Source organism: Pongo pygmaeus, chromosome 11 (assembly GCF_028885625.2).
Source record: "Pongo pygmaeus isolate AG05252 chromosome 11, NHGRI_mPonPyg2-v2.0_pri, whole genome shotgun sequence".
NCBI lineage: Eukaryota > Metazoa > Chordata > Mammalia > Primates > Hominidae > Pongo > Pongo pygmaeus.
In genome coordinates, this window is record NC_072384.2 from 28545049 (window position 1) to 28689227 (window position 144179).

The following is a 144179-nucleotide window of genomic DNA, read 5'->3' on the forward strand; positions in this document are numbered from 1 at the left end:
GTGTTGGCTAATTCATGTGCCTTTGAAATATACTCCCAGAGTAGCAGGTAAACAGTGTCGACAATTATAGCATCTCATTAATTCTATAAAAAGTGATAATATTAGTTTGAATTAGGTGATTAATAGTCCCCTTTTCCAGAAAAAGCGAAAATGATGGAGGAGTTGAAAAGCTTCCAATCTGCTACCAGATATAAAATTTAAGTATAAGGAGAATCCTAGAATTTGAAACAAGAAGGTTTTTCTTGGCAAGCAAATCGCATGCTAACTGAGCGTAGTCTGATGACTGAAATACCATTTCCGTAACAGAGAAGCTCAGTTTGTTGTAGTTTCCAACAAAATTATTCCCCAGAGGGTCAGACAAATGGGAATATCTTTTGCACCTCACATTCGCTGTAGACAGCCTAGATTTCATTGGGCTAGTGCTCCAAGTCAGCACCACTTAAGAGAATTCCGGGACTTCACAGGCTATTCAGGCCAGCTGTTCAGCGTGTGTCTTATTGTCTGGGTTATTAATGCACTGGTTAAGACTAGGGTAGAAAAAAATTGTCAACAAAAGGGGCATGGAAGATTCTTTTCTTATTTATTGTACAGTAGACGTGCTTTTCATAGCTCTTTTACAACAGAGAGCATTTATAGTTTTTTTAAACAACAGGCCACTTTTATTATATGTGTACCTTCACGTTTATACCAGCAAATTTTAGAATCTTCAGAGTTTTCAGATGCTTTGTAATGTAATCTGTTTGGTACCGGTTATGAATCTCCTAAATTGCTTGTTCAAATATTTCCTTCATCTGCATACTGTAGTCTCTGGATTGTCCATAGCTTTAAATTCAGTATTAGTTTCCCTTTAAGATTCTTTGCCTTGCTTATTGGCACTGAAGTTTCATAACGATTGCTGGCTCTCACCTAAGGCAACTCAGCTATTTCCTTCAGATTTTGACCTCAAGAAATTCCGGGTAAACATATGACTAGTCTGACATGGCTTTCTTAACCCTGTATCTCAGTATATGGTCCATTAGAGGCATCATTCCCATCTAGGATTTTAATTGTAATGCAAGGAACAAGCAGATCAAATCAGAAAAATATTAAGTGAAAAACACATGCAAAATGTATAGCATTATGTCAATAGGATTCTGGTTGACTTCTTAGTAGAAATAAATGTGCAAATTGTAGGAAACTACAGTATAAATTATGTAGTTTCTTCAGCAAATATTTTGCTTGGCAGAGGTAGGATAACAATGATAGCAGAACCTGAGGATTAAAAAAATATTAAAAAAGATTTTTAAAATATTAGGTGAAACTAATAAGTATTAGACATTCTAAAAATCTAAATTTTGTATTGATACACTTTTATATATTATTATTTTTATTATTTTCACTCTTTTCAAGCAGTTTTAGGTTAACAGCGAAGTAAAATGGAAAGTACAAGGAGTTTCCATATAAGCTCCCCCACCACCAGCTTTCTCCACTATCAACATCCTATACCACAGTGGTACATTTGTTACAATCAATGTACTTACATTGACTTATCTAAAATATATGTTTTTAATGTTGTGGATTAATTTGTAATAGCATGTGCATGCGTACGTGTGTGTGGTGTGCATCCATGCATAATATTTTTTAATAGTGATATTTTACCTGTTTGAACTGTATTCATTTGGCAAATAAAGATGAATAAAAGAAAATAAGATAGAAATGAATTTTGATAATTTGTAAGGATATGCATATTCATAATTATATTTGAAACAAACAAAGCCATTGATTTTGCAGCTTTATTTTTAATTGATATATAATAATTGTAAATATTTCTGGAGTACAACGTGATATTTTCATATATTTGTACAAACTGTAATGATCAAATCACGATGATTAGCAAATCTGTCACCTTAAATGTTTATCATTTCTTTGTGGTGAAAACATTTAACAGCCTTTCTTCTGGGTATTTTGAAATATACAACACATTATTGTTAGCTGTAATCACCTTATTGTGCAATAGAACACCAGAACTTATTTTTCCTATGTAACTGTAACTTCGTACCCATTGACCAAACTGTCCCCATTCTCTCCTCCACCCTGATCTTCCTAGCCTTTGGTAACCACTATTTTAATCTCTGATTCTATGATATCAGCTTTTTTAGAGTGAGATCATATGCTGTATATCTTTCCATGTCTGTATTTTTTCATTTATAATATCCTCCAGGTTCATCCTTGTTGTTGAAAATGATAAGATTTTCTTTTTTATAGATTAATAGTATTTCATTGTGTGCATATATTTCATTATGTGAATATGTATTTTCTTTATTTATCCATTAATGAACACTTCAGTTGATTCCATATCTTGGCTCTTGTGAATAAGTGCTTTGAATAAACGTGGCAACGAAGACACAGAAATGACCGACAGGTATATGACAAAATGTTCAAAATCACTCACCATTAGTGAAATACAAATCAAAACACAATAAAATATCACCTCACTCCAGTTACAAGAGCTGTTATGAAAAAGATAAAATATAACAAATATTGGTAAGAGTGTGGAGAAAAGGAAACCCTTCAACAGTGTTGGTGGAAATGTAGATTGGTACAGCTACTGTGGAAAACAGTATGGAGGTTCCACGAAAAATTAAAATAGAACTACCATATTATCCAGCAGTCCTACAAATGTGTATACTCAGTATTCTTTGGATATATATATCCAAAAGAAATGAAGTCAGTATATTGAAGAGATACAGAATCATCCAGTTAGGTAAAGTAGTTGAGATGAAAAGTTAAAAATGGTAAATTAATATTAATTATTTAAAAATAAGAAATTAGATTCAGCAGGTGAGATACACAGGCCAGGATCAGTGGCTCACACCTACAGTTCAAGAAGTTTAGGAGGCCACAGCAGGAGGATCACATGAGCACAGGAGTTTGAGACCAGCCTGGGCAACATAGGGAGACCCTGTATCTACAAAAAAATTTTTTAAATTAACTGGGCAAGTTGGTGCACACCTTGGTCCCAGCTACTTGAGAGGTTGAGGTAGGAGGATCACGTGACCCCAGGAGTTCTAGGCTGCAGCACTGAGCTATGATTGTGCACTTCAACCTATGTGACAGTATGAGATCCTGTCAAAAAAAAAAAAAAAAAAGAAAAGAAAAAACAATAAAAGTGATACACAGAAGACTTCCATAGCTGGCCAAACCGGAGTTTGGATTTTTCATTAGTTGCTTGCTATTTTTCAGTTATTTTCTATAACTCCATAAATGGATTCCCAAAGCCTGCATTGTGTTTTCCTGAGTCTGCAATTATGGTGGATGCAAACCCAGCAAGATACAATACAGGCCTTGGAAATTAGTTCCTGGAAGCATCATGTGGGACTTTAAGAATCATAACAGTCCAAGTTGACAGACGAGTTGTTGAGATTGCAACTGCCCATGCATATCTCTTGATCTAGTAGAAAACTCTTGCCTATAAACGGCATTGCCTTCTCAGTAACACCCTCCAGGTGCAGGAAGTGGATTGTAATCTCTTAGAAAACTGTACTGCCTGTCACGAGTCATTTGTGTCTATTGCCTTGCAACGTTAGCTTCGGAGCTCAGCAAGCATAAGCGTTCCTCTAAAAGACTATAAATTTCACCCACAAACTCCTTATTAGACCTCATAATAACCACCTAAATACTTCAGTTAATCATATTGAAAAGAGGACCAAATGGAAACTAATGTTGGAACTTTTACAGTAGTCTTCATAGATAAAGGGAAATTACCCACATTTTAGGGCTCATCAAACTCCACAAATGGAGTTATTTGCCCTTCTAATTGTGGAAATATATTCATCTCATATCATTAGAAGATAACTTCTGTTACATTTCTTATTATTGGAATAATGTCTTCTGTAAGGTAATTTTTATCTCTGCTTCTTCCACAATTGGAAGAAAGACTAGTACTGTATATCATAATGTCATTTGCTTTCTAAATGTTTTATTTAATGACCTCCTTAGACTTAAAATATCTATAAATAACAGTAGTTTAGAGAGAACATCAAACATATTTATAATCTATATCTTATTTCAAATGTCTCTTGATAACTTGGTATAACCTTGCTCACATCACTTATATATTCTCTGCCTTAGGTTTGAAAGATTGTGGTAATTATTTTAGGATAGAAATTTTCTATGTTTTGAAATAAGTTACACAACCCTAGTTCTAATCTAGTTTTCATCACTAATAATCTATATTACCACAGCAATGCCATGTAACATTTTTAGATCTTGATCTTTGCTTTTATGGAAAACACATATTGAACATAGTGAATGCAAGACCCCTTCCAACTGTAGGAATCAAATATAGGAATATTTAAATTCGAGTTAGAATTTTATAAAATAAAAGTTTTGTTGTGATTCCTTTTAGTTTTGAAGTGATTGTATTTAACCTGAAAATATTTGCTTGCCCTTACTCGATCTCTTAATGGTTTAAAGGAAGGAGAAGCTATCTATCATGGACTATTGCATTTGAAAGTAGATTTAAACTCATAGAAGCCAAGTAGAATGGTGGTTACCAGGGCCTTGGCTGGGAGTTGATGGTGAGGAGAGACTGGGGAGATGTTGGTCAAAGGCTACAAAGTTTCACATAGATAGAAAAAAGTTTAGGAGATCTGTTGTACAACTAGACATGATGTACACAGTGATAAGAATTATTATAACAATACATTGTATACTTGAAAATTGCTTAGAGAGTAGATTTTAAGTGTTCTCACCACCACAAAATGACAAGTATGTGAGATAACAGAATGTTAATTAGCTTGATTTAGCCATTCCACAATGTATACATAAATCAACACATATTGTAACAATGAATATAGATTATTTGTCACTAAAAGTAAATTAAGAAAAAACAAGCAAATAATTGATTAGTTTGTGAAAAAAATTAAGCATACCAAAAGAATGTAATAATTTTTTTATTATTATACTTTAAGTTCTGGGATACATATGTGGAATGTGTAGGTTTGTTACATAGGTATACACGTGCCATGGTGATTTGCTGCACCCATCAACCTGCCACCTACATTAGGTATTTCTCCTAATGCTATCCCTTCCCTAGCCCCCAACCGCCCCCCCACAGGCCCCCATGTGTGATGTTACCCTCCCCATGTCCATGTGTTCTATTTGTTCAAGTCCCAATTATTAGTGAGAACATGCGGTGTTTGGGTTTCTGTTCCGGTGTTAGTCTGCTGATGGTTTCCAGCTTCATCCATGTCCCTGCAAAGAACACGAACTCATCCTTTTTTATGGCTGCATAGTATTCCATGATGTATATATGCCACATTTTCTTTATACAGTCTATCATTGATAGGGATTTGGGTTGGTTCCAAGTCTTTGCTATTGTGAACAGTGCTGCAACAAACATATATGTGCATGTGTCTTCATAGTAGAATGATTTATAGTCCTTTGGGTATATACCCAGTAATGAGATTGCTGAGTCAAATGGTATTTCTGGTTCTAGGTCCTTGAGGAATCACCACACTGTCTTCCGCAATGGATGAACTAATTTACATTCCCACCAACAGTGTAAAAGTGTTCCTTTTTCTCCACATCCTCTCCAGCATCTGTTGTTTCCTGACTTTTTAATGATCGCCATTCTAACTGGCATGAGACTGTATTTCATTGTGGTTTTGATTTACACTTGTCTAATGACCAGTGATGATGAGCTTTTTTTCATGTTTGTTGGATGCATAAATGCCTTCTTTTGAGAAGTGTCTATTCATATCCTTTGCCCACTTTTTGATGGGGTTGTTTGTTTTTTTTTTCTTGTAAATTTGTTTAAGTTCTTTGTAGATTCTGGATATTAGCCCTTTGTCAGATGGATAGATTTCAGAAATTTTCTCACATTCTCTAGATTGCCTGTTCACTCTGATGGTAGTTTCCTTTGCTGTGCAGAAGCCATTTAGTTTAATTAGATCCCATTTGTCAATTTTGGCTTTTGTTGCCATTGCTTTTGGTGTTTTAAACATGAAGACTTTGTGCATGTCTATGTCCTGAATGGTATTGCCTAGGTTTTCTTCTAGGATTTTTATGGTTTTAGGCTTTACGTTGAAGTCTTTAATCCATTTTGCATTAATTTTTATGTAGGTGTAAGGAAGGGGTCCAGTTTCAGTTTTCTGCATATGGCTAGCTGGTTTTCCCAACACCATTTATTAAATAGGGAATCTTTTCCCCATTGCTTGTTTTTGTCAGGTTGGTCAAAGATCAGATGGTTGTAGATGTGTGGCATTATATCTGAGGCCTCTGTTCTGTTCCATTGGTCTATATATTTGTTTTGGTACCAGTACCATGCTGTTTTGGTTATTATAGCCTTGTAGTATAGTTTGAAGTCAGGTAGCGGATGCATCCAGCTTTGTTCTTTTTGCTTAGGATTGTCTTAGTTGTATGGGCTCTTTTTTGATTCCATATGAAATTTAAAGTAGTTTTTTTCTAATTCTGTGAAGAAAGTCAGTGGTAGCTTGATGAGAATAGCATTGAATCTGTAAATTACCTTAGGGAGTATGGCCATTTTCACAATATTGATTCTTCCTATCCATGAGCATGGAATGTTTTTCCATTTGTTTGTTTCCTCTCTTATTTCCCTGAGCAGTGAAGGTAATGATTTTTTAAGCAATATTACTGTATCTGGTAAAATGTCCTCAGCTTTACAACTCTTCTGGTGAGAAAACACATACGCATATTTTCATGGCCTGACTACAATAATGAGAAATATAATATGTATTGGTTTCTACAGTCTTACAGATACCGAAAATGGCATGCTTTACTTTTCATTGTAACACTTTCTTTGCATTATGTTGCACTAACTTTAAAAGCTCACATAATAATGACACAGCACATATCAATAAGTTAACGTGGTGAATATCAGCCACCTACTCCTCTCATTATGGCTGCACAATCAAAATATAAAGAAAAATCTTCATTTTAACATTATTCATAATCCAAGTAATAAACCACATCTGAAAACCCTAACCATTAATATTTTTTTTTATTATTCAAATTGTATTAAATATTATGCACAAATCCAATAAAGAAAGGACTAAGATGTTCAGCTAAACATGAGAGAGATACATTACAATTCTTAAACATGTAAGTTGGAGCAGGCCATTTTTTTTTTCAAAAAGTCAGTGAATTCAATGAATGCTTGTATATTACAGTTTAAATATATTCCAGAATACTCTCGATGTTTATGAGCTATTGTCAAATAAAAGGTGAAATTTGCATAACATAAAATTAATGTATTTCTAATTAAATAATTTGATGGCATTTAATACATTTACAGTGTTGTGCAACTATCACCTCTGTCTAGTTCTAAAATATTTTCATCACTCCAAAAGGAACTCTGTATCCACAAATAGTTATTCTTCATTTTCTCCTCTCCCTGGCAATCACTAATCAGCTTTCCCTCTCTATGGATTTGCCTATTCTGCCTATTTCATTTAAATGGAATCATAGTATATGAAATATTTTGTGTCTGGCCTCATTCACTCAGCATGTTTTCAAGATTCATTCATATAATAGCATTTATCATCACTTTTCATGCTGAATAATATTCCATTGTATGTATATGTCACATTTTGAGTATCCATTCATCCACTGATGAACATTTCTATTGTTTCCACCATTTGGCTCTTGTGAATAGTGCTGCTGTGTACTTACAGCATGTACTTGTTTGAGTCCATTTCCAATTCCAATTATTGAGTCCATTTCTTGAGTTCATTTCCATTTCCAGCTCTTTTGGATACATGTCTAGGATTGTAATTGTGGGATTATATGGTAATTCTGTTAGATTTTTGAGAAACCACCAAATTATTTTTCCATGTGGCCAAACCATTTTATTTTCCCCTCACCAATGTAGAAATATTTCCATTTCTCCAATTTCTCAAGATGACTTATTTTCCGTTTTTTTTTTCTTTTTACTTATAACTATCCTGTTGGGTATGAAGTGGTACTTCACTGTGGTTTTGATATACTTTTCCCTAATGACTAATGATATTGAGCATCTTTTCATGTATGTGTTGGCCATTTGTATATTTTCTTTGGAGAAATGTCTATTTAAGTCCTCTGCTTATATTTTAATCAGGTTGTTTGTCCTTTTGCAATTGCGTTATAAGTTCTTTTTATATTCTCTGTACTAGACCCTTATAATATGGATAAATTGCAAATATTTTCTCCCATTCTGCAATTGTCTTTTCATTTTATTTATAATGTCCTTTGATGCAAAAAATGTTTTAATTTTATGAGGTCTAATTTATCTATTTTATTATTTTGTTTCTCCTGCTTTGGGTGTCATATCTAAGAATCCATTGACAAATCCAATAGATTTGTCATGAATATGTATTACTATGTTTTCTTTACCATTAGTTTTATGGTTTTAGCACTTATATTTAGATTGAACTATTTTGAGGTACTTTTTATGTATGTGTGGCAGGTCTCAAAATTTATTATTTTGCCTGTGGATATCCAGATATTCCAGCACAATTTGTTAAAAAGTCCATTCTTTTCCAGTGATGCTCTTGACACCCTTGCCAAAAATTAATTGGCAATAGATTCATGGTTTACTTCTGGACTCTCAGTTCTATTCCATTAACCTATATATGTATTATTCTGGTACCACACTGTTTTGAATTTGTTGCTTTGTAATAAGGTTTGAAATCAGGAAACATGAGCCATTCAGTTTTTTTTTTCTTTTGTAAGATTATTTTGGCTATTGAGTCCCTTGAAATTTCATATAAATGTGAGAATTGCTTTTATCATTTTTGCAAACAAGGCTGTTGGGATTCTATAGGGATTGCACTGAATCTGTAGATTTCTCTGGGTAGTATTGACATCTTAACAATATTAAGTCTCAATCCAAGAATGTAGGTTGCCTTTATTTTGATTTTTTTTCTAGCTGTATTGAGGTCTAATTGACAAATAAAAACTATATATATTTAAGATGTGTATAATGATTTAATATATGTATACATTATAAAAGAATTACCATAATCCAAATAAGCTATTCATTTATCATCTCACATAGTTATGTTTATTTTGATGAAAACATTTAAGTTCTCTCTTAGCAAATTTAAAGTTTATTATTATTAACTATAGTAATCATGCTGTACATTAGAACTCCAGAACTTATTCAGGTGTAACTAAAAGTTTGTACCCTTTGACCAACATCTCTCCATTGAATCACCACTCTACCAAACCATTGTAACCACCATTCTACTTCTAGGAGTTTGAATTGTTTAGATTCCCCTCATAAATTATGTCATGCATAACTTGTCTTTCAGTGTCTGATTTATTTGACTTAGCATAATGTCTTTGATGTTTATCCATGTTGCTGCAAATGAAAGGATTTCCTTTTTTTAAGTTTGAATAGCATTCCATTGTGTATGCATGTATGTGTGTGTATATGTGTGTGTGTGTGTGTGTGTGAATATTTCACATTTTCTTTATCCATTCATCCACTGATGGACACTTAGGTTGTTTGCGTATCTTGGCTATTATAAATAATGTTTCAATGACCATTAGAGTAGAGATATCTCTTCAAGATCCTTATTTCAACTCCTTTGAATATATATCTAGAAGGAGGATTACTCGATTATATGGTAGTTCTGTTTTTTGATTTTTTTTTTTTTTTGGAAACTTTATACTGTTTTCCATAATGGTTGTACCAATTTGCTTTCTGACCAACGATTTACAAGGGCTTCCTTTTCTTCATGTTCTCAACAATACTTGTTATCATTTGTATTTTTGATAATAGCCCTACTAGCATATATAAAGTAATATATCATTGTGGTTTTGATTTACATCTTCCTAGTGACTAGAGGTGTTGAGCACTTTTCATATGCCTGTTGCTCACTTTAATATCTTTCTTGGAAAATGTCTATTCTTCCTCACTTCTCACTTTTTAATCAGGCAATACCTCTTTATACTATTGAGTTGTATGAATTTTTAATATATTTTGGGTAATAGCTTCTTATGAGATTTATGGTTTGCAGATATTTTATTTCATTTTATGGGTTGCATTTCATTTTGTTTATTTTTCTGTGCAGAAAATTTTAACTTGATATAGTCACAAATATTAATTTTTGCTTTTGTCGCCTGTGCTTTTGGGGTCATAGCCAAAAAAGTCATTGCCAAGATAATGTCTAAAAGGTTTTCTCCTATGTTTTCCTCTAGGAGTTTTACAATTTTAGGTCTATACTCAATTCTTTAATTTACTTTGAGTTAATTTTTTTGGTAAAAGATGAGTTCAATATTTTTTATTTTTTTATTTTGTGTGTCCATATCCAGTTTCACAACACCATTTATATGAAGAGGCTATTGTCTCCTCATTGTGTATTCCTGGCACCTTTGATGGAGACTAGTTGACTATATATATATATATATATATATATATATATATATATAGGCTTATTTCTAGATTCTCTTTCTGTCCTATTGGTCTAGGTGTCTGTTTTTAATGCCAGTACCATACTGTTTTCATTACTATACCTTTGGAACATAATTTGAGATCAGGTACTATGCCAGCTTTGTTCTTGTTTCTCAAGATTGCTTTAGCTATTATGGGTCTTTTGTGGTTCCATGTGAATTTTAACATTTTTTCTGTATCTGTTACAAATACTATTAGAATTTTGATTGAGATTGTGCTGAATCTGTAGATCGCTTTTAGTAGTGTGGGCATTTCAAAAAATATTAATTCTTCCAAGCAATGGACATGGGGTATCTTTCCACTTATTTGTATCTTCTCCGATTTCTTTCATCATTATTTTGTACTTTTCAGTGTATAGATTTTTCATCTTCTTGTTAAACTTTATTCCTATTTATTATTTTTGATGCTATTTTAAATGGGATTATTCTGTTGATTTTGTTTTCAAATAGCTCATTGTTAACATATAGAAGCACAATTGATTTTTGTATGTTGATTTTGTACCTTGAAACTTTCCTGAATTGGTTTATTATTTCTGTCTTTTGGTGGAGACTTTAAGGTTTTCTGTATATAAGATCATGCCATCTGCAAACAGACAATTTAACATCTGCCTTTCTAATTTGTATGCACTTTATTTTTTTGTCTTGCCTAATTGCTCTGGCTAGGACTTCCAGTACTATTAATGTGTTGGATATAATGGTGAGAGTGGGGATCTTTATCTTATTCCTCATCGTAGATAAAATGCTTTCTGGTTTTCACTTTTGAGTATGATGTTAGCTGTGGCCTTGCAATACATGACCTCTACTAAGTTGAGGTAGATATTTCTGTATCTAATTTATTAAGAGTTTTTTTTTATAGAAGGATTTTGAACATTGTCAAATGTTTTTTCTGTATCTGTAGAGATAATCATATGATTTTTATCCTTCATTTTGCTCATGCAGTGTATCACATTTTTGTATTTGTGTATGTTTAACTATCTTTGCATTCCAAGGATAAATCCCACTTGATTGAGGGATATGATCTTTTTAATATGCTGTTAAATTTTATTTGTCTGTAATTGGTAAATACTTTGCATCTATGTTCATTGGGGATGTTGCCCTGCAATTTTGTGTTTTTTAGTGTTATTGTCTGACTTTGGTATCAGGGTAATGTTGTCCTTGGAAAATTAGTTTAGTAGTGTTTGCTCCTCTTTATATTTTTGGTTAAATTTGAGATTATTGGTATTAATTTTTTAAATATTTGGTGCAATTGAGCAGTAATAACACAGGCCCTAGGCTTTCCTTTTATGAGAGACTTTTTACTTCATCAGTCTACTTACTTGGTATTTGTTCAGATATTCTATTTTATCATGATTCATTCTCGGTAGTTTGTATATTTTTAAGCATTTATTCATTTTTTTCTTTCTTATTTAATTTTTTGGCATATAGTTGTTCATAGTAGTCTCTAATGATCGTTTGTATTTCTACAATATCAGTTGTAATGTCAATCCTCTGTCATTTTGATTTTATCATTTGAGATTTCTCTTTTTTTGTGATCTAGCTACAGATTTGTCGATTTTATCTTTTTAAAAAATCAATTCTTAGTTTTGTGAATATTTTCCATTGTTTTTCTAGCCTCTCTTTCATTCAGCACTTATCTTTGTATTTCCTTCCTTCTAATAACTTTAAGCTTAGTTTACTGTTGTTTCTTTACATACTTGAGGTGTAACATTCGATTATTTACAGATTTTTTTTTTAGAACATAGCCATATTGCTATAAACTTCACTGTTGGAACTGTTTTTACTGCATCTCATAAGTTTTGGTATGTTTTTTTTCCACTTTCATTGGTCTTCAGCAGGTGCCTCTGCTGCCATGTTGGTTATGGTATGTTAGGTGCAAATGCTGATAGAGCAACTGGGTACTGAATCATGGAAAGGTGGGGAGTGGCAGTGGCTATGGGGCCTGAGGCATAGGATAGCCCACTGTGGTAGTGACTCAGATGTCTAAGGTGTGGGTACTCCCAATATAGCAGTAGAAATGGTACCCAGAGGACAGGTCCATGCAGAGAGACCCACTGCGGCAATAACTGGGGTATGGACTAGCCCACAAAGATGGAGATATAGTGGCTCTGGTGTTTGAGATAAAAACACATGAGCGGTGGAGGCACAGAGCTAGAGTCTGAAGTACAGGCGCAGTGGCTCAGATGTCTAAAGTATAGACATGTAGTGGTACTCATGTAGTGGTGGTGGAGCCACAGTGTGTGGCAGTGGTGTGTGCAGATCAACTGAGGCTCCAAGGTAAGGTGCAGTCTTTGGTGGTGAAGGCTACTGGGATCTTTCTAATCTATTTTTCTCCCACCAAGAAGTCATGGCTGAGGGAATCCTATGGGAACTCAGTCTGCCTTGCAGGCATTCTAAATGTCAGTGCCCTCAGTGTTTGAGGTGCAGGCGTGCAGTGTGGCTGCAGAGCTGGGATATGGAATACAGACATGTGTGGAACTGCTGCACATAGATTTGAGAGGTATGTTGGCCCTGGTCCCAGGGTAATAAAACAGAGGCTCACTGTTGTGGATGGTGGGTGCAGCAGCATATCCTCTCCAAGGGGCCAGTAAGCAGTAATGGCTTTTATTTATCTCAGTGACAAAAGATGCCAATGACCTTTGCAGAGCAAGTATCTATTTGCTGTCTTTTGTGAGGGGATGAAGGCTGGTATCTTCTACTCTGTCAGACTGCTGACATCACTTGAGTATCGTTTTAGATGTAAATTTTTCTTGAATGCACTTTATTATGTAAAGGAAGTTCCCATCAATTGATAATTTTTAGAGTTTTATTTTTTTATGAAATGGTGTTAGATTTTGTCAAATACTTTTCTGCATTGACTGATATAATCATGTGGTATTCCCCTATTGTTTTAGTTACATGTATTATATTGATTGATTTGCTTATGTTGAAACACTGTATTACTAGGATAAATCTCACTTGGCCATAGTATATAATCTTTTAATATGCTACTGGATTCAGATCAGTATTATTTTATTGAGGATTTTTACATCTATATTCAAAAGTCATATTGTCCTGTACTTATGCATTTGCTTTCTACTTTGATATAAGGGGTAATTTAGCCTCATTGAATTACTTGTCTATCTTACTCATTTTTTTAAGAGCTTGAGAAGAATTAGTGTTAATCCTTCTTTAAATTTTTTGGTAGGATTCAGTAACAAAACCATCTGATCTGAGATCTTTTTGGTAAGATTTTTGATAACTACTTCAATTTTATTACTTGTTATTTGGTTTGTTAAGATTTTCTGTTTCTTCTTGAATCACTTTTGGTAATTGGGTGTTTTTAAGAATTGTCCCTTTCATCTAGCCTATTTAATTTTCTGATGTACAGTTGTTCATAGTATTCTCTTATAATCATTTTTAACATTTCTGTCACGTTGGTGTAACATTGCCACTTACATTTCTGGTATGTTTCTTGCACTTTGTATTTTTTTTTAGTGAATCTAGCTAGACTTTTGCCAATTCTATAAATTTTTTCAAAGAATTAACTTTTGATTTTTTATTCTTTCTATTGTTTTAATATTGTCTATTTTGTTTACCCCAATCTTGATTATTTCCCTTATTCTCCTAGGCTTTAGGTTTAATTTGCAATAGTTTTTATTGCATTAGGTGTAACATTAATGTATTTATTTGATATACTCCTTTTAAAAAAAATACAGGTTTTACCATTATAAAATTCCCTCTTAGAAATAATTTTGTTGCATCTTATACGTGTTAGTGTATTATGTTTTTATTTTATTCATCCATAATTATTTTCTCATTTTCTTGTGATGTATTATTTGATACATTGGTTGTTCAACAGCATGTTGGGTAATTTCCACATATTTGTAAATTTTTCGGTTTTCCTTCTGTCATTTATTTGTGGCTTATTTAATTTTAACTGAGAAGCTAATTTATGTTATTTCAATAATTTTAAATTCATTGAGACTCGTTATGTGGCCTAACATATGGTCCGTGCTGAGGGGTGTTCTGTGTACACTTGAGCAGAATGTATATAATGCTGTATATTCTATTGTTGGGTGGAGTCTTTTTTATATGTCTGTTAGGCCTAATTGGTTTATAGTGTTTTTTCAGTTTCTTTATTTTTTATTGATCTTCTGTTTGGTTGTTCTATCTATTATTGAAAGTGGGATATTAAGGTACTCCAAGTATTATTGTAGAACTCTGTATGTCTTCAATTCTGTCAATGTTTGCTTTATAGATTTTGGGGCTATATTTTTTGGTCCATATAGGTTTATAATTTTTAAATTTTTTTGATGATTTGACTCTGTTATCAATATATGCTGTTCTTTTTCTATTGTAAATACTTTTTAGTTCAAGTGTATGTCTGATATTAGCATGCCTACTTCATTTTTTATTGGTATATATATAGAATACCTTTTTCCATCCTTTCATATTTTACCTATTTATGTCATTGGATCTAAATAAGCCTTATATATAGTACATAGTGGGATCAAGTTTTTTTTTTATAAATTCATTTTGCCAATCTCTGCCTCTTGACATGAGAATTGAATCTATTTATATTTAAGGTAATTACTGATAAAGAAAGAACTTACTTCTGATATTTTGCTACATGTGTTCTCTGTTCGTCATTCATTTCTTTCATTACCATCTTCTTTATTTTTATTACTGGCAGTGTACTGTTTTGATTTCCCTCTCATACACTTTTATATGTATATTTTTGAGTTTTTCTTAGCAGTTATCATAGAATTTAAGAAATGTTCTAAATTTATAATCATGTAGTCTGAATTGATGCTAACTTAACTTTAATAGCATTCAAAACTCTGTTCCTATATCATTCCACCCTCCCTTTACATTGTTATTGTCAGGAACTACATCTTTATTCATTCCATGTGTATTACCACACATTTATAGTTATGTTTTAGCATTTGACTTTTAAGTCATATAGGAAATTTTAAGAGGTATTACAAGCCAAAAATACCATGATAGTGTCTTTTATATTTACCTATGTAATTACCTTTACTGGAGTTCTTTATTTCTTCATATAACTTCAACTCTTTGTCTAGATTATTTTTATTTCAGGCTGGAAAATTCCCCTTAATACATCTTTTAGGACATGGTTAGTAGTGACATATTCCCTCCCTCAGCTTTAAAAAAAATCTGAGGACGTGTTAATTTTTATTGCATATATGAAAAATAGTTTTGCTGGACAAAATTATTATTTGTCAAGAACTTTTTTTTCTTTTAGGACTTAAAAAATGCCATCCCACTCCCCTTTGGCCTCCGTGGCTTCTGATAAGAAATCTTCCATTTATCCTACTGAAGATGCCTTGTATGTAACAAACCATCTCACTCTTGCTTTGTTGAAAATGTTTACGTTCACTAGGTTTCAACAATTTAGTTATAAGGTGTCTCAGCATATAGCTCTTTGTGTTTATCTTTACTGGAATGCACTATACTTCTTAAATATGTAGGTTAGTGTCATTTATTAAATGTGAGAAGTTTTGGCCATTATTTTTACAATATTTTCTGTATATCCTTTTCTCTTTACTTTTCTTTAATTCTCATAATACATAAATTGGTATGCTTGATGGTATCCCACTGGTCTCATAAGCTCTATTAGCTTTCCTTTTTTGTTTTTTTTGTTCTTCTCATTCTGAATAATTTAAATGAATCTGTCTTCAGGTTTGTTTGTAATGTCTTCTGTCTGCTTGAAGCTATTATATAAACGTCCTTGTAATTTTCTTGAAATTTCAATTCCTGTACTTACTAGCTACAGAAGTTTTGGACTTCTTTCTTTTTATATTTTCTATCTTTTTATTGTTTTTTCTATTTGTGCATACATCATTCTCTTCATTTCCTTTACTTTTTCATGATTTTCTTTAGATCTTTAAGGACATAGTTGACACTTTCTTTAAAGTTTGTGTCTAGTAAATCCAATGTTTATGCTTTCTCAGGGATGGTTTCTGTAAATTTCTTTCGTGAATGAGTCATACATTCATGATTTTTTTCCATGCTTAATAATTTTTTGTTAAAAACTGGACATTTTGAACATTCTAATGTGGTAACTCAAGATCTGTATTTCCCCCTCATAACATGTATTTTATTGCTGATTGTTTACTAAGTTTTCAAAACAATTTTATAAAGTCTATTTTCTTTATCTTATGTGTTTTCTGAAGTCTCTGTTCTTTTAACTTATATTTAGTTAGTGTTTTGACGTAGATTTTACTTCAGCACCAGATAAGAAGGAGAAGGAAAAGAAAGAGAAAGAAGCAGCAGCAGCAGAAGAAGAAGAACAAAAACAGCAATAAGAAAGGGAACTCTTACTATCTACATAGATTAGTTCTGTGCTGGGATCCTTTTTCAATGTGTAGCCAGGCTTTCTACAATTCTGTCACATTTCTCGCTGAGTGCTTGTGCTGATCCTTATGATTAGCCAGAATACAAAGCTTAGAGTCTTCTCAGATCTTTTGTGAGCAGGGGTCTAGCTCTGGGTACATGCATTACTTTCCAAAATTTCCAGTATTCACAAGCACTTTTGAAGGCATAATTTCCCAAATAAACTCTCTCCAGCTTTTCCTTTCACGGTTTCAGTGTTCTCTGGTTTCCTTCAATTCAGTAGATCTAGTATATCTTTTGAATTGTAATATTTTGCCCCCAGTGGCTATAAGTTGTATATGTGCCTTACAGTGTTTCTGAAGAATGCCTATTACTTTTTTATCCTGAGTTCCTAATTAGATGAAACTAAACAGGCACCTTTTATCTGTACTTCAGGTAGACTTGAGACAAGTTGGAACAGACAAACACAATTCTTCCTTCATGAAAAATAATTTTTATGGCTTCTGCCTGGCAAGGTGTCAGAGCCCCAACATCAAAAAGTGGTTGGTTTGCAGGTTGTAGGGTAGTAAGAAGCATTTACCTATGACATTATAGGTTTGAAAAGAAAGTTTTATTAGATAGAAAGTATGAGCACACAGCAGTGGATTTTTCCCTATGGATGTTTATGGACTGTAAAGCCGGAGTTTAAGGGTAATTTGGACAGTATTAGCAACATAAGTCATGATAAATGATTACATTGTAGACATTTTGGTGCCATACACATTTTAGTGCTGTGATGTCATCAAGGCTTGCACAATGAGTTTTGACCTGCATGCATTCTGGAAATATATCAAAATTCTAGTTATAATTTTTTTTAAGCCTGGTACCATGGGAGTTGAACAATGAGAACACATGGACACAGGGAGGGGAACATCACACACCAGTGCCTGTTGAGGGGTGGGGGGCCAGGGGAGGGATAGCATTAGGAAAAATACCTAATGTAGATGACGGGCTGATGGGTGCAGCAATCCACCATGGCATGTAACAAACCTGCATGTTCTGCACATGTATCCTGGAACTTAAAGAATATATATTTAAAAAAAAAAAAAAAAAAAAAAGCCTGGTACCAGATGCTGGCTTTAGATAATAGGGAAGTCTAATTACTTCTAATTCCCCAGATAAGGAGTTTTACCTCTGGATGGTCTGCCTGATGCCCAGCAGGTGGTCTTTGTTCTTTTCATTATATTTCTAAATTTCTCAGATAAGGAGTTTTGCCTTTGGATGGTCTGCTCGATGGTCCCCAGGTGATCTTTACTGTCCTCAGTGTCTCTATCTGGAACCAGGGACCAGTATGCAATACTGGGGATGCAAACTGACATCTTCAATATTGCCACCATGCTGAAAACAGGGTGGGAAAAGGGCAAGTAAAAATTATTTTTAAATTGCTCTTTTCTTGATTCAATGTTTGCTTGTTACTGCAAATATTTGACTCTTTTCCTGAGTTCTGACAAAGTTGATTCTTTCTTGAGTTTTCAATGTTTTTGTGGAAGTCCAGATCCTTGGGTTTACTTTTGTCACAGGCATCGCTCCCCGTTTTCACTTTTAAAAAGATAATAGATGCTCAGATAGTTGATTTTGATACCTTTCTTTTCTCTCAATCTTGCAGACCCACAAAACAAAGCCAAACAAAACAAGATTCTTCTCTGTATACATTTCAAAAGAGATTTTAAACAATCGAGTTGGATTATTTTTCTTTTATATCTGTGTAAAAAGAAAATATCTCTTGATTTCTGTGTTTATAAAGAGACCACTTTCATCCTGGAAAATACTCAAAACATCTCAGAGGAAAAAATGCATTTCCTTCTTGTGACACAATGTTAGGGTTTTTTGAAGTTTTCATAAACATATCAAAACATATAAACATACATGAAGCACAATGTCTCTGATCTGTAAAAATCTAACATTACAATGCTACTACATATGGTGATAATAGGAGGAAAGGAAATTTTTGGAAGAGTGGTTCTGGGCTAAGAGTTGTCCTATAATTTTGAGGTGTGTGTTCTGGAGTTCACACAGCTTATGCTTTGTTCTATATGCTACAAGAATCCCAAGCTACATGGAGATGTCCTATTTGGGCAATGCCAACCTATTTTGTTGGCAGTGTCAGCTGAGCCCAGACATTGAATGTGAGCCCAGACATTGGGATTACAGGTGTGGGCCACCACACTCAGCTTGCTCATATAAAGACACTCCACACATACCTGATATCTGAGAAAAGAAGCATGCAGATGCTTTCTCCCCTCTAACATTTGAGTCACCTTAATTAAGGCATGGGAAGAGAGGCAAGCTACATCTACAGTCTAAATTTCTGATCCACAGAATAAACAGCATCATATAATGTGGTTACTTTATGCCATTAAAATGGGGTAGTTCGTTATTGAGCAAGAAATAACTAGAACACGAGGCTAAAAATAATAAATCACCTCAGAGTTCTAAGAGCTAAGTCAGAAAATGATTATAAGGATTCCAGCAGTTGCTAATAAATAACAGCTACTCAACAAGATTAGGCCCTGATCCATCATGCTCAGAGGGTTTTGTTCACATTAATCCTACTTGACTTAGTGAGTATGTCTCTTAGCAGAATCCTACTTTATTTAGCAAATAAGAGACACAAGTCCTACCTCTATCTAAACCCATCCATGCCTTCAAAAATGGCTAGCATGTTGAAGCTGTTTGCCTTTTATTTTTAAAAATAGGTTTAATATACCAAACAGCCTATACATACATGAAAAAATTCCCCAGAAACATTTGTGACACAGTCTTTATATAAGCAAGCTGAGCATGGTGGCCCACACCTGTAATCCCAGCACTTGGAAAGCCTGAGGTTGGAAGATTGCCTGAGCCCAGGAGTTTGAGACCAGTCTGGGCAACACAGTGAGACCCTGTCTCTACAAAGAAATACAAAAATTAACCAGGCGTGGTGGTGTGCACTTGTAGTTCCAGCTACTTGGGAGGCTGAGGCAGGAGGATCACTTGCACAAAAGAAGTCCAGGCTACAGTGAGCTGTAATTGGGCCATTGAACTCCAGTCTGGGCAACAGAGCAAGGCCCTGTCTCAAAAAAAAAAAAAAAAAAAGTCTTTATATGAGCAGGTCTGTTGTGCTGAAAAGACAAAAAAGAAATCCACCTCAGAGTAAATTCATCCATTACCAAACTATACTAAATAGTAATGGCTTGATTTTAAGAGAAATGGTTGTCTACTTTTGGAAAATACACACATTTTTCAGATTTTATACTTCCATTCAAAAAGAAAAGACTGTGATGATAATTTCATATTTTACAACAACTTAACTTTTTCTCGAGTGATTACAATATAGGGAGTCCACCAGAACATTTCTCTGCAGTCCTTAATCATACACTTTATAGTAAGAAACAATATAATTTGGCCAGGCATGGTGGCTGACACCTGTAATCCCAGCACTTTGGGGCCGAGGTGAGCAGATCACGAGGTCAGGAGATCGAGACCATCCTGGCTAACACGGTGAAACCCTGTCTCTACTAAAAGTACAAAAAAATTAGCCGGGCGTGGTGGCGGGCACCTGTAGTCCCAGCTACTCGGGAGGCTGAGGCAGGAGAATAGCATGAACCCGGGAGGCGGAGCTTGCAGTGAGCCGAGATCGTGCCACTGCACTCCAGCCTGGGTAACAGTGCAAGACTCTGTTTCAAAAAGAAAAAAAAAAAAAAAGAAATAATATAATTTTTGCAAGGTCTGAACTCTTATATTCCTGTTACCATTTAATGTGAACATAAGAATTGAGATACAGATAAGTTTGAAATATATAGTTTTTGTTAAAGTTCACTTGGATATTACCAGTGAAAGAAAGCCGTCAAGAATATAGGAGACTAAGTAATTGAGTCAAGAACATTCACTGGGAGCCTATAGTATTTCTCTCATAAACAAAACCATGAGTGACAAAAGAAATCCCATTAAAGTGTACCTATTGACTATATATTGCAAATGTCCTAGGTGTATTAGATGTGGAGCAATGAAAAGCCATAAAATGAGTCCTTGTGTACTGATAATGTCTGAAAACTTTTAATCTCACTTTGGAATCAAGACAGATAAAGCAATTAAAATAAATTCAAACTGAGCTTAGGAATAGGAAATAAAATGTGAGCTAGTGCAGTCATGGTGTTAAGAGCCAAATTTGGGGGAAAAAAAGGAGTTAGCAATGTAGAAACAAGTAGCCAAGTAGAATTTACAGTGGAGCTTGAACTCGATCTGCAGTTTGAAGGAAGAAACACGCATATTCTAACCTTGGGTTTGAATGCTGGATATGATTCGAATGAAATACATGTAGATAAATTATGGCTAGTTCATTATTATTCTATGATTTAAGAACTGCATTTCTGTAAAAGTATCTTACATAGGATAATTTCTTTCCCTCCTCTGTATGCTTTCCTGAATTATCCTAACACCTACACATATCTTAGAATTTTATTCTATTGAAATAATCTATTTTTTGTGTCTTTTTCTTTCATTGCATCACAGACCATTTGAAAACAAAGACCATACCTCATTCAGTTTTGTGCATCTCAGGGTTTCTTTGGAATATCATAATTTATAAAATGTATCTCAAATGGTTGATTAAATCACCAAAGATTGTACTTTTAGTAAAAGATAGAGTTAGAAATTAAACCCAGGCTCTTTGGGACATTAAAGCCCATTGTGTTTATTAAAACGTGCTGTCAAAAATACATACTAAAAATATATGAATAGTTAAAATTCTTATTCCTGAGCCTCTTGCCAAATAAGAACATATAGATCTTATATATTTATCTGGAACACAACAAAAAGATAAGAATTGAGCTACCACCACACTGAAAAGCCATGAATTTTTGGTTGAGTCAAGCAGTATGTGAATAGACAAACAGAGATCCCCAGGAGTGTTTTGTCACCTTGTAAGATGATGTCCACAAAAAATAATTATAAAATTTATAGAAGAGGAAAGCCATAACTCATTCTTAGTTGCAGGATGAGAGACCAAGATCACAGAAATAGTACAACAGATTGTGAAATGAACCTTGATGAGTCAAGCACATACTGGTACCTATGTTGAGACATTTCTGGCCCTGAGCAAGCGTTTTTGACAAAAAAAAAGTAGGGGGGAATATTTGCATTTAATTTCTGTCGGGTATTTTCCCCTCCCACATCAGTGAGAAAATAACAATGGATTGTGCCTCCTACTGTGGGGGTAATTTTTCAATGCTCCCTCCTTGGGAATCAGCCTCATTTTTTGGACAGTTTCCTGCTGCTTCTGGGAGCCAAATAATTAGCAGCATAAAACTGAGCTAGAGGAGGTCACATGGCATATGTTATATGCTTGAAAATACTAATTTTTAAGGTCCTATAGTTTAATATTGTAAATTAAGACACACAAGACAGACCGACAACATAAGTATATATCAAAACCTCCTATAGTCCTCCTCTCCTCCATTACATTTTGCAAAGAAAATAAAATTTAAAAAAACAAGAAAAAAATGAAAATGATAAACCGACTTGGGGGATTCTTCTAAATCTGCTGGATAATTCAGGAAAGCATATATTACACTTGGTACCTATAGCATAGCCACAGTTTTCCCAAATCCACAAGTCGCTTATTGATTGACTTGCACAGTTTGATACCTTTGGGTAGTTGAGCTTGAAAGATCTGTTATTTGAGACTTTTAAAAGACCTAATTTGGTGCTCAGTAATTCAAGCAAATCCCCTTGGTATGAAAATGAAATTCCAGGCATTGAGAGTCAAAAGGATAAGAAGAGCTGGCCTCCCTGTAAAAATCTGCATTCATGTCTATGTAGCTGAGCCTGGGGACATATAGGCCCACATGCTGCTGTTTGCCAATTAATCACAAGTACTTGGCTTGAATACTTAACAACTATGACCAAAAAGCTGTAGTTTGTTGCCCTTCAATCAATATAGTCAAGCTTTAAGTCTAATTGCCATTGAATTAAAGCACATGGAGCATTTCAATGTAAAATGACAGCCAGGTGTGACTGTTATTCAAAATGAGATTTTTATATTTGCCACCCTGAGTAGTGCTACGTGAAATATAAGAACATTTATAGATGCATCTTATTCAAAGGAACCTAGAATTATAAGATATTAGAGTCATAGATAAATCTAGGATGATTTTTCTTCTTTTACTTAAAAGACATTTATTGAGCACCTGTACTGTGCCAGGCAGAGACCTACACACTGGGGATAGAATTGTAAACATTGTTCTCCCACTCCAGCAGGATGAAGAGAAGACAATAAGGATATTAGCAAATAGATGGGCAAGATTATTTCAGTTAGCAACAAAATCAACAAGGAAAAGGAAAAGGAAAAGGATTTGTAGAATGCAGAGAGTGGGGAAGAGTGGATAATTCCAACTTTTATTAATGTGGGAATCTCCACCATAGCAAAGGTTAAGGGTGATTATTTTGCCTTTACTTGCATGCATTGTACCCTCTGAAACTTTTTCTCAGTGGGCGTGTCGCTCCTACCTCATGTCCCCTGCCCAAGTGTAATGCACCTTGCCCACTTTGTTATCTCAATATTTTCCATCATTAAATATAGAACTTGATTGCAGTCATTTGTCTACAATTTTTCTTCTCCCCAAAACTATGACATCTCTAAAGCAGAAATTGGCCATATTTGATTCATTTCGATATCCCATCTATGCAGCAAAGACTTAGTATAAAGTATGCAGTCAATACAAATATTTAAAGAATAAATGAGAATGAGACACGAGCCAGCCATTCTATTTGATGTACAATCTTATTTCTCAATTATTTGTCCCCTACTAAATTTCAAGTCTTCTCTTGATAGCTTTCACCTGAGCCTTCTTTTACTCTCTTGGCAACACATGAAGGAATCCCTTTAAAGATGTCAATGTATCTTTCTTTCATGCCCTCTCATGCCCAATAATGGGTAATGTTTTCAGGCTAAAGAACCTCTGTTGCTTTCCTCTGGTTATAATATTTAAATTTTTACCATTTTTGCCAACATACTCTTAATTAACTCTAGTTTTTTTAGTTTTTCTTTCAAAGAAAAGGTCTTAAAAATTTTTAGGATTGACTTGGCGATGTGGGCTCTTTTTTGATGCCATATGAACTTTAAAGTAGTTTTTTCCAATTCTGTGAAGAAAGTCATTGGTAGCTTGATGGGGATGGCATTGAATCTATAAATTACCTTGGGCAGTATGGCCATTTTCACGATACTGATTTTTCCTACCCATGAGCATGGAATGTTCTTCCATTTGTTTGTATCCTCTTTTATTTCATTGAGCAGTGGTTTGTAGTTCTCCTTGAAGAGGTCCTTCACGTCCCCTGTAAGTTGGATTCCGAAGTATTTTATTCTCTTTGAAGCAATTGTGAATGGGAGTTCACTCATGATTTGGCTCTCTGTTTATCTGTTACTGGTTTATAAGAATGCTTGTGATTTTTGTACATTGATTTTGTATCCTGAGACTTTGCTGAAGTTGCTTATCAGCTTAAGGAGATTTTGGGCTGAGACAATGGGGTTTTCTAGATATACAATCATGTCATCTGCAAACAGGGACGATTTGACTTCCTCTTTTCCTAATTGAATACCCTTTATTTCCTTCTCCTGCCTAATTGCCCTGGCCAGAACTTCCAACACTATGTTGAATAGGAGTGGTGAGAGAGGGCATCCCCGTCTTGTGCCAGTTATGAAATGGAATGCCTCCAGTTTTTGCCCATTCAGTATGCTATTGGCTGTGGGTTTGTCATAGATAGCTCTTATTATTTTGAGATACGTCCCATCAATACCGAATTTCTTGAGAGTTTTTAGCAGGAAGGGTTGTTGAATTTTGTCAAAGGCCTTTTCTGCATCTATTGAGATAATCATGTGGTTTTTGTCTTTGGTTGTGTTTATATACTGGATTACATTTATTGCTTTGTGTATATTGAACCAGCCTTGCATCCCAGGGATGATGCCCACTTGATCATGGTGGATAAGCTTTTTGATGTGCAGCTGGATTCGGTTTGCCAGTATTTTTTTGAGGATTTTTGCATGAATGTTGATCAAGGATATTGGTCTAAAATTCTCTTTTTTGGTTGTGTCTCTGCCCGGCTTTGAGCTGGAGGCATCACGCTACCTGACTTCAAACTATACTACAAGGCTACAGTAACCAAAACAGCGTGGTACTGGTACCAAAACAGAGATATAGATCAATGCAACAGAACAGAGCCCTCAGAAATAATGCCACATATCTACAACTATCTGATCTTTGACAAACCTGAGAAAAGCAAGCAATGGGGAAAGGATTCCCTATTTAATAAATGGTGCTGGGAAAACCGTCTAGCCATATGTCGAAAGCTGAAACTGGATCCCTTCCTTACACCTTATACAAAAATTAATTCAAGATGGATTAAAGACTTAAATGTTAGACCTAAAACCATAAAAACCCTAGAAGAAAACCTAGGCATTACCATTCAGGACATAGGCATGGGCAAGGACTTCATGTCTAAAACACCAAAAGCGATGGCAACAAAAGCCAAAATAGACAAATGGGATCTAATTAAACTAAAGGGCTTCTGCACAGCAAAAGAAACTACCATCAGAGTGAACAGGCAACCTACAAAATGGGAGAAAATTTTCACAACCTACTCATCTGACAAAGGGCTAATATCCAGAATCTACAATGAACTCAAACAAATTTACAAGAAAAAAACAAACAACCCCATCAAAAAGTGGGCAAAGGACATGAACAGACAGTTCTCAAAAGAAGACATTTATGCACCCAAAAAACACATGAAAAAATGCTCATCATCACTGGCCATCAGAGAACTGCAAATCAAAACCACAATGAGATACTATCTCACACCAGTTAGAATGGCAATCATTAAAAAGTCAGGAAACAACAGGTGCTGGAGAGGATGTGGAGAAATAGGAACACTTTTACACTGTTGGTGGGACTGTAAACTAGTTCAACCATTGTAGAAGTCAGTGTGGCGATTCTTCAGGGATCTAGAACTGGAAATACCATTTGACTCAGCTATCCCATTACTGGGTATATACCCAAAGGACTATAAATCATGCTGCTATAAAGACACATGCACATGTATGTTTATTGCGGCATTATTCACAATAGCAAAGACTTGGAACCAACCCAAATGTCCAGCAATGATAGACTGGATTAAGAAAATGTGGCACATATACACCATGGAACACTATGCAGCCATAAAAAAGGATGAGTTCATGTCCTTTGTGGGGACATGGATTAAATTGGAAATCATCATTCTCAGTAAACTATTGCAAGAACGAAAAACCAAACACCACATATTCTCACTCATAGGTGGGAATTGAACAATGAGAACACATGGACACAGGAATGGGAACATCACACTCTGGGGACTGTTGTGGGGTGGGGGGAGGGGGGAGGGATAGCTTTAGGAGATATACCTAATGCTAAATGACGAGTTAATGGGTGCAGCACACCAGCATGGCACGTGTATATATGTAACTAACCTGCACATTGTGCACATGTACCCTAAAACTTAAAGTATAATAATAATAAAACTGTAAAAAAATTTATTAAATCAGCTGTGTTCTGAACATTCCAAAGGCCTGTGGTACAATTACATCTTACCATAACCAATAGTGAGTGTTTTTGATGCCAGGTTAAGGACCTGAAGATAATAAGTCAATATGTAGATATGATATGACTTGGTATTGAAAATATATTTTTTATTTATAGCAATTGTTTTCTTCCTCTGTTCTAGGTATCATAACAATGAAAATGGATTTGAGACTCAATAAATTTAGAATCATCAAAGGAATACAAAACCTATATGCTTTGTATTTGTGTATGTACATACAATATAATCTTGTATTGATTCTGTTTCTCTTGTCCTGACTGATGCAAGGTGTGTGGTAAGAGTGATTATAGTGCAATTATAGGGAGTAAGGTCAAATAGAAGCCTCCCTCTGAAACTGACTACAGCTTAGCCTAGATGGCATATTTTTTAAAGTGTGTATGTGTGTGTGTGTGTGTGTGTACATATGTGTATAAAACACTCCAGGTGGAATAGCAGAAGTTAGTGTTGATTTTAATAACATAAAAGATGCATGTGTAGTGTTTCTAATATTTTCATTTATATCAAGTCTAGCTCCTATAAAAATTAAATGATGATGGAGGATGGCAGTGGGTTTTTGAAAAGCTATCCTAGTAGCAGTCCCATTTGCACCTACTATGATATGTGTGATGTCTTTGTTAGAGCATACTGACATGAGCTAAGATGAAAATAGTACATCTAGGCCAGGCACAGTGTCTCATGCCTATAATCCCAGAACTGTGGGAAGCTGAGGCAGGAGGATCAATTGAGGTCAGGAGTTAGAGACTGGCCTGGCCAACATGGTGAAACCCCGTCTCTACTAAAAATAGAAAAATTAGCCAGGCATGGTGATGCATGCCTGTAATCCCAGCTACTCAGGAGGCAGAGGTTGCAGGATTGCAGTGAGCCAAAATTGTGCCACTGCACTCCAGTCTGGGTGACAGAGTGAGACTCTGTCTAAAAAAAAAAAAAAAAAAGAAAGAAAGAAAAGAAAGAAAAAGAAAGTAATTCATCTACTATCACAGTCAAGCAGTCAAGCATTTGGGAGGTCTCAAGTAAACCATATCAACTAGAGGCTCAGACCTGCACATCATCTACAGCTTTTGCCCCAGTAGCTCTTCCTCAGCTTACATCTATGGCTTCAGCAGCCATCACCATTACAAGTTGAAGGAGAAGAGAAAATATGCTTGTTTAATGGAATTGTCAGCTTGAATTTTGGATGCAGGTGAAAAGTGCTTTTTAGCTGCACTAAAGGCTCACTCAGAGATAACAGAAAGAAAGCAGTGAGGGGTAAATCGGCAGGAATTTAGTCTGTGTGCCTGGCCAGCCACGTTGTCTATAAAAAGAAGTAGCCTGAAGGGTGTAGGTACGTGTGTGTACACAGACATGTTTACAGGCATACTTCATTGTATTGTACTTTGTTTCATTGCACTTCTTAGATATTTCAATTTTTACAAATTGAACATTGTGAAAACCCTATGTTGAGCAAGCCTATCAGTGCCATTTTTTTTCTAACAGCCTGTCCTCTCTTTGTGTCTCTGTGTCACATTTTGGTAATTCTTACAATATTTTGAACTTTTTCATGATTATATCTGTCATTGTGATCTGTGATCAGTGATATTTGATGTTATTATTGTAATTATTTTGGGGTGTCACGAACCACCACCATATAAGATAGCAAATTTAATCCATAAATGTTGTGTGTGTTCTGACTGCTCCACAAACTGGCCGTTCCCCTATCTCTCTCCTTCTTCTAGGGCCTCTCTATCCCCAGAATCAGCAATATTAAAATTAGGCCAGTTAATAACTGGATTAGTCCATTTTCACACTGCTGATAAAGACACACCTGAGACTAAAAAGAAAAAGAGGTTTAATTGGACTTACAGTTCCATATGGCTGGGGAGGCCTCATAATCATGGTGGGAGGTGAAAGGCACTGCTTACATGACAGCAGCAAGAGAAAATGAGGAAGATACAAATGTGGAAATTCCTGATAAAACCATCAGATCTCGTGAGACCGAATCACTGCCACAAGAACAGTATGGGGGAAACTGCCCCCATGATTCAAATTATCTCCCACGGGGTCCTGCCACAACACATGGGAATTATGGGAGTACAATTCAAGTTGAGAATTGGGTGGGGGCACAAAGCCAAACCATATCATTCCACCCCTGGCCCCTCCAAATCTCATGTCCTCACATTTCAAAACCAATCATGCCTTTCCCAACAGTCCCCCAAAGTCTTCACTCATTTTATCATTAACCTAAAAGTCCACAGTCCAAAGTCTCATCTGAAGACAAGGCAAGTCCCTTTTGCCTATGAGACTGTAAAATCAAAAGCAAGCTTGTTACATCCCAGGTACAATGTGGGTACAGATATTGGGTAAATACAGCAGTTCCAAATGGGAGAAATAGGCCAAAGCAAAGGGATTACAGCGCCCATGCAAGTTCGAAATCCAGCAGAGCAGTCAAATTTTAAAGCTCCAAAATGATCTCCTTTGACTCCAGGTCTCACCTGCAGGTCATGCTGATGCAAGAAGTGGGTTCCCTTCTTGCATCTCTGCAAGAGAACCCACTTCTTGCATCTCTGAATGCAAGAAGGGAACCCACTTCTTGCATCTCTGACCCCACATTTCCCTTTTGCACTGCCACAGTAGAGGTTCTCCATGAGAGCCCCACCCTTGGCACAAACTTCTGCCTGGGCATCCAGGTGTTTCCATACATCTTCTGAAATCTAGGCGGAGGTTCCCAAACCCCAGTACTTTTTTTTTTTATACTTTAAGTTCTAGGGTACATGTGCAGAATGTGCAGTTTTGTTACATAGGTATACACGTGCCATGGTTGTTTGCTGCACCCATGAAACCATCACCTATATTAGGTATTTCTCCTAATGATATCCTTCCCCTAGCGCTCCACCCCACAACAGGCCCCATTGTGTAATCTTCCCCTCCTTGTGTCCATGTGTTCTCATTGCTCAACTCCCACTTACGAATGAGAACATGTGGTGTTTGGTTTTCTGTTTTTGTGTTAGTTTGCTAAAAATGATGGTTTCCAGCTTCATCCATGTCCCAACAAAGGACATGAACTCATCCTTTTTTATGGCTGCATAGTATTCCATGATATACATGTGCCACATTTTCTTTATCCAGTCTATCACTGATAAACATTTCGGTTGGTTCCAAGTCTTTGCTATTGTGAATAGTGCCGCAATAAACATATATGTGCATATGTCTTTATAGTAGAATGATTTATAATCCTTTGGGTATATACCCAGTAATGGGATTGCTGGGTCAAAGTTATTTCTGTTTCTAGGTCCTTGAGGAATCGCCACACTGTCTTCCACAATGGTTGAATTAATTTACACTCCCACCAACAGTGTAAAAGCATTCCTATATCTCCACATCCTCCCCAGCGTCTGTGGTTTCCTGACTTTTTAATGATCGCCATTCTAACTGGCGTGAGATTGTATCTCATTGTGGTTTTGATTTGCATTTCTCTAATAACCAGCGATGATGAGTGTTTTTTCATGTTTGTTGTCCACATAAATGTCTTCTTTTGAGAAGTGTCTGTTGATATCCTTTGCTCACTTTTTGATGGGGTTGTTTTTTTCTTGTAAATTTGTTTTGAGTTCATTGTAGATTCGGGATATTAGCCCTTTGTCAAATGAGTAGGTTGTAAAAATTTTCTCCCATTTTGTAGATTGCCTGGTCACTCTGATGATAGTTTCTTTTGCTGTGCAGAAGCTCTCTAGTTTAATTAGATCCTATTTGTCAATTTTGGCTCTTGTTGCCATTGCTTTTGGTGTTTTAGACATGAAGTTTTTGCCCATGCCTATGTCCTGAATGGTATTGCCTAGGTTTTCTTCTAGGATTTTCATGGTTTTAGGTCTTACGTTTAAGTCTTTAATCTATCTTGAGTTAATTTTTGTATAAGGTGTAAGGAAGGGATCCAGTTTCAGTTTTCTGCATATCACTAGCCAGTTTTCCCAGCACCATTTATTAAATAGGGAATACTTTTCCCATTGCTTGTTTTTGTCAGCCAAACCCCAATTCTTGACTTCCATGTATGCGCAGTCTCAACACCACATGAGAACTGCCAAGGCTTGGGGCCTGCCCCCTCTGAAGCCATGGCCCAAGCTCTATGTTGGCCCCTTTCAGCCACAGCTGGAGCAGCTGGGACACAGGGCACTAAGTCCCTAGGCTGCATACAGCACAGGGACCCTGGGCAAGGCTCAGGAAACCGTTTTCTCCTAGTCCTCTGGGCCTGTGAAGGGAAGGGCTGCCATGAAGACCTCTGACATGCCCTGGAGACATTTTCCCCATTGTCTTGGGGATTAACATTCTGCCCCTTGTTACTTAGGCAAATTTTTGCAGCCAGCTTGAATTTCTCCTCAGAAAATGAGTTTTTCTTTTCTATCACATTGTCAGGCTGCAAATTTTCTGCACTAAATCATCTTCAAGTTCAAAGTTCCACAAATCTCTAGGGCAGTGGCAAAATGCCTCTAGTCTCTTTGCTAAAACATAACAAGAGTCACCTTTGCTCCAGTTCCCAACAAGTTCTTCATTTCCATCTGAGACCACCTCTGCCTTGACCTTATTTTCCATATCGCTATCAGGCTTTTGGTCAAAGCCATTCAACAAGTCTCTAGGAAGTTCCAAACTTTCTCACATTTTCTTGTCTTATTCTGAGCCCTCCAAACTGTTACAAACTCTGCCTGTTACCCAGTTCCAAAGTCGCTTCCACATTTTTTGGTATTTTTTTCAGCAATGCCTCACTCTGTTGGTACCAATTTCCTGTATTAGTCCATTTTCATGCTGCTGATAAAGACATACCTGAGACTGGGAAGAAAAAGAGGTTTAATTGGACTTACAGTTCCACATGGCTGGGGAGGCCTCAGAATCATGGTAGGAGGTGAAAGTCACTTCTTACATGGTGGCAACAAGAGAAAATGAGGAAGATCCAAAAGCAGAAATTCCTGGTAAAACCATCAGATCTCGTGAGACTTATTCACTACCACAAGAACAGTATGAGGGAAACCGCCCCCATGATTCAAACTATCTCCCACGGGGTCCCTCCTACAACACATGGGAATTATGGGAGTACAATTCAAGATTAGATTTGGGTGGGGATACAGAACCGATCCATATCATAACCCTATTTTGGCTTCTAAGTATTCAAATGAAAGGAAGATAAATCTTTAATTCAATGAAGAGTCAATTAGTGCATCAAACTTTGTTGTTTTATTTTAAAAAATTGCCACAACCACCCAACCTTCAGCAACCACCACCCTGTTCAGTCAGCAGCAATAAACATTGAGGCAAGACCCTCCCTCCACTAGCAAAAAGATTTTAAGTCCCTTAAGGCTTAGATGATTGTTTCCATTCTTTAGGAATAAAATATATTTCATTAAGTTATGTACTTTGTCAACATAATGCTATTGCCCACTTAATAGACTACAGCAAAATGTAACATAACTTTTATATACTGGGAAACCAGAAGTTATGTGACTTGTTTATTGTAATATTCACTTTATTATGGTGCTCTGGAGCCAAACCCTTGGTATTTCCAAGGTATGCCTGCATGTACATATATACTCACATAAACACACACACATGCAGGATTATAAGTAGTGGTGAATGGGCTTACTCATTAGTCATGGTTGTGAAAGGAACTAAAGAGAGAGCTTGAAAAATCAGAGTGAAATTACGTTCAGAAAAAGGCTTGTAGTTGGGTGAACCTATGGGGATTTATAAAACACACACACACAAAAAAAAACCTACAAATGAGAGTCTAAATAACCAAGTTAAAAAAAAAAAAAAACTCCCAGTTGATGTCCACTAACCTCTGTCATTAGTCCTGTCAGTAATAAATAAAACAAAACAAAACAAAACAAAAAAAACAGGTGCATGAAGAAAGAGAACATGGTGGTAGGAATGGATGTTACGCAGCCACAGCTTTTATTCACCAAGGCTATTCTAACTATTGCTAATGCCACCTCCACAAACATCAGAGATTCCTCAAGGACATCAGGTACCAGTTATTTGAAATCGAGTTGATGACATTAGATTTATTTTACCCTTCAAGAGGCAATGCTTTATCTCAACTCTTCAGCACATATTCTAACAGTAAGTTTTTCCTTCCTATTTGCATGGCTTCATTCAGCACTGATATCTAAAGGCTGACAGATATTTGAGCCATTAACACAAGAGCCTGAATGATACTGCACTGAAACAAGGGCTCCTCTTTACAGCAAGTATGAAAGTAGACTCATGACTATAGGATCCACTGGTCTTATGACATAATATGCTATTCAAGAGCTGACAGCCTAACTGAGCTAGGCAACTTGGAGATGATACTTTGCATAGATGAGGTACCAACCTCCAGGACTCACTATATATCCTAGGTCAATAATTATTATTTGATACGTTGTCCTTAATAGGCAAAATAAATTGGCCAAAGGACCAGAGAGTGAAATAGAAGTGGCTCTGCTTATGACCATGTCCAGTGACCTGCTTGGGGAATCTGTGCTTTCGCCTCCCACAACTCCAAGCTCTGTGAGCTTACAGGGGTCCTAGTTTCCAGAAAGAAATTTCTTCCAAAAGGAGAATCCCATTTATTCTTAAGACATAGCGTGCACTCTGTAATGTTGGGCTCCTCATATGGATAGTCTAGAGACTATTAACAAGGATAGGGATCACCATTCTGTAGGTATAATTATTTTGATAATCAGGAGGAGGTAGAACTGTTGTTACCTGGTGTATGCAGGAAAGAGCATGTTTGGCACCCAAATAATACACTTTGGTGTGTCTTGATACTCTCTTGCCAGTTTCAAGGATAAATTGACTAATTTAGCAGCCATGGCCTGAGAAAGTGTGGTGACCAGGGGCTTAGATTCCCAATTGCTGGGGTTCTGGGTCTCCTCATTAGAGTGTCTAGTTGATGGTGAGGGTAATAAAAAATTGGAAGAAATAAAAGACATATTTTAGTATCATCCAAAGACTGAAAAGCTCTGAAACTGCCCTTCTCACCTTCAGACAAAATAGAAAATAATATATATATGTTGCAGTCAGAAGGAGTTATCAATTATTTACTAATCTTCCTTTTGTGTTTTCCTATGAAAGGAAGTCAAGAAGGTTCGTGAAGTAAAAGTTCCTAAAATACATCAAATAAGACTGTGGACCCAAGTGGAGTGAGGGCTAGATTATAGCAGATGCTTTTGGCAGACTACCCAGAAACTCCTCATATACAACACTGCATTACTTGCATTCCTCCAGCAGCTGGCATAATTGATTATTTTCAGCTCTCAGCTTACCCCTTCTCTAAAAATTACCCTCAACTGGTGAGCTACTTATTAAACTCCTTTCCTAGGCACAGCTTACAACTGATCATAATTCTGCGACATAATAGCCTGGCCCTTTTGCCTCACTGTAGAAAGAGTCTGAATGGTCAGTTCAGCTCCAGAGCTCTGTAGAATAACTTGAAATCCTTCCTGTGACTGTATAGCAATTTATTATGCCCTCTACCCAATCCTATTTCCTCTTGAGGAAATAGGTGTTGATTTTGAGAGTACTTTCCAGTAAATACTCTACACACAAATCTGTATCTCAGAGTTTGTTTCCCAATAATGTACAACATCCTGCAATGGAAAATAGGAAAGAATGAAGGAAAAAGATTAAGAGAAATATGGTGCCTTGAAACAGTGGATTCAAAAATCCAATCTGTCTGGTATTGCAGATTATCAATCCCAAAGCAGATGCTGAGATGAAAATTAGCATGCATGGTATTTATTAGAGATGAACAGTTTAGTCACTTCACAGGAATGGCAGGAGCATATTTGACCTGTCAAAATTGTCCCATCGTTGCTGGGATGGCCTGTTCCTTGTACACTTTACACTTGCCTTAATTAGTCACTGGATGTGGGCAGCTCCAGGATGAGTGTTTCCTTGGGCAAGGCAGCTCTATTACCTAAGACAAACTGTGAAGAAGCTTTCAGTGAGAAGCTGTCTGCTGACCACACTCTCAGCACTTGGGGCAACAAATCTTTCTATGAAGAGGGATCTGGGGAGGGCATCTCCGTGTCTGCCACATTACACAATGAATTGAAGCTCTAAAATGTATCAGCTTTTACATTGGGCAGGTACTTGATCTCTTGAATTTTTTTTTATATAAAGTAGAAAAACAATAGTGCCTATCTTTTTCATAATTGTGTGAATAGAATTAAGTAGCACAAGGAAAGTAATTTCCATAGGCCTGTTTGGAAGGTGCTTAATATTGGTTAGGCTGTCGTTGTGTTTATGATTATTAAATAATAAATATAACTTTGTAGTTCACTAGTTAGAAAAGTTGAAAGAGGGATGAAGACATTCCTTTCTGTTTTACAGAAACTTGTCAGCATTAACTGGAGGGCTCTTTAAAATACAGTTTTGAAAATCTTTCCACATAAATTCTAACACTTTAAGTTTGGGTAGGTATTTAGGAGATTTTATGTGGGAAAAAAAAAACAAAAACTTACGGCCGGGCATGGTGGCTCACGCCTGTAATCCCAGCACTTTGGGAGGCCGAGGAGGGTGGACCACGAGGTAAGGAGTTCAAAACTAGCTTGGCCAACACAATGAAACCCTGTCTCTACTAAAAATACAAAAAAATTAGCCGGGCGTGGTGGCGGGCGCCTGTAATTCCAGCTACTCTGGAGGCTGAGGCAGGAAAATCGCTTGAACCCGGGAGGTGGAGGTTGCAGTGAGCCAAGATCGCGCCACTGCACTCCAGCCTGGGCGACAGAGTGAAACTCCGTCTCAAAAAAAAGAAAACAAAACAAAACAAAAAAACTTGCCAAGTAATTTACCATGTTTAGATACTACTGTTTTACTGGAACAAATGTCTTGTAACCAATTAAGTGTTTGGTTTCCACCATTTTCCATGGGAACTGCATATTTAATGAGTGAATTGCACACAGAACTCCTCAGATTCTCTTCTCACTTTACCATTTTATTCCCATGTGCAAATCAATCCACAATTTCTTATCTTACTTTAAAAATGGTTATGGTAACATTGTTTTATATCTCAGTGATGCTACATAGTTTTCCCAAACTCAAGCCAATCCTATAAAAAGGACTATGTAATACTCTAAAGCCTATTTTCTAACTGTTATCAATTTTCCACTTTCCGTTACTGTTTTTTTTTTTGTCTGCACTCTCTTTGGGATCATTATTTAAGCAAAGATGACTGTAACCTTTTATCAGAGAATTAGAACTACAAGTTAAATATTCCCTATCCAAAATACTTGAGACCAGAAATGTTCTGGATTTTGGATGTTTTTAATTTTGGTATATTTGCATATACATAATGAGATATCTTGGCAATGAAACCCATCTCTAACCACAAAATTTATTTATGTTTCATATATACCTTAAACACATAGCCTGGAGGTAATTTTATATAATATTTTCAATAATTTTGTTTATGAAACAAAATTTTGACTGTTTTGACTACAACCCAGCACATGAGGTCAGGTGTGGAATTTTCTACTTGTGGCATCATCTCACCACTCAAATAGTTTTAGATTTGGGAGCATTTTGGATTTCAAATATTTGTATTATACCTCAACCTGCAATAAATTTTGTATCTCAGGACTGACTGTGCACTGGTCCTGCTATTCTGATGGCCCAGCATCACCGTACCATAAATAGCTATTTTTTTTTAGAACTACCTGACTATTGTATGAGCTACAAACAAAACCTTGAAAATATGCTCCTTCATTATTGAAGAATCTAGGTGAGATGAGAACTAAGACAAAAGTTAAATTATCAAGTGCCACCATTCCAGACTTCATCTAAATGTTTCATGAAAGCACTACTTTCTAATCCAATCAACCAAACTCACTTTATTGGAACTCATTTAGAAGATCCTTTTTTGGTATAGTCCTTTGAATATCTATGTGTACAGAACAGAAGGTAGAACTGTTACACAAAACAGAGGAAAAATCATAATCTAAATTATTTGTGTGCAAAGCTCTTTAAATACTATCAAGTTTGAAAAGAATACAAACTCAATTTCTGTCTCTATCAATGGAAGCAAGACTGCCTTTTTGCCTACAAACAACTGCATATGCAAACTGAAAGAATATAAGAAACTTTAAATAATTTTGCCACTTGCAAAAGGCATTTTTGAATATGCCCATTATATGCAGACTAATAAAAATAAGCACTTTGTTGCTATGATCTTAGTTTTCTTAATCAAGTAATATGCATTCTATTCATTAGCTCTACATTGATACATTTACTGTCACTAATTGTAGAGCGTTTCTGAAGGGAGTCTTCAGTATATATTTTTTAATTCCCAAATCACCCACAGATATTTTTAATACAGATTACTGCATACCTTAAATTTCATATTCTGATTTAATATAGTTTAAAGTGCTTTAGTGTGATGCAGCAATTTTTAATAATATTATTAGCTATTAGAGAGAATTTTTATTTTCTAAATTACTCTCTTACCATTTGTCAATTTCTCATGGCTTGTTAGACTAGGTCTGTCAATTTCAGGCAAATTGACATTACATTGACACACATAACCATGCTTTGCAACATCTCGTTACTCATTTTTGTTTTGAAAAGATTCAGATCTTTGATTTAATCATCTTTTTTCTCAAAGTCAGTTTTTATGTATAGGCACAAATGTGACTGATCTGATTTTATGAGAGGAAAATCGAAACACTGGAAAGAGCAGTGGTTTAGAGCGTCACTAACATTATATTAATTCTGGTTTCAACATTAACTAGATGTGTTCAGTTGGTACAGCTGCTAAACTTCTGGAAGGTATGTCTTCATCTTCAAATTGGGTTTGTTAATACACAACTAGCACATTGTGGTGATAATGAAATGAGAAACATATAAAGTGCTTAGCGAACTTATTGTCAATATTAAAATTATTGAACTATTATGCGAGGTTCATTAGAAGTTTGTGGATGATAAGCACCTGTAGGCAATATTTAACACCACACCCTCAGTATGAAGTAAGACAAAACAACAAAAACTTTACCAAAGAAGGAACAAATATATGTATAAGTGGAAAGCTTCTAAGGAAAATTGTATTGACTCATTACCTAGAAGATATGGAACTAAGTGGCATTTACATGCTTATTCACACATTGATTCACCCAACAAAAATTATTATTGGCTAGAAAGAGAAAATAGAGCAAAGTGGATCTAGGCATAAGACTTAAAATGCCAATATTTTTAATGACCAGGTACAGGGCATAAATCTTCAAAGTAAGAAGGGAGGAAAGAGACCAAAAAAAAGGAGAGTTCTTTTCAAGGAGAAGGCTATATCAGAGTGTGAAAAATAGTTTGAATGAAGTGAGGTGTAGTGGAGTCAGATGACAGCTAAAATGTATTATTTGTGTGTAGTAACTGAAAAACAGTAATCTGGGTGGAGAAGAGGCCTATCTTAGAGTCTGTTAAAATGCAAATGGCAGTAGAGAATATGTATACAATGACTAGAAACGAATAAAGAGAGATAGGGGAAGAAATAGAAATAAGGACACAAGCTGGATTTTGAATTGAGAGGGAGATATGCACCCAGTAGCAATCCATTCAATTAATGAACAGTGTTCTGGAGCTAGTTGCATGACAGTACGAGGGACATGTAAGACAGCCAAAAACGTTGATAGCTAGTATTTATTCGTAAGTTATTTTTATGTGAATACACTATGTTGGACATTTTATTATTTTCATCGTGTATGGACTCTCTTATTTTCACAGTAATTTTATAAAGCAGGCCATGGCAAGATAATGTGGTGTATATACACTATGGAATACTATGCAGCCATAGAAAAAGAATAAAATAGTGTCCTTTGCAGCAACATGGATGCAGCTGAAGGACATTATCCCATGTAAACTAACACAGGAAGAGAAAACCATATACTGCATATTCTCACTTATAAAAAGTGGGAGCTAAATATTGTATATTTATGGACATAATGATGGCAAAAATAGACACAGAACATTACCAGAGGACGAAGTCAGGAGTGAGGCAAGGGATGAAAAATGAACTACTGGGTACACTCAGTACCCAGGTGACATGATCATTTGTACTCCAAACCTCAGCATCACAAAATATACCCAGCTAACAAATCTGAACATGCACCCTTTTAAGATAAAAGTTGAAAAAAAAATTGATTTCCCCAAGTAAAAAAAATAGACAAAGGACTTGAATAATAGACATTTCTTCAAAGAAGATATACTAATGACCAAAAAGCACATGAGACAGTGTTCAACATTATTTGCCATGTGAGAAAAGCAATTTAAAATTGCAAGTATGTAGCATATCACACCCAGTGTGATGACTACAATTAAAAAACAGAAAAAGGGGCTGGGCACAGTGGCTCATGCCTATAATCCCAGCACTTTGAGAGGCCAAAGCAGGTGGATCACCTGAGGTAAGGAGTTTGAGACCAGCCTGGCCAATATGGCGAAACCCCATCTCTACTAAATATTTAAAAAATTAGCCAGGTGTGGTGGTGGGCTCCCATAATTCCAGCTACTCAGGAGGCTGAGGCAGGAGAATCTCTTGAACCTAGGAGGCAGAGGTTGCGGTGAGCCAAGATCACACCACTCCACTCCAGCTGGGGTGACAGAATGAGACTCCGTCTCAAAAAAAAAGAAAAATTTTTGAGAAAATGGAACTCTCGTACATTGATAATGGAAATTTAAGGTGGTTTAAGAGTATAGAAAACAGTTTGGTCGTTCTTCAAAAGTTAAACATAGAATTAACACTGCACTTAGGAGTACAATTCCTCAAAGCATCATACCCTCACGAATTAAAAACTAATATTAAAAAAGACTTGTACACACATGTTTATAGCAGAACTATTCACAAGGGCCAAAAGATAAAAAGAGCCCATATGTCCCTCAATAGATGAATGAGTAAATTATGGTACATAGATATAATGGAATATTATACAGCTACAAAAAGAAATGAGGAATGATACATACCAAAAAAATGGATGAACCTCAAAAATATTATGCTAAGTAAATAAAGCCAAACACAAAAGTTTACATATTGTATGATTCCATTTATATGAAATATATGTGAAAATTAAACCCACAGAAATAGAATGTCGATTGGTGATTGACAGGAGCTGTGTGGAGGGGAGAATATGGAGCAACTCCTTAATGGGTATAGTGTTTCCTTTTGGAGCGATAAAAAATGTGGGATTAGACAGAAGTGGTGTTTGTGCCTTTAATAACATGTCTTTAATCATATGAAAATAGTTTGTTTTATGTTACATGAGTTTCACCTCAATACAAAAATTAAAAGATTAATTGATTACTTTGGATTTAAGATTTCCTTTTTAGACATGGAAATTGTACAGATACAATATTAGGTAGCCATTTACAACAGTTTGCCACTCGGCTTATACGGTCTTACTGGATGGAATGAGTTCCGTTAGGTTATAGGGATTTCAACAGGAGGGGTGGAAGAGGTCATTTTTTAGTGTGAAACATGTTTAGGAAAGGGTCATTGAGGGATGCTGATAAAAAGAAAGACCAGGACTTAATTCAAATTTCTTCATAATTTTAATGAGCTTCTCCTAGTTGTAGGTAGAGGAAATTTTTTATTTACACATGAGCTTTCCTTGGGAAAGAGTTTTCTTGATAATCGATCTGCCCTCTACCGCAGCTCCCGGGGATGTGTTCTCAGGCTTCCTCCTGTGTGTGTGTGTGTGTGTGTGTAATTTTGAAAGCTCTGTTGGTCTACTTCACATGAAAGCTTGAGGGCAATGTATAATCAGGATCAAAGCGAGATTCAGTGGTTGGAAGTCCCTTGTGTGTGAGGGTTTCATTATTCCAGCGTTCAAACTACAGCATATTTTACATGGCCTCCATTTACTGACATTAGTTCTCTGGTGCCAGCCTTCATTTTTATTTCAAAAACAGAATATGACTTTTTAATTGGGATTTTTTTTGTTAGGTGGCTCAATCCAGTAGGGAAAGAGTATTCTCATTTATTTAAAAGAATGGATTTTTGTTAACGTACTTGTGGGGGAAATGTTTTACATTTGCAATATATCAATAAAAAATAATTCAGTTTCTGAACAGATATTTCACACTGACTTTCACTGTGGGGCAGGAAAAGGGAGTGATTGTATCAGCACTGTTCCCATTAATAGCACAGGGATAAAGCCACTGTTTTTTATCTTTGTCACAAAATCAAACTTAAGGCAACAATTATTTTGAATGCCACGTCTATTTTTCTTATTTGAAGGCAAAGAAATTTCTTCCAAGGTCTTCCAGGGAAAGAAAGTGTCAGATGCCAAAATCTAAACCTATGGCAGAATACAAAGAAAAAAATGTTTTCAACAGCATCCACTTACACTCTTGATGAAAATATCCTTTGGTGGACAATCTTATTTGAAGCTGTATCAATTTAGATTTAATGGAATATTTATTTTAATCAATTGTTATAAATACATAAGCATAGTGATACAATTCCTGAATCTCAAGGACAAAGTCTATGTTGTATTAGTCTTGTATTTCTGGGATCTAGACTAGCACTTAATTCATCTCCATAGAGTCATTGAATATATATTAATGAAAAAATGAACTGAAGTTTTCCTGTTATAGTATCTCTCTCTAGAATACTCTTTCTGATTTTATCTGTATTATCACCAAGTTAAATTTCACTTTTGGTCACTCCTCACTTTTTACTTGAAGTATATTTTAAGTACAGATTGCATCTGTTATAATTGGCCATCACAATTTGATGTACTTTAACAATCCAACTTGATTTGCTCCTGTTCTTCATCTTGAACTTTGTCTTTTCTACTCAAGTCTTTTCAGTGCCCACGGTCTGGTTTTAGTTTTCTGTTTTTTTCTCATTCTGCTTATCCACAGAGGACATTTTTATAAAGCACAGGATATTTAGACCAAAAAAACTTAATGTAAAAACTATAATGTAAACAGCTTGCTGACAGAATGTTCTCTAGACAATGGATTCTTGATTCTAAAAGTTAAGGTCTTCTCCAGTCCAATTATCACTATGTAACTATAATTCAAAGGAGGACTATTTTCGTTATTTTTATGTCGGTGTGCATGAACCAACTTTGGTATCTGTGTATCCTCTGTTGCAACAGTGTTCATCAATTTCTTGTCCAAAAACACACGTAGGTTTGTGTGCATAAAAGATGCATAAAAGGGATGGTTTTAATTTCCATTAGGCTAGATTATAAAAAGCTGAACCTTTGCTCATCTCTTGTTGATGAATGACAGGAACTTAATAAAACACACTACTAACATCTCCCACTTTGCAGTGCCAACTACAGTGGATATGGGGGTTATACTAAGTCTTGTTTTTACTTTGTTATAAATGGAATTTTAAAGTTACAGAAATTAAAGACCAAAAGGTCCACATTTCTTTCACCAACTAATCAATTTTTAGATTAAAAGTTTTTTTTTTGGCCTCAGGACTCCTTTACATTCTTAAAAAATATTGAAGACTCCAAAGAGTTTCTGATCATGGGAACTATATCTATCAACATTTACCATTTTAAAGATTAAGTATAAAATACAGGTATCACTACTTTTAATATTATATTTGTCTATTTGTTTATTAAAATAACAATGAACACATTTCATATTAACATAAAATAGTCTTATAGTCTTATGAAAGTTTCCTTTTTTTTGGCAGGGAGGGACAGGGTCTCCCTGTCATTGCCCAGACTGAAGTGCAGTAATGTGATCATGGCTCACTGTAGCCTCGACTTCTGGGTCTCATGTGATTCTCCCATCTCAGCCTCCTGAGTAGCTGGGACTACAGGCATTCACCACCATGTCGGGCTAAATTTTTGTATTTTTAGTGGAGATAAGGTTTGACCATGTTGACTAGGCTAGTCTCGAACTCCTAAGCGCAAGCAATCTGCCAGCCTTGGCTTCCCAAAGTGGTGGAATTACAAGCATAAGCCATTGTGCCCAGTCAAAAGAAAGATTACTTTTTAACAAAGCATTGAGAAGAGTGGCTTCTAAAAACAATGCTTAGATATTTAATAGGTAGATTATTTTATCTGCTTCTGTGTTTAAGTTGTTGTTGAACAAGTTGTTGATATATATATATGTTTTATATATATATATATATATACATGTTAGATATAAATAAAACACTACAAAGTACCACTAAAGTAGAAAGAAAAAAAGAAAAGTTAAAACTGAATAAGAAAATAGGCCGGGCACGGTGGCTCACACCCGTAATCCCAGCACTTTGGGAGGCCTAGGTGGGTGGATGAGGAGGTCAGGAGATCGAGAACATCCTGGCTAACGGGGTGAAACCCTGTCTCTACTAAAAATACAAAAAATTAGCCGGGCGTGGTGGCGGGCGCCTGTAGTCCCAGCTACTCCGGAGGCTGAGGCAGGAGAATGGTGTGAACCCGGGAGGCGGAGCTTGCAGTGAGCTGAGATTGCGCCACTGCCCTCCAGCCTGGGCGACAGAGCGAGACTCCGTCTCAAAAAAAAAAAAAAAAATAAGAAAATATTAAAAATTTTTCTCTGATACTGGAAAAGTCAGAAGATTTTATCTTCTTAATTTCAAATACATAATTTTGTGAAGGTTTTAAGGCTCAAGAATTATTTTCTGCCTGAATTTGCATTTTCCAACTTTTGCTTGTAACAGCCCTGTCTGTTAACCCAGACATCTTGTATAATTTTGTCTCATAGATATGTAGGGAATCTGATTCTTATAGAATCCCAGATTACTGGAGATCAGTTTTGAGTTTTACAAACCCCGGATAACTTAACTACATCATAATCATTGTGGACTTTCTCCTGTCAACAACGAAGACTTTATATTGCTAAGAAATGCTTTCCTTCTTTATTGGCCAAAGGTTTTCTATTTACTTCTTCTTTCTTTTGCAGTCACAATCTTCTGCTCAATTACTTGTATACCTTTAATAAAAAGTAATAAATTATTCCCTTTTTCTTTTTTTTTTTTATAATTTCAACTTTTATTTTAGATTCAGGGGTACATGTGTAGGTTTGTTACGTGAGCATATTACATGACATTTCAGTTTGGGGTACAAATGATTCTATCATCCAGGTAATGGGCCTAATACCCAACAGGTAGTTTTTCAGCCCTTTTGCTTCCGCATTTCCCCTCAGTAGTCTCCAGTGTATACTGTTTTTATCTTTATGTCCATGGGCATCCAATGCTTAGTTCCGCGTATAAGTGAGAACATGCAGTATTTGTTTTTTTGGTTGTGTGTTAATTCATTTAGAGTAATGTCCTTCAGGCCAGGCACGGTGGCTCATGCTTGTAATCCCAGCACTTTGGGAGGCCGAGGCGGGCAGATCATGAGGTCAGGAGATCGAGACCATCCTGGCTAACACGGTGAAACCCCCTCTCTACTAAAAAATACAAAAAAGTAGCTGGACCTGGTGGCGGGCGCCTGTAGTCCCAGCTACTCGGGAGGCTGAGGCAGGAGAATGGCGTGAACCTGGGAGGTGGAGCTTGCAGTGAGCCGAGATCACGCCACTGTACTCCAGCCTGGGTGACAGAGTGAGACTCCGTCTCAAAAAGAAACAAACAAACGAAAAAAACAAAAAATGAATAATGTTCTTCACTTGCATCTATGTTGCTGCAAAGGACATGATTTTGTTCTTTTTTTTTTTTTTTTTTTTTTTTTTTTATGGCTGTGCATATTATTCCGTGGTGTATATGTACATTTTCTTTAGCCAATTCACTATTCATGGGCACCTAGGTTGATTCCATGTCTTTGCTACGATGAATAGTGCTGTGATGAACATGTGAGTGCATGTATCTTTTTGGTAGAACAATTTATTTTCTTTTGGATATATACCCAGTAATGGGATTATTGGGTCAAATGGCAGTTCTGTTTTAAGTTCTCTGATAAATCTCCAAACTGCTTTCCACAGTGGCTGGACTAATTTACAGCCCCACCAACAGTGTAGGAACGTTCTCTTTTCTACACAGCCTCACCCGCATCTCTTGTTTTTTGATTTTTTAGTAATAGCCTTTCTGACTGGTGAGAGATGGCATCTCATTGTAGTTTTGATTTGCATTTCTCTGACGATTAGTGATCTTGAGCATTTTTTTCACGTTTCTTGGCCACTTGTATGTCTTCTTTTGAGAAAAGTTTGTTCATGGCTTTGGTCTTTTAATGGGGGCTATTTGGTTTGTGCTTGTTGAATTGTTTAAATTCCTTATAGACTGTGGATGTTAGCCCTTTGTCAGACAAATAATTTGTAAATACTTGCTCCCATTCTGTAGGCTGTCTTTTTGCTCTATTGATAGTTTCCTTTGCTGTGCAGAAGCTGTTTGGTTTAATTAGGTTCCAATTGTCAATCTTTGTTTTTGTCACAATTGCTCTTTAGGGCTTCATCATACGTTATTTGCCAAGGCCAATGTCCAGAATGATATTTTTTAGGTTGTCTTCTCAGATTCTTATAGTTTGAGATCTTACCTTTAACACTTCTTTTAACTTGAGTCACAAACCCCACACCTATATAGTGAATCTAAACAGACCGAAGAGAGAGTAAATGGAACAGAAAATTCATGTTGTGCTATTTACTTGTCTCTTTTTTAAGTCTCAGCTAACAGTTTGTATCCTTTTACTACTAGCTTAATTCTTATCATTGTGGAGATAATAACAAAATTTAAAAGAATTTAATAAAAAATACTCCATAAAATCCTAACAGCTCTACATTCATTTCAAAACACTTTTCTACCATTTCTCACTTCTTTCTCACAACAATCCTGTAAGGCAGGGAAGATGTCATTACCCTTGAGACAAGTGGAGTACCTGGCTTAAAGAGTGACAGAGAATTAGGTGTATCACAGACGTAACACAATATTCTGCTAAGCAAGGTAAGGAGCCTACATAAAATCACCAAAAGTTTGCTCTATGGCCTCCTATAACAAGAAAAATAAGTGAAACATGCTATGGTTTGAATCTTTGTCTGCTCCAAAGATCATGTTGAGACTTAATCCTCAATGTGGCAGTATTGAAAGGTAAGGTCTTAAGGGGTGATTGGGTCATGAGGGCTCTGCTCCCATTAATGGATTATTCATGAATTAATGATTAATGGATTAATGGGTTATCATGGGAGAGAAACTGGTGCCTTTATTAGAAGAGGAAGAGAGACTTGAGCTATCTAATGACTAAATAAACAAAATAAGTTTGTTTGTTATTTGAGCCACATTCTGCCAGTTTTTCCTATGTGATCCCTGCACCACTTTATGACTCTGTAGAAAATCCCCATCAGCAAGATGGCCCTCACCTGATGCAGCCCCTGGGCCTTGGACTTCTCAGCCTTCATAACTGTATGAAATGAATTTCTTTTCTTTATAAATTACCCAGTTTCAGGTATTCCATTATAAGCAACAGAAAATGAACTAAGATGAAGTATGACAGAGGAAAATTATATTTATGGACTAGGAATCAGGAGACTTGGAATCCTACCTGTATGCAGCCATTTACTATGTGACTCAAGCCAGTCACTGTACTTCATTAATTTTTTTAATCTATAATAAGGTAAGATGATGGTGATTACCTTGACTGTCTCACAAGGTATGTGAAAAGTGTTCTGAAAGCCAGTATAGTTATCCCTCCCCACTCTCTTCCAAAAATACCCTGATTTGAGGCATTTGCTAATTTCAATCATGTACATAGTACCAATTCATAGATACTATTGAAATATAGTAAAATAATAAAGGAGTGATTAATTTTGTCTTTTATCTTTGTTTCTAATGTATTTTTTTGTACATTTATATAATTTAGATTTTATCAGTGGCATATTTAATGACCAGCTAGCAAAATTCCTAAAAATTTAATAATCAGCTCTCATATGACAGCTGTAGTCAGTCTCACCCTATTCCCTTCCAGGAGACTAGGACTGTTTCTGCTTGTCTCTGTGTTTCTAGAAGCTTCTTTCCCAAGTCTGTTTCCCTAAACAAAGCTATAGTCTTCATATTTTCATTTTGTCTTGCTCCGTATATGGGTGTCTACCACGAACCCTTGTGTCTTGGGTTTTTAGTCAACACTCTTGGGTTTTTAGTCAACACTTTAGAGGTTACCCAGAATGCCAGGGGGGCCGGCCAATCTCTCCAGATCACTGAAACTGCCTTTTCTTGTTAGATCATAGATAAACCTGGGCTTAAGTGACCTGCTGACAATCACACACTTTAGTAATGACAGAGCTGGGGCCACATTTAAGTCTGGTAACTCCTACATCCTTAGGCCAGGGATTGCAACTGGGGCAATGAGAGCCAGAGCCCAGTGGGAGAATGAGACATAACTCCTCTGTCACTCCTTTCCGATCTGTGGCCTTGCTTTCCTCAAGGTGTCTCCTTTATCACCATTTTGTAGTTATTTCCAGCCTCTTGATAACTTTCAGAGCCAATAGTGTCCTTTTTTGAGGTGAATAATCCATGATAATGAATATTGATTTCCAGTGAGTTCGACCAAGATGAAGCGTGTTGCTCTAGATTAGCCATATGTGTCCCTTAATAGCTTTAGAAAAGGCTCTCAGAGCATCTAATTTAAGCACCAGAGAGAAATAAAAAAAAGAAACTGAGTTGCTAGGATACCTGGGTGAGCATTTGTTTTATTATCAAGTCTGTAAGTGTAAAACAAACAATGACAATAGCTACCTCTAAGTAATACAAAATGCTTGCTAAAAAGTGACAAAAAGAAAAAGAAAACAGACAATCTTCAGAGAAAGAAGACTTTGCTTCTTGGCATACATCAAGTTTGATGAAATGCTTATTATTTTTACCTAGTCTTTCAGAAGCTTAAAAACTAGCAGCAGTCATGACACCCTGTAATTATAATAGCAAATGTGATCTTGGATAGAATTGCTCCATTGTTGTTTTCTTGCTCTTTGTGTATACTGAAGAGACAAGTCTTTTCCATGGCAATGATCCACCAACGACCAGGGTTCATTTAGGTTTTTGTCTATGGAAGGCTAGGGCCACTGATATGTTCAGTCAACTCCACAGAAGAACAATAATCCATTAAACCTGTTTTTGAAGCCCAGTAAACAAACTGTTTGATTTCCCAGTATGCTTTGCTAAATTTTGATAATGTAATTAAATAAAAATATTTTAAAATTATCTTTATAGACCCCAAATTATGGCTGGAAGCATGAAAGTTACACACATAATAAAATAAAAGCTTTCCTGCAACAGGTCAAAATGTTTTTTGCCACACAGACCAGTGAGTTACCCCAGTTTGACACTGGCATCTGGGAATCAGGGTGTGATAGGTTAAGTGGTAGGTAAGAAAAATCAGAATAGAGAACAACTTAAAGGAAAAACTTTATCCATGAGAGTAGGCAGATTAAAAACAAAACTGCAATCAATTTGTCATTGTGTCTAAGAGGTGATTCCAGGATTGTGTAACATATGATTAATAAGCTCAAAGTTCAAAACCTGTTTAGTGGAGACATTGAGATGGAGAAGTGCAACAAAAATAGTGAAGAATTACAACACCATACTTTTCCTCTACACATAAATGAGTACACACATTTTTCTCTCACAGGACTGTAGTGGTCTGATTTCTATAGTAGGTGAGCTACATCTAAAAACAAAAGAGAAATACTCTTGTGGTGGAAAAACAAAGACTTATGGAGATGGCATTATAGACAAGAGTGTACATCAAATACTGGATATTATATGCAACTATTGAGGTACTGGAAAAAAATGAAGGTCGATTAAGGCCGGCCCTTATAGGTTTTATAGGAAATGAAGCCTTGACTTGGGTTTTTGATATAAAAAGAATTTAGATCAGTGCAGAGAGGAATGGAGAACTTTGCAGTTTTAAAACCATTGTTTTGTTGTGATGGAAAATTTTCAGTCCATAATAGTAACTATGTATCTTTTTCTTGCAAAGCAAATGGCAGCCAAATCATAAATGCTTCACATCTTTCTCACCACTTTTCTCTTGAGACCTCAATCTTGATTTGAATGGACTGTAATAAATCTTGAGAGAAAAATTCTGCTGCCAAACCCCTTCAGGCTTGCTCTTGCCAAGTGAATTATTAGTTTAGAGAAGGACATAGAATTATTATTTTTTCTTCTTCATTAATTCATGGAGAGCAGTATTCTACATTCTTGTCAGCCATGATTTTTTTTAATTTTCTGGATTGACCTAATAATGTCTATGTTTAACTATTCTTCTTAATGTCTTCACAAAGTATCAAGCATTTGGAAGGTGCACATTTTTACAACAGAATATATTACAAGCTATGAGATCATGATGCAAATGACAACTTAAAAAATCAAGATCGTTTCCAACTTCTAAATCCTGATATCTCTCAAGCGTGCTCTGGAATATAGCTTTACTATGAAAGGGATTCTAGCCAAAATCTTATCACCAATGTTATATTGTTCCAGTTTTCACTAGCCCGGGTCTACAGGATCAATGATGGTTTATCTTTCTTGGCTCCTACTGTAAGAAGAAGCATTGATATCTTCTTTTATTAAAATTCATTCCTCTCCATAAATTTTGATTTAGTACATATTGCTGTAATGCCTTACAGTCTGTTTTTTTCCTTCTGTATTCATTCCTCTTCTGCTCTGTGCAACCCAGCCTCACCTCACTATTGTGTAGGAAATGGTAGCTTAAGAGTGAGAGAATCAGGTAGTCTCCAGCATGTAGTTTTCACCTGATACTTCTTCATTCTCAGAAGTATCACAATTTTCTAAGTGCAAATATGGTCACTTCTCTCATATTCTGCTCTAAGTCTTTTGCATAGACTCAGTCTTCAAACCATCCCCAATGATGTGAACTGTGTGCCCTGAAAAACCAAGACTAGAGAGGTTTTGCAAGTGTGAGGCATCCAATTTCGATGATGCACGATGAAAACAAAGATTGAAGATCAGTCTCCTATTACTTTGATTATTGGCTCAGGAGGCTCAAGAACACATACCAGTGGAAGCTTTCATAGAAGGTCTTCCTGCTTAGGACTTTATGGTGTTAAATGTATGCAACCCTGTGAAAGAATTTTAAAGGCTCAATTAGATAGATAGATAGATAGATAGATAGATAGATAGATAGATAGATAGACAGATGATAGAGTTTTCTTGAGATATAATTCACGTGATTCCTATATATCAATGGTTTTGATATATTCACAGAGTAATGAGACTTGTCACTACAATCAGTTTTACGCCATTTTCATCACCCATAGAGAAACCTCTTACCATTTAGTTGCCTGCCTCCAGCCCCTCCACAGCCCTAGCCATAGAAAAACACTAATATACTTTCTGTCTCTTTAAATTTGCCGACTCTGGACATTTTATATAGATAGGCATATATTCTAACAATATGTGTTCTTCTGTGACTGACTTCTTTCACTTAGCATAACATTTTCAAAGTTCCTCTGTGTTGGATAGATTCCTAGTTGCTTCCAGTCTCCCAACTATTCATCCGCTAGATGTTGGTAAGAGGATATTTCTAAACTACAAATGTTTTCTTATATACCTTTAGAGGCTAACTGTCCACTGACTAGAGAAAAACCTCCAATTTGTTTGGCATTCCAGACCAGCTTCTTTTTTAAAAAATCATATTAATCATTTTAAGTGTACAGTTCAGCAATACATTCACATTGTTGTGCAGCCAATCTTCATATTTTCTCATCTTGTAAAACTGAAACTCTGTGCTCATTAAACCACAACTTCCCATTCCCCACCCCCCTCAACTCTTGGCACCTGCCATTTTACTTTCGGTCTCTATTAATCTCTAGGTACTTTATGTAAGCAGAAAAATGTAGTAGAATAATGTAGTAGTTGTCTTTTGTGTGCTTGGCTTATATCACTTAGCATAATGTCCTTACGGTTCATCTATGTTAGAGCATGTCTCGGAATTTTCTTTTTCTAAAGGTTGAATAATATTCCATTGCAAGGTGTATACCACAGTTTGTTGATCCCACTCATCCATCAATAGATATTTTGGTTGATTCTGCCTTTTTGCTATTATGAGTAATGATGCTATGAACATGAGTGCACAAATATCTCTTTGAGACTTCACTTTTAATAGTTTTGAATATATATCCATAAGTGGAATTGTTGGATCTTATGATAATTCTTCTTTTAAGAATTTTTATTTTTTTTGAGAAACCGCCATACTGCTTTTCATAGGGGCTATACCACTTTGCATTTCACTAAAAGAGAACAAGTGATCCAGTTTTCTCCTCATCCTAACCAACGTTTTCTTTGGTCGTTTTCTTTTCTTTTTTTTTTTTATTTCTGCAGAAGCCGACTTAATTCACTTCCTGTTGCTATAACTGAATACCTGATACTGGGTAATTTATAAATAAAAAGAATCTATTTCTTACATTTCCAGAGGCTGGGAATCCAAGCTTGAGAGGACATATCTGGTGAGGATCATGTTGCTGGTGAGGACTCTCTGCAGGGTCCTGAGGCACTGCAGGCCATTGCATAGTGTGATGCTTCCTCACTCAGGCCCCTCTCTGTCTTCTTGTAAAACCACGAATGTTCTGAACTCATGATCTCATCTAATCTTTTTTTTTCTTTTTTACATAATGATTTGTTTTTCTTTGGGGAGATACCCAGTAGCGGGACTGCTAGGTCCAATGGGAGTTCTATTTTTAGTTCTTTTTTTTTTATTATTATACTTTAAGTTTTAGGGTACATGTGCACAACGTGCAGGTTTGTTACATATGTATACATGTGCCATGTTGGTGTGCTGCACCCATTAACTCGTCTTTTAGCATTAGGTATATCTCCTAATGCTATCCCTCACCCCTCCCCCCACCCCACAACAGGCCTTGGTGTGTGATGTTCCCCTTCCTGTGTCCATGTGTTCTCATTGTTCAATTCCCACCTATGAGTGAGAACATGCAGTGTTTGGTTTTTTGTCCTTGCGATAGTTTGCTGAGAATGATGGTTTCCAGCTTCATCCATGTCCCTACAAAGGACATGAACTCATCCTTTTTTATGGCTGCATAGTATTCCATGGTGTATATGTGCCACATTTTCTTAATCCAGTCTATCATTGTTGGACATTTGGGTTGGTTCCAAGTCTTTGCTATTGCGAATAGTGCTGCAATAAACATACATGTGCATGTGTCTTTATAGCAGCATGAGTTACAGTCCTTTGGGTATATACCCAGTAATGGGATGGCTGGGTCAAATGGTATTTCTAGTTCTAGATCCCTGAGGAATCGCCACACTGACTTCCACAATGGTTGAACTAGTTTACAGTCCCAACAACAGTGTAAAAGTGTTCCTATTTGTCCACATCCTCTCCAGCACCTGTTGTTTCCTGACTTTTTGATGATCGCCATTCTAACTGGTGTGAGATGGTATCTCATTGTGGTTTTGATTTGAGTTTCTCTGATGGCCAGTGATGATGAGCATTTTTTCATGTGTCTTTTGGCTGCATAAATGTCTTCTTTTGAGAAGTGTCTGTTCATGTCCTTTGCCCACTTTTTGATGGGGTTGTTTGTTTTTTCTTGTAAATTTGTTTGAGTTCATCGTAAATTCTGGATTTTAGCCCTTTGTCAGATGAGTAGGTTGAGAAAATTTTCTCCCATTGTGTAGGTTGCCTGTTCACTCTGATGGTAGTTTCTTTTGCTGTGCAGAAGCTCTTGAGTTTAATTAGATCCCATTTGTCTATTTTGGCTTTTGTTGCCATTGCTTTTGGTGTCTAATCTTAATTACATTCCAAACTTCCCACCCTCTCAGATGCCATAGTCAGGTTTTTTCACCGTCTTAATGTTGTTGCAATGAGGATTAAGTTTCATCATGAGTTTTGGAAGGTACAAATACTAAAACCATAGCATCATTCTAATGGATGTGAGGTAATATATCATTGTGGTTTTGATTTGCGTTTGATATGATTTATTCTGAGACTCTTTTTCATGTTTTTATTGGCAATTTGTATATTTCCTTTGGATAAATGTCATTCAAGTCCTTTGCCCATTTTGTAAACAGCTTGTTTTGCTGTTGTGGAGTTATTTATATAGTCTGTTAACTCCTTATCAGATGTAAGATTTGCAAACATTTTCTCCCATTCCATGGATTACCTTTCCAGTCTATTGATTGTGTCCTTTGATGTCAAGATCAATTATTTTTAAAAACTGATATTTATAATGCAGATAAAAGAGCTTCATTGCATAAAAGTAATGACCAATGCATTCCACAGAGGAGTCTGGGCTCTTCCCCTTAATTTTATTCCTTCTAGCCATGCCCCAGCAGAAATGTGTCATTGTCATCACCTCCCCAATGGCCTATCCAGATAGAATTTCTATGTGAGAAGAAAGCCTCACTGATTAACGCTACATCAAGATTCCTCCTACAAGTACCCAGTTCAGGCAGCTTCTCAGAGCAAGCTGGAGGCTAAGCCCCTCATTGGTTCACTAGCAATTTTGTAGTGACTCAGCTTTCACAGTCTGTACTTCACTTTCTCTGTCTTGGCTGCTGTTTTTTGGTAACTCGTAATTTGGATTCTGATTATACATTATTTAACTTATGTCTCCTAACTCTACAAGAGATTATGTCTGACACTGTATCTGCCACTTTTTCATAATCTACCTGACATACTACTATCTACTCTAGACATTGAAGCTTCATCTTGGGTGCATTTCTTTATGTGTAAATGAGAATTATCATCATAGTGCTTCTTTCTTAGAGCTTTTTATTGTTGTTATAAATACTAATGGATGTAATATATGTAAAGCATTGCATAACGTCCTATTAAAAGGCATATTCTCAATAAATGATTATGACTGCTGTTGCTCATATGACACAATTCATGCTGTATCCCCAGTTAGCTTCTTCTTTGAATGGCTGCATCACCTCTTAATTATCTATTGCATTCCTGGCATAATCATGGAGCATCTTTATTGGCCTTGGGCTGCTTAGCTGTAGCTTTAGACATCTCGTTATGTGGAAAAAGAATAAAAGTTAAAACAAATCACTAACGAAGAAATCCTGTTTGCTTTATTCTTTGTTGTATTTATAATTTATTTACAGTTGAGTTTTATCTTAATTGACATAAGAAACAAAGGTTAACTTTAATCATGGATACGTAAGTGTATACACCAAATATAGAGGTTTCGTAACAAATGGATTACAGAAAGCAGCTTAGTCTAAATAGTCTGGGCGAGGCCGAGGGCAGTGGCTCACGCCTATAATCCCAGCACTTTGGGAGGCCGAGGCAGGCAGATCACCTGAGGTCAGGAGTTCGAGACCAGCCTGAGAAAATGGAAAAACCCTATCTTTACTAAAAATACAAAATTAGCCAGGAGTGGTGGTGCACACCTGTAATCCCAGCTACTGGGGAGGCTGAGGCAGGAGAATTGCTTGAACCTGGGGGGCGGAGGTTGTGGTGAGCCGAGGTTGTGCCATTGCACTGCAGCCTGGGCAACAAGAGTGAAACTCTGTCTCAAAAAAAAAAAAAAAAAAAAAAAATCCGGGCCAGCCTCTTGCATCCTACTTCTTCTCCCTTAAGTCTAAGATGTCTAGGTCTGTGGTGATGCCTTTGGTTGGATTTATCCATCTTAAGGCAAGGTGAACATGTAGCATAGAGCACAATGCTCAGACCCTACTACTACAAGATGAGTGACTTAGACTCTACCAATAAGGGCCAGATGTATAAGAGGAAGAATGTATTGGGGTATCTTTAGATGTGCTTAACTAATAGGGTACGATAGGTAAAAGGGGTTCCCCCTACCTGGAACCTGACCTTAACAGACACTGGACACTAACATAACCTGATGGGCTTTGAAAAATCTGATTGGCAACTCCTTTACCTTTAGAGAGGGCATAATCCCGAAGATGGCCAAAACAGTACAAATTTGGCTGATCTTTCTGCCCATATTTTTGCTTATGCCCATTCAGGAAAGAAATTTTATATTCAAAAAAAAAAAAAGTGAAAAAGCAAAAGTGGGAAGAAAAAATGTTAATGAATATAACAATTCTTTACAGTAAAGTAAGTATCATCAACATTGTAAATCACATTCAGTCTTTTTTTATTTTCAAAATATAAAGTTTATTCAATATTGTTAAGCTCAAAGTGATTCCTTATATAAATCTACTCTTTTCTCTAGTGCTTACCTATTAAGGTTATCACATTGCAGAGAAACTATAGTCTCCGTATATTGCATCCAGCTTCAATTAAAAAAAATGGAACAGGAACATATTTAGAGTGTTCCTATGGTAAATGATGCACACTTGAAAATCAGCCCAAGTATAGTTCTGATTTTCTCATAATACAGAATAGATTGCAAAACTGTGTTTTATTATTGATTGTATGATAAGCAGCTTTAATGCTATAATCAGACTCAATGTGAAAATTATGGCCCTAACAGGAATTAATAGACAAATATTTAACTTTCCTAATGGGCCAATGCTTCTGAAATATATACACACACACACACACAGACGCACGCAGACAAGAGAAGAGAAGAGACAACTGCTAGCTACCAAGGCTTCCACAATATATCTGAGTTCCCAGTCTGCTTTCTTTGCAATTATGAGTCTGACAGCTTAGTTGATTTGCCCCACTTCCACCTCTCTCCCCAAATCACATTTATACCATCTGTCTTTAACATATAGTTAAAGCATTTCAGCTTTCTTATGGTCTTGGGAAAAGCACCATTCAAGTGGTTAAAAGGCATCATCTCGAAGGAACCAATCGAGAGAGAGAGGGTGAGACAGGGGTAAAAGTTTTCACTCTGGTCGTGGACTCTATCCAGAACAGGAAGTTCGACTTTTAGGTTTCAGGCCATCTTTGACTTGAAGGTTGGGTTTCACAGGTGACCCATCCCTGTCTACCTAGAAATTTGTCTGTCTCCTGTCACTATCAGATAGACACTTTGTACTATTTTTCACTTAAGAAAACATTTTCACACAGAGGTGGAGCAAGATGGTGAATAGAAAGTTCCACTGATTGTCTCCCTCACAAGGACAGCAAGTTAACAACTACCTACACAGATAAAACACCTTCATAAGAACCAAAAGTCATATGAGCATTCATAGTACCTGGTCTTAACTTCATATCACTAAAAGAGGCAATGAAGAGATTTTTAAAAAACAGGCCAGAATCCTTGATGGCACCCCTACCACCACTGTCCGCCCCTGGTAGTGGAGGCTTGGTGCAGAGAGCTTCTCTGGGTGATGCGGAGGAGAAAACAGCAATTGTGAGGCATAGAACTTAATGCTGTTTTGTTAGAGAAGAAAGGAGTACTGGACCAAACTCAATTGTTGCCTGCCCACAGAAGGGGCGTTTAAACCAACCCTAGCCAGAGGGGAATTATCTCTCTCAGTGGTGAAAACGTGAGTGCCCACAAACCTTACCACCCAGGGCCAAAGTGCTCTCAGTCTTTAAGTAAAGTTGAAAGATAGTCTAGGTAGGCTGTAAGGACTGAAGCTCTTAGGCGTGTCCTAAGGCTGAAGTAGTCCCAGAGACAGTGGACTGTGTGGGGGACAGGCAACACACTGAGACATACTGAGGCAGCCAGAGGAGTCCTGGCATTACCCCTTCCCTAACTCCAGGTTAGGGAAGCTCCAAAAGATATCTCTTCCTTCTGCTTGAGGGGAGGAGAGAAAAGAATGAGGAGGACTTTGTCTTGCATCTTAGATACCAGCTCAGCCACGGCAGGATAGGCACCTGTCAGAATCATAAGGTCCCTTATTTAGGCCCTAGCTCCCAGATTACATTTCCAGATACACCGTTGGCTAGAAGGGAACCCACTGCCTTACTGCTAACTGAAGAGCCCTAGGGCTCTAAATAACTAGCAACAATATCCAGGTACTACGTCAAGGGCCTTGGTGAGCCTCTGAGACTTGCTGGCTTCAGGTGAGACTCAGAACCTTACCAGCTGTGGTGGATAAGGGGCAACATGCCTTCTGCTTGAGAAAAGCAGAGGGGAAAGTAAAAAGGACTTCGTCTTGCACCTTAGGTACCAGCATGGCCATGGTGGGTAGAACACCAAGTGGGCTTTTGGGGTCCTCAATTCTAGGATTTAAATCTTGGACAGCATTTCTGGACCTGCCCTGAGCCATGGGGGAGCCCACTGTTATGAAGGGTGAGTCCCAGGCCAGGCAGCATTCACAAGCTGACTTAAGAGACCTTAGGCATTAAGAGAACATTAGTGGTAGCTTGGCAGTACTCTTTCTGACCAGGAGTGGTGGTGCCTATGGGGTGAGGCTCCTCTCCCTTCAGAAAGGGGAGAGAAGAGCAGGAAGAACTGTATTTTGTGGTGTGAGTTGCCAGCTCAGCCCACAATACAATAGAACACTAGGTAGAATTCTAAAGTTTTTTACTCTAGTTTCTGACTCCTGGATGGCACTTCTGGACCCACCTGAGGATAAGGGATTTCACCTCCCTGAAGGGGAAGTGATATGGTTTTGCTGTGTCCCCACCCAAATCTCATCTTGACTTGTAGTTCACGTAATCTGCACATGTCATGGGAGGGACCTGGTGGGAAGTAATTAGATCATGGGGGCAGTTTCCCCCATGCTGTTCTCATGATAATGAGTGAATATTACTATATCTGATGATTTTATAAGCATCTGGCATTTCCCCTGCTTGCATCGACTCTATTCTGCTGTCCTGTGAAGAAGGTGCCTGTCTCTCCTTTGTCTTCCGCCATGATTATAAGTTTCCTGAGGCCTTCTCAGCAATGCAGAACAATGAGTCAATTGAACCTTTTTCCTCTGTAAATTACCCGTTCTCAGGTATTTCATCATAGCAGTGTAAAAACAGACTAATACAAGAGGACACATGCCTAGCTGGTTTTACCACATGCCTATTGTAGAGTCCCTGGGCCTTGAGGAGACATAAATAGTAGCCAAAGAGTGGTTATAGCAGGCCTTCAGCACGGTGCTGGCTTCAGCTCTGACCCAGAGCAGTAATAGTGATGGTGGCCACAGAGGTGCTTGTGTCTGTCACTCCACCCCCAGTGTTAGGTGGCTTAGAAAAAGAGAGATGGAAAGTTGGTCTTGGAGAAATTAAGGGAAGAGAACAAGAGTCTCTGCTTGGTAACCCAGAGAATTATCCTGAATTTTATCCAAGATCATCAAGGCAGTACCCCTACAAGTATGCAAAAACCACAGTGTTACTGGACTTGAGGTGCCCCCTAAAGCAAAAATCAGCTTAGATTAAAACACTCAACTCCTTTTAAATATCTGGAAAGCCTTCCCAAGAAGGATAGATACAAGTACAAACACACCCAGACAGTGAAGACTACAATAAATAACTCACTCTTAAATGACCAGACACAGACAAACATCTACAAGTATCAAGATCATACAGGAAAACGTGACCTCACTAAATGAACTAAATAAGGCACCAGGGACTAATCCTGGAGAACCAAATAGATGTGACCTTTCAGACAGAGAATTCAAAATAGCTGTGTTGAGGAAACAAAGAAATTGAATATAACACAGATAAATAATTCAGAATTCTATCAGATAAATTTAACAAAGAAATTGAAATAATTAAAAAGAGTCAAGCAGAAATTCTGGAGCTAAATAATGCAATTGGCATACTGAAGAATACATCAGAGTCCTTTAACGGCAGAATGGATCAAGAAGAATAAATAATTAGCTTAAACACAAGATATTTAAAAATATATTCAGCGAATAAAAAAGAAAAAGAAAGAATAAAAACATGCCCACAACCTCTAGAAGATAACCTCAAAATTGCACATCTAAGCGTTATTGGCCTTTATGAGAAGGTAGAGAAAAAGATAGGGTTAGAAAGAAAAAGAATTTAAAAAGCATGCTTACAAGCTCTAGAAAATAACCTCAAAAGGGCAAATCTAAGCTTTATTGGCCTTAATGAGAAGGTAGAGAAAGAGACGGGGTAGAAAGTTTATTCAAAAGTATAATGACAGAAAACATCCTAAACCTAGAGAAAGATATCAACATCCAGGTACAGGGAGGTTATAGAACACCAAGAAGAGTTAACCCAAAGAAGACTGCTTCAAGGCATTTAATAATCAGACTTTCAAAGGTCAGAGATAAAGAAAGGATCCCAAAAGCAGCAAGAGAAAAAAATAACATACAATTGAGCTCCAATACGCCTGGCACTAGACTTTTCAGTGGAAACCTTACAGGCCAAGAGAAGATGGCATGACATATTTAAAGTGCTGCAGGTAAAAACCTTTTGCCCTATAATAGAATATCTGGCAAAAATATCCTTTTATCCTGATGGAGAAATAAAGCCTTTCTTATACACACAAAAGCTGAGGGATTTCATCAAAAGCAGACCTGTCCCACAATAAATGCTTAAGAGTGTACTTCAGTCAGAGAGAAAAGAACATTAATGAGCAATAAATAATCACCTGAAGGTAAAAAAAGAAAGAAAAAATCTTACTGGTAATTGTAAATACAAAGAAAAACATAGAATATTATAGCACTGTAAATGCGGTGTGTAAACTACTCTTACTCTTCAATAGAAACACTAAATGATGAACTAATCAAAAATAATAACTACAACTTTTCAACACACAGTACAACAAAATATAAATAGAAAAGCAAAAAATTAAAAAGTGGGGTGACAAAGTGAAGGCAAGTTTTTATAACTTTCTTTTTGCTTGCTTGTTTGTTTACACAAATAGTGTTAAGTTGTTATCAGATTACAACAATGAATTAAAAGATAGTATTTGCAAATTTCATGGTAACCTCAAATAAAATAACATACAATGGATACACAAAAAATAAAAAGCAAGACTATGTGAAATCACAAGAGAAAATCATCATAACTAGAGGAAGACAGATAAATTTAAGAAAGAAGTGAAGGTCACAAGAAAACCAGAAAACATCGGCAGGAGTAAGTCCTTACTTATTAATAACATTGAATGCAAATGGACTAAACTCTCCAATCAAAAGACAAAGATTGGCTGAATAAATGAAAAAATAAAATCCATTGATCTGTTGCCTAAAAGAAACACACTTCACCTATAAAGATGCACATAGACTGAAAATCAAGGGGTGAAAAAAATTCCATGATTTGACTCTGATTGTCTGTTGTTGGTGGATAGGAATGCTTGTGATTTTTGCACATTGATTTTGTATCCTGAGACTTTACCAAAGTTGCTTATCAGCTTAAGGAGTATTTGGGCTGAGACAATGAGATTTTCTAAATATAGGATCATATCATCTGCAAACAGAGACAATTCGACTTCCTCTCTTCCTATTTGAATACACTTTATTTATTTCTCTTGCCTGATTGCCCTGGTGAGAACTTTCAATACTATGTTGAATAGGAGTGGTGAGAGAGGGCATCCTTTTCTTGTGCCAGTTTTCAAAGGGAATGCTTCCTGCTTTTGCCCATTCAGTATGATATTGGCTGTGGGTTTGTCATAAATAGCTCTTATTATTTTGAGATACATTCCATCAATACCTAGTTTATTGAGAGTTTTTAAAATGAAGGGATGTTGAATTTTATCAAAGTCCTTTCTGTATCTATTGAGATAATCATGTGTTTTTTGTCTTTGGTTCTGTTTATGTGATGAATAACGTTTATTAATTTGCATACGTTAAAACAGCCTTGCATTTCAGGGATGAAGCCGACTTGATCATGGTGGATAAGCTTTTTTTAGATGTGCCACAGAACTCCCATTCACAATTCTTACAAAGAGAATAAAATATCTAGGAATACAGCTAACAAAGGACATGAAAGACCTCTTTGAAGAAAACTACAAACCATAGCTCAAGGAAACAAGAGAGGACACAAACAAATAGAAACACATTCCATTCTCATGAATAGAAAAAAGTCAATGAAAATGGCCATACTGCCCAAAGTAATTTATAGATTCAATGCTGTTTTCATCCAACTAACGTTGACCTTCTTCACAGAATTAGAAAAAAAACTACGTTAAAATTAATATGAAACCAAGAGAGCTCACATATCCAAGACAATCCCAAGCAAAAAGAACTAAGCTAGAGACATCGTGCTACCTGATTTCAAACTATACTACAAGGCTACAGTAACCAAAACAGCATGGTACTGTACCAAAACAGACATATAGACCAATGGAACAGAATAGTGACCTCAGAAATAAGACCACACATCTACAACCATCTGATCTTCAACAAAGCTGACAAAAACACGCAACGGGAAAAGGATTCCCCATTTAATAAATGGTACTGGGAAAACTGGGAGCCATATGCAGAAAAATGAAATGGGACCCCTTCTTTACACTTTATGCAAAAATTAACTAAAGATGGATTAAAGACTTAAATGTAAAACCCCAAACCATAAAAACCCTGGAAGAAAACCTATGCAATACCATTCAGGGCATAGGTATGGGCAAAGATTTTATAAAGAAATGGCCTAAAGAGTTGCTAAATAAAGAAATGGCCTAAAGCAACAAATGCTAAAATTGACAAGTGGGATCTAATGAAATTAAAGAGCTTCTGCAAAGCAAAAGAAACTATCAGAGTGAACAGGCAACCTATAGAATGGGAGAAAACTTTTGCAATCTACCCATCTGACAAAGGTCTAATATCCAGAATTTACAAGGAACTTAAACAAGTTTACAGGAATAAACAGGCTGAGTGCAGTGTATCACACCTGTAATCCCAGCACTTTGGGAGGCTGAAGCAGGCAGATCACGAGGTCAGGATTTTGAGACTAGTCTGGCCAACATGGTGAAACTCCATCTCTACTAAAGATACAAAAAATTAGCCAGGTGTGGTGGCACGCACTTGTAATCCCAGCTACTTGAGAGACTGAAGCAGGAGAATCACTTGAACCCAGGAGGAGGAGGTTGGAGTGAGCCGAGATCACACCATTGCACTCCAGCCTGGGCAACAGGGTGAGACTCCATCTCAAAAAAAAAACAAAAAACAAAAAACAAACAAAAAAAAAGAATAGAAAAGAAAAAGGGAAAAACAGCCCCATCAAAAAGTGGGCAAAGAATATGAACAGACAGAAGACATTTATAAGGCGAACAAACATATGAAAGAAAGCTCAGCATCACTGATCATTAGATAAATGCAAATGAACACCAGAATAAGATACCATCTCATGCCAGTCAGAATGGCGATTATTAAAAATTCAAGAAACAATAAATGGTGGCAGGTTATGGAAAAATAGAAACACTTTTATATTGTCAGTGGGAATGTAAATTAGTTCAATCATTTTGGAAAACACTACAGCAATTCCTCAAGGATATAGAGCCAGAAATACTATTTGACCTAGCAATCCCATTACTGGGTATATACCCAAAGGAATATAAATCATTCTGTTATAAAGATACATCCACATGTATGTTTATTGCAGCACTATTCACAAGAGCAAAGACATTGAACCAACCCAAATGCCCATCATTGATAGACTAGATAAAGAAAATGTGGTAAATATATACACCATGGAATAATATGCTGCCACAAAAATGAATGAGATCATGTCCTTTGCAGGGACATGGATGAAGCTGGAAGCCACTATTCTCAGAAAACTAACACAGGAACAGAAAACCAAACATCACATGTTCTCATTCATAAAAAGGAGTTGAACAATGAGAACACATGTACACAGGGAGGGAAACAACACACACCTGGGCCTGTCAACGCAGGGCAAAGGAGGGAGAGCATCAGGACAAATACCTAGTGCATGGGGGGCTTAAACCCTAGGTGACGGGTCGATAGGTGCAGCAAACCACTGTGGCACACGGATACTTATGTAACAAACCTACATGTTCTGCACATGTATCCCATAACTTAAATTATGAAGTAGTAAAAAAAAAATAAAATTTTAAAAAGGAAATTTCATGCCAGTGGAAACCAAAACAGAGCAAGAGTTGCTAATCTTACAGCAGACAAAATAGATTTGAAGAAAAAACTATAAGAAGAGACAAAGAAGGTCACTATATAATGATGAAGGGTTAAATTCAGCAAAAGGATACAGCTAGTTTAAATATATTTGTACCAGACATGGGAGCAGCTGGATATAAAAAGGAAATTTTATTAGAGTAAGGAGAGCTATAGGCCCCAATACAATAATAGCTGGACACTTCAACACCCCACTTTCAGCACTGGACAGATCTTCCAGGCAGAAAATAAAGGAAGAAACAACAGACTTAATCTGCACTGTAGGCCAAATGGACCTAACAGATATTAACAGAACATTTCATCCAATGGCTGCACAATACACATTTTTTTCCCCTCACCATATGCATCATTCTCAAAGGACAGACCACATGTTAGGTCACAAAACAAGCCTTAAAACATTCAGAAAAGATAAAATAATAACATCCATCTTCTCAGATGGAATCAAACTACAAATTAAATAGAGGAGAAATTTTATAAATCATACAAATACATGGAAATTAAACAATATGCTCCTGAATGACCAGTGGGCCAATGAGATATTAAGAAGAAAACTGAAAATATTTTTGAAACAAATGATTATAATAGCATAAACATGCCAAAACCTTTGGGATACAGCAAAAGAAGTACTAAGAGGAAAGTTTATAGCTTTAAGCTTTATAGCTGTAAGGCACTTTGTAGCTATAAGTGCCTACATCAAAGAAAGAAAAAAACTTCAAATAAACAATCTAATGATGTATCTTGAAGAACTGGAGAAGCAAGAGCAAACCTAACTAAAACCAGCACAAGAAAATAAATAATAAAAATTAGAGCATAAATAAATAAAACTGAAGTTAAAAAAATTAAAAATTCAATGAAAAAATGGTTTTTTTTGGAAAAGTTAAACAAAATTGACAAACCTTAAATCTGACTATGAAAAAGAGAGAAAAGATCCAAATGAATAAAATCAGAAATGAAAAAGCAGACATTACAATTGATAATGCAGACATTTAAAGGGTCATTTCTTGCTACTATGAGCAACTATATGCCAATAAATTGGAAAATCTAGAAGAAATGGATGAATTCCTAGAAACATACAACCTACCAAGATTAAACCAGGGAGAAATCCAAAACCTGAACAAACCAATAACAAGTAACGAGATTGAAGTTGTAATCAAAAGTAAAAGCCCAAGACCTGATGGCATCACTACTAAATTCTAGCAAACATTTAAAGAAGAACTAATACCAATTCTACTCAAAGTATTTTGAAAAACAGAGGAGGAGATAATACTTCCAAACTCATTCTACAAGTAGTACAGGGTACCTTAATACCAAAGCCACTCAAAAACAAATGAAAGGAGGAGGAGGAAGGAAGGGAGGAAAGGAAAGGAGAGGAGAGGAGGGGAGGGGAGGGGAGGGGAGGGGAGGAAAGGAAAAACTAGAGTCCAATATCTCTAGTAAATATTGATGCAAAAATTCTCAACAAAATGCTAGCAAACAAATTAAACAATACAATAGAAAGACAATTGATCATGATCATGGGATTTGTCGATGGGATGGAAGGATGGTTCAACATATACAACTCACTCAGTGTGATACATCATATCAACAGAATAAAGGATAAAAAACTTATCATTTCAACTGATGCTGAAAAACATTTGATAAAATTCAACATCCCTTCATGATAAACACCCTCAAAAAACTGGTATTAGAAGGAACATACTCTAGAATAATAAAACCATAAATAACAAATCCACAGTTAGTATCATACTGAATGGAGAAAAACTGAAAGCCCTTCCTCTAATATCTGGAACATAATAAGAATGCCCATTGTCACCGCTGTTATTCAGCATATTACTGAAAGATCTAGCTAAAGCAATAGGACAAGAGAAAGATACAAAGGGCACCCAAATTGGAAAGGAAGAAGTCCAAGTATCCTTGTTTACAGATGATATAATCTTAAATTTGGAAAAACCTAAAGACTCCACAGGAGAACTATTGGAACTTATAAGCAAATTCACTCATTTCAAGATGCAAAATCAACATACAAAAATCAGTAGCATTTCTATATGCCAACAGTGAACAATGAAAAATAAATTTAAAAGTAATCCAATTTATGCTAGCCACACATAAAATTAAATATCTAAGAATTAACCAAAAAAGTGAAAGATGTCTATAATGAAAACTGTAAAGCACTGATGAAAAAAATTGAGGAGGATACAAAATCATTGAAAAATATTCTGTGTTCATGGATTGGAAGAATCAAAACTGTTAAAATGTCCATACTACCAAAGCAATCTACAGATTCAATGAAATCCTTATCAAAATACAAATGACATTCTTCACAGAAATAGAAAAAAAAAATCTTAAAACTTATATGGAACCACAAAAGACCCAGAATAGCCAAAGCTATTCCAAGCTAAAAGAACATAATTGGAGGAATTACCTGGCTTCAAATTATACTACAGAACTTTTGTAACCAAAACAGCATGGCGCTGGCATAAACACAGACACATAGAACAATGAAACAGAATGGAGAATCCATAAAACAGTCCCCACACCTACAGTAACTTATTTTAGACACAGGTGCCAAGAACATAACAGTAAGGAAAAGAAAGTCCCTTCAATAAATTGTGCTAGGACAACTGAGTGTCTATATGCAAATGAATGAAACTGTACCCCTATTTCTCACCATATACAAAAATGAAATAAAAATGGATTAAAGAATTACATCAAGACCTCAAACCATGAAACTACTATTAGAAAACATTGAGGAAAATACCTAGGACATGGGTCTGGGCAAGAATTTGAGTGATACCCTGTAAGCACAGACAACCAAAGCAAAAATGAGCAAATGGTATCACGTCAAGTTAAAAAGCTTCTGCACACCAAAGCATACAATCAACAAAGTGAAGAGACAGCCACAGAATGGGAGAAAATATTTGCAAACTACCTATCTGACAAGGGATCAATAACCACACTATATTAAGATCTCAAACATTCTATAGGAAAACATTTAATAATTTGATCAAAAGATGGGAAAAAATATTTGAAGAGATCTTTCTCAAAATAGGAGATACAAATAACAAACAGGGATGTGAAAAGGAGCTCAAAATCATTATCAGAGAAAAGCAAATCAAAACAATAATGAGATACCATCTCAACCCTGTTAAAATGGCTTATATCCAAAAGACAAGCAGTAGCAAATGCTAGTGAGGATGTGGAGAAAAGGGAACACTTGTGCGTGTTTAATGGGAATGTAAATTAATACAACCACTGTGGAGAACAGTTTGGAGATTCCTCATAAAAACTAAAAATAGAGCTACCATAGGATCAGGCAATCCCACTGCTGGGTAGAAAAGAAAGGAAATCAGTATATCAAAGAAATATCTGCACTCCTATGTTTGTTGCAGCACTGTTTACAATAAGCCAAGATTTGGAAGCAACATAAGTGTCCGTGAACAGATGAATGGATATAGAAAATATGGTACATATACACAATGGAGTACTATTCATCCATAAAAAAAAGTAAGATCCAATCATTTGCAACATGGATGGAACTGGAGATCATTATTTTAAGTGAAATCAACCAGGCACAGAAAGACAAACATCACATGTTCTCTCTTATTTGTGGGATCTAAAAATCAAACCAATTGTACTTACGTACATGGAGAGTAGAACGATGGTTACCAGAGACTGGAAAGTGTAGTAGAGGGCTGGGCTGGTTAATGGCTATAAAATAACTAGTAGAAAGAATGAATAAGACCTAATATTGATGGCATTGCAGCTCAATGGATAGGTGCTTTGGCCGATGGATATCCCATTCTTCATGATATTCTTGTTTCACATCACATGCCTATATCAGAACATCTTATGTACCTATTACATGTACACACCTACTATGTACACCACAAAAATTTTTTAAAACATAAAAAACTATAAAAGGAAAACATTTTCCCATACATTATTTTATTAGATGATGAGAAAATTGGTAAAGTGGAGACAGTACTCAACTTACATCACAAATGTTATGTTTGAATTTTCACCCATCCTCTTACTATCTACAACTCCTTGAACATGCCTTTACAAATCTCTATTTCAAGAGTGTATTTTGAGCCTATTCATTTTAGTTATATGTTACGGGAAATAGTGCAACTTGAATTAACTATTCACTTGAGTTATACTTAAAATAGTTTTGATATTTTGAGTTCTGACTCTCAGTCTTATTCTTAGGACTGTGTTATATGCTTCCAAATGTTATGTTTAATCTTCAGAAATACTCTGAAAACTGTTATCAACTATAGAATATTTTTAAAGGTTATACAAAGTATCTTGGGGGTGGGGTGACTACAACAGTCAAATAGGCATGTGATACATTTTGTTGAATGTAATATAGATAAGCCTAAAGTTGAAGCATTTAGTTTGTTTCCTGTTTTTCATTTAACAGTGTGATAACTAAGGAATAGGTAAGCTATTTAATGTGCCAGATTTTTCACAGCTACTTATCTGATTTCCAATGTAAAGTCCTTCTTTGGCAAGGCATGGTGGCTGACGCCTGTAATCCCAGCACTTTGGGAGGCCAAGATGGGAGGATCGCTTGAGGCCAGGAGTTCAAGACCAGCCTGGTCAACATAGTGAGATTCCATCTCTTAAAAAAAATGAAATTATAAAAAAAATAAATAAAGTCCTTCTTATTCAACTACAAAATTACATTTATTAATTATAATGCCCATAAGGCAAAAGTCAAAATGTTGTAGCACTTTACTTTACTTTCATAAGCTTTCATGATAACCCTATCCTTTTTAGAAATACCTGTTCCTAAAATGTCTTCTTTTCTTTTGCCTTCTTTCTTTTATTTTTCTCTTTAATATAACTCTAACTTAAAGAGCAGGAAGCCTGAAAAAATCTTTCCAGTATTCTCTGTATCACTGCAGCATAAAATTAAATGGAAGTAGGTTAGAGAAAATATTCCACAAGACCTGCATGAGTTCCTTATGTAGTCTGCCACTTTTCAACTCTTCCTCTTCTGGGATACAGGGTAATTTATTTTGAAAGTAGGATTTTCCTGATGTCTTGGTCTTCATTCTTTGCCCCTTTTTAAGCTTGAAATACTCTGAGACCTTTTATTAACTGAACTAAAATCATTCCCCTTAGAGGCCTGTTTTGTAGCTTTATAAAAGTTTGCACTTTCCCCCAAAGTGTCACAAATGTTATCAGTGGAAGCTGTGAAAAGCATATAGTGCTGTTATGTCCTGTAAAAATTATGTTCCCCAAACAATTTCCTTGCTGCAAATAAATCTCAGTGAGTGCTCTGGTTGCTGAACATTGAAATTAGAAAGCAGTTTCCCAAATCGTAACATCCATTGCTCCTTTTCCCTTAGTCAGAGAAACTTGCTACAAAAAGACCAACAAGAAGAGAAAGAACTGGGAGAAACATCTATTGTGTATTTCTCAGTTTCCAGTTTCTGGTGACCCGAATCCAACCAAGTCACACAAATAGCCAGGGGAACTAACCATAAAGTCATGATATAACTATTTTTACATGGAATTTACCACTGACTGGGTGTTACATTGTTGTCTAAGATCAGATGTTACTCATTTTATTCTCCAGTGCCTAATTACTCTATGGTAGGTTATAGATGAAACTGAATGGTTATTTTAATATGAGAAAGGTGACACGAGATAATCTTAGTATTGTTTTTAAGCCAATTCTAAATATGCTTCTTTTTTTAGTGGTTTTGTTGTTGTTCAACACCTTTGACCACAAAAAAGATCATATTATAAAATTGTATCACCACCACCATTTTTAGTGTCAGAGAAACACTAAATCATCACCATTTTTAGTGTCAGAGATAATTAGCTATTAGAAACTGAAATAAAAAGAGCTACCCTTGGATGTCTCTTTCTATGGGATTATGTAGTCCATTAATTCTACTTCTCTGCTGATGTCTATTCAATGTTATCTCTCTGTAGATCAGTGATATTTCTTTCCACGTGGGAGAAGATGTGTAGCAAAAGTTCGCATATATTTCAACTCACACTCTAAAGACAGACTCATTAAGATCTCTAAAGCTCAATTCCTAATTTCTGAGAAACTGCTTTCTCATAGTTGAGTGTTTCAATCAGCCTATCACTAGGAGATCAAGGCATTGGGACCCAAAAATAGTGTCCAGGGTCTATTCCAAATGTGTATAATATTAATCTAACACATGTCACCATGAAGACTCTCCCAAACTCATAGAAATGTTATGAATTTAAAGTAAAATTGATGAAAAACGTCCATTGACACATTTCTAAGAGCTGCCCTCTTCAAGTACTTTTCATATTTCTTCAAGAGCTGCCCCTGAAATAGAAATGTTGATTCACCAACTCCTCGAGTTTCTTGACACATGAATAGCATAAGTTCAGGTTGGGACCCTTCCTAGGAAGCTAGATTCATCTGTTTCCCAGACCATCTCAGCTACAAGCTCAGGGAAGTCTATACATCAGCCTTGTTATTTTGCCCCATTAAACACTTTAAGGCCTGTTGGTCTTTGGCTTTTAATCTCAAGTAATTATCACCTAGGAGTGCTGGGTACCTCAAGACACCAGTCTTAATTAGTCATTTAGAGGGCAATTCCCTGCAGCTAATGAAAATGAGAAGGGAGCCAAATGATTAATAGAAATATTTAAGGTAGTGCCTTTATTTTCACCTCTCTGTGACAGTAGTAAAATACAAACAGGCTTTAATTCTTCTTGGAAATATCCAACATTCGAGCTACTCAAATTGAACAGCCAATCCAGTCAATAATGAATGAATATGTTAATATCACAGCCAAGAAATGAGCAGAGTTTGAAATTTACATTAATATTTGCACTAATTATTCTTAAAATGTTCTTTAAAGTGGTGAGCGGTCAATGTAATTACTGATGTGAAGAGATATCATTATTAAAGAGACATGGCCAACAATTGTAGTAGGTATAGAAAGAAGTAGAGAAGTAAAATCTCATTTTACTGACATGTCTGCCTAGTCTAAAGTCTGCTGCAGTAACAATCAACCTCTACATCTCAAAGCCTTAACACTGTAAACTTCTATTTTTTGATCATCTGACAGTCATTAATGAGAGCTATTATTAATGGCTCCTCTCCAAAGGGTGATCAATTGGCCCAGATAGCTTGTACTTTATTGTGAAATCATCTGAAACAAATGGCTTCTGAGGTCTCTCTAGAAGGCTAAGAGTATTGAATGGCTAAATTTTAAAGCCAAGAGTGGAAATAGCTTACAATTAATTTATTATCGACCAGAACTCAGTCATACAGCCTTCAACCTAAGTGCAGGAAGTGCATTCTTCTTGCATGTTCAGGAAAGAGGTAGTTGTAGTGAATTGTATTAACTCTGTCTCACCAATTGATTATATTGGATAATTGATTAAAAACAAATATTACTTTTTAGGAAACTAAGCAATGTACTAATTTTTAACATTTAAAAATGAGCTCTTAGGTAGTAAAATACAGAATCTAATATCTTCACTTTTAAAAAAGAAAATGAGAAAGACAGCTAAAATGTCAGTAAGTTTCATAAAATCAAGGCTCTTATCTCTGTCTTACTTATCACAGGATCCCTAGTACTTATAGTACACCTTGTATATGATGCCTAACAAGTATTTCTTAAATAAATAATGTAGATACCAAGTTTATCCTATTTGGCATTATACTTTAGTTCTTAGAGTATGTTTGACTTTCTTTTCTTTTTTTAATTTTTCTTTTTTTTAATTATACTTTAAGTTGTAGGGTACATGTGCACAACATGCAGGTTTGTTACATATGTATATGTGTGCCATGTTGGTGTGCTGCACCCATTAACTCGTCATTTAACATTAGGTATATCTCCTAATGCTATCCCTCCCCCCTCCCCCCACCCCACAATAGGCCATGGTGTGTGATGTTCCCCTTCCTGTGTCCATGTGTTCTCATTGTTCAATTCCCGCCTATGAGTGAGAACATGCAGTGTTTGGTTTTTTGTCCTTGTGATAGTTTGCTGAGAATGATGGTTTCCAGCTTCATCCATGTCCCTACAAAGGACATGAACTCATCCTTTTTTATGGCTGCATAGTATTCCATGGTGTATATGTGCCACATTTTCTTAATCCAGTCTATCATTGTTGGACATTTGGGTTGGTTCCACGTCTTTGCTATTGTGAATAATGCTGCAATAAACATACATGTGCATGTGTCTTTATAGCAGCGTGATTTATAATCCTTTGGGTATATGCCCAGTAATGGGATGGCTGAGTCAAATGGTATTTCTCGTTCTAGATCCCTGAGGAATTGCCACACTGTCTTCCACAATGGTTGAACTAGTTTACAGTCCCACCAACAGTGTAAAAGTGTTCCTATTTGTCCACATCCTCTCCAGCACCAGTTGTTTCCTGACTTTTTAATGATCGCCATTCTAATTGGGAGAAAATTTTTGCAATCTGCTTATCTGACAAAGGGCTAATATCCAGAATCTATAGAGAACTCAAACAAATTTACAAGAAAAAAACAACCCCATCAACAAGTGGGCGAAGGATGTGAACAGACACTTCTCAAAAGAAGACATTTATGCAGTCAACAGACACATGAAAAAATGCTCATCACCACTGGCCATCAGAGAAATGCAAATCAAAACCACAATGAGATACTATCTCACACCAGTTAGAATGGTGATCATTAAAAAGTCAGTATGTTTGACTTTCAATATTTTTTGGTGGGGGTGCATAAAATTCTATAATGTCTTCTAATTTGGAGGTTTGTAAACTATATTTCATTGCAAAAGAAATAGGTGTATGGTTTGGGTGATCATTTTTGCTCCCTGAATACCTACTATACCAGGAAAGAAATACTTGACATACACATGTACACACATGCAAACACACAATCCCAGCTGATTCAGTTCCTTATATATGCTACTCACTGTTCTGGGTGCAGTGAACAACACAGAATATGTTCCCTTATGGAATTTATAATCTAAAGTGAAATACAGACAAATAAGAAGATATGTTAGGAAATGTATTCTGTTGTATAGTTACTCTCTAAAATTGGGAGGAAGCCTCAACCTATAATTTTGTTGGGATATTGAGACTAATGATGCTACAGGTGCACAAAGAGGATACGGAAACATCTATTACCTAGTTGAGGTTCCTGGGGAGAGCAGGGCAAGGCTCTCCTAGCAAGTCTGAGGGCTTGAGTGGGCAAAGGGTTAGGGGTTCAAGTCAGGTGAAAATTTCTGCATGTAGGTGGGGCTTTCATAGATTAAATCTCCTGCTGGTGCCAAAGGAGGGTGCAGCCAGACTTTATCAGCTTGCCCACATGTTGGGCACAAGGAAAAGAGGAAGGAGTGAGACTTAAAACCTGTCAGCAGTCAGACATCAAAAATGGGGGTCAGATTCCCCATTACATTTATGTTACAGTGTGTTAAGTGTTAAGGAGAAAAAACGTAGTAAGGCAGGAGAATCAATAGCCTTGAAAAAGTTGCAATTTAGATAGGGTGACCAGGAAAGTCTTCACTAGTGCCTGGAAAGTGCCGATTCATAGTTTTCTGGGGACATCATAGTGTCCTACATGGTCAATACGGAGCACTCAGAAATTACTGAAGTGGTATTTCAGGGACCAATTTAAATGCTGTTGTGGACCAAAAAGAAGTTGGGAATGACTGTTCTTGCTGAGTTGCTTAAACCCCAATTTGGAACTGAATAGCTTTTTTGAGGATCCGAATTCCTCAAGAAATTCAATTTTTGAGAAACCTCTAGAATTTTCAAAAATTACTAGTCATGATAGCTTTCTCTACGTTGGCTCACAGCTGTCTTTGGCTGGTAACTGAAGTTACACAAAGCCCCCAAATATTCACTTGTCCCAAGGTTAATAGAATTCCCATTCTATTTCTGCTTATCTTCTCAGAGAATTATTTCTTTAAGTTCATTATTGGTTCTGTGAGTGTCCAAATACCAGGACATGGAGCAGAGCTCAGAAATCAATCCGTAGGATCAGCAACACATGCAAATAAAGGACAAAGAATTCTCCTATGTATCTCATGTTTGTACTAATTAGTAATAATATAATTAGCAAAATAATAAAAAGAATAAAAACACATAGTGCATACCATATGTCGAACCATTAGTGTTCTATTGTTGTTGTAATAAACTGCCATCAACTTAAAGGCTTAAAACAACATAAATTTATTATATTATAGTTCTAGAGGTCAGACTTCCAAAATGGGTCTCACTGGGCTACAATCATGTTTTGGAGGCTCTAGGAGAGAACTCATTTCTTCACTCAAACTGGTTATTGGCAGAATTTACTTTCTTGTGGTTGTAGGAATGAAGTGTTCATTTCCTTGCCCACTGTCAGGTACTGTACATTGTTAGTTTCTAGAGACTGCTTTTATTCCTTGGTTAGTGACTTCTTCCTGCACCTTTAAGCCAGCAGTGGTGCATTGAATACCTCTCACACTTTGGATCTCTCCTGTCTTTTCTTCCACTGTCACATCTCTCTGACCACCACTGGAAAGGGGTCTCTGTTTTTCAGGATTTTGTGACTAGATTAGGCCCATCTGGATAATCCATGATGATCTCCACATCTGGAGATAACCTTAATCACATATTAAAAGTCCCCTTTACAATGTGAAGAAACGTATCCCAGGCTACTTTATCAGATACTTTGTAATTTACTATTACTATTATTGTTCGGAACACTGATGTCCAAAGTTTGAAAAAAGAAATGCTAACAGTATTTCTAGTGGCTAAAATAGGAAGAGAATTGTGATGAGACCTGTGGAAATACCACACCAAATTTCTAGATAAAGAAAGAATATAATTATGATTTACAGAGAGCTCCATATTTAGATAATTTAAAATAATACCTTGTAAGTGAGCTTTTTGCATATGCAGAAATTGGGCTTAAAGAAAGAAATGAGTGAACACTTCCAGACATAGTGTCTTAATTTTAAAACTGCTATCTTTTGGATGGGTGGCTATAAGGATAGTAATCTTCGCTTATATTTATATTACATTTATGCTTCAATACACCTTCACAGATATTGTCATATTTTCTTTAAAAAAAAAGTATGTGAGGCAAAGTCAAGTATCTTCTTAAAAACAGGTAGAAAATTCTAAATAATTATTTAAAGGTGCAAATCTTAATGACAGTGAGCTAAGTAGTAATAAGAGCTTAAATTATGCTTACTCTACAGTAGGCACTACTTTAAGGATTTTAAATATATGAACTTATTTTAATTTGGAAGTGGATGAATTATAATACTATTTACCTACTTCACATATGAGAAACCTGAGGCGAAGATAAATTAAATAACTCTGCTAAGATTATGTAGCTAGAAGGAGGCACAGATAGATTTTGAACCCGGGCAATTGGGTTTCTTAATTGGAAAGCTGTATGCCAATTTCTAGTCGAGTTTTCATTCCAGAGAGCAACCATTCCTGGTGTCCTTTATATCTGTCTTTCCTTTGTAGACACATAAAGAGGGAAAATGTGTACATCACTCATTCAATGGCCATCTACAGCTCAACAGGTTGCTGTTGTATGGGGAGTGTAAAGATAAGCGAGAATCAGTCTTACCACAATGGTTACATCTCTTCACTTTCCTTTAGCAGTTAACATCTTTATTTCAGGTTTCTTTCTCAAACTGGAGGTGTGGAATACCTGTATGAACAACATATATCTGACTTTGTAACAACTGTGGATTGACTGATAACAAATCTGTAAGGGCCATATAGTGGTAAAATCCTTCGAAGTATACACAAACTGTAAAAACAGATTTAGGAATGTATTCCTCCATCAATATGCCAGCCTTGACATGAATAACTGCCATTAGCATTAAAAAGAATTTCCAGGTTAAATCTCCCAGGAGAAAAGATCCAAACCCTGTCATCTATCTCACAGACATACTAAATTATTTCTTATGGAGCATGCGGAATTGCCCAAATCAAACACCCAAATGGAAGCAGTAGAGTTTTAGTGGTGACAGTTCTTAAGGAGGGGCGGAAGCTGTTCACAACCATTAAACAAATTAATGGTCCAGTATAACCAGAATCTATTCCTTCTCTATAAACTAGAATAGTGTCAATTATTTTTTCAGTTGCGTGCAAGGTAGTTGGAGGACATCTGAGTGCAAAGTCTGGATCATAACAGAGACATTTTAAGACTTATCAGATGCCACAAGTGGGAAGCACCTTATTTTGTAGGATATGCAGTTTTATTGTTCATAACTTTCTCAAATAAAGAATCCTAAACCTGGCATTTGTCCTTGTCTCTGCTATTTATGCTGTAGTCTACTTGACATGAATAAGGTCCCGTAAGAGCCGGGCAGACGGCTCACATATTCAGAGTACAGATACAGAGCTCCCATGAAAATACAGAAAGGGGTGGCTTTCAAAATTCTTTTCATGAATTTGACATCCTCAGTGAAAGGGCATTTGCTGAAAACATGGAAGTCATTAATACAAAAACCTAATCCATAACATTGACAATGCAATTCAGGCATGTTTGATACAAATTAGATTAAAAATTCATTATTTATCTCTAAGGTCCCTAATCCCTAAGACCATGTCTTCTCCTGTCTAATTACATCATTTTTCCCTCTTTACTATTTACTTTGATTTGATAATTACAACTTTGTCACACTAGCATGAGTTGGGTCTGCCCCATGACTACTTATTCAGCCCATCTCTCTCTACCTGACAGAGGTCCTGCATCAGAGTATAAGAATGATATTCAATGATATAATGTATTCAATGATTAGAAATCAGTCCTCCTCTATCCCCACCCCCCCTTAATTTGGGTTTCCAACATTAATTCAATTCCCTGAATATTTTTGTGAAACTAAAGTTACTACAAGTCTTTCACTGACTTTATTAATTGGAAATATTAGACTCAATGAAGATTAGATTTACAGCGGCTTACACAGTAGGCAGCTTCTGTTGGCGTGATGGCATCTGGGAGAGAATCTCTGCAGTCCTCTTCACCATGCCGTTATGGTCACAAGATCACTGCCCTCATTTGAAGCATCATTTTCCTATCTAAGGGAGGTAGAAGGGAGAGATGGTAGGGTTTTAACGAAATCTATTACTTTTACTCAAGAAAACAAAGAGCTATCTAGATAAACCTTACAGAGGACTTAATCATTTTCTCTTAGACCCACATTGAATTTCCCATCTATGCAGAGCTACAAGGTAGGATAGGAGATTTAGAGTTTTAGATTTTAATCCTCTGTAGTCAAAAGTAGCAGGGAAATGGTTTGGAAATACCTTATGGGTAGTCAATCTCAGTTTTTGCTTAATAGTTTGCTTGCAATCTAACTTAATTTTTTTTACATTAAACTTATTTCTTTTAGTAATTAAGAACTCAATCAAGTGGCCAGAGACTTTAATACAATAACTCAGATTTTTACCACTCATAATTTTCTCACAGCCTCTTCTTCCAACTTTCTAAATCATTAGTCTTATTTTTGTTAGTTTGAACTTAAAGATAATACTGCCTTCTTTGTAATTGACCCCTCAACTCTCATACTCTCTTGAAGTACATCTACACATAGAGAATAGAGTAGATAAAAGACGAATTTCAGACCTATTTTTCCTTTCAAATAGCTTTATAAACCTGCCTCGAACTTTATTCTTTTTTTTTTAATTATTATACTTTAAGTTGTAGGGTACGTGTGCACAATGTGCAGGTTTGTTACATATGTATACGTGTGCCATGTTGGTGTGCTGCACCCGTTAACTGGTGATTTACATTAGGTATATCTCCTAATGCTATCCCTCCCCACTCCCCCCACCCCATGACAGGCCCCCAGTGTGTGATGTTCCCCACCCTGTGTCCAAGTGTTCTCATTGTTCATTTCCTACCTATGAGTGAGAACATGCAGTGTTTGGTTTTCTGTCCTTGTGACAGTTTGCTCAGAATGATGGTTTCTAGCTTCATCCTGTCCCTACAAAGGACATGAAGTCATCCTTTTTTATGGCTACATAGTATTCCATGGTGTATATGTGCCACATTTTCTTAATCCAGTCTATCATTGATGGATATTTGGGTTGGTTCCAAGTCTTCGCTATTGTGAATAGTGCTGCAATAAACATACATGGGCATGTGTCTTTATAGCAGCATGATTTATAATCCTTTGGGTATATGCCCAGTAATAGGATGGCTGGGTCAAATGGTATTTCTAGTTCTAGATCCTTGAGGAATCGCCACACTGTCTTCCACCATGGTTGAACTAGTTTACAGTCCCACCAATAGTGTAAAAGTGTTTCTATTTGTCCACATCCTCTCCAGCACCTGTTGCTTCCTGACTTTTTAATGATCGCATAAATGTCTTCTTTTGAGAAGTGTCTGTTCATATCCTTTGCCCACTTTTTGATGGGGTATTTTGACTTTTTCTTGTAAATTTGTTTAAATTCTTTGTAGATTCTGGATATTAGCCCTTTGTCAGATGAGTAGATTGTAAAAATTTTCTCCCATTCTTTAGGTTGCCTGTTCACGCTGATGGTAGTTTCTTTTGCTGTGCAGAAGCTCTTTAGTTTAATTAGATCCGATTTGTCAATTTTGGCTTTTGTTTCCATTGCTTTTGGTGTTTTAGACATGAAGTCCTTGCCCATGCCTATGCCCTGAATGGTATTGCCTAGGTTTGCTTCTAGGGTTTTTATGGTTTTAGGTCTAACATTTAAGTCTTCAATCCATCTTGAATTAATTTTTGTATAAGGTGTAAGGAAGGGATCCAGTTTCAGCCTTCTACATATGGCTAGCCAGTTTTCCTAACACCATTTATTAAATAGGGAATCCTTTCCCATTTCTTGTTTCTGTCAGTTTTGTCAAAGATCAGCATGAAGGGCTGTTGAATTTTGTCGAAGACCTTTTCTGCATCTATTGAGATAATCATGTCGTTTTTGTCTTTGGTTCTGTTTATATGATGGATTACGTTTATTGATTTGCATATGTTAAGCTAACCTTGCATCCCAGGGATGAAGCCAACTTGATCATGGTGCATAAGCTTTTTGATATGCTGCTGGATTCAGTTTGCCAGTATTTTATTGAGGATTTTTGCATCAATGTTCATCAGGGATATTGGTCTAAAATTTCTTTTTTTGTTGTGTCTCTGCCAGGCTTTGGTATCAGGATGATATTGGCATCATAAAATGAATTAGGGAGGATTCCCTCATTTTCTATTGATTGGAATAGTTTCAGAAGGAATGGTACCAGCTCCTCTTTGTACCTCTGGTAGAATTTGGCTGTGAATCCATCTGGTCCTGGACTTTTTTTGGTTGGTAGGCTATTGATTATTGCCTCAATTTCAGAACTTGTTATTGGTACAAATTCTACTTGGTTTAGTCTTGGGAGGGTGTATATGTCCAGGAATTTCTCCATTTCTTCTAGATTTTCTAGTTTATTTGCAGAGAGGTGTTTGTAGTATTCTCTGATGGTAGTTTGTATTTCTGTGGTATCAGTGGTGATATCCCCTTTATCATTTTTTATTGTGTCTATTTGATTCTTCTCTCTTTCTTCTTTATTAGTCTTGCTAGCGGTCTATCAATTTTGTTGATCTTTTCAAAAAACCAACTCCTGGATTCATTGGTTTTTGAAGGGTTTTTTGTGTCTCTGTCTCCTTCAGTTCTGCTCTGATCTTAGTTATTTCTTGCCTTCTGCTAGCTTTTGAATGTGTTTGCTCTTGCTTCTCTAGTGCTTTTAATTGTGATGTTAGGGTGTCAATTTTAGATCTTTCCTGCTTTCTCTTGTGGGCATTTAATGCTATAAATTTCCCTCTACACACTGCTTTAAATGTGTCCCAGAGATTCTGGTATGTTGTGTCTTTTTTCTCATTGGATTCAGAGAACATCTTTATTTCTGCCTTCATTTTGTTATTTACCCAGTAGTCATTCAGGAGCAGGTTGTTCAGTTTCCATGTAGTTGAGTGATTTTCAGTGAGTTTCTTAATCCTGAGTTCTAGTTTCATTGCACTGTGGTCTGAGAGACAGGTTGTTATAATTTCTATTCTTTTACATTTGCTGAGAAGTGCTTTACTTCCAACTATGTGGTCAATTTTGCAGTAAGTGCGATGGGGTGCTGAGAAGAATGTATATTCTGTTGATTTGGGGTGGAGAGTTCTGTAAATGTCTATTAGGTCTGCTTGGTGCAGAGCTGACTTCAATTCCTGGGTATCCTTGTTAACTTTCTGTCTCGTTGATCTGTGTAATGTTGACAGTGGGGTGTTAAACTCTCCCATTATTATTGTGTGGGAGTCTAAGCATCTTTGTAGGTCTCTAAGGACTTGCTTTATGAATCTGGGTGCTCCTGTATTGGGTGCATATATATTTAGGATAGTTAGCTCTTCTCGTTGAATTGATCCCTTTACCATTATGTAATGGCCTTCTTTGTCTCTTTTGATCTTTGTTGGTTTAAAGTCTGTTTTATCAAAGACTAGGATTGCCACCCCTGCTTTTTTTTGTTTTTCATTTGCTTGGTAGATCTTCCTCCATCCCTTTATTTTGAGCCTATGTGTGTCTCTGCTCATGTAATGGGTCTCCTGAATACAGCACTCTGATGGGTCTTGACTCTTTATCCAATTTGCCAGTTTGTGTCTTTTAATTGGAGCATTTAGCCCATCTACATTTTAAGTTAATATGGTTATGTGTGATTTTGATCCTGTCATTATGATGTTAGCTGGTTATTTTGCTTGTTAGTTGATGCAGTTTCTTCCTTTCTTCCTAGCATTGATGGTCTTTACCATTTGGCATGTTTTTGCAGTGGCTGGTACCAGTTGTTCCTTTCCATGTTCAGTGCTTCCTTCAGGAGCTCTTGTAAGGCAGGCCTGGTGGTGACAAAATCTCTCAGCATTTGTTTTTCTGTAAAGGATGTTATTTCTCCTTCACTTACGAAGCTTAGTTTGGCTGGATATGAAATTCAAAAATTCTTTTCTTAAAGAATGTTGAATATTGGCCCCCACCCTCTTCTGGCTTGTAGAGTTCCTGCTGAGAGATCCTCTGTTAGTCTGATGGGCTTCCCTTTGTGGGTAACCCGACCTTTCTGTCTGGCTGCCCTTAACATTTTTTCCTTCATTTCCACTTTGGTGAATCTGACAATTATGTGTCTTGGAGTTGCTCTTCTCGAGGAGTATCTTTGTGGTGTTCTCTGTATTTCCTGAGTTTCCATGTTGGCCTGCCTTGCAAGGTTGGGGAAGTTCTCCTGGATAATATCCTGCAGAGTGTTTTCCAGCTTGGTTCCATTCTCCCTGTCACTTTCAGGTACACCAATCAGACGTAGATTTGGTCTTTTCACATAGTCCCATATTTCTTGGAGGCTTTGTTCATTTCTTTTTACTCTTTTTTCTCTAAACTCCTCTTCTCACTTCATTTCATTCATTTGATCTTCAGTCACTGATACCCTTTCTTCCACTGCATCAAATCGGCTACTGAAACTTGTGCATGCATCATGTAGTTCTCATGCCGTGGTTTTCAGCTCCATCAGGTCATTTAAGGAATTCTCTACATTGTTTATTCTAGTTAGCCATTCATCTAATCTTTTTTCAAGGTTTTTAGCTTCTTTGTGGTGGGTTCGAACATCCTCCTTTAGCTCGGAGTAGTTTGTTATTTCTGATCATCTGAAGCCTTCTTCTCTCACCTCGTCAAAGTCATTCTCCGTCCAGTTTTGTTCTGTTGCTGGCGAGGACCTGCATTCCTTTGGAGGAGAAAAGGCGCTCTGATTTTTAGAATTTTCAGCTTTTCTGCTCTGGTTTCTCCCCATCTTTGTGGTTTTATCTACCTTTGGTCTTTGATGATGGTGATGTACAGATGGGGTTTTGGTGTGCATGTCATTTCTGTTTGTTAGTTTTCCTTCTAACAGTCAGGACCCTCAGCTCCAGGTCTGTTGGAGTTTGCTGGAGGTCCACTCCAGACCCTGTTTGCCTGGGTATCACCAGCGGAGGCTGCAGAACAGCGAATATTGCAGAACGGCAGATGTTGCTGCCTGATCCTTCCTCTGGAAGCTTTGTCTAAGAGGGGCACTCAGCTGTATGAGGTGTCAGTTGGCCCCTACTGGGAGGTGTCTCCAAGTTAGGCTACTTGGGAGTCAGGGACCTACTTGAGGAGGCAGTCTGTCCGTTCTCAGATCTCAAACTCCATGCTGGGAGAACCACTACTCTCTTCAAAGCTGTCAGACAGGGACATTTAAGTCTGCAGAAGTTTCTGCTGCCTTTTGTTCCGCTATGCCCTGCCCCCAGAGGTGGAGTCTACAGAGGCAGGCAAGTCTCCTTGAGCTGCGGTGGGCTCCACCCAGTTCCAGCTTCCCAGCCGCTTTGTTTACCTACTCAAGCCTCAGCAATGGTGGGCGCCCATCCCCCAGCCTCACTGCTGCATTGCAGTTCAATCTCAGACTGCTATGCTAGCAGTGAGCGAGGCTCCATGAGTGTGAGACCCTCCGAGCCAGGTGCAGGATATAATCTCCTGGTGTGCCGTTTGATAAGCCTGTTGGAAAAGCTCAGTATTAGGGTGGGAGTGTCCTGATTTTCCAGGTACCCTCTGTCACGGCTTCCCTTTGCTGGGAAAGAGAATTCCCCAACCCCTTGCACTTCCCGGGTGAGACGATGCCCCACCCTGCTCCATGGGCTGCACCTGCTGTCTGTCAAGCCCCAGTGAGATGAACCCTGTACCTCAGTTGGAAATGCAGAATTTACCCATCTTCTGCGTCACTCACGCTGGGAGCTGCAGGCTGAAGCTGTTCCTATTTGGCCATCTTGGAACCTCCCCCGCCTCAAACTTTATTCAATCCTCTCTCACACCTGAAATTATCAACTATCGGGGATTTCACATGGTAGAGAATTTATGCAATTTAGGCATAGAGTGTATTATAAATGAGTTTGATCAATCATTCATCCAAGATTTACAGATTTGTTTTACTTCTTAACCCATGAAATAAGGGTTTACAGTATTTTCAGCTTGCTTGCTTTCCTGATTCACCATAGACAGAATATTTTCTCCACTTATCAGATTAACCTCTAGTTTCCATTATGTGGTAGTCAGGATAATGCTCTCCCAACCAAAAAGATGCCCATACCCTCATCTATGGAAGGTATAAATATGTTGCCTTACATGGCAAAAGGGACTCTGTAGCTGTGGTTAAGATTGAGGAATTTGGCTGGCCATGATGGCTCATGCCTGTAATCCCAGCACTTTGGGAGGCTGAGGCGAGTGGATCACCTGAGGTCAGGAGTTCAAGACGAGCCTGGCCAACATGGCAAAACCCTGTCTCTACTAAAAATACAAAAATTAGCCGGGTGCAGTGGCAGGTGCCTGTAATCCCAGCTACTCGTGAGGCTGAGGCAGGAGAATCGCTTGAACCCAGTAGGCAGACGTTGCAGTGAGCCGAGATCGTGCCACTGCACTCCAGCCTGGGTGACAGGGCCAGACTGTTTCTCAATAAATAAATAAATAAATAAATAAATAAAAAAGACTAAAGAATTTGAGATGAGGATTCTCCAAAGAAGTGGGACTTGATTTTGAAAACTTTCAGCCTATTAAGATCAAAAAAGCTTCCAAAACGAAGAGTTTTCATGTCAGAAAGGTATCCTCTAAAGGCGAAATTGAGGATGTGGCCCTACAACCCTTTGCTAATATCTTAGAAGAAAACATCATACTTTTCAATCACACAAAGATGCCTAGAAGAGATTAAAAGTGCAACAAATAGATCGGCTCCAGAGAGCATCTGAGAAGCTTAAGAATTTGCTCCCTCAGCCATATAAGTAAAAGTCAAAAATATAAAAGGATTTTTCTATGAAAAATTTGTAGATGGGCCTTTTATATAATGAAGTAAATCCAGATTAACGTACAGAAAATCCACATGATTTTTGGGAATTTCACATAGTAAAACCAATGACAGTTTGGACCAAAAGGGGAAGAGAGTACAACATGAAAGACCTCAAAAATTATCCTGGCAGGAAGCAGATCGGTACAACCACTCAGCTGCAAACACATATGAGCAGCATTTCTGTTCTCTTCTGAGACCAGAGATGCAAGTCCAGGGAGCAGAGCTGTGAGTTCAGAGATAGATCCATGAGTCAAAGAGGATTATTCTCCGGAAAGCAAATGTAGTTTACTTAGCTGAAATTTTAAATTTATTGGTGTTAGTAACTGCTTTTCCCATTTCATTTTCTCCATTTTACTACTAGTAGGTCTAAAATTATTTTTCTATGGCTGTTCCATCATGATTTTTTTTTTTTTGGAGCCAGTACCTTGTTTGTTAAGTTTCACATGTTCACACATAAAGAATTGAGCCTAAGAACAAATTAGACCCCCTTCATTCATATCTAATGTAGATTGTATTTGGAATTTTGATCTGATAAAATTTAGAAGTGATTTTGTTGATGTTTAATGGGTTGATGCTTTTGGGGACCTCAGGATGTGGTGAATGTCTTCTGCATGTGTGAAAGATGGGAATTTTGAAGGCCAGAAGGTGGGCTATGGTAGGCAGAATAATTGACCCATGAAGTTGTCCATAATCTATCACCTCAAACCTGTTTCCACATGAAAAATTGTGTAGGCATTATCATTCAGGACATAGGCATGGGCAAGGACTTCATGTCTAAAACACCAAAAGCAATGGAAACAAAAGCCAAAATTGACAAATCGGATCTAATTAAACTAAAGAGCTTCTGCACAGCAAAAGAAACTACCATCAGAGTGAACAGGCAACCTACACAATGGGAGAAAATTTTCCCAACCTACTCATCTGACAAAGGGCTAATATCCAGAATCTACAATGAACTCAAACAAATTTACAAGGAAAAAACAAACGACCCCATCAAAAAGTGGGCGAAGGATATGAACAGACACTTCTCAAAAGAAGACATTTATGCAGCCAAAAGACACATGAAAAAATGCTCATCATCACTGGCCATCAGAGAAATGCAAATCAAAACCACAATGAGATACCATCTCACATCAGTTAGAATGGCGATCATGAAAAAGTCAGGAAACAACAGGTGCTGGAGAGGATGTGGAGAAATAGGGACACTTTTACACTGTTGGTGGGACTGTAAACTAATTCAACCCTTGTGGAAGTCAGCGTGGTGATTCCTCAGGGATCTAGAACTAGAAATACCATTTGACCCAGCCATCCCGTTACTGGTATATACCCAAAGGACTATAAATCATGCTGCTATAAAGACACATGCACACGTATGTTTATTGAGGCACTATTCACAATAGCAAAGACTTGAAACCAACCCAAATGTCCAACAATGATAGACTGGATTAAGAAAATGTGGCACATATATACCGTGGAATACTATGCAGCCATAAAAAATGATGAGTTCATGTCCTTTGTAGGGACATGGATGAAATTGGAAATCATCATTCTCAGTAAACTATCGCAAGGACAAAAAACCAAACACCGCATGTTCTCACTCATAGACGGGAATTGAACAATGAGAACACATGGACACAGGAAGGGGAACATCACACTCTGGGGACTGGTGTGGGGTGGGGAGAGGGGGGAGGGATAGCATTAGGAGATATAACAAATGCTAAATGACGAGTTAATGGGTGCAGCACACCAGCATGGCACATGTATACATATGTAACAAACCTGCACATTGTGCACATGTACCCTAAAACTTAAAGTATAATAATAATAATAAAAAGAAAGAAAAATTGTGCTTACACTTGTCATTAAGATTAAAGAACCCAAGATGGGAACATTATGCTGCGTTATTTAGTAGAACCAATTTAAAAGTGGCTGAATTGCAGGCACAACATTAGCAATACACAGCAGAACAGGTAAAATAGAATCTCAATTTTCTGTCTACAGGACTGAAATGGAATGTCCAGCAAACCATAAAAGACAAAGGAGGCTATGTAGAGGAAGGGACTAAGAAAATATATTTAAAAAAATTTTATGAACTCCAGAGCTCACCTCCAAGCTCTGCATGGCAGGGCTGATTCTAATCAGCATGCCAAACCCTTTGAGCAAGGAATTAAAAGATAGACCACCATCTAGGTCCCAGAATGACCATTAAATGGTACATGTCTTGAACAAATTTGAAGACTACTACCAAGGTTTTGAAAATAAATATAATATTAGAACCAGGACACTCAGGAAGCAGGATAAAACTAGTGGTTTAAACTAATCAGTTCAATGATCTGCTAAAACAAAAATAATAACATTTTCATAGAATGTTTTAAAACCTAGAATTTTACAACATAATATGTAAATGTGCAGGATAAAATCAGAAATCATAAAATATTTTTTAAAACATGAAAATTTTGACTCCTGTGGGAGAATATAATCAGCAACACCAATATGACATGGATATTGAAAATATCTGATGGATATTAAAGCAGCTATTACAGAAATGCTCTAACTAGGAATTATAAATACTCTTGAAAATGTGTTGAAATAGAAAGCCTCAAAAAAGATAAATAAAAAAGAACCAAAAGAAAATTGTAGATATAAAAAATACCATCAAAATAAATCCTTATTGGATTGACTTAATATCAGAAAAGAGAAGAAAAATACAAGTTGGTAAATTTGCAGATAGAGCAATAAAACTTATGCAATCTGAAAATGAGATTTAAAAAATAGGAAAAAATGAACAGAGATGAGGGATCATTGAAAAAACAAAGAAATTTCAAACATTTGTTTTATCAAAGTCCCAGAAAGAGAGGACAGAGATGCTTCTCTGGAAGAAATGACAAAAATGGGAAGAAATGACAGCCGACAATGTCTTACATCGACACAAGATATAAACTTACAAATTCAATAAGCTGAACAAACCCTAAGAGGGAAATCTAGTCAGACACATTATAACAAACCAGTGAAAACAAAAGACAAAAAAAAAATTGGAAGTAGTCAAAGAAAAATGATTACCTATAGATAAATATTTAAAAGAATATAAAATTCTTTTATATTCTTTATATTCCTTATATATTTTATATATAATTAACCATTGAGTTCAGAAGGAAGTGGCATAATATTTTTAATGATGGAAAGTAATCCTGAATCATATATTCAATTACTGTATCTTCTTTAGGAATGAAGGTGAAATTAAGGCACTTAGTTAAAGAAAAACCGAGAAGTGGTTTACTGGAAGTATAAATTGAAACAAACTTGGGACTTAAGTAATAAAAGAGAACAACAGAATTGGAAAATATCCAGGTAAATATTCATCTGTTCCTCTCTTGAATTATTAAAAATAGCATTCTGGCAATGCTGGTTTCAACTAAAATCAGAGAGTATAACATTGCCAGATGAGGTTTTTACTGTGTGTAGAAAAAATGTGTAAGACATGTATGTAGCATAAAAGAACAAAGGGACTTATACAATGTTAATATTTCTATATTCCAAACGACATAGTAAAATATTGATTCTGAATAGGCTTAAAGGTAAATATGAAAAAGTTAAATATACATATTATTATACTTAATTATAAGCATATGAATAATTACATTAAATGTAAATATCTAAACATACTAAAGTACAGAATTTCAGATAGGATATGTAATATAATTTAACTCTGTGATGTCTATACAAAGTTCACTTCAAGTAGAATTAAGAAAAAGATTGTAGAAAAAGTTTTTTTGGGCAATAATGAAACAAAAGAAAGCTAGAGTGGCTATATTCATATTGAGCAAAAAATAATTACCAGGGAAAACAGAGATATTGATAAAAGGGATAATTCACCAGGAAAACTTAGAACTTCTAAATATGTATGCACCTAACAACAGAGCTTGAAAATGCATGAAGCAAAATCTAACAGGACTAAAATAAGATATAGTTAAGTCCACGATTATAATTAAATTCAGTACTTCTTTCTGAGTAATATGATAGTGGGTAGAAAATAAGTGAGGCTTTAGAAAAACTAAGAACACCATAAACTAACTAGATCTAACTGAGATTTATAGAACACCCCACCCAAATGTATTTGTAATACTAAAGCAGATATACCAAACCTGTGCTACAAATTAGACCTTAACAAATTTAAAAGATTTAAAACTGTGCAGAATGTATTTTCAGACCCTTTGAAATTAAATTAGAAATTACTAGGAGAAGGATATGACGAAAATCTCTAAACACTGAAACATTAAACAACGCACATCAAAATAATCTTTGAGGCAAAGAGATAATTTTAATATAATTTAGAAATACTTTGAACTCAATAAAAATGAAAAATTAGTGAGATGCAGCTAGAACAACGCTTAGAGGGAAATTTATAGCACTAAAATGCTTATATTAGTAAAGAAGAAATATGTTAATACAGTAACATGCTTCCACATTAAAAAATTAGAAAAAGAATAGAGAAATAAAGCAAAATTAAATCAAGCAGAGGGAAGAAAGTAACACGGGTAATAACAGAAAACAACAAAAATAAGAACAGAAAAACATAGAGAAAAATTAAAACAAAAGAGGTTTTATGAAAAGATGAACGAAGTTGATAAAACTCTAGAAAGACTAAAGCAAAAGAGAAACAGTTGATAATGGGAATGAAAGGCAATATATTCACTGCTATCCTCACAGATAATGAGATGATAATAAGGAATACTATGAACAACTCTGCAAACATAACTACATAACTGTGGCAGTTTAGAAGAAATGTCATAGACCTAATTCAGGCTCTTGGCAAATGAGTCTTTTTCTTACTAGGATTTCTGACATTCATTCCATCTGATTCCTACCACCTGCCAGTCTGTGATTGGCACAACCAAAATTTCTACATTTTCTAAAGCTCATCTTGTAACTCTTATGCTTCATGTTTTTAAATTTCTTTCAACTTATTAGAAAATAATTATTAGCATAAAATCTCTATCGTGATATGACTTCTCCTATATCTCTGCACTTTTTTGTGTGACTCATTCTTTGTTTTGAGAAATTATGTTACTTGTTTTTACCCTAATTCACAAGTATTTCTCCTGTGCACCTAGAATGCCCTCCCAAGATTTAGAGTAGCAAATTTCCATATTTCTAGAAATCTAATTTACTTTCTCTTTGAAGGTTGATCTTCTTTCTTTAGGTAAATTTATATGCCGTTTTCCACCTGCTGTTATTGCATTTGTTTATGTTTCAAATACGGCACATATCTCATGTTTTTGCCATTATTTGCAGATCTGCCTTCTATTAGAATATAAAAATCTTGCAGGCAGGGGTGAACCTGTCTGCATTTGTGTCTTTGCTGACCTGCACAGGATCTGGCACACAGTAGTCACTCAGTGGATGTATATAGACAGGTGTAAAAATGAAGTGGTCAAAATCTCACAGATTGGTAGAATAGTCCATAGTGGGTAGCCATACTTGTCAATTCCTTTCAAAAATGGAAAAATATTAAAAGTTAAATATCTGGAACATCTTGTTCTTTAAATTTCCCAAAGCAATTGCTTGAACTTTATTTCATAAAATATACTATTCATGTAATATTGATCTGCTAAGTTTAACATTAAATGATCAGTTTGACATAGACTATCATATTCTACTTCATGCATAATAAAATCTAGCCTAACTTATAAAAGCATTTTGACATTAACCCAACATATACAATTAAGTCTTCTTACTACCCATTTGCTTTGCGTGAGTGCACACAACATATGTTCGCTTGGCATTCTTTTTCCGGAACAGTGAGTAAAAAATACTGTAATATCATTATTAAACGTGAAATATTATTAAAGATACTCAAATGGAGGTACCAAAGGGATAAAACCATGCAATATTGCTCCATCATTTCAGAGGCTGAAGCTCTTCCAGTGAGGCTGCTATAATTTATAATTTGATTCCCACAACCTGATTTATCAATATCTTGCCCCATTGACATCTTTAAAAAAGGGCCTTCCCTCTTGATATCTGGCATGTCTCTTCACCTTCATCTCGTGCCATAAACTCAGTCTCATTATACTCAGGGATAAACACTTTGGGAACTGAACTTGCAGCCACTTATATCTTAAATGGGTTTATGTCACAATTGGTTTTAAAGGAGAGACATAATTTTTTGAATTGTGGGCACTGGCCTGCTCTATTAGGTAATTCAATGTGACAAAATGACTCATCTGGATGACAGACTATTTATGTTGAAGAGTGAATACTTGGAAGTGACATTTTATTCTGGTAGTCTTTTTTTTTCCTTTGCTTATCTTCCTAGGATTTAACTAGTCAAAAGAGCCCACTTGATTGAAATGTGTCCACTTTATTCATACATCTCTTTTGGAACAGGAAAAAAAATAGTATCTTGAGCAGGCTTTGATTTCTCCTAAATGCAGGAGAGCCATTACTTTTTCTGATTTTCCTATGAAGAACTGGAACTAGATCTTCCCTGCAGGAACAAGGGTCTTGCTCTTGATTGGTTAGCCTGCATTGAATCAGGTCATTCAGGGAGACCTCAGACAGGTCTGCGCTGACCTATCTCCATGCAGAAGGGGCAGCATTAGTTAGCCCACTGTCCTCAGGGCTTCCAGCAATGTGACAGCTCTGTCAAGAGAGGCGCTGAAGAGTAAAAGTGGTTGCTTGTTCAAAGGCTTTCAGTGGGATTGCTGCTGAAGATGAGACTCACTGAAATGTTAACGTCAATATGTTTGATAATTCCAAATCCATCAGGCTTGCAAAGGAATAGGTGATGTCCAAGGTTTGGATTGGAGAATTCGTTCAAATGATGGGAGAGACATCCAGAAGTCATTTCAGTAATTTTGTCTATTTAGTCTATGTCTTTGTCATCATAAACATGCAGCTTGATCTTCCCCAGGATGGCGAGGAAGCAGTTGAAGGAGTTCCCTGAGTAAATTGCCAGTGCTTCTCTGAGTTCGCATGGCCATGGCCATTTGGATGCTGCCCGGGAGCTTTATTTAGTGCACTATTCTGTTTTTCTCAGAAGAAAATATAGCCTTCTAAGAATAGCCAGAATAGACAAAAGTCTACAAGTCGCTTGCTGGTTAGTGTTTGTACATTTAACATACATATGAAGGCTTAGCTGTTTAATCAATCCTTAGAAGACTTCATTTTAACTCCACCAACAGGTTCTTATTCATGACTGGCCTGGCTTCTAGTTAGAACAAAGTTTCTCTATGGCTGTCCTTTCACCTTATTTAGATTCATGTTTCTCCATACTATCACAGCACTGTTAAACTCCTCACAAATGCGCAGAGTCCTTCCAGAATGACGCTGAGTCTAGTCTGTTTATGGTGCTACCTGCTCACACCTTGACTACTGCCTCAATATATTCCATATGGTAAGTGATAAAGACAGAGGACCATTCATTTCCTATGGTTCTATTTTCTCATAATGTTAGCATCTATATACTTGATACCAAGTAATATCTTTGTATTTTTCAAGTGACAGAAGTGTTTCTGAAGAGTTTCCTGAAGAAATAACTTAAGTGTTCCAGATTCCTTGAAATTTAGTTGCAGCAATGGCTAATGAACTTATGAAAATTGTTCAATCTCATCAGTCATTTAGAAAAAGTATAATAAAAGCTACAATGAGATGTTGCCTTATAAAATTAGAAAAAAAATAGTAAAGGAAGATCTTATATGAGTGAACATATGAAATAGGGACTCATTTCTAATGAGAATAAAAGCTTTTATTTAAAAAACTAATTTAGAAAAGTTCATTAAAAGTAAAAAGCATATGCATTTTGATGCACATTTTGAAAATATTATTTATAGAAAATTTCATCATGGTGTGGTTTATATTGGCAAAGCATTGGAGACAAACTGAATATTTACAGAAAAAAAGTAAAATAAATTGATTTGAATCTAAATTCTAAAATATTAAAAAAGAATGGATAAAATTGCACTGGATAATCTAATAGCCAGGAGAGAAATCCATAAATACTGTTGAGGAAAACAGGTTGCCATAAAATGTGTATAATACTATCTCATTAAAATAGAAAACAAAAGAAACATGTAAAGCTATACTATAAGGTTTTTTTAGGTAGATAAGTGATGGGTGGGACTAGTTATATTTTTCTATATAATTACTGCATCATGTCACTAGTTTTATTGATCATGTGCATATTAATATTGAAACATGTGATATGGTTTGGCTCTGTGTCCCCAGACAAATCTCTATCTCAAATTGTAATCCCCACAATCCGTATGTGTCAAGGATGGGACCTGGTGGGCGGTGATTGGACCATGGGGGTGTTTACACCCATGCTGTTCTCCTGATAGTGAGTGAGTTCTCATGAGATCTGATGGCTTTATATATGTTTCACAGTTCCTCCTACACACCTTCTCTCTCAGCTGCTGCCATGTAAGACATGTCTGCTTCCTGTTCCGTCATAATTTTAAGTTTCCTGAGGCCTCCTTAGTCATGTGGAACTGAGTCAGTTAAACCTCTTTTCTATATAAATTACTCAGTCTTGGGTAGTTATTTATAGCAGTGTTAAAATGTACTAATACAGTAAATTGGTACCACAGAGACTAGGATACTGCTCTAAAGATACTTGAAATTGTGGAAGCAACTTTGGAACTGGGTAATATACAGGGATTGTAACAGCTTGAAGGGCTCAGAAAAAGACAGAAAGAAGTGGGAAAGTTTGGAACTTCCTAGAGGCTTCTTTAGTGATTTTGACCAAAATTCTGATAGTGATGTGAACAATGAAGTTCAGGCTAAAGTGATCTCAGATGGAAATGAGGAATTTATTGGGAATTGAAGTAAAGGTCATTCTTGTTAAGCTTTAGCAAAGAGACTGGTGGCACTTTGCCCCTGCCCTAGATATTTGTGAAACTTCAAACATTAGATAATTGATTCAGGGTATTTGGCAGAAGAAATTTCTAAGCAGCAAATCTTTCACGAGGAAGCAGAGCATAAAAGTTTGGAATATCTGCAGCCTGACCATGAAGTAGAAGAGAAAAATACATTTTCTGGGGAGAAATTCAAGAGGGCTGCAGAAATTTGCATTAGTAATGAGGAGCCAAATGTTAATAGTCAAGACAGTGGTGCAAATGACTCGAGGGCATGTCAGAGACCTTTAGAGCAACCCCTACCATCACAGGCCCTGAGGCCTAGGAAGAAAAAAATGGTTTTGTGGGATGGGCCCAGGACCCACTGCTTTGTGCAGCCTCAGGATTTGGTATCCTGAATCCCATCTGCTCCAGTTCCAGCCATGGCTAAAAGGGGGCAAAGTAGAGCTTGGGCCACTGCTTCAGACGGTGCAAGTCCCAAGATTGGCAGCTTCCACCTGGTTTTGAGTCTCCAGGTGAACAGAATTTAAGAATTGAGGTTTGGGAACCTCCTCCTAGATTTCAGCAGATGTATGGAAACACTTGGATGCCCAGGCAGAAGTCTACTTCAGGGCTGGAGCCCTCATGGAGAATCTGCTATGACAATGTAGAAGGGAAATGTGGGATTGAAGCCCCCACACAGAGTCCCACTGGGGCACTGCCTAGTGGAGCTGTGAGAAGATGGCTATTGTCCTTTAGATCCCCAAATGGTAGATCCACTGACAGCTTGTACCCTATGCCTGGAAAGGCCATAGACACTCAACATCAGCCCATTAAAGCAGCCAGGAGGCTGTACCCTGTAAAGCCACAGGGGTGGAGCTGCCCAAGGCCGTGGGAGCCCACCTCTTGCATGTGTGCCCTGAATGTGAGACATGGAGTCAAAGGAGATTATTTCAGAACTTTAAGATTTAATGACTGTCATGCTGGGTTTCAGAATTGCACGGGCCTGTAGCCCCTTTGTTTTGGCCAATTTCTCTCATTTGGAATGGGAGTATTTATCCAATGCCTCCTTGTATCTTGGAAGTAACTAACTTGCTTTTGATTTTACAGGCTCATAGGCTGTACCCTCCTTGTATCTTGGAAGTAACTAACTTGCTTTTGATTTTACAGGCTCATAGGCTGAAGGGATTTACCTTATCTTAGATGAGACTTTGGACTGTATTCTTTTGAGTTAATGCTGAAATGAGTTAAGAGTTTGGGGTACTGTCTGGAAGGCATGATTGGTTTTGAAATGCAAAAAGGACATAAACTTTGGGAGGGACTAGGGGAGAAATGATATGGGTTGGCTGTGTCCCCACACAAATCTTATTTTGAATTGTAATTCTCATAATCCCCATGTTTTGAGGGCAGGACCTGGTGGGAGGTGATTGGGTCATGGGAGTGGTTTCCCCCATGCTATTCTCCTGATAGCGTGTGAGTTCTCATGAGATCTGATGGTTTTATAAGTGTTTGACAGTTCCTCCTACATATGCTCTGTCTCATCTGCCACCATGTAAGACACTCCTGCTTCCCCTTCTGCCATAATTGTCAGTTTTCTGTGGCCTCCTCAGCCATGTGGAACTGTGAGTCAATTAAACTTATCTTCTTTATAAGTTACCCAGCCTCGAGCAGTTCTTTATAGCAGTGTGAAAATGGAATAATACAACATGCATTTAACATTTAAACAAGAAAGAAAGCAGTAGAGTTTGGGTGAAATAAAACCAAGATCCTCAGTTCCTCATCTATGTATTACAGTAGAAGCTGTCTTTTCATTATTCTGTTCTGATACCAACAGAGATTTGCTATTATTTTTTGCCTGACTAAAGAAGGTAAACTTAGACAAATGTTATTTCACTGAACAAATGTATTTAAGTTACTGGGACTTACAAACTAAAAATAAAATAATTCCATGAGGAAGAATGTTTTGAAGTGGGAAAAAAAACAACACATGAATCTGGACTCAAAATTGGTGGCATGACTTATTTTAAGGGCTCACAGTTAAGGAGAAGAGTACATAAAGAGAACAAAAAGATGATTATGGATTAACAATGTACTACTCCAGCTCATGATCTAGCATCACAATGAGTTTGTTCTTAGACAAAAAGGTAATTGTTATTTTATACCTAGTATTATTTTGCTACTAAATAATAATTGAATATATATTCACACACACACATACACACACACACACACCATTGTTTCTGTTTCTTTGAGGAACCCTGACTAATATCTGTTTCTTTGGAGAACCCTTATATCATATATATCTCATATATATATCATATAACTTATATCATATATATGTATATATATTTATTTATTATTTATTTATTTTGCAGTCATCCTTTAGTATCATCTGAGATTGGTTCTGGGAGCCCTGCAGATACCAAAATCTGTGGACGCTCAAGTCTCCCAATCAGCCCAAAGGAACCTGCTGTTATGAAAACTTGTCTTTCCACATCTGTGGGCTCTGCCTTCCCGGATTATTGTATTTTTTAATCAGCAGTTGGTTGAATCTGTCTATTGGAAACTGAAGATATGGAGGGTCAAGAGATGTGGAGAAATGGAGAGAGAAAGATACAGGGGGAGAAAGGCAGACAGACAGACAAACAGAGAGAGAGAGATTTATTATAAGGAACCAGCTTATGTGATTATAGATTCTGAGAACTGAGAAGTCCAATCTTCCATCTGCAAGTGGAGATCCAGAAAAGCAGGGTCATAATTCAGTGTGAGTCTGCAGACTTGAGAATCAGGGAAGTTAATGATGGAAATCCCAGTCTTGAGGCAGAATAGGAGATGAGAGGTCCCAGGTCAAGCAATGGGGCAGAAAAAAAGGTGAATTCATCCCTCTTTGGGATTTTTTCCTATTCAGGCCCTCAATGGATGAGATGATGTTAACCCATGTTGGAAAGGACTCCCACCTCTAATGCTAATATTATGGAGATTCGCCCTCACATACATACCCAGAAAAAGTGTTTAATCTAGATATCTAGGGGCCCACCCAAATTCGCACAGGAAATTATCCATCACAATAGTATACATAAAATCATTTAACAATTTAACAGATACAGCTAAGGTTTGAGTGCCTGCTATGTGCCAGCCACTACTCTTAAGTGCTGGAGATACATTAGTAAACAAAATTGGCAAACATTGTATCCTGGCAAACTCTACCTTTGACCAGTACCCAAAGAGTTTTATAGAACCAGATTATAGATTCCAGAGCTTACACTTACAGGGAAGAATTCATTTCTAGGAATAAAAAAAACCTGGGCAAGCATCGAAGCTGTTACATTCAATTCATTAAAAAAAAAAAAAAGGCATGGAGTGCTGGGTCTCAGTGTTTAGTGTGCATATGAATGTCCTGGGAAATTTGAGATAATGCCATTTTTTTATTCCAATCTGAAAAATCTGAGGATGAGCCCAGGGATCTGCATTTTACAAAACATCTCTGATGAATTGGTGTTTTGGCACCACACTTTCAGAAACAGGGGACTACAGAGTAGCTGGAATGTTCACACATCACTCCTTAACCAGAAATTTTTCATACCTCTATCTACAGAGTGACAGATGTAGACACCATATTAGAAATTATTCCCATCTCTACATAGTTTATTTGTTCAGTATTGGTCAATATAGTTGCTCATCCTTCTGACTATAATTTATTGGTCTAGATAGAGGCATTTGAATCTAGTTAGACTCTAATGGGGTGATGTCTTCATGGAACTTGATCTCTTCCTTTTACCTGTTCTGCTATCCTGCTGTTTTTCCTGTCTGGGACTCCATAAGACATCCAGCATTATTATTATGCTAAATGCAACATTTCTTCTAAACTATTTTAGCTAATTTTTTGTCTTATGAGCCAAGAATTCTTTCTAACTAGCAATCAAACAAAAGCCACAGGCCTAGCTTAAAGCTACCAATAATAAATAGAAAACATGGAAATGACTCTAAATCCATTTTTTCTATTACTGCCTTTCCTCATATATACTAGTTTTGCCAAAAAATTACAGGCTCTGTGGTTCTTTTTATCTGTTCTCCACTAATCCTTTAGTTAATGTGGCTCATCATTTACAAGGGACAAGCCAATTCTATTTCAATTCTTGCAGGGATATCCATATAATTCCCAGTTAAAATCAGCCTCAATTTCTTTAGCAACATAGAAGATGTGAATGTTCTTTAGTTTTGGTGGGGATTGTGGAAAGGACTGTTTGGCAAACCAGTTTGAACCTCTCCATTGCAGCTGCTGGTTAACTCTTGGGGGAAAAGAGATCTGCTATTGCTCTTCAGGGAGTACCTTTACATTGAGGGTAAGGTGTTATTTTTCCTGTTACATGAGGTTATAATTCCTTTGTGTGGCTTTCTTTCTCTATGGGAGAAAAGAGACAGGATAAATATCAGTCTCGCTGAAGAAAAGTAATCTGTATGGTGCCGAATGTCTGCTTTGAGTGCCTTCAAAGCTGTCCTGCTAGCTTGTCTAATTTATTGTCCCTGGTGAGAAAGTTTATAGCTAGAAACAAAACTAACCTATTCTTAAATTCTCCAAAAGCAGCTCCCTTACAGTTGTTTTGCAGGGGGGTTGTTGATACATTTTTTAGGTGTTAATGTTTTTCAAGATAAGAATAGCAATAGAATAAAGATATAAAATATAAAACTTCAATGGATAGTCAATTATCTAGGAAAATTTTCAGCCCTGTCTAAGAATAAGGAAAGAAATGAAAACACGGAAAGTATCACACATTGGATTGTTGTTCATTGCAAAACTATTTAATCAGAAAAATACCATGGAGTGATTTTAAAGTATCAGGCAACTTATATTCACACAAACAAATATGGGCATCTTAATGTCTGACAGAGAGAATACTTGGTTAGGAATCATGAAACTTGGCATCAATCCTGATTTTTTGTATTCAAAGTTCATTTTTTTTCTTATGAAATAAAGAAAAGAATAATATCTACCAATTAAATTGTGTGAAGATCAAATTGATGATGTATGAAATGTACATTGTAAATTACAAAAGGCTGAACAAACATGAGATTGTCTTTTTATTTTGGTATAATTTACATAGAGTAAAAACTATTCTTTTCAGTATACAATTCTTTGTTGATACAGTCACACAGTAATGTTACTATCAGTAAATCCACATTTAGAATAGTTCCATCATCATCTCCCAAAATATTCTTTATGCCTATAAATAGTCAAGTTCCCCTTATGACCCCAGTCTTTACCAAACGTTGATTTTTTTCGTCCCTACTTTTGCCTTGTATTTGTTTTATTTCACTTAGCATAACACAGTTGAGCTTTGTTCATGCTGTTGTGTGCATCAATAGTCTGTTTTCTTGTATTGCTGGAGAGCATATCATTGTACGAATTTATGACAGTTTGTTTATACATTTACCAATAGAAGAACATCTGGATATTTTCCCTTTAGATGATTATGAGTAAGTCTGCTATAAATAAAAGCATACAAAATATTGTGTGAGCATATTTTTTAATTTCCCTTGAATAAATACCTGGAAGTGAGGTTGCTAGGTCGTAGGGTAAGTGTATATTTAAATTTTATACAAACTTTCTCCAAAGCAGCTGTGTAATATTATCCAAGTCCTGCTGTATGAAGGTTCTGGTTGCTCTGCATGCTCACCAGCATGTGGTATAAGCATATTTGTTTCATTTGTACTGTTTTGTTTGGTTTGTAGCCATTATGATAGGTGGGTAGGTGTGACTCATAATAATTTTAAGTTAAATTTCTCTAATGAATCATGATATTAAGCATATTTTCATGGCTTTTGGCATCTATATATTTTATTTGGTGAAGTATCTATTTACATCTTTTGCCCATATATCATGAAACTCTATTTCTTTATATTATTTCATTTTAATATTCACAATATTCCAGTAGGTTAGGATTTATAATTCTCATTTTACAGATGACAAAACTAAGCTGTAAATACCACATTATCTCATATGTGGAATCTAAAAAAGTCTAGCTAACAGATATAGAGAGTAGGATGATGGTTACCAGAGGCTGGGTAAATGGGGATGGAGGGAATGGGACATTGTTGTTCAAAGGTACAAAGTTTCGGAGAAGAAGAATGCGTTTTGGGCTCTATTGCACAGCCCAAAACTATAGGTAATAAAAATATATTGTACATTTCAAAATAATTAAGAGAATAAATTTCAAATGTTTTACCATTTGAAAAAAATGGGTAAGCAATTTGATTGATATGCTAATTAGCTTGATCTAATCATTATACATTGTTTGCATATATTATATTATTACATTGTAATAATTGCATAAACATATGCAATTGCAAAATATAATGGCATAAATGAATGCAATTATAATTTGTCAATTACGATTTGTCCAAAAACAGTATTTAAAACAACAAGCAAACTTCTTTTTTAACAAGTCCTAATTTGTCTTAAAACGTACAAAGATTAGGTGTCAGAACTGGAAACTCATGATAATTTCTTGTTGCTATACTAATTCCATAGAAGCCAGTGTGTTTTCTAAAGTCTATCAATTTCTGGTTGTCTTTAGGAAAATTATGTGTGTTGAGGATTATTGTTGTACAGTTTTGAGGATTATTGTTGTACAGTTTTGAATTTGAGCTCAACTTCCTTCTGTTTTCTAACATTTTTCAGAAGTAACTGAGGGTTGTGCACTAGTTATGTTGACTGACAAGGTATAAAACAATTTCATTGTTTTGTCAGGAAGCAAATCTGCTGAAGGAAGCTGCAGGTGATTCATGCTTGAACATCAGGTAGATATAATTTTGGATCACCTCCCTCTTTGGTTTATTCATTTGTCTACACTCCTTGATTAGTCTAGTGAATAAAAATTGTTATCTATTTCTTGATTTTTACTTTATAGGTACAAGAGAGGCTTTTTTCTAAAATACGTATTTATGAATTAGTATAGGTATTCAGTCTGCATGGAAGAGGCCCCAAACATCAATCTTCCTGTATGGAAAATAAAGATTATAACAACTGCCACATGGAGTACTGTTAATTAAAGATGATGTATGTGAAATGATTAATATAGAAGATTAGTTAATGATAGTCACTTTATAATAATATTACTTGGTATGTGCCAAGGATTTTGATAAATGCATTACAGAATTCTAACAACTTCATGAAGCAAATTTTACATGTGAGGTAATTGACATATTATGCAATTAAATAAATAGACTAATTACCTAAATAGTACATGAAGATGGGATTTAAATCAGGTATATTTGATTCCAAAGTCATACTCTTCACCTTTCTACTCAATTTATTATTTAAATGTAAAATATTTGAAATACTCAAAATACTCAAAAATACTTAAAAAATACTCAAAATATTTGATGATGTTTCCAGTTATTTCTTAAGTACTTTGCACAAGTATATAAGGCCTGTTTTCTTAATATAAATTGGCTATATTGTATAGGCATTACTCTTAAAAAATCAAGATTAACAACCTAATGCTTACTGTTCTACTACCAATAGCATGTCCTTTGTATGTGTCCGTAGTGATTAATTATAAGAGGCTGTAATCTTTGGAATCATAAATAAAACAAACAAATAGTGGCTAGTTGTAAATGATAAATAAAGAAAAACAGAAAATGTCTGTATTTGTATTTGATCAGGGAAACAGAACTCTTATAAATATTATAGAGTAAGAACTTATGACAGAAACTAGACACAATATAGTTGAGAGAGGAGTCTGGGAAGTCGGGGTCGCAAGGGCAATTGGAGGATCAGAGAAAAGTCCTGACCAGTCTTCCTAAACAGTGGTGCAGGTGGAAAAGACACAACTTGCAGAAAAGTCTGGTAAGCCGTGTGGGTCCAGCTGCTGTGTGTGACCACGGAGAAGAACTGATGGGGAATTCTGTGGAAGGCTGTAGCCTCTACACCTGGTGGTAAGCTTGGAATTGTTGCTGGTCCACAGAGCCAGAAGTCAGGAATGAGAGCTGAACATGAAGCGGGGTGAGCCAGCATGAGCTGGAACTCACAAGACAACAAGACAATTTACATAGTCTCACTGAAGTTAACCTTCCCAAAGTAATGTCTGTCACGTGACTTCTACCCTTTACAAGTCATTCAAATTGACTCTGTTGGCCATCTCTAACCCAGAAGGGATGTTGAGGAAACTAGATCCATCTTAGCCAAATTAACATTTTTTTTAAAAGACACTGATTGCCTCTATTTATTTTACTCTCTAATTATTTAAAATCCATTGAGTTTCTGAACTCATAATGATCTGAACATTCTGAGACAATCTATAAGGAAAGGGAAGTTTGTTTTGAGATATTTCTCTTCTCTTTAGATCACTCTTATGGCAACTGTTTATGTTGCTTGTGTGCAGAGGGACCATTTATTGGCCTGATATTGTCAAAGCTAATTTCCAGAGGGCACTGCTCCATATTGACTGAACAGCTTGGTTTATATTGAAGGAAAGACAACTGAATATGGAAAGGAATGGAGAATTTCCTGTAATTAACAATAACATGGAGGGTGAAGATTATTAGTAAAGGAATATTGAGAGTGAAGCTCATTTCAGAGAGTAAGTACAAAGCAGCATATGTTCTTCCAACAAGGTCAGTGAATAAAAAACTGATACATGAGGGGAATGTGGGTCTAAGTTGGGTAGAAAGAAGGGTAATTAGATACACACAGGTTTTAGAAAAGAGTGGAAAAGGTGTGAGCATCTGATACAGTTCTCTCTGGAAATTTTATGACAACATGGTAAATGAGAACAAAAAGTGTGAATAAGTTAGCATAAACGAATACCAGTCCATGGACCACTGACGGGGCATAGGGAAGAATTCAGGTGCGTGCTCTATTGTGCTGAGGCAAATACAGAAATGTCAGGCACTCAACAGATGCAAGCAGAAGGAGTTAGGAAGGCACATTGGTACCTGATGGGGCTATTTTGAGCATGTAACTTTCTTGTGCTTTTATAGTTAACTATATAATAGCTGTGTTTATTAAATCCTTATTGTGTGTGTTGTTTCTTATTCTCACATTAATCCTAATCTTCCTCCCTAAAATGGAGAATAAAATATTCCCCAATTTACAGATGGAGAAACTGAAGCTTAAGAATCTTGCAAAGCATCGCATAGGTAAGAAGGAGAGCTTAGTAAACCAAGTCGTCGTCACCTGCAAAACCCATGTTCATTCCACTACGCTGCACTCCTACTTTTAAAGTTGGCAATGTGATTAAAATTCTATGCAGATGCCCGCTTTCTCGGAATTTATTAACTTGAAATTATAGGCACATAAAAATTTTATATAGAAATTTGTTTATCATAGTTTTACTGAAAATGTATACATTTAAAAATTCCTATGATCAATAAAAAGGAGAAAAGATAAAATAAACTATGAAATATAGGTAAGATATATATTTATAAATCATGTTTTGCTATTATATGAGTCTTTGTATAAAATGTATCCAATGTAATGTTAAATTATAAAAACTGTTTATATTTTGAAGCACTATATGGAGTATGATCTTAATTTTGTTTATTAAAAAAGTGCTATCTGATATAAACCTCTGAAAGATAAGCAGCAACATTTTAATGACACATATTCCTGAGTGGTATGGGTCTAGATTATTTGAATACTCTATAACTTACCATACATTTTAAAGGCTTATAAATAAAGACAAGTTAGATTTTGTTAAAAAGAAACAGTATGCTTTAAATGCAATTTTACTTTTATTATTAGATGAAAGCAAACGTAAATAATATGGCTATAGAACATAGGAATTGAGATTCCCATACGTTATGCACTGAATTGTGTCCCTCCAAAATTCATATGTTGAAGCCATAACCCCCATACTCAGAATGTGACTGCATTTGGAGATAGGACCTTTAAAGAGGTGATTAAGTTCAAATGAGGTCAGCAAAGTAGTCTTTATAAGAAGAGGAAATTTGGACACACAAGGAGACACCAGGGATATGTATGCACAGAGGAAAGTCCACATGAGGACACAACAAAAAGGTAGTGATCTGTGAGCAAAAGAGAGAAGCCTCAAAGGAGATCCTCCTGCTCACAACTTGGTCTTGGCCTTCTATCCTCTAGAAAATAAATTTTTGCTGTTTAAGTCACCCAGTCTGTGATATTTTGTTATAGCAGCCCTAGCAAACTAATATATCATTCAAACTTTAAGTAACTGATTTTTCTAGCCTCAGTAACTTGCTAATTTTCTTGTTCAAAGTGCATTTTCCTAGATTAGAAAAGTGAAACACTTCTTAGTCCTTTAATAGTATAGAAATTTAGCACTAATTTTCAGCTTTGGTGCTGACAGATTATTTATGTGATCCAAATGAGATATATCAACAATATTTAATACAATGCAAACATCTGGACTAGAATAATGTAAGACCTTATTGTAGGATAGTAAAACAGATATTTAAGTTAATATGAGTCAATCCTTGAAGCCTGATGTTTTTACTTACAATAACTTTTTTGTTTTAAGTTAATGCTTTTTAAATTAATGTTTTCTTTCTCTCTTCATTTCTTTTTTTCTTTCTCTTTCCTTCTTTTTCTCCTTCCTTCTTCTCTTCCACTTTTTCTTTTATTGAGATAAATACATAATTCAGTGTGATGTTTTTTAATACCTAAAACATTTATGTTTTTATATATACTGCTAAAATGAGGAATTTGGCTTTTGAAGCATTTTTATTACTGAAACTGTTTTTTCTTACCCCTAAGATAGTTGCAGGAACGGTTCTTTTTTTTCTATCTTCTTCTTATCCTCCTCTTACATATCAACAAATAAAAGGAGTTTATTTGTTTATTTTATTAATTTATTTCTTGGTATGTTGGCACGATATTTTGGTAACAATCAGTTTGGACTTATAATTTGGGGGAGTGTTTATATTTAAGTATGCATTTATAATAAATATTGATTATTATTTTAATATAAACCATGTCAAAAAATGAATATTCCCACATTATTGTTCAAATTTAATCAATATTTTATAGCAAAATAAAACAAGACAAAAACTAAACAATAGTATACACTCCAAATAAATTTCTCATATAATAGAAGAAAATGTCTAGCAGCTGGATAGGTAATAAACTTCTTAGAATGTTAGAATATTATTTTAATTCTCAAAAAGAAATTTACTGTATTTGAGATTTTGGTATTTTATTTTGGCTTATGTTTTTATATATGGATATATACATTATAAACATTATTTTATGTCTAAGGAAGTACTTTAAGAACATATTGTGCAAAGAAATTAATTTTTTTACAAAGATTAAACGTTTATGTGCTGGTGAGAAAACAGATTAAGTAAGTTGAATGAGAGTACAAATAAAAAACTAAAAATATTTGTTAAATAATGATGAATAGCTTTAGTATGTGATTTAATAATTAAGATAGAAAAATTTGTTGCCATAGTTTTTGAGCAACTTAGGATTATGCATCAACAGTTTACAATGTTAATAACCTTACATTTCTTAAAATAGAACTTTTGAAAATATTTCTAAGTAAAGCAGAAGGTGTGATTTTAGGGAGTATTTGTGAAACCTGAAAACATTCATAAAATGAGAAGCTGGTTAAGTAAATAATGGTAATGCTGTTCAGGAAAAACTTAACAATTAAAAACGTTTGGACAAGCATATTAAGGGTATTGGGAAATGCTCAAGATAAAAACGAAAAGAATAGGTTGAAAGTTACAAATGTATGTGTTGTTTCAGTTATGCCTCTTGGATAAGTAATGGATCAATAACTTCATCACTGCTTTAAATGTTTTCAATCACACATATATCTTACTCATTTAGCCATGTAAGTAAATATAGCCCCTGCACCAGAGAAATTACTTTGCTTCACTCCAAGCAACAAATGTGTATTACCCCATTCTCACACTGCTGTAAAGACATACCTGAGAGTGCATAATTTATAAAGAAAAGAGGTTTAATAGTGTGTCAAACAGCAAGGGGGAAGTCCACCACCATGATCCAATTACCTCCCACCAGGCCTCTCTTCCAACATTGAGGATTACAATTTAACATGAGATTTGCATGGGGACACAGAGCCAAACCATATCATTCTGTCCTTGGCCCTTCCCAAATCTCATGTGTTCTTCTCACATTTCAAAATACAGTCATGCCTTCCCAACAGTCTCCCAAAATCTTAATTAATTCCAGCATTAACTCAAAAGTCCAAGTTCAAAGTAACATCTGAGACAAGGCAAGCTCCTTCCACCTATGAACCTGTAAAATAAAAAACAATTTAGTTACTTCCAACATACAGTGGGGATATAGGCAATGAATACATGCTTCCATTTCAAGAGGAAACAATTGGCCAAAACAAAGGGGCTACAGGTCCATGCAATTCTGAAACCCAGCAGGGCAGTCATTAAATCTTAATGCTCCAAAAAAAAATATCCTTTGACTCCATGTCTCACATCCAGGCCACAATAACATAAGGAGTGGGCTCCCAAGGCCTTGGGTAGCTCAGCCCCTGTGACTCTGTAAGGTATAGCCTCTCAGCTGCTTTCATGGGTTGGTGTTGATTGTGGCTTTTTCAGGCACTCACTGCAAGCTGTCAGTGGGTCTAATAATCTGGGGTCTAGAGGATGGTGGACCTCTTCTTACAGCTCCACTAGGCAGTGCCCCAGTAGGGACTCTGTGTGGGGGCTCCAACTCCCCATTTCCCCTCTGCACTTCTTTAGTAGAAGTTCTCCATGAGGGCTCTGCCCCTGCAGCAGACTTCTGTCTGGACATCCAGGCATTTCTATACATCCTCTAAAACCTAGGTGGAGGCTACAAACCTCAACTCTTGCCCTCTGTGCACCTGCAGGCTTAAAACCTTACGGAAGCCACCAAGGCTTCCTGCTTTCACCCCCTGGAGCAGTGGCCTGTGACTTATCTGGGGCCCTTTTAGCCATGGCTGGAGCTGGAGCAGCTGGGACACAGGGAGCAGCATCACAAGGTTACGCAGGGCAGCAGGGCCCTGGGCCCAGCCTACAAAACCATTCTTTCCTCCTAGGCCTCCAGGCCTTTAATGGGAGTGGCTTCTGCCAAGTCTCTGAAATGCCTTGGAAGCATTGTCCCCATTGTCTTGGCCATTATCATTTGGCTCTTCTTTATTCATGCAAATATCTGCAGCCAGCTTGAATTCCATCCCAGAAAGTGGATTTTTCTTTTCTACCACATAATCAGGCTGCAAGTTTTCTAAACTTTTATGCTCTGCTTCCCTTTTAAGTATAAGTTCCAGTTTCATATTATGTTTTGTGCACACATGTGACCATATGCTGTCAGAAGCAGCCAAGCCATATTTTGAGAGCTTTGCTGTTTCGAAATTTCTTCCACTAGATACCCTAAATTGTCACTCTCAAGTTTAAAGTTCTACAGATCTCCAGAGCATGAGCACAATGTAGCCAGTCTCTTTGCTAAAGTTCAGCAAAAGTGACCTTGACTCTAGTTCTCAGTACGTTTTGCATCTCCATCTGAGACCATGTCAGCCTAGACATCATTGTTCATATCATTATTAGCATTCTGGTCACAACAATTTAGCAAGTCTCTAGGAAGTTCCAACGTTTTTCTCATCTTCTTGCCTTCATCTGAATTCTCCAAACTTACAGGAAAGGGATCATGATTCAGACCCCAAAAGAGGATTCCTTGATCTTACAAAAGAAAGAATTTCAGGTGAATTTGTAGAAAGTAAAGGAATAAAAGAATGGCTACTCCATAGGCAGGGCAGCCCCGAGGACTGCTAGTTGCCCATTTGTATGGTTCTTTCTTGATTATATACTAAACAAGGGGTAGATTATTCATACCTCCCCTTTTCAGATCATATAGGGTAATTTCCTGATGTTGTCATGCCATTTGTAAACTGTCATGGCACTGCTGGGGGTGTAACAGTGAGGATAACCAGAGGTAACTCTTGTCACCATCTTGGTTTTGGTTGGTTTTACCAGGCTTCTTTGACTAAGCCTGTGACTAAGAATGCTTTAACTGACTGTGACTAAGAATGCTTTAACTTACTGTGAATGAAGCCCAACAGGTCTTAGCCTTATTTTACCCAACCCCTGTTCAAGATGGAGTCACTCTGGTTCAAATGCCTCTGACAAAATTGTTCCAACCTCTGCCTGTTACCCAATTCCAAAGTAATTTCCACATTTTCAGGTATCTTTATAGCAATCCCCCAATTCTCTGGTACCAATTTTTTATATTAGTCCGTTCTCACACTGCTATAAAGACACCTGAGACTGGGTAGTATATAGAGGAAAAAGGTTTAACTGTGCCCATGATTCTGCAGACTGTACAGGCTTCTGCTTCTGGAAAGCCTCAGGAAATTTACAATCATGGCAGAAGGCAAAGGGGAAGTAGGCACATATTCACATGGCCAGCAGGAGGGAGAGAGAAAAGGGGGATGTTATATATACTTTTAAAAAACCAGATCTTGTGAGAACTCACTCACTATCATGAGAACAGCAAGGAGGAAGTCCACGCCTATTATTCAATCACCTCCCACCAGGCCCTTCCTCCAACATTGAGGATTACAATTCAACATGAGATTTGGATAGGGACAGAGAGCCAAACCATATCAAAATGTAAAGTGAAAAATGTTGATATTAGATAGGTATTTTTCATACTGTGAGATTTTCTCCCTTCCAGCTATTAAACTCTTAGCCTTTGTTTCCTCTCAACTTTCATACACCTCAGTCAACATAAAATTGTACTTGTAATTGTACTTTTATCCTTCTAACTCTTAGAGATTACCTGATTCTCCAATTACCTATGGTTACAAAAGAGATAATAGTGGAATTCCCAATTTTCAAGGCTGCACATGGATGTAGCCAATGATGAACTTGGCTAATTCTTCTCTAATTGACTTCATGCAGAAAGAAGACAGTAGTGCCTGTCTTTTTTAAATTATTATTATTATACTCTAAGTTCTATGGTACATGTGCACAACATGCAGGTGTGTTACATATGTATACATGTGCCATGTTGGTGTGCTGCACCCATTTGTAGTGCCTGTCTTAATAAACAAGATGAGTATGGCAGAGACAAAGTCAGCAGGATTATATAAATCTGTTCCTGAAAAGATTCTATTTTGAGATCCTCTGATATGATGCATCAGCCCATATGCCACCTCATTCATAGAGAACATATAGTCTTCCTCTGAGCTGCATTTCAAGGAATTGATAGGGGGAGAACAATGTAATCATGGAATACATGATGCCAGTGAATGAACTTCTGAACATGGTGAAAAAAGAAGTGAGAGCATGATTACTATATTTTAATTTTTCATCTAATTTAACAAACTGCATTTTCAAAATGATAATTTCTAAATTTTTATTATTAAAAAGTAATGCATGCTAACTTGTGACAGCATCAAGCAATATAAAAGCAATGTTAATATTTGGGTATGGAGTTAAAGGATCGAGGGAAGTAGAATACCTTGACATTCCTTTCTTTGGGAAACCACTATCTCCTCAGTTCCATATTAATTTTCCTTTGTTAAAGAGTTTTAGTTAGGGCCAATGCCATCTCCCTATAGCAATATTATCTCTCCAAGCCAAGTAGCAAACACATAATGTAGACTTGGTCAATCATGTTACTCCTTCCCTTTTTGCATGAAGATATTGACTGAAAATGGCCAAATGAATCCAGACAAGCCAATTGGAATTATTTTTATATGTTTTCACAGACCTGTTGGTTGGAAAGGTATTTTCTTCCTATGTTATTACCATATGCCATGAGAATTCTAAAATTTAAGGAAAGGTGTGAAAAATCTGACTTCACCATCTGACCTGGATTCAGTTATGTCTAAAGTTAGACTTTACTCTAGATTTTATTCAATTAAGGCAGCCAATGTTTATAATTTTTTAAAAAATGTTATTTTTTGCCTAAATGACTTTGAATTTTATTAATGATAATAAAATATACTAACTACCACAATAAAGCATAGTCAAAACTCTGTGATTAAGCTAATAGGAAAATAGGTTTGTTTTATAAATATCTGCATAAGTTTTCCCAAGTTTTTATACCAGAAGATGTTGTTTTATATCCACAACCCCATAGACATCTGTTTGTCACCTTTCCTCTGCATCCATTCATTAATTAAATATAATTAATTAATTGATAGAATTCCTGCATGAACGGGAACTGTTATGTGACATATTAACTCATCTGGCTATAATTTAACAAAGGATTTAACAAAAAAAAAAGATTATTTCTAGTTGTCCAGCTGAGAAAGTCTATAAATACAGTAACTTTAAAATAAACTATAGTTTATGGTCAAAAAGGAAGTTTCATAATTTCTACTTAAAAGTCACACTTTGGAGAAAATAGCTAAGGAAATGGTAATTGATTGAAATCTAAATTTCAAATTACTTGTGATCCCAGAAAAGGAATTATAATTCCTCAAGCTCCAGTGACACAAGTAAGTCCAGAGAGCCAAGTAGGTATGAAAAACTGCCTGAAAAAAATAAGAAAGAAGTAAAATCGGATTCCTAGAAGAAAAAAAAAGGTTTTTCCATGTAAAAACACAATGAAAATATTACCCAATATGTCCCAATAGTAGATACAAGGAAAGTCTTAAAAGTAATTACCTAACTTAAGAAAATACCCTAGAGAAAAAAGAAAAAGAAAACAGGGCTTTTTAAGGACAGAAGAGGGCAAATAGGAGAGAAAGTTATCCTTTGGTGATATGGTTAAGCAAAGATGTAAAGAGGAAATTTTTGTTGTCTTATTAAACAAACAAACAAAAACATTTATGGCATCCAAACTGTAGTGTGTTGAATAGTAACCCCAGCCTGAATTCATGTCCCCTTATTTGAATGGGGACTTTATTTGTTCAAAATAAGAAGGTGACCCTATTTGAAAAGAGAATTTTTTCAGATGTAATAAGTTAAGGATCTTGAGATAGAAGCATATAGGATTTAGAGTGGGCCCTAACTTCAGGACTGGTGTTTGTAAGAAGAGTAAAAGATACAGGGAGATGCAGGGAAGAAGGCCATGTGATGACAGAGGCAGAGATTGGAGGAATGCAGCTACAGGCCAAAGAACACTGATAGCCAAGAGCAACCAGAAGCAAGAGAGAGGCAAAAATCTATTCTTCCCGAGAGCCTTCAGGGGCAACATGGCTCTGTGACACCTCGATTTCAGACTTCTAGATTCCAGAACTGTGACTTAATAAATTTCTGTTGCTTTAAGTCATTAAATTTGTGGTAAACTCCTAGAGTTACTGCAACCTTAGGGAATTAATAAAGCACTTTGGTACTGCATTAATTTTGTGTAATTTGTTACTATAACCTTAGGAAATTAATCCACAATTCCACTCTATATGATACAACCCCCACCCCAAAAACATTTTTGTTAAAGAGAATATGTTTTCATGTATTGACAGAAGAGGGCACTTTTGAATTAGAAATCTTTTACAGCAGGTGTTGGCAAACTTCCACAAAGGACTGGAGAATACTTTAGATTTTGCAAGCCAAAACTCAAAGTTTAGGATATTATATATTATATAATATCTAATATCGATATTAGATATTATATAATATATAATATAGATATTAGATATTATATAATATATAATATAGATATTATATATGTATTATATATTTTGTGATTATATGCAACCATTAGAAGGTGACCATTTAAAAATGTAAAAAATATTCTTAGCCTGCAAATGAGTTTTTTAAAAGTTGCTGGATAGATTTGGACCATGGACAATGGACCATAATTTGCAAATCCCTGTTCTATAATACCTCCTAACATCAACCACATCTATGAAATGTAGAGAAAAAGCAATCTTTCTACACACAGAGGTACTATAAAAAAACATGAAAATTTCCCTGTCCACAAAATTTTTAGCTATAAAAATATGGAATTAAAAATAAAAAGCTTAATGACAGATATGTAGAAAAGATAAGTAAAATGAGAGTTGTTTGAACCAAGGAAAGATTTAGAGCTGAGAAAGAAATAGTTAAAAAGACAAATTTGTAACATACAGAAGAATAAATTACAAAGTATCCAAAGGAGTACAGATTTAAATTTAAATAAGGAGCATGAAGAAAAGCAGGAAAAGAATCAATAGAAGGAAAAAATGATATAAAGAAAACATAAGAAAGTCCAGAAAGTAAGTTGATGAAAAGAAAGATGAGCTAAGATTTAAAGCACTAGAGTACCTTAAAAAGAAAAACAATGATATATATATATATAATATGTATATATATATGTGTGTGTATGTATAACTTAACAAAGTAAGAAAATAACAGAATTAAAATGAGATCAAAAACAGAATAAATGTTAGAAAATAGTTGATAAGTGGATGACAAGCCAAGAAAATCCCCCATGATGTAATTAGAGACCCTGAAAACGAAAAGAGAAACAGTGGTAGAGGACTTATTTTTAAATCTATATCCAAGGAAACAAAAGTGTACATATTAAATTGCAAAATAGTAAACCAATGCATCAAAATAGAAACTAAAATACAAGTAATAGCAGTAATGGTACAAAGAGTTAACTCTTCTACAAAAATAAACATCAAGGAATCTCAAAAAAAATAAGACTCAATTATATGCTGTACAGAAGGGAAGCATCAAAAACAAAGTTAACTTACAAAGCTAAAATTAACAGATTGGTAAAAGTATGTTAGTCAGATAAAAATATTTCTCAACTTAGATTCTCAACTTAATCTATAAAATGAGCAAAAAAGTGAAACAAGCAAAAATTTGAGACAGAAAATAATAAAAATAAAAAATATTGAAATAGAAAATAATTATTCCAATTACTAAATTCTAAAAAGTTGACAACATACTAGATAATTTACTCAAAAAGAAGACACATGTATCTAAAATAAAGAATGACAAGTGTGAAATTTCCGTGAAAGTAGAGAAAAAATGTTAAAAGTGACATAATTTAAAGACCTCTAGGAAAATAAATGTGGAGCTCTAGATAACTGGAGTATTCACTAGTTAAATCATGTTTACCATAATTAGCCTAATTAGAAATAAAAATTTTAAAAAGTTCCATAGAAAAATAAAATTAACAAGGAATTACCACACGATTCAAGCACTAGGCTGAGATATCTTCACATAGGGCCCCTGTTGAACTTTCAAAAATAATATATATTTCACATTTTGTGTAAATGTTTCAGTGCCTTGAAAACTAAGGAAACATTTTAAATTCCTTTATGAGTCAAATACAGCATCAATAGTTAAATAGTGCCATGAAAATTAAGAGAACCTTTTAAATTCCTTTATGAATCAAATATACCATCAATAGTTAAATTGATAAGTACAGCACAAAATATAAAATACAAACCAATACCATTCATGAGTATTAATGAAAAAACTACTAGCAAACAGAATCCAGATTTCTTTTAATAAAATAATACACAATGACCAGGTGGGAGACATTCCCGAAAGACAAGGTCAGTTAACTTCCAGGAAACCCATTGATACAATATACCATATTAATAAATAATAAATAAAATCATTACACATATACTGACAACTGATTTTTTTTATAAAGTTGCAATTTGCTTCAGTACAGGCAGAATTTTTGTTTTCAAAAGTGATTCTGAAACATTTTGATGTAAGTATGCAAAATTTGATTCATGTTTACATAATATACACACAAAAAAATCTCAAAATAGATCATAGACCGATATATGAATACTAGAAAACATCTAGGAGACAATATTAAAAAACAATCTTTGTGGCTGGGGGATAGGAAAGTTTAATATAAAAGAAAAAAATGATAAATTTGGTTTTAAAGAATTAGAACTTGCAGATTTTTAGAAGCCACATTTAAGAAAATGAAAACAAAACAAATGAAAGCTGGCCACAACGTTGTTCTGTACCGGAATGAGCGCTGAGTGGGGAGAGGCTAGGGAGTGGGAGCAGGCACCTCGGATCCTGCAGAGAGGGAGGAAGCTTCCCAGGCCCTTGAGAGCACAGGGATACTGGGTCTGGAGCCACAGCTGGGTGGCTGTAGCTTCACCTGGGAGTGTGGGCCCCCGCTCTGCCAACTTGGTAAGGCGTGGGGCTCCCAGTGGGATCACCTACGCCCGACCCCACTAGCTCCACAGAGCGTGCAGCCCCAGCTACCCCTCCCCTACTGCAGCTGACGTCCCTGCAGCAGCTGCTCCAGAAGGGCCACTGCTGCCATAATTTCTAAAGCACTACTTTTGCCAAGACTCAAAAACTCACCCGTGACAAATACCAATTTCTGATTTGATAAAATATCTTTGGTATTAAGCGACACAACTTGTCCAGTATTTAAAAAGTATTTTATTTTCTTCAGGCATTTCCCAAAATAATGAATGAGAAATCACATCATAAATATTAGTTACTGAGAGTTATACCCATAGAATCATAGAATATTCATGTCAAAAGGAATCACAGTCATCTTTTATTCTAGTGGTTCCAATGTTTTATATTCTTTAGATTATTATTCTAAAATAAAAATTTACTCGTTATGACTTTTTATTTTATAAAATAAAAATGTTGAAATTTATTTTATTTTTCATTTCTTTTATTATCTTTTTGCAAAAGCAGGACATTATATTTCCCCAAAATTATAATGAAGCTGTCATTATGTCTTCAGAATTAAAAACAAACAAATATAATTTTTTATAAAAAATTGTTATGTTGTTTTTGTTCCTTATCACTTTATTTTGGATAAATAAAAATAAGTCATGGACCAAGGTCTCTCTTCACATCTAAACCTACCTTTCCTATTTACAGCATAAGCAAGCGAGATCCACAGAATAAATATGACTTGCTCTGATTCTCATGACTATTGTGTCCAGGATCTGGAATTAAAGACCAAGTCATTGGACTCTCTTTATCTAAAGATTCTGACATCACAAAAGGAGGATAGAAGAGAAGAAAACACTTCTGCTGTCTTTACCAATCTTGTATTGAGACGACCTTGCAAGTTGTATTAGTTGCCCTTTTTCAGTTCAACTATATGAAATCACAAGGAAATATATTTTTAAAAGAAAGATATTTCCTTTCAAATGCATCTCACAATGAGCTTTGAAGAGAAAAGATCAGAATTACAGAGGTTGGAGATTAAGTATTCTGTGGAGTACCCAACCTGTAGTAAATTCACTACTAGTGTGGTTTTCTTTAAAAGCCCTATTTCTTTATGAACAAACAGTTTCATTCTCTGAAGAGTGTTCTCTGAGAGCTAATCATTGTTTGTGTTTCTAACTTATAAAACATATATTCCTAATAAGTTAAAATTGAAACTGAATGGGATGAAATGAACACTCTTTGAAGCTAGTCCATAGAATTGTCAAGAAAAGGATATATAACTTTTAAAATAGCCGGGTGCAGCACACCAACATGGCACATGTATACATATGTAACAAACCTGCACGTTGTGCACATGTACCCTAAAACTTAAAGTATAATTAAAAAAAAAAAGAAAGTTGGCCATATTCCATCGAAGACCAAAGCTGTCATGGCTGGAAATATGGGAGCCTATGAAATGTGTGATGAAAGGGGTTGCAGCGAGGGTGGCATTCTCCTATTTACTTCACCCTCAATCTGCCGTGTTTATGTCTGCGGCAAGCCTCTGTCCAAGAAGGCATAGACTTTTGCAATGTTGCTTCCGATGAAGAGTGATTCCATTTCAAAATGATCAAGATGAACTAATCTGGGGAACTGGGTTGCCAAAAACCATTTTGGAAGAAAATTGCTCCTCATTTGTCTGTTATATTTTTATTTCTGTTGTGTTCAGTCCCCTGATTCTGTACATAGAGTGATTTAGATTAAAAGAGTCTTGATTTAAAAAATAAAAAATAAATAAATAAAGTAAAATAGCCATTCTTGTTATGTAGAAAACTATTACACTGCAGCAATGTTTATCAAATACCAAGTGGACTTAGTTAATTCTATTCTTGTTGCCTTTATTTTCCATTTGTAAAATAGGAATAACAAGACCTGTCAGCATTTCTGAAATAATTAAATGAGTTACTATATAAAAAGTACTTAGTATGGAACAAATGCAGAATAAATATGTTGACAGAGAGGCTGGAGAGTCTAAAGTGATGTTTTCCCAATTATCTTTAAATTCTTCCGAATTCATTTTTCCTGATCATCTTTTTTGGTTCAAATCACTCTGCTGCCTGTTAATTACTCACATTTAGAGCTGAAGTGAATTGGATTTATTGAGAAAGGTATGGAGGATTCCTAGTTTTGCCAGGATATTTTGCTAAGTAATGGCTGGAGAAATTTGGTAACACTGACCTTCTTTGGTCACCATATGTAAATAATCCCAATGCAGGAGCATAAGCACCATGTGGGGACCATGTTATCTCCTTTAAATTTGTGGTGTTGCAAAATAAAATACCTGCCAAGGTTACTGTGGAATGCAAACTTGGGAATGTTGTTGCCAAAGTAATCCCATATGATAAAAGGAGAGTTGGGAAAATACTACTTCATAGAGTATACCCTCATCATCTTTCCCCACTAAAAATGCATACCAGCTATGAAACCACAAGTACGGTTTTTAATTTTTTCAAATAATAGGTTATATAGACTGAGGGCTATTGTAAAACCCAGGTGAATTATTCATAGTACAAAAGAAAGGAACATCCATTTATCTAGAGGTCTAGAAGCCAGAAGCTTACGAAGAAAATACTAAAAATTGATAAATTAATCAGAACCTCAAGTGACAGGTACCACATTTGAGGAAATAATAGTTACAGGTGTGACAGTCCACAAGAGGACATTTCCAAGTTCAGTTCTACAACAAACCTGCCAAAGTGCTCGGTCGGGTGCTCCTCAGAAGATTCTCCAGCTCTGACCAGGTGGTCTGTACAAACTATATATGGTGGTACTTCCCTTTTACTCTCCCTCTGCCTTAGTCTTTTCAAACAACTTTAACTCATCATTGCTTATGTTGGTTACAGAAATGGGAACTGTTGGGATATATGTCCTGTTATAAAGAAGAGTAGCTAAATCCCATTCTTAGGGTATGGTAATGAAGGCTAGCTGACCACCACAGCACTTCATATGTAATTCAGACTCTACACCAGAGCTCATCCTGGGAAGCTATTGAGAAGCCAGAGGGTCCACTTCTCAGTCACCTTGTATCTAGAGACACATGAATATTTCTGGCCAGTACAGGTGAGAAAATGTTTTCTATATTTAATGTGGCTTCCCCAACTCATACCTTTCTATGACAACAGCAGTGGGTTGGATGTGTGACCCCATTTACTCAGAATGTGGCCTTATTTGGATTAATGATCTTTATCTACATAAGTAAGGTAAAGATCTCCAAATAAGATCACCCTGAATTAGGTTAGGCCCTAAATCCAATGATAAATCAATAATATAGCTTATTATAATAAGAGAAGAAGAGACAACACAGAGTCATAAAGAGGGAAAGGGCCTGTGAAGGTGAAGGCAGAGATTGGAGGGTAGCCACAAGCCAAGGAATACAAGGATTGCCAGGGGCAACTGGAAGCTAGGAGAAAAGCATGGAATGGATTCTTCAAATCAGTGCATCGATTTTGGATTCCTGGTCTCCAACAATATAAAAAGAATAAATTTCTGCTATTTTAAGTTACCAAATTTGTGGTAGTTTTTCACGGCAGAGAAAATCCAGGCTTATACAAGCCTAATAACACCAAAGATTGCCAGAAAACCAGTAGAAGCTACAGGACAGCCATTGCAATTATAATTATTTAAATGTAGATGAGGTTATACTAGAGTAAGGTGGGCCCTTTATTCAATATGACTGGTGTCCTTATGAAAGGGGGAAATATGGACACCGAGACACACATGCAAGGATAATCCCAAGTGAAGAAGGAGGCATAGATCAAGATAATGCTTCTACAAGCCTAAGAACACAAAAGATTGCCGGAAAACCACTAGAAGCCACAGGAGAGGCGTGGAACAGATTCTTTCTCACAGACTTCGGAAGAAAATAACCTTGCTGGCACCTTGATCTCAAACTTCTAGCCTCCAGAACCATGAGGCAATATATTTCTGTCCTATAAGCAACTCAGTTTGTGGTACTTTGTTACGGCAACCCTAGCAAACTAATACAGGAAGGTTATTAGTTCAAATAACAAAATAAGTTCAGAGGCAGGGTAGATTTCAACTAGGGTTTCATCAGATTTCTACTAATTCTCTAAGGTATTCTCTCCTTCATGGGTCACCTTTTGCTCTGGATGGCTTTTCTCACGGCCCCAAAATGGTTGCAGGAGTTCCAGGGATCACATTCATTTATTTGGTGTCCAGAAGAAGGGAGAGTATCTTTGTCCCAGCGTTCTAAGTAAAATATTTAAATTCAGTTTGGACTGGACTAGACTATTGCTAACTAACTGTGGGATTGATAATTAGAAGTGTTGAGTGATCTAAGTGAATCCAGATGGACTTTTAGATTTGAAGGAAGATTAACATTCCTTGAAGCAAATGAGCAGCATAATCAGGGGAGTATGCCTGAGCAAAAATAAGATACCATGAGAAAATAGGAGTGGGAAAATGAAAGCCAGCCAAGTGGCAAATGTATATACCTTTGGACCAAAGGCACATATTTTAACATTGTTTTTGTCTTCCAGATATTTTATATTTCTAACTTGTTAATTTTATCCTGATTTAATGTGTTCTTCAAAAATAAAATGCAGATTTCTTATAGTTGTTAATTTTATGTACATTTTTTTATAATTTTTGATAAATATTGAGAATTGAATAGTTTTTTTACTTTAAAATGTATTTGTTAATGTGAGTATATTCAATTGTTATAATGGCAAAAGGAACATTTAGTGGCAACACCATTTTAAACTCATGTACATATTATTTAACACATTGCTATTTTTTAAATGGCATTTAGAAAATTTTTGACTGGCTACCTATATTTACGAGGCAACACTCCATATTTTCCAAGAAATACATCATGTTTTCTACTGCTGAAAAAAAGTCATCTATATTACCCTTATGGAAAGAAAAATTATAAGTGTATATTTAATATCTTGATAAATAATTTTTATTTGGGAAAAGAAAACATTTAAAGGTCAATTTTATAGAATACTATTCTGAAAGTTGTTTGTTTATCTTTTTCAATCCCATTGACCTAGATTGATGTAAATGGCTTAAAAAGAACTTCTGATGAGGAGGGATGCCATCTAGTTTAGAAGTCTCAGAATTCCCACTTTAACTGAATGTACATTTTGCCAAGAAAACTTCATGAAAGAAGCATTTGGTAAGCAAGTTTAGAAAATAATGTCAGGGTATGATCTATAGTGAAATGTAATGAGAAAATATTATATTACTGTGATGTGATCAAAAATTGAAATGAAAACTGCAACAGTATTTATCTAGAATAATTACATTCTAAAAAGCGTCTGGACTTCAAAACAGTTTGCAGATTGATAAACTATGCAATTAACCAATATCCAATGTACTAGTGTAGCAAGTCAAGCAATCAGATGAGACTAGGTCAGAAGTATGCTTAAATACTTTCCTATTTATGAGTTTTAGTGGATTTCCGAGACTAAATGAGAGCTTTTCCATTACTTGATGTAAAACACGTCATTACTTTATTTATTAATATTATTTTTTAAAAAATTATACTGTATTTCTCTGACTCTTTCCATTCAGTAGAAAATTTTCTGTGAAATTTTTGAATTCATTTCTTCCTTATACCCTAATTTAATTAACAGCAAGTAATATTGCATAAGACCTCAAACCTTAAGTATGCCAATGTAAAAGATACTACAATATTTGGTTGTGACATTTATTCCTGCACTACTTCAGGACAGACAAACACTTATGCACAAAAAAATTACCATCCTAAATTCATAACGATCAATATAATGTGATAAGTTAATATTGTTGAAATAATTTTCAGTTTTTCTTTGTGCAGACTATGCATTTATCTTTAGAATTCTTATATCTTACCTTTTTTAAAAAAACGAGTTCCTATTAGCTGCTGTTTATTATGCTAAATTCTAAGAACGCAAAATAATGAGTACGTCCTCATTATTTTCCTCAGGACAAATGGAGAGGAATGGGAAAAACAGATGGAAAAGAAAGAATTAAACGAGGATAACTATTTTGTAATGATAAAAAGGAGTCTGGAGTGACATGCAGAGGCAAGGCACTTATTCCTGGAAGAGATGACCTGTGAGATGTATCTTGAGGAAAAAGTTAGAGTTCACAAGATTAATAAAAGATAAGCAGAAGAGAATGGGACTGGGGAGGTAGGAGGGTACCCAAGGGGAGGAAATAATGAGAAACATCATGTCTGGAATTAACATTATAAAATTACTTTTCAAAAGCTAACTTTCTTGAGGGCTTTCCTTGAGGCACACAATAAGCTCCATCATTTCCTAACAACTCTGAGAAGCAAGTACAATGACTTTCATTGCATTATGTGTGAGGGATAAAAATGGCTCAGTAGTGGATTGAATGTTTAGTGTAAGGCATAGGGTAATACGATTATGAAGCCAGAGCTAGACAGGGAACAGTTTAAAGTAGAGTTAAAAATTTGTGTTAGCATTTTTGTTTGCAGGTGATGAAACACATCTGCAGAGTCTTCTGCAAAGGGGTGGTATGATTCCTGACACTTGAAATAGGTTACTCTGGCTACTCAGTAAAGGACGGGTCCAAAGGGCACACAATGAAGGTACAGAAACATGCTTGGAAGTTAAACTGCAAAGGCAAGGAATTCTGGGAACTAGAACCTGGAAGAGTGACAGCAGGGCAGAGAAGATTCATTTTTATTTCTATTTGGAAGTTTGAGAAGGATCCCCTTCTTCCACAAATCCAGCATTCAATTTACACAGACATATTTGACATAAGGAATTGTCTTAAAACAAAAACTTAAGACATTAAAAAACCAGCAATTTTATATAGAGACAAAGAATTAACAATTTTAAAAACTGATATTTCTCTCTCAAATCCTGAAAGAAATCAAATACTGAATTGCAGATACCCTACAATGCACCCAGCTTTTCTGTCATACATCTAATTTTATGGAGAAAATGTTAGACGTTAGATTTAGAGTGTGAGTTTTTAATATGCCTGGGTGTTTAAAGGTATTTTATCCACTATTAGGTTTGGTGTCTCCATCTGGAAAAAACTGAGAAAGAAACAGAGAAAGCTAAGTGCTCAGCAGCAAAAGAAATAGTATCTTTTTTGTTGTGTCTCTGCCAGTTTGAGTATCAGGATGATGCTGGCCTTATAGAATTAGTTGGGGAGAAGTTCCTCCTACTTGATTTTTTGAAATAGTTTCAGTAGGAATGGTACCAGCTTTTTGTACATCTGCTAGGATTTGGCTGTGAATCTGTCCAGGGCTTTTTTTTTTTTTTTTTTTTTTTTTTTTTTTTTTTTTTTTTTGGGTAGGTAGGATACTTATTACTGATTCAATTTTGGAGCTCATTATTGTTCTGGTCAGGCCAATATCCTTGAAGAACACTGATGCAAAAATCCTCAACAGAATACTCACAAATCAAATCCAACAACACATCCAAAAAGTTAATCCAGCATGATCAAGTAGGCTTTATTTCTGGGATGCAAGGATGGTTCAACATATGCAAATTAATAAATGTGATTCATCACATAAACATAACTAAAGACAAAAACCACATGATTAGCTCAATAGATACAGAGAAGGCTTTTGATAAAATTCAACATCGCTTCATGTTAAAAACTCTCAATAAACCAGGTATTGAAGGAACATATCTCAAAATGATAAGCGCCATCTATGACAAATTCACAGACAGCATTATACTGAATTGGCAAAAGCTGGAAGCATTCCCCTTGAAAACCAGCACAATACAAAGAGGTACTCTCCAACTATCCCTATTCAACATAGTACTGCAAGTCCTAGCCAGAGCACTCAGGCAAAGGAAGGACATAAAGGACATCCAAAAAGGAATAGAGAAAGTCAAACTATCCCTGTTTGTAGATGACGTGAATCTATATCTGGAAAACCTTATAGTGTCATCATGAAAGCCCCTTCAGGCTGATCAACCACTTCAGCAAAGTTTCAGGATACAAAATCAATGTACAAATATTACTAGCATTCATATACACCAAAAACAGCCAAGCTGAGAGCCAAATCAGGAACACACATCCATTCACCACAGTCACAAAGAAAAAATAAAATACCTAGGAATACAGCTAACAATGGAGGTAAAAAATCTCTATAATGAGAATTATAAAACAATCCTTTAAGAAATCAGAGATGACACAAACAAATAGAAAAATATTCCATGCACATGGATAGGAAGAATCAATATTGTTAAAATGGCGACACTGCCCAAAGCAATTTACAGATTCAATGTTATTTCTATCAAACTACCAAAAGCATTCTTCACAGACCAAGAAAAAACTATTTTAAAATTCATGTAGAACCAAGAAGGAGCCCGAATAGCCAAGGCAATCCTAAGCAGAAAGAGCAAAGCTAGAGGCATCACACTACTGATTTTGAACTATAATACAGGGTTACGATAAACAAAACAGCATGGTACCAGTACAAAAACAGACACATAGACCAATGGAACAGAATACAGAGCCTAGAAATAAGGCAGCACACCTACATCAATTGATTTTTGATGAAGCTGACAAAAAAAAGCAATGAGAAAAGGGCCCCCTATGCAAAAAATCGTGCTGGGATAACTGGATAACTATATGCAGAAGATTGAAATTGGACCCCTTATTTACACCATATACAAAATTATCTCAAGATGGATTAAAGATTTAAATATAAAATGTAAAACCCAAAACTGTAAAAACCCTGGAAGATAACCTAGGCAACAACATTCTGGACATAGAAACTAGCAAATATATCATGATGAAGATGCCAAAAGCAATTTTAACAAAAGCAAAAATTGACAAACTGAATCTAATTTAACTAAAAAGCTTTTGCATAGCAAAATAAATCATCAGTAGAGTAAACAGGCAACCTACAGAATGGGAGAAAATATTTGCAAACTATGCATCTGACAAAAGGCTAATATCCAGCATCTATAAGGAGCTTAAAGAAATTTACAAGGAAAAAACAATTCCTTAAAAAATGGGCAAAGTACATGAACAGAAACTTTTCAAAAGAAGACATACATGTGGCCAATAAGCACTTGAAAAAAAAAGAAAAGCTCAATATTACTGATAATTAGAGCAATGCAAATCAAAACCAGGATGAGATAATATCTCACACCTGTCAGAATGGCTATTACTAAAAAATCTAAATAATAATAGGTGCTGGCTAAGTTGTGGAGAAAAAAGAACACTTATACATTGGTGAGAATGCAAATTTGTTCAACTATTGTGGAAAGCAGTGTGGCAATTCATTAAAGAGTGAAAAACAGAACTACCATTTCATCCAGAAATCCCATTACTGGGTAGATACCCAAAGAAATATAATTTTTTTCTATCATAAGACAAATGCACACATATGTTCTTTGCAGCACTATTTATATTAGCAAGGACATGGAATCAACCAACATGCCCATCAATGGAAGACTGGATAAAGAAAATGTGGAACATATACACCATGAAATACTATGCATCCATAAAAAACAAGATCATGTCCTTTGCAGGGACATGGATGGAGCCGGAGGCCATTATCCATAGCAAACTAACTCAGGAACAGAAAACCAAATACTGCATGTTCTCACTTATAAGTGGGAGCTAAATGATGAAAACATATGCACACAATGAGGGGAACAACAGACATTGGAGCCTGCCAGAGGGTGGGGGTTGAAAGGAGGGAGAGGAGCAGAAAAAATAACTAGTAGGTACTAGGCTTAGTACCTGGGTGATAAAATAATCTGTACATCAAACCCCCAGGACATGAGTTTACCTCTGTAAAAAACCTACACATGTACCCTTGAACATAAACTTTTTAAAAAAAGAAATAATTTCTAATTGTTCTATTTCAATACCTCAGTAGTTTCTTAGAAGCTATTGTGAAGCCTGTGCTGCTTTCTCATACAAATAACCCTTACTTTAGCCCAGCAATTTCTAAAGATTAAGCATTTTATGTGTGATTTGCTTTTCTATTGTAAAATAATTATATTTAAGGCTACATGCTATAGTATTTTAATTATGTAATAAAGGAAATACAATACTTTAATAAAAAGTCAAAGAATAACAGTGTCACACACGTCCGTGTGAAGAGACCACCAAAGAGGCTTTGTGTGAGCAATAAGGCTTTTTAATCACCTGGGTGCATGAGGGCTGAGTCTGAAAAAGGAGTCAGCAAAGGGAGATGGGGTGGGGCGGTTTTAGAGGATTTGGGTAGGTAGTGGAAAATTATAGTCAAAGGGGTTTGTCCTCTGGTGGGCAGGGGAGGGGGGCCACAAGGTGCTCAGTGGGGGAGCTTCTGATACTCACTGTCCAGGAGAAGGAATTTCACAAGGTAATGTCATCAGTTAAGGCAGGAATTGACCATTTTCACTTTTTTTGTGGTTCTTCAGTTGCCTCAGGCCATCTAGAAGTATACATGCAGGCTTGGGCTGAGAGACCTGACAAACAGGTGCTGGCGAGGTTGAGAAACACAGGAATTAAAAGGTACTTTCATAGAAGGAGTTGTGAAGTCTGCCACTAATGCAAATCTGAAGGTATTTGTGATAACAAGGCAGGCAGGAGGAAAAGTATTTGCATGGTAAATGGAGCTAAAAGACTCAAGGACAGTGCTGATTCTGTCACTAGAGGATGCTGTGAAACTAGGGGAAAAAATAATAGTTTCTCACCAAGGTTTTAAGAGAGGTGAAATGTAAGCTATGGATAAATGTTTTCAATTTGCTTCCACAAAAAAATGACCCATTTACATTCTCACCATTGTCTGAGAATTACCATTTAACTGTACAAATTATAAATGTACCTGAACAAGTTTCCTTGCTTTGAAGTTTGTCCTGATTGAAATTAAACTATCTACTATAGCTATTGATTATTATTAGCATAGTTTATTACTCTCTATCCATTTACTTTTAATCTATATGTGTCTTTATATATAAAGTGGGTTTCTTCTAGGCTACATATAGTTGGGTCTTGTTTTTGGACATTGGACATCTCTGAAAATCTTTTTATTGGTATATTTAGACCATTGACATTCAAAGTGATTGTTGATATAGAATTAATACCTATCATATTTGTTTCTGTGTTCTATTTGATTCCCTTGCTCTTTCTTCCTGTTTTTATCTTTCACTGTTATTGTGCTTGTTATGATTTTAATTGAGCATTTTATATGATTCAATTCTCTCTTCTTTTTTACTATAACAATTTTACTACAACAATTTTACTATGTCTTTATTTTTAATTTTTTAGTTTGTCCTAATGTTTACAATATACATTTACAACTAATCCAAGTCCACTTTCAACTAACACCGTACCATAGTTCAAAGGTAGTTCAAATACCTTATAATGACAAAATAATTCTAATAATTCTAATCCTTACCATCCCTACCATAGTCAGCAATGTCTCATTGCTGACATTCATTTCACCTATAGATAAGCATTAAAAAATATATATATATATATATAAACATGAGCACACAAATCTAACACATTTCTGCTATTAATTTTTTGAATGAACTATTACCTGTTATTTGCTGTATCAATTAAGAATAAGAAAGATAAAAATCGTTATTTTACATCCACTTATTTCTTCTCTGATGTTCTTCCTTTCCTTATGTAGAGCTGAGTTTCTGACCTATATAATTTTCTTTAACTCAAAAAAACTTCTTTTAACTTTTTGTACAAAGTAGGTCTACTGGTGAGAAATTCACTCATGTTTTGGCTGTCCTTGAAAGTCTGTATTTCTTCTTTACTTTTGAAAAACAATTTTGCAGGGTACAGAATTCTAGGTCAGTGGTTTTATTTTCTCCAAATGTTTTAAATATTTCACTCCACTGTCTTCTTGCTTGCATGGTTTTTGAGAAGTTGGATATCATCCTAATTTTTGCTCCCCTATAGTTAAGGTGTTTCCCCTCCGCCCACCACCACACCCACCCCCAGCTTCTTTTAGGACTTTTTCTTCATCTTTAATATTCTGCAGTTTGAAAATGATGTTCCCAGATGTAGTTTTTCTGCTATTTGTCTTGAGTGGTGTTCTCTGAGCTCGGTGTCTGATTTTCATTTGGAGATAATTCTCAGTCATTACTGTTTTAAATATCCTTCCTGTTTCTTTCTCCCTTTATTCTCCTTCTGTATTCCTACTTCGTGTGTGTTATACCTTTTATCATTTTCCCACATTTCTTGAATATTTGGCTCTATATTTTTTTCTGTTTTTTTTTAGTCTTTTATTTATTTTCTCTTCAGTTTTGGAGGTTTATATTGAGATATCTTCAAGCTCAGATATTAGTTTCTCAGTTATGTCCAGTCTAATAAGAAAGCTCCTAAAATAAATTTTTCATTTCTTTACAGTATTTTTTTTTACGTCTAGCATTTCTCTTTGGTTCTTTCTCAGAATTTCATCTCTCTGCTTACTTTGTCTATCTGTTTTTACATGCTATTGACATTATCCATTACAGACCTTAGCATATTAATCATAGCTGTTTTCAATTTCTTGTCTGATAATTCTGGCATCCCTGCCATATCTGAGTCTAGTTTTGAAGGTTGCTCTGTTTCTTCAAACTGTGTTTCTTGCCTTTTAGTATATGTCTTTGTCCATTTTGTGTTGATAAAAAGAAGCTGAGAGTGGCTAATTTGTAAAGAAAAGATGTTTATTTGGCTCATGATTCTGCAGGCTGTACCAGTAGCACAGCACCAACATCTACTTGTGGTGAGGGCATAAGGCTGCTACCACTCCTGAAAGGAGGCAAAAAGGTGCTGGTGTGTACAGAGATCACATGGCATAAAGTAAAGCCAAAAAGAAAGGGAAGAGGTGCTAGGATTTTTAACAACCAGCTCTCACAGGAACTAATAGAGTATACTCACTCACCCCCAAGGGAGGGCATTAATCTATTCATAAGGGATCCAGCCCCATGACCAAGACGTTGTCCATTAGGCCCCACATTTCAAAACTACCACACAAAGGTTTAAATGTCAACATGAAATTTGGTGAGGACAGATATCCAAACTATAGCAGTATGTCTTGTAACTTTTTCTTTAGCCAGACACGATGTACTAAGCAAAATAAACTGTTCTAAATAAGCTTTTAGTAATGTGGTGATAGGTTGTGGGGGAAGGGGAAATGTCCTATTGTCTTATAAGTGACTTTCAGTCTTTTAGTGAGCCTGTAAGTCTGGACTGTGAATTTCCAACTTGCTTCTCAGGTCTCCTCCCCTGCTTTGGTTGGATTGTATGCCTAGAGCTGGCTAGAGCTGGATGTTTCCCATCCCCTAGGAAGGTTATGCTCTGATAAAACCCCAGCAGGTTAGGCTCATGAAACAGTTGCTCCTGAAGGCAGACCTAGTTAAAAAGAACAAAATGGTCTGTTGTATTTTAAAATGGTCCCTTTACCCCTCCTTTTGCTGGAACCATAAGGGAATTTTTCTCTCATATTCACTGTGAGAACATGGTCTAGCTTGTAGAGGTAAAATTCGCACAAGCATGGAGACCCTTCTATGACGGTTTACCCTGCAATCTTTATCTCTCAGACTTGTCCACACTGAGCCTCTTGCAATTCAATTACAGTTCAATTTTTTCTACCCCAGCCTTGGTTCCTACAAAGGTTGCTGCTTGTGAATTTTTGCTCTGGTAAATTGTGATTCTCTGTACTGTTTGTCTGTCCCTTCAATGTTGTGGACAGCAGTTTGCTCTGTGACTTCACAATATTCACAAAATATCCACACAAAATGTGGATATTTTAGTTTGTTCTGCTTTTTGCTTGTTGTTAGGATGGAATGGCAACTTCCTAGATTTTTACATGTCAGACAGGATACTGGAAAGCTTAAAGCTATTTTAAAATCTCAAAACCATGTCATCATCATTTCTATTATATTTTATATGTCCCAATGTTTATAATATTGCTTACTTTGGTACCTTACTGTGATCTTTAAATACTTACAGACCCAAAATATGTACAATAAATTCTCAAGCTGAAAGTGATTACTGGTTGTGCATCATCAACCAATTGATATTTTTGTTGGATCATTAGACCTGGTTGATTCCCCAAAGGCGATTTCAACCAGTTTGGTGTAATTTGTTACATCAACCATTGATATAACAAAATTTATGCATGAAAACAAAGCTGTTACTTCAAGCTTTGTTTAAATGTATAAACTTTACTTGTTACATCAGTAATTTGTTTGGTCTATTTTTTCATATAAATTCTGTTTTTAACTTAATTTTTCTTTACAAAGTATGCACACTCTGATTTTTCTTAGTATTGTATAATTCAATGTGTCATCTGTTTCGAAAGATTATTAAAAAGATAAGGTGTTAATCTGTATCTAATTCCAATTAATAGTTCCTACAAAAGTTTCCTCATACCAGATGAAAGATAGATTCTACATGGTAAAATTCTGTCTTTAGAACATGTAGGTGATTCATCTACCTGGAACACAGTGTTGAACTTTCTTGCTGCTCATATATTGCAAATGACTTTGGAGCTGGATTTTCCCTCCTATTCTTGGTATAATCATGAACACCTCTAGGATTATTTGCATAAGCAACACCTCCTTCCCCCGAATTCCCATCCATCATTCTCTACTAACTCTGTTAGAAGCAAATATATCTTAGTAGTTTATAAACAAACATACACTTAATAAAAAAAATTTATGCATAAACATTAACACTTCCCTACTTTTATATTGTAATTAACATAATACACCTTATGTTAATTTTTCACTTTCAGATTTTATTATGAAATCATGACCTTTTAAGAACTGGATTTATTTTTATTTGTATTAACTATGAGTTGTTTATGTCATTATTAATCTTAAATTGTAACAATTTAGACAGTGTAAGTTCTTTTAATATAGTTCTTTTGTGAGGTTTTTTGGTTAATATTACTGAACCCCTTCCAGACATGTTTGACAGAATCAGCATTCTAGCAATAATAATATGTTCTGAGTCCATATTAAAGTGTTTCCTTCACCAATCACCTTCCAAGGAGGATAGCCATTTTTTCAAGAGAACACATTGGACAGCAAAATCTCAGGAAAAAAATCAGTATCAGTGTTGAAAAAAAAATTGCTGTGCTTATCTGGCATTTTCATTGATATTTCCGGTTTAATATATTGGAGATTTAACTATTTTGTCAGACGCAATTTTATTAGTCACTAAGACGTTCTATGATGCTGAAAAGCTGAAGTGAGTGTGGCATGGAGAATCAGTATGCTGATTTTGGGCCTGAGATTCTTCTTAAACTTGCTTTGTATTGCTTACTTGATAAATATACTCCAATGCCAAGAGTCATTAATCATAACTAAGAGGAAGATCAACATTTGCTTACTGAACTTGTCTCATTGAGGGAGGCAAGAGGTCATTAGGATAATATAGTAGGATTAGAGGGACATGAACCAATAGTAGTGAGAACATTGATAAGGGGCAGGGCCTTGACTAAGTAGCTAGATAAATAGATCACGCATTGTGTGGTCTCTACTCAGCATAATCAGTCTCTAAAAGTTCCTGTTACTGTGGTTTGGATTTCCTAACATACTTGGTTCACTTTCTTTTATTCATACAGGCAAAGAAAACAATTCTTTTCTAAGCTGAAATAGGTTATTTTCAAAGAGGACTCCACAGAATGTTAATACTAATTCTGTAGGGTTAATCATAAAAAAGAGAAACAATGCCTCATTCCTAAATAATTCTGCTATATTGAGTTTCAAATTAGCTTATTTCTTAATTGCAGAATTGGTGAGAGCCTTTAGTATCCTTATGTAGACAGTAAGACACACAGTATTTAATATAATATTTGACCATTCAAACCTCTTTTTAAGAAACACTGAAAATTTCGAATATATCACTTGGATAATACTTACCTAGAGGAATCATTGAGAATATAAACAATATTTAAAGTCTGTTTTAGAACAAAATATATAAATAATTGTTAGACTATTTATCCATGAAAAATAAGTCCACTTTCACACATAATTATTAACAAGCAGAAAAAAAAAATTAACCAAATGAGTTTGTAATTAGTCATATGATGCATTGGTGTTGGATATTTGCCTTTACCTCTGAGGAGGGAAATTTGAGGCAAATATGTGGTATATGTAGATAAACTTGAGACAGTGGCCAATTATTTTTGAGTATTTGGATGAAGAATAGCCCTGAAAAGCTTTTACATATATTGGTTCATTTTACTCAGTTTATTTTTACTTTAGAAGGAGTCACTGAGTTTGCTTTACTAAACTGATTTACATGAGACTAGCAAACCTCTTAGTCTCCTATGGCTTTGTTCACCTTTTAAAATGAACAGTCAGTAATTTTTAGAGAATTAATTGGGTTCTTATTGGTGATTAGTGCATAAAAGCTCTTCATTATGATGCATGGATAGGCTTTCAATAAAGTTGGTAAAATTGGATAGAATGAGACAGGTTATGGGGTGTGATTGCTGCTACTTTTATATATACAGAACTGTGGAATTCCTTACTCTCTTTTATTAATCTTTTACTTTGGGCCGATTGTGGATAGAATTTCAAAGTATTAATAACTAATTGAATTTTTTTTTTTGCTAATGTGCTGTGTTACTTCATCAACCTCAGAATGTTCCTTCTCAACCCATTCACAGATCTATGATAGGCCTTAAACATAATAAATTCTTTATATTCCTCATCAAAACTCTCAATTATTTCAGTTAAGAGCCATAGGGAAAAAAAAGTGTTTTAACCTTTTTCTTTCATTGTTGGAAGAATATATGGTAGTTTGAAGGATTAAATTCAAAGGTTGATTTCTAGGGATGAACATTTGGACACTTGTTTCCAAAAGTGTTCAAAAGGTGCCATGAACTATGAATGTGTGATTTCCTAACATGTAAATGTGCCTTCCCAAGACTTGAATATTTTACATTTTGGTAATGTAAAAGAAAGGGATGAATTTCTTAAAAAACAAAAAAAATACAGGGTCTCACTTTGTTGCCCAAACTAGAGTGTAGTGGTGTAATCATAGCTCACTGCAGCCTCAAACTCTTAGGCTCAAGGGATCCTCTCACCTCAGCCTCCTGAGTAGCTGAGACTACAGGTGCATGCCACCACACCCAGATAATTTTTAAAATATTTTGTAGAGATAGGGTCTTGCTTTGTCGCACAGGCTGGTCTCAAACTCCTGGCTTCAAACAATACTACCACCTCAGCCTCGCAAAGTGCTGGAACAACAGGCATGAGCCACCATGCCTGGCTGAATTTCAACTCAGTCTCTATTATGTTTGTGTTTACATAGTGCTTGCCAAGTTCTGTAGGATACTGTACTTTTGGGAGACATAGAAAATATTGTGTAAGAAATTATCTATATCTTCAAACCATTTACATTATTTTTAGTAATATAATGTCCATATCTGAAATAATTACTTATAACCAGCATAATTCAGTATCTCTACATGTGCTCCAGGAATAAAGTTGCAAACTCTGTGCCAACAGAATATACCAATTACATCTCCTGTATTTGGATATTTGTTTTTGAATATTAGGTGTTCTCACATTCTACCTAATCAGTACCTTACTATATGTTCTCATTCATGGATCATTACTCTCAAAGACATAAAACAAAAACAAGATAAGAACTTCCTTTTGCATCCAGCTGCAATGGTTCATTGCTTCCTTAAAAAGAGTTTTTCTCACAAGCAAAGAAATAAGGTGCCCTTGTAGTATTCTGAGAAGGGTAACTTTTAAAATATTCAGTGTTAATTCTTGGTGTTAGAAAAATGAGGCCGGACACAATGGCTTACACCTGTAATCCCAGCACTTTGGGAGGCCAAGGCTGGCAGATGACCTGAGGTCAGGAGTTCGAGACCAACCTGCCCAACATGGCAAAAACTTGTCGCTACAAAAAACATAAAAATTAGCTGAGTGTTGTGGCACATGCCTGTAATCCCAGCTACTCGGGAGGCTGAGGCAGGAGAATCTGTTGAACTTGGGAGGAAGTTACAGTGAGCCTAGATCGTGCCACTGCACTAGGGCCTAGGTGACAGAGCAAGACTCCATCTCAAAAAAAAAAAAAAAAAAAAGGAAAACAGGGAAACAGGGCAGTGAGGGCATAACACATATATATATATGTGTGTGTGTGTGTGTGTGTATGTATGTATGTATATGTGTATGTGTGTATATATATGTGTGTGTGTATATATATATATATTAGTCAAGCCAAACTACAGTAGTCAAGTGTCTCAAAAGCTTGAAAATAGGAATAAATGTTGTACTTACCAACTGGGACTTTTGTAGAATTAAGCAGAGAAAAGATAATCTATACGTGCTAACTTTTGACCAACACAATATCTGGATAAAGCTTTCCTCCTTTCAGTGTGAAGGCACAGACAAATAAAAAGACTACTGATGGGCTTTTGGAAAAAAAAATACAGGACTTATGGTTCAGCATAGCTGATAAAATAACTGCACGTATCTTCTCTTTTTACCAAAATATAAAAATGGCAGCAAAAGAATAAAAAGGCACAAGCACATCAATCAAAGAGAGGAACACTACTAGGCAGTCTACTCCCAAATTTGGACTCTGACCCACAGAAACTGAGACAATGTTTGCTGCTTTAAGCTACTAAGGTTTGGAATAATTTGTTAGGCAGTAGTAGACAACCAAAGATTACTAAACTTTTGAGAAAAGCAACTAGCATGATAAAGAGAGGTACGAAATGCAAATAGAAAGGAGGAACACTGAGAAAATAGAAATAATCTAGTAGTAAAAAATGCTAATGACATGAATAATAAATATTATCAGAGATATAAAAAAGTATTCCAACCTCATATGCCAGGCAAGTTGAATCACCTACCCTCTATTTGGATAGAAAGAAAAAGAAAGCTATTAACAAGCAATATTCAGAAAATTAAAAGAGTCCTTCAAAAACAAACAAACAAACAAAAATAAGAGAGAAAAAACAAGCAAAAAAAAAAAGCTGTAGGATAAAGTTGAAGAAATACCCCAGAGATCTAGGACCCATAAATTAAAAAGAAGAGGAGAAAAACGTGGAACATTTAATATAAGAGTTCCAACTAAAGGATATTTATAAGAGAAAATGAAAGAGAGATATCATCAATAAAATATCACGAGAAATTTTCCCAGAACTGTAAAATGCTAGAAAATCAGCACTAATTCTTTTGTGTTTTCTAATTGGAAAAGAAGGAAAAAGAGGCGGAGAAAGAGGAAAACATGAAAGCTCCACAGCAAAGAATATCATCATAGAATTTCAGAACTCTGGTGCCAAAAAATTAAAAGTATAAAATGTTCAATAGGAAGAAAATTGGTCTCACATAAAGTAGTGATGCAGTGTTGTGTATGATATCAATCTTTCACATAGCAACACTGGAGCTACGGAACAATAGACTAATGCCTGGACTATCAATTGTAAGAGTAGAAAGAGAGAAATAAAAGGAATGTCCAGGTCACAGGAAAAGGATTAAGAATGACAGCTATTGTTTTTGTTCTGTTTTGTTTTTTGTTTTTTTTCAAGATGGCAAATTAGAAGCTTTTAGCGTGTGCCTCGGCCACTTGGAAACAGCAAGATAGTGCATGAATATCAGCTCTGTGAGCTTTAATTCAAAAACAGGAATCCACTGGAATTGTGAAGGACACATGATATCACACGGAGGAGAGTGTGGGCAAACAGCCCCTGTGATGGCATCCAGCTGATAAAAATAAGTGACGCTCCAGTATGTGAAAGAGTCAGAGAGCCTCCCTCTGTGATTCACCTTACCACTGGGGATCCAATACACCGAGGCTAAGGGATGGCATTTTGTTTGTCCAAATCCCTGTAGCTTGGGAGAGGTTTGGAGATGCTGTGACTGAAAGGCGCTGGGAAAAGCTTCAGGCATTTTCCCAGGTTCAGAACTGACAGCAGGAAGCTGTTTTTAACCTGGGAGCATGCAAAGTCAGCTATTCCTGGGCGACCTGGCAACGTGGATGTGCAGGCATTTTTGTCTTGGGCCAGTGATTGGAGCTACTGGCTCTGCAGCAGGGTAGAAGTCTTCACAGCTAGAACTGAGGAAAGTGCCTCAGCAGCAGGCCTGGGGTGGAAGAAATGCTGCTAGAGAACCAGTTTCGCCTGGGTGATGGGAGTTGCAGCCAAGGTCAGCTTGGCAATCTAAAGACAGTTTGCTTGTGTTGTTGCTGAGTGCCCTAGCCTGCTCCCCTGAGGCCATGGTGTAGCAGGGCCCTCTCTGCTTCATCCACAGGTAAAAATTCAGACATTTGGATCACCCACTTGCCTGGACCAGCAGTCTAAGCCACCCTACCCTACATGGACGTAGATCGTGATGCAGCAGATCCCTGTATCCTCCACACCCAGGCAGATCAACAAGTTTTTGGAGCACCCCATTGCCTGGATCAGCACCTGAGCCAACCCACCCATTATGGACATGGATTGTGGTGTAGCAAGTCCCTCTCCACTCCACATCCAGGCAGATTCACCAGGTTTTTGGAACACCCCCTTGCCTGGATCAGTAGCCTAAGCCACCTCACCCTTCCTATTCAGAGATCCTCATTTAATGGGGCCCTGTTCACTTCCCACATAGGCAGATCTCCAGGCATTTAGAGCACTGATTTACATGGACTAGCAGCCTGAGTTGCCACCCCATCCCTGCCTATGCAGAGATCCTGGTGGAGGGGTTTCTCTCTGCTCAATGCGTGAGCAGATCTCCCAGCGTTTGGCACCTATTCTCCTGGATTAGAAGTCTAGGCTTCCTGTATCCCCATGTAGAGAACTTGGGGCCAAAGAGGTTTCCCATCTTCATGCCCAGGCACACTTCTGGGTCTTTGATGGCTGCCCACTGGATTCTTCCTGGTGCTGGTGCTTGTGTCTGCCATCGGGGGATCTGTAGGCAAACCTGCACAGTCCAGTCCCACTCATGTGGCCCTCTTGGGGCTGACCATGAGCTCAAACTACTGAGTACTCCATAAATCAGCCAGTTGCCTGAGGCAACAGAAAGTCTCTCTCAGTAAACAAAGATCAAGTGTATACCCAACCTCTTTACCTGAAGGTGGCTTTTACCCAAAGATGCCGTCTACTGGTTTGTAGGTCAAACTGCACAGCCCAATATAAAACCTACTAAAGGAAGTGCATAGGGCTATAAAAGCAAAGGTAAAAGGCCCTACCCAACATTCTCTATAGTCACAAATCCTATGGAAAGGGGGAAAGAGGAAGGGAAAGAAAACAAAACAATACTATAGAGAAAGAAAGAAAAAGAAAAATTCCTACTGACATGAAAATAATTTCAAAAAATAGAAGCGCCAGCATTTCCAGATAAGAAGGAACCAGTGCAAACAGTCTGCCACCATGAAAAATATGAATGCAGTGACATCATCAAAACAACACACTAGCTCTCCAGCAATAATTCCTAACCAAAATGGAAATGCAGAAATGATTTTGGTTAGGAAATAATTCCTAACCAAAATGGAAATGCAGATCCAGATAAAGAACTCAAAGCAGGGATTTCAGGGAAGCTCAATGACATCCAGTACAAGGTTGAGAATCAACACTATGAAACTTCTAAATCTATCTAGGAAATGAAGGATGAGTTTAACATTTAAAAAAAAAAAAATCAAGTATAACTTCTGGAGTAGAAAAACTCACTTAAGGAATTTTAAAATATAATTGAAAGCTTTATCAACATACTGGATCAAGAAGAGAAATAATTTCAGAGCTTGAAGACCAGTTTTTCAAACTAACCCAGTCACACAAAAATAAAGAAAAAATATTTTTAATGAACAAAATCTTAAAGAAATATGGGATTATGCAAAGCGACCAAACCTACAAATTATTGGCATTCTTAAGAAAGAAAAAAAGTAAAAAAAAAAAAAAAAAAAAAAACGGAAAAATATATTTGTGAGAATAATTCAAAAATATTTCCCTAATCTTGCTACAGAGATAGACATACAGATACAAGAAATCCAGAGAGCAACAGTGAGATACTATATAAAATGAACATCACCAAGGCATATAGTTACCAGCCTTTCCAAGGTCCACACTGAAGAAAAAAATCTTAAAGGCAGGTAGAGAAAAAAGTCAGATCTGTACCAAGGGAACCCCGTCAGGCTAACAGAGAACTTCTCAGCAGAAACTTTACTGGCCAGGAGAAATTGGGGCCTATTTTCAGCATTTTTAAAGAAAATAAATCCCCACCAAGAATTTCATATCCCATCAAACTAAGCTTCATAAGTGAAGGAGAGGCCAGGCACAGTGGCTCATGCTTATAATCCCAGCACTTTGGGAGGCCAAGGCCAGCAGATTGTTTGAGCTCAGGAGTTCAAGACCAGCCTGGGTAACATGGTATCTACTAAAAATACAAAAATTAGCCAGGCATTGTGGCACAGATCTGTAATCTCAGCTACTCAGCTGACTAAGGCAAGAGAATCACTTGTACCCAGGAGGTAAGGCTGCAGTGAGCCAGGATCATGCCACTGCACTCCAGCCTGAGTGACAGAGCTCACTCTGGAGACCCTGTCTCAAAAAAAAAAAAAAAAAAAAGGGAAAAGAAAAGAGAAAAAAATAAGTGAAGGAGAAATGAAATATTTTCCAGACATGAAAATGCTAATGGAATTTGCAATCACTTGACCAGCCTTACAAGAGATCCTAAAGGGAGTTCTCTCCCACGGAAACAAAATAAAGATACCTGCTACCATAGAAACACACTTAAGTGCATATCCCACAGACCCTATAAAGCAACAACACAATAGAAACTACAGAGCAACCAGCAAACAACCTCATTATAGGATTATAACCTCACATGTACATATTAACCTTGAATGTAAATAATCTAAATACCCCACTTAAAAGTCACAGAGTTGCATGTTGGATTAAAAAACAAGACCAGGGCCGGGTGCGGTGGTTCACACCTGTATTCCCAGCACTTTGGGAGGCCAAGGTGGGCGGTTCATGAGGTCAGGAGATCAAGACCATCCTGGCTAACACAGTGAAACCACATAACTACCGAAAATACAAAAAAATTAGCCGGGTATGGTGGCAAGTGCCTGTAGTCCCAGCTACTTGGGAGGCTGAGGCAGGAGAATGGTGTGAACTTGGGAGGCGGAGCTTGCAGTGAGCCGAGATAGCACCACTGCACTCCAGCCTGGGTGACAGAGCGAGACTCCATCTCAAAAACAAACAAACAAACAAAAAACAACAACAAAAAAACAAGACCAGTTGATCTGCCATCTTCAAGAGACTTATTTCACATGTAATAACATCCATAGGCTCAACATAAAAGGTTGGAGAAAGATCTCTCACACAAATGGAAATCAAAAAAGAACAGGGATTGCTATTCTTATATCAGAAAAAAACAGACCTTAAACCAGTAACAGTAATGAAGTGCAAAGAAGGGCATTACAAAATGATAACGGGTTCAATTCAATAAGAAAACCTGACTATTCTTAGTATATACACATTCAACATTGGAGCACCCAGATTCATAAAACAAGTACTTTGAGGCCAACCAAAGACCTAAACAGTCACACAGTTGAATAGGGGAGACTTCAACACTCCACTAAAAGCATTAGACAGATCACTAAGGCAAAAAACTAACAAAGAAATTCTGGACTTAAATTTGACACTTGCCTAATTGAACTGATATGTACAAAACACTCTACTCATCAACCATGGAATTTACATTCCTCTCATCTGCACGGGGAACACATTTCAAGAATAAGCACATGCTTGGCCATAAAGCAAATCTCAATAAATTATAAAAAATCAAAATCATACCAATCATAGCTTCAGAACAGTGGAATAAAAATAGAAATCAATACCAAGAAGATCACTCAAAACTACCAATTACATGGAAATTAAACGACTTGCCCCTGTGTGATTTGGGGGTAAAGAACAAAAATAAGGCAAAAATATAAAATTCTTTGAAATAAAAATAGAGACAAAATATACCAAAATCTGTAGGATGCAGCAAAAGCAGTGTTAAGAGGAAAGTTTCTAGCACTAAACATCTACCTCGAAAAGTCAGAAAGATCTCAACTTAACAATTTAAAATCACATCTAGAGGAACTATAAAAATAAGAAAAAAACTAATTTCAAAGCTAGCAGAAGAAATAAATAAGAGCAGAACTGAAAGAAATTTAGACCATAGATCTATACAAAGAATCAGTGACACCAAAAGTTAGTTATTCAGAAGGATAAACAGGATCAATAGATTAAAAGTTAGATTAACAAATTAAAAAGGGAGAAAATCCAAATAAGCACAATTAAAAATAATGAAGGTGACATTACAACTGATTCCACAGAAATATAAAACATCTTCAAAGGCTATTGTGAATACCTCTATGCACATCAACTAGAAAATCTAGAGGAAATGGACAAATTGCTGGAAATACACAATCTCACAAGTTTGAATGAGGCAGAAATTAAAACCCTGAATGGATCACTATTGAGTTCTGAAATTGAATAAGTAATTAAAAATCTACTAACAAAATAAGCCCTGGATCAGGTGGATTTATAGCCAAATTCTACCAGATGTTCAAAGAAGAACTGTTATCTATTCTACTGAAACTATTGCAAATCTTGGAGAAGAAGAAACTCCTCCATGACTCATTCTACAAAGCCAGTATCACCCTAATATCAAAATCTGGAGAAGACACAATGAAAAAAGAAAACTAAAAGCCAATACCCTTGATGAAAATATATACAAAAATCCTCAACGAAATTTTAGCATACTAAACTCAGCAGCACATAAAAAGATGATTTCCTCATGATTAAATAGGCTTTATTCCTGGGATGCAAGTCTAGTTCAAAATAAGCAAATCAATAAATGTGATTCACCACGTAAACAGAATTAAAAACAAAAACCATATGATCATCTAAATACATGTAGAAAATGCTTTCAATAAAATTAAACATCTCTTCTTAATATAAACCTTCAACAAACTAGGCAGTGAAGGAACATGCCTCAAAATAATAAGAGCTGTCTATGGCAAAAGCACAGGCAACATTATACTGAACAGGCAAAAGCTGCAACCATTCTCCTTGAAAATTGGAACAAGACAAGGATGCCTGCTTTCACCACTCCTATTCAACATAGTACTGGAATTCCTAGCCACAGCAATCAAGCAAAATGATGAAATAAAAGCCATCCAAATAGGAAAACAAGAAGTCAAATTATCCCCATTCGTGGACAATATGATTCTATACCTATAAAACTCTAAAGACTCTGCCTAAAGGCTCCTGGTGCTGATACGTATCTTCAGTAAACTATCAAGATATAAAGTCAGTGTATAAAAATCAGTACATTTCTACACATTTATAACATTCAATCTGAGAGTGAAATCAAGGATGCAATTACATTTACAATAGACACCAAAAAACCCCACCTAAGAATACATCTAATCAATAAAGTGAAAGACCTCTATAAGGAGAATTACAAAAGAGTGTTCAAAGAAATAATAGAATACACAATCAAATGTAAAAACATTCTATGCTCATAGATTGGAAGAATCAATGTTGTTAAAATGGCCATACTGCCCAAAGCAATCTACAAATTCAATGCTATTTCTATCAAGCTACCAACGTCATTTTTCACAGAACTAGCAAAAACTATCCTAAAATTTGTATGGAACCAAAAAGGAGCCTGAATTGCCAAAGCAATCCTAAGCAAAAGGAACAAAGCTTGAAGCATCATGTTACCCACCTGTAAATTATACCGTAAGGCTACAGGAACCAAAATAGCATGATACCAGTACAAAAACAAACACATGTACTAGTGGAACAGAACAGAGAAGCCAGAAATAAAGGTGCATGCCTACAGCCATCTGATCTTTGAAAAACTCAATTAAAAAAAGTGAAGAGGAAAGGAATCCCTATTCAATAAATGGTGCTGGGATAGCTGGCTAGCCATATGCGGAAGAATGAAACTAGGTATCTCCTTTCTACCATAGACAAAAATTATCTTAAGATGGATTAATTATTTAAATGAAAAACTTCAAACCATAAGAATTCTAGAAGAAAACCTAGGAAACACCATTCTGGACATTAGCCCTGGAAAAAAATTTATGACTAAGTTCTCAAAAGCAATTGCAACAAAAACAAAAATTGAAAAGTGGGACCTAATTAAACTAAATAGCATCTGATTTAGTTTGATTAAAATATCAACAGAGTAAACATACAACCTACAGAATGGGAGAAATATTCAGAAATCATGCATTTGACAGAGGTTTACTGCCTAGAATCTATAAAGAGCTTAAACAATTCAACAAGCAAAAAACAAACAACCCCATTAAAAACAGCAAAAGATATGAACAGACACTTCTCAGAAGAAGACACACAAGCAGCAAACATATTAAATAAATACTCAACATCACTAATCATCAGAGATGCAAATCAAACCACAATGAGATATCATCTTGCATAAATTAGAATGACTATTATTAAAAAGTCAAAACCCAACAGATGCTGGAGTGGCTACCTAGAAAAGGGAACATTTATACACTGTTGGTGGGATGTAAATTAGTTTGGCTACTGTGGAAAGTGAAGATTTCTCAAAGAACTGAAAACAGAACTACAATTTAACCCAGAAATCCCATTACTAGGTATATGTCCAGAAGAAAATAAATTGTTCTACCAAAAAGACATGTGCACTCTTATTTTTATTGCAACACTATTCACAAAAGCAATGGCTGGAATCAACCTAGGTGCTCATTAATGTGGACTGGAAAAAGAAAATGTGGTACATATACACCATGGAATACTATGCAGCCAAAAACACAGAAGAAAATCATGTATTTTGCAGTAACATGGGTGCAGCTGGAAGCTATTATCCTATGTAAATTAACACAGGAACAGAAAATCAAATGCTACATGTTCTTTCTCACTGATAAGTGGGTGCTAAGGATTGGGTACTCGTGGACATAAAGATGGTAACCATAGAAACTGGGGACTACTAGGCAGGAGGAAAAGATGAGGGAAAAGGTTGAAAAACTAACTATTGGGGTACTGTGCTCAGTGACAGAATCAATTATACCTCAAACTTCACCATCATGCAGCATACCCAGTAACAAACCTGCATGTGTGCCTCCTGTATGTAAAATAAATTTGAAACTATAAAAAAAAGAATAACAGCTATAGAAACATGAATGAAAACCTGTAACAACATGTTGGAAACTGAATTCAAACAGAAAATAAATATGAGAAAGAACAAGATGTACAGATAAAATACTCAAATTTTGTTGGAGAAAACATTAAACAATTTATGAAAAACAAACCTGTAAAGGTTTTGAAAAAAAAGTAAATTTAAACATAGTATACTCTATGGCTGAGGAATGATACAATTATGCATTTGGATAATGGGAGGGGTTTAATAGATGTGTTCCTTTTTTTTGAAAGGAAGTGAATAATCTATCAAATGTATATTTTTAATAATTGGACACTGTAATGGTTAAACGTATGTGCCTACTTGACTAGATCATGAGCGCACAGACATTTGATTAAACATTATCTGGGTGCATCTGTTTCTAGCCTTGGAGGCTTCTTAAAACTTCAGAGTTAAAACAACAAACAAGCAAACAACAAATTTTTGTGACTTATTGTCATGACCAAGTGTCTGAATTCTCGGCAATAAGGGTGGTTTGACAGTTCAGTGATTCTAATATTAAGCTAGGTTTTAGAACCACTGCAGTAGGTAAGTTCAGCAAAAGCAGACAGACTGGTAAAGACTTACAAATGAGCCTTGGCAAGTAATCCAGTCATTACCTATTATTTCATGTGTTTACTGTATGAAAATCACCAGTTGGTTAGGCAATTTTGTGCATATGTTATTTATGGCTTTTTTTTTTTTTTTTTTTTTTTTTTTTTAGCAAGCAACAGAAAACAATTCTTATTTAACTAAAACAAGAAAGGGGCAAGGTTACTTGAAGGATGGGGCATGACTCTAATACAGAAAAGAAACATAGTCAATCCTGAAAGACCCCATTAGTCTTCCAGACCAGGATAGCAGACAAATGAGGCCTTTCAGGTTTACTATTATTGGGATAAATCAGTTCCAACCATTTCGTTATTCTTATCATTCTTCTCAAGATTCAAATTCCCAAAAAGGAGAGGCTGACTGGCCAAATGGATCACCTGCTTTTTTTTTTTTTTCTTTCAGGAAGGGATAGTAAAGACAGTACAGTGAGCAAAGGGTAGTTTTCCAAAGGGAGGAAAAAATGGGATTTCATTACTATTGAAGAGGAAATAGATGATAAACAGTCAGAAGTCATAGATATTCAATGAAAACCACTTTTCTTTCACACACCCTCATATTACTATGAGCACAATGGAACAATAATCCTTTATAAAAATTTACAATATATAAAAGTTCAAATTAATGTATCATCAGATGATAATTATATCCATTAGCAAGGGCCTTCCTACATGATTCCCTTAAGGAACAATCTTCCTCATTGTATTATAATATCACTCTATCAACAAATATGGCTTCACAAACATTTTTCAGTTGTCCGTTATCACTATAGAAAGGAGTATATACCTCTGCTGTGCTTGGGAGCTTCAGGATCTCTTTTATCTTCATTAGTACTATATTATGTTACTCTGTTAAATACAGTTCAGTGAAAACATAAGTTAACAATGGGATTGGTTATTTAGAAGAGTTGCTAAAGCTTAAGAGAAACTAAGCTAGCCAAGGAGAGGCCTAGGGTTCTCCCAACTTAATGCTTATTATTGGTAGCAGAGGTCCTTTTGGAAATGCATTATTTCAAAATTGTGTACTTTGTCTTTTCTACATCTCCTTCAAAACACCTTATTACCACTGCTGAGTACTTTTTATTCTTATTATTTCTTTTTTTTTTTTTTGTAACTTCCAGTTTAGAAGGCACTTAAGAATATTTGGAACACATTGGATGCAAATGTATGAACATGCTGATTGTCATAGCAGCTTCTATAGTTTTCTATGTATAAACCTTATGGTTTCTTCTTAGATGACTACAGAGTATAAATATTCACATAAAATATATTAGAACATATATGGTGATATTTATTAAGAAATAAACAGATTATAGTCATCTTCCAGAAAGACAAAAAGCTTGACTTAATCTTCCAAGAAGACATAGATCTCAGATCAGATGAGAAATCTTTTAGTAAGTCAAGCTAAAATAGCTCTTTGTAACAGCACGGTGTCTCTGTGGTAGACAAATGTTTCATTTACTCAAAATGAGGTTTTTCTGAAAATAAAAAAGGCTTCCTCTAGAAGATTAATTTCTTTAACTTGGGCAGATCAAATGAGGAAAGGAATATGAACATACATTGCTGTAAACAAGAGAACTCTCAAAAGGCTTTCCCAAATGTCTAATTTGACCCTTCTCATAGATCTTCAAAGTAAATAAAGGGATAATATTATCTGACAATTAATAAATTAAGGATAGAGAAGACCTCCAATTCTATGCTACGGATGGCTTTTATGATGGGTTAACACCCCAATAAACCAATTGTAAGTTGAAAACATCATATGCCAAAAATACATTTAATGCACCTAACCTACCAAACACCGTTGCTTAGACTAGCTTACCTTAAATGAGCTCGGAACACTTACATTAGCCTAGAGTTGGGCAAAGTTATCTTCACAGAATGAGTATTTTATAATAAAGTGTGACTATCTCATGTAATTTATTACATACTATACTAAAGTGAAAACAGAATGGTTGTATGGGTACTTGTACGGATTCGACTGAATGTGTGTATCACTTTCACATTATTGTAAAGTTGAAAAATCCTAAGTGAAACCATCATAACTCATGGACCACATGTAGTTTGAAATTATCTACTCACTGAGCACCATCAACAGTGCTGTATAAAATGTAAAAGCATACCCTGAGAGCTTACGAGTTAGTGAAGCATTCCTGAAACAAGATCCAGGGTAAAAGGGAAATTCAAAGAAGTAAGTCTGAGAAACTTTTTCCTTGGAGATTAATTAATCGAGTAAAGGAAGTTCAATGGCTGGGTCATATATCCAGGCAATTGACAGCCTTGTGTTGCTTGGATGATAAAATGTATGTTGAATTCGTGAAAGGTACATCCTGGGATGAAAGATTAGTTGGAAATAGTTCAGCCTTTCCAGAGATTGTAAAGCAATTCAAACAATTTTAAAACCTAAAATTGGATAAATTTATTTCAGATTGTTAGTGTCTCCAGTCACTTTGCCAGAGAAAAAGTAAATTTTCTTTTCTGCAAAGAATTGCTACAAAAAATTGTAAACTAAATGTCTGATACACAATGCAAAATAACAAGTCATGATAAGAGGAATGAACATGATAGAAAATCAGTAGAAACAAATTAAAATTAAAAAGCCAAAAAGGGTTGCATAAAAAAAGTATCATGAAAAAAATGTAATTAACAAACTGAACACAATTTACATACAGAATGCTGCATCCCAAAATTGAAGAACGCTTTTTTGTAAATACCAAGCACACGTAGGACATTTACAAAAAAATGATTAGCTAGGTTTGATTTTTCACCAAGAGAACTCACAGAACCCAGCAGAGATGTATTCATGGCTATAATTTATTACTGCCAAAGGGCACTGTTATGGGCTGAGTTGTGTCCCCCCACCAACCCAGATTTATATTTTGAAGCCTTAACCTCCATTACTCAGAATGTTATGGCGTTTAGAGGTAGGGTCATTAAAGAGGTGTTTAAGTGAAAATGAGGCTATTAGGGCAGGCCCTAGTCCAATATGACTGATGTCTTTATAAAAAACAAAAATGGTTACAAAAGAGACACTTGGGACATGTATACACAGAAAAACAGTCACACAAGGACACAGCAAGAAGGTGGACATCTGTAAGCCAATGAGAGAGGCCTCAGGAGAAACCAGACCTGTTAACATCTTAATCTCATGTTTCTAGTTTCCAGAACTATGAGAAAATAAATTTCTGTTGTTTAATCCACCCAAACTGTGGTATTTTCTTATGAAAGCCCTTGTAAACAAATATAGGCATCAAGAAAAATCAGCAAAGGGAAAAAGGCATATGGAGTAACGTCCAGAGGAAACCAGATGAGAACTTCCAAGAATCCATCTGCAAGGTCTACCCCTTGCCATCTGGAATATTTACTGCAAAACTATGAGCAGGAAGACTCCAGGTAGCAGAAGGAGACCAAACCGAAGTGTTGAGCTCACATAGGAACATTAGGTGTCATAGATTTATTCCGTTGAAACAAATTCCACTAACCATAAAAGTCTATTTTTAAAAGCTAGGAGACTTCCTTCTTCAGCTTCTGCATGATGTTTTTTCCCCCCGGCTCAAGGCAAGAATTCAGGCACAGCCTAACTCTGGCCAGTAAGTTGAAGCTGATGTGAATGCCTTCCAGGACTGAAGCAGTATCATGATACTTAGGATATATACACACACGAGAAACACAATCCCAGAGGGAACATGGTACCCCATAATGACAGAGTTTACAATTGTTAGGGTTCCTCCAGAGGGATAACATTAGTCAGGCAGTAAATTTAACAGGGCCCCTGATGTGGTTTCTCACCGTGGAGCCTATCACCCTAGGATTCTCAGTTCCCTTCACTCAGTTTAGTCCTTGCTTTCAGAAGGACCACCTGAGGCAGTTAGTTCTAAACATTTCACTTGTCGCTGACACCAGTTCACCTTCCTTTCAGATGTGGAAGCATCTGGTTATGTTCTGTGTGGAAAGTGCTGGGGCTACCCCCTGCTGTCTCAGAGTCAGGTGTGATCATAGGCTCAGCGGTAGGTTAAATTCAAAATGCTCAGAGCAGCATGGAAAGTCAACACTCGGGATTTTTTTTTCTTTTTCCTTGGGAGTAGAGAAAGCTTCCAGTAATAGTTTTGACAAACAAAGATCATTGCCTTTCCACTTCTCCATGCCTGCCCTGGTGCAAAGATTTTGTTTTTCCTTGTTGTTATAAAGTCAATCTGTTCTTTTTAGCAATTATAACTTCACACTTTTTCAATTAGTTCCCAATCTCACTGTTTCATCTGGAAAACTTTCATACAAGAGGAGCAGAACTATTTTCTTAGAAAAAAATATTTCTGTACAACTTAATCAGAAAGATGCATCATGTTTAGGAACTAGTTAGGATAAAATCCTGAAGTAAAAAAAAAATAAAATTAGTTTACATAACTTTCCCTACCTTTTATTATAACCATTTACCTAGTGAGCATTCTATAAACAATCACACTTTTCTCGGGACGGTTGTATTTAGTAGTAAAATTTCCTTACTAATGTGTGTGTACCAGGAGAAAGATGCAGAAAATAGACTGAAGCTATCAGTTCATCATTGCAATCTACAACTGATCCAGAAATCTAAACACAAGTCAACAACAGTTTGTGAGGCATCCCTCAGGTCAAGATTCCCTGTGAAGGGGATTGAAGATTCCCTTTCTACCAACTTCCAGATTCTAGTCCAGATCAGAAATAGAAATACAAGCAGTGTCAGAAATACAGAGTTGACTAGGAGCTCAATTTTACATAGTCCCACCAGAGAATGTGCCCTTTTTGTGGGCATTTGTACATGGCACAGATGGTCCAGTCAACAACAAGGATATTGTCATAGTTTATGTGCCCACAGAGGGGAATTTTAAATTTGCAACAGTCTTAGAATTTTAGTTCTATTCATTAAGCTGATGCTTGCTTTTAGTTCAACTTAACCTATGCTGAGGCCAAAACAGCCTGTGACAGACAATACTAGGTTTCAGCTTAGAGTCATATCCAGGAAATTAGGATATATAAATTCAGATTCTTTAAAAAGCTAGCAAATTTTCTTCAGCAGCAGTAAAGTTGTGATGCTATAGGGCCACACACTATGATTCATGTCTGAGTGACAAGCAAGGTTTTCTTGAGCTTTTTTGTCTTGTTAGTCTGAGTCCAAATGGACTCACTCAAAAATATGCACATTACATTAGAAAATCATCCACCTGTAAGGGTCAGATCACTGACTTATAAGGGCTCATTAGCAACTAAAAACTGTTTACAATGTCAGAAGTGCACCTCAGTTTGGATATTGACTCTCTGTTAATGCTATCTTTCTTTATTCAGAGACCCTAACATTAGGCAAAATCAGAGCCAAAAGCATGTGTTACAAAGAAGTATTTTGTTTTAAATGCTTAATGAATTTAAATTCCAGCCAACCTGTCAGTGGTAAAAAGCAAAGAAGTTATGTCCCACTATCACTTTCGTTTGCAGCTTTCACTGATTGTGAAGATCCCCTTAAGAATTTATGAAATTACAAGTATATACCATTTACTACCATTTTTTATACCAATAACCAGAAAATCCACAGCCAATTTTAAAAAATCCTTTTCTAAACTATTGCAAATTTATTCAAACCCCTGT